The 107,438-nt window shown below is 38.1% G+C and overlaps 1 protein-coding gene across 2 annotated transcripts; it reads right to left on the reverse strand.

The window, feature by feature from the left end:
- Window positions 1-13,535: 13,535 nt before the first annotated feature.
- Window positions 13,536-84,397, reverse strand: LOC149774360 (uncharacterized). Of its 2 annotated transcripts, XM_089945376.1 has the most exons (13): window positions 84,290-84,397; window positions 69,586-69,989; window positions 67,335-67,430; window positions 65,459-65,689; window positions 55,811-55,833; window positions 55,370-55,511; window positions 53,834-53,895; window positions 53,377-53,442; window positions 47,781-47,861; window positions 46,560-46,691; window positions 20,625-20,741; window positions 19,374-19,499; window positions 13,536-16,325 (listed from the first exon to the last, which is right to left on the reverse strand). In XM_089945376.1, exons 2-13 carry the CDS (start codon window positions 69,964-69,966, stop codon window positions 16,160-16,162), a joined length of 1,623 nt encoding a protein of 540 aa, XP_089801502.1. In that variant the 5' UTR covers window positions 69,967-69,989; window positions 84,290-84,397; the 3' UTR covers window positions 13,536-16,159. The 2 variants fall into 2 exon arrangements, with proteins under 2 accessions (XP_089801502.1, XP_089801503.1); XM_089945377.1 differs by lacking the exon at window positions 65,459-65,689.
- Window positions 84,398-107,438: the final 23,041 nt, after the last annotated feature.

Genomic DNA, 107,438 nt, shown 5'->3' on the forward strand with positions numbered 1-107,438 from the left:
TTCTTTACCAAATCTTGTCGATTTCAGACATCACGAACGGATGACGTATAACAGTTGTAAAGGTACTGGGAAAACCCTTTCATTGAAAGCAAAAGTGATATATATACCCAATCCTTCTGCGATAACGTAGCCACACGGCGTGGTCACGACTGACAAAGGAGGTCTATTAAAATGAAAATGATTAGGTTCACAACACAATCACATGACTTAGCTAGTTGTGACATGTCCGTTTGATATGACTATCTCCTGAGTTGAAAGATAGAAAGATAAGTTAATGATAAGGGGACCAGATGTAACTATAGCTGTAAATTGTATTCGATATTATTTATTATCTTTATCTATATGAATATGATGTTTTTTTTCTCCCATTTTGAAGATTTGTGAGAAATTTTGTCAATATTGCAATTGCACGTCTAGAATAGACCCTAGAAGACGAAAGATCTTATGATTTTTTCGTTAGCAGGACAAAATCCAATTGTTGTTTTGTAATATATATATATATATATATATATATATATATATATATATATATATATATATATATATATATATATATATATATATATATATATATATATATATATATATATATATATATATACATACATACATACATACATACATACATACATACATACATACATACATTTACATATACAAGGCTAGATTTATTTATTGTTTCTTTTTTTAATTTATTTTATTTTGAATGGTTCAAGGAAGTGGGAAGAAAAAGTGGGAAGAAACCTCAAGTAGGGTCTGTTTTGGAGTACCGTGTTTTAAACGATGATTTAATTTTAACAACTATCTTCGTACAGTTGTAATGTTTACGCCATGCTGACAAATGTCATGAACATTAACACTTTTTCTAGCGGGTGATAATTTCTAGGTTGATGTAGGTTCTAAAGCTATGTTGTTTATCGTGCGAATATACTTTTAGAACTCTTCAACTAGCACCAGTTTCACGCTCCTGTGCTGTTTTCTAATTCGGGAACAAATGGGACACTCCAAGGATTGTTCTGCGCTATCTTCGTTTCAGATGGACAAATATGATGCCGTAGGGATAAATGTATGCCGTCTTCTCTTCTCCTGTCATTGATTAACAAATATAGTAGCATGAATAAACATAACAATATTGTTTGATGAACAAATGTAGCATATATATATATATATATATATATATATATATATATATATATATATATATATATATATATATATATATATATATATGAAACATAACAATGTCCATGTTGACAGTTCGTTCCAAATTTCTAACTGGTTATAGGGCACCTGCACGTTAAGCTTTTCTTTGCATCCGGGCCTTACACTGGACTTGGAACACGAATGCTACATGCAAAAATACCATTCCAAACATCATGAGGAAGATGGCCAACAGAAAGGGAATTTCATCTTTCTTTATTTCGAATGCATGCAAGAGACCGGCATTCACATTCCTAATTTCTGGGTGGCTCATCGAGCGTGTAAGAAGTGCATCCAAGAACCTATCTTTAGTCATTGCCCTCACTGCAGCAAGATTCCTAGAGAACGTGAAAAGATCTTTCGGGGACCGAGCACGCTAGCCGATTTTGCCCAATGGATCTTAGACCCCATCGACGAGACGTGGAGCCAAGAGGACATCGAAAGTTATGGAGTTTGTCATCGCCATGCTACGGTGATGGCTCACAATTTTTCGGGATACGATGGACAATTTCTTCTTAGAAACTATACAGAGCAAAGTACCGAACGTCCTAAAGTGACTTTGAACGGAGCCAAAATCATTTCCATGCAAGTGGGTCAAGTACAGTTTAAAGGTTCGATGAGTTACTTGGCCATGTCATTGAGTTAAATGCCTAAAACGTTTGGAATGACATAAATGGCAAAAGGCTATTTTCCGCACTTTTTCAATACCGAAGCCAAACAACACCCTGTTCTACCCCATTTTCCTGAGGCTCGCTATTACGACCCCGACAACATGCGTACCGAACAATGAGAAGCTTTCTACGCTTGGTACCAGACTCGCGCATCGGACCCCTTCAACTTTCAGGAAGAAATGTTAAAGTATTGTCCTTCCGACGTGAGCATTTTATGGCGTTGCTGTGGAAAATTTCGAGAATTATTCATGGAACACGGAGTGATCGATCCTTTGAAAGAAGCATACACCAACGCCAAAGCGTATTCTTTAGCATACCGGCAACGATTCATGCCCCAAAACACCCTGGCTGTCATCAGCTCTCAAGCTACAAACTTTGTCAAACGTCAATACTCGGTCAAAGCCCTACAATGGTTACATTACGTGTGCGACAAGTAAGACAAATGGAACCAACATGCCCACAATGGAGGAGGCGAAAAGACCATCGGAACGTATTCAGGTGATGGTTGGGACTTAGAAAACCCCAAGATCGTGTACGAGTTTAACAAATGCTTATTTCTTGGATGTCCCCTCTCCTACCCTCAACGTGACACTAAAAATCAGTTTTTATAACGGACCATGGAAGACTTGTACCAGGCCACATGGCAGCGTCGCTTGAATGTAGACCAGCAAGGATACCAACTGATGTAAATGTGGGAATACGAGTACGATCACTCTTTGAAAAAAAATCCCGAGTTTAATATTGTTGCTTTCCTTCAGGGCACATGCAATTGCTAACGGAACACATCGACCTGGACAACATTTGACAATACAAAGGATTGATTAAATTTAAATTCTTGTCTCCCACAGACTTGTACCATTCCGTTTATCTCACCATTGCCATGGAAAACTGATGTTTCCCTTGTGCCGTACTTGTGCCGAAACAGGCAACCAAGACCAACCTTCTCAGCACACCCAGGAAGAACACGCCTAGACGGGAACGTGCGTCAGTGTGGAATTATTCAAAGCCCTGTACATGGAATGCAAACTGTTAGAAGTGTACGAAATGTACTACTTACCCAAGACAGAACAGTACAACAAGGGCGACGAGACTCAGAAAGGCATTTTCACAGACTACATGGATGCCATTTTGAAACTAAAACAAGACGCCAGCGCTATCCTTCCTGGTGCCAGACTCCCGAAGGCTAAACTAATTATATATGGATATACTGGGAGCAGGAAGGCATCACTTTAGACCACGTGGAGAAAAACGAAGGAAGGCGATGGTTTGGCAAAGTGATGTTAAAATGTTTTTGGGGCAAAATGGCACAACGACCGTGTTTACCCAAGACAGAGTATTTGACAGAACCCTACTCTTACTTTCAGATGATTAACGACAAAGCCAAATACATGAAACACGTGTACATCGTTCGTGAGGATTTGATCCTGGTCAATTACGAAGAAGAACTGGACTTTGTTGAAGCCAACGAATTTAGAAATGTCACCATTGCGGCCTACGTGGCAGCCAATGCACGCTTAAAATTGTACGAAGCTTCAAAACTGTTAGGTCATCGCTTCCTGTACTTTGACACGGACAGTTCCATTTACATCAATCACCTGGATCAACGTTCTAATTTTTGCTAGTGGCGGTTCTAAAGATTACTGCTACGAATACCGGGACAAACAAGGAAAAGTGCACACTGATTATGAAAGTGAAAGGATTGACTCTCAATTATTGCAACAGTCTAATGGTGAACTTTGACGTATTGAAAGAAGACTTGCAATCTGGATGGAACTTTAAAGTGAGCAACTATGAACCGCACAAGATTGTACGTTTACCCACTCCCCAAATAGTCATTCAACTTTTGGAAAAACTGTATCAAATAGTGTACCAGAAGCGAGTGCGGCTTCCCAACTAATTCACTTTACCGTACGGTCACGTCGACATTGGTCAACATATAAAAAGGGACAAAGTCCAAGACCGATAGTTCATAGTCACTGCCAAGACCAAACGAGAAATATGAATCCTTTTAAACAAACATCATTCAAATTTGAGGATTCTCAACTCGAGTACGATGCAGTGCCTTACGATGAGAGCAATGCCGTACTTTGTGACCTAAGCGATGTAGTACCACATCAAGGGAACTACTACCACTACACCTACCATGGAAAGTGATGCTGTGCGTGTCAAACCTGACAGATGGGAAAGCGATGCCACTCCTTATCGTGGACTCTTTACTGGTTTTATTGGTGGATATCAACCTCCACCTGCGACCAAGCGTCTACAACCCTACGGATGTCATCCAAAATTGAGCAAACGCCTGTGGATTTCGCCGTATCTTCATGGAATTGAGCCTGCGAAAGACGAATATTAGTTCCTGTGCGTTTGCCCGAATACTGCGACTTTGACAGTCGATTCCAAACCTTCCAAGGAAACTGTTCTAAATATCTGGGAGGACCTTCCCCCAAAGAATTATTCAGAGCCGGATTTTTCTACTTGGGCGAAGGGGATAATGTCAAATGCTTCAGTGGCGGTGTGTCACTTCACCAGTGGGAGCAGAAAGATTCGGCTTCCCTGGAACATGCTCGATGATCTCCGGATTGTCACTGTCTACATTTAGTGGATCATAGTCATTGACGTTGCATACCATGTCGCTTAAGAAACCAGACTGGCTAAGAGTCAAACGTCGGACAACACCTAGACAAGTATTTGAACCACATTTAACAAATCATATTCAAGGATTACCAAACGGATTGCAAGAGAAGATCTACAACAAATTTTGGCAGGTACTTGCCAGAACAAAATCTCAATTGGAGGAAAGTAAAAACGGTCAACAAACGCATCAGATTTCTCTGCATCAGGTCTGCGTTCATCTGATTATTCCGCTTTAGACCGTTTACATCAGAAGATTTTATTAACATTCTTGACCGTTACCCCGAATGGCAGTGGTCAGAAATTATTCACTATGTCCATTACTTTCGCTCTAGGAGAAGATTTTAAATTTTTAAAAAGTACTGACTGAGATGATCATGGATACTTTACAAGAGAACATTCGTGCCTGTGCAGTTGAGAGAACCCATTTACCGAGAGCTGGTCAAAATAAATGTCCAACGCAAAGAACAATTGCATCCGTTACGTCACCGATGTTTAAACCACTGGTACCTGAATGCTATAAGAGGACTGATTCATTTGAAAACGTTCCAATGGTCAGACATTGTTCAACTGGACGAGTACCAGAAGACTTTGGTGACTACTCATCCTACTTGTTACATGTTGGCCATACTACAACGATTACCAGAGGAAGAGTTAGTGTATTACCAAAATCTTTTAGCTATGAAATGTTGTCCCTAGAAGAAAATTCTGTGCGATGTGTAGTGTGTAAACTAGTGACTAAACAATTTAGTTAAGCTACTGGAGTACGATCAGTTTTGCGCAAAAGGTACACTTATTACCTCCGACAAAAAAGGGTATAACAATGGGCTACCATTCCACAACCTTTATCACTCGTGATGCAACAAATTCCGTGGAAGGAAATCAATAAGAGTATTCAAACGGTGGAAGATTACCAACACGTATTACATGAACTGTGTCCATTGAATTGGGGTCGACGTGTGGTGTGCGTCTTAGTGACGTCCTTTCTAGAATTTCGTTTACCAGCCGATTCCTTGGTGGCTCTTTACGAACAGTACTTACCACCAAATAAAACATGAAACTGGTCCCTTTAAATGAGCATAAGAAACTCATTTTGTTCAAAGCCTTGCGTTTTCATCTGGATACATCTCGGCCGCTACGGGAAAAAAAGATTCAACTTTTAGGTACTGAATATGTCTTCGACGATGTGTGTGCAGCTTGTGAGTTACACCCTCACTGGACAGATGTACGTAGATGGCAAAACTGGGGTTTCGAGGTTTGGACTCAAGAAGTGGCCAATTATGTCCTACATTTGTGACAATCAGTTCAAATGTCCAGTGAGAAATGTAACTTTCAAACCTGTGTTAGTGACTATGCTAGAAGAACCCGTCACCGAGGACAACCACTCCCTTCAGGACAGGAGTGTCATGGACATTCCCGAAAGACCATTCCGGGAGGACACCTGTGTGATTATACAGATTGTAATGACTGTAAGAACATTATATACAGTCGCTAGGACACCATGGTTACCAAAACCATGTTGTACAATGACTTGTTTATATTCCACTTTGATTGTTTTTATGTGTATTGTATCGTTGAACCTAACCATTTGGCTTTTATGTATTTTTTATTTCGTGCTGTTCCGTTTAAACTTGCAATAAACGTGTCCTGAAAAAGTATAAAAACTCTTGTCTGTCTTCGTGTCAAAAGTGACATTCCCTACACTATGGCTACCTCTACTATCTCTGCTCCCTCTTCCTCAACTTTCAAAGTCATTGAAGAACACTCAGATCGTGCCAGTTGGGACGCCATATCTTTAATATATTAATTGCTGGACCTAGTGGTTCAGGCAAAACCGAATTTGACAAACGTTTTATTAAACATAAACATCATTTGATCGATCCTCCACCTCAACGGATCGTGTGGTGTTACAAAGAGTGGCAGTGGGCGTACATCCTCGTGCGATAAAGTCAAGGTGATTCCGTCGTGTTTATGAAACGCATTCCTAGCGAATACGACGGAATCGTCTTTGACCCAAGTCAAACTCATCTGGTCATTTTCGACGACATGTTAGAAGAAGACGAAGAAAAATTAAGCCGTGGTTTACGCGCAAAGGGCATCATAGTAATGCCAGTGTCATTTACATTACCCAAAAATTGTTTCAACAAAGTAAAGCCCATCACACCATCAGTCTCAATGCTCATTACGTGGTCTTGTTTAAAAGCCCTAGAGATCAATCGCAAGTGCAAGTTTTAGCCAAACCGTTAGGAACGCATTGGCTGACTCATACGTATGATGATGCTACTCAAATCCCAAACGCCTATTTACTCGTGGATTTAAAACCCGTCACCCCGGATGGTTTGCGATTTCGTACGCATTTGTTTCACCACTGGTTCTAAACCACTTCGGTGGCATAGTGATTAGAGTGTCCGCCTTCGATGCGGAAGGTTGTGGGTTCGACACCGAGACGAGTAATACCAAAGACATTTTAAAAAATGGTACTAATAGCTGCCTTGCTAGGCGCTTAGCAAGTCTGCAGTATGATGCCCCAGCGCTAGACATCACCATAAACTGTCACACTGCAGACATCGTAGCGATATGACTGAAAATTTGTTCAAGCTACGGTAAATATCCAAATCACACACATCACTCACACACATTCACCACTGGTGCCAACACGGAGGGCCTATCGTGTACACGTCCTCGTCGTCGACTTAACAAAATAATCTATAAAAACCTCGGACACTTTGGATCTGTCTTACACAGCGTCAACATGACATCCCTCTAGTCTCATCTTCCCGTCAAACTGAGTCGCGAAAAAATCCACAAATACCTGCTCAAGTCTTACAATCCAGACCCAAAGAAGTCTTGCGATGGTTTACGGTGACAGCTCGTCAATTACTGCAAGACATCATTCACATTCCTCATCAAATCAAACACTTTATTGACAGAAATAAAGCAGCCTTGACGCAAATGGCCGATCTCCGCATCGACACTCAAACCAAAAAGAAAATCATTTTGAAACCTGGAGGTAGCGGTTCTTTAGGAGGTGTCATCATTCGCTCCCTCTTAAAATGATATCTTAATGCCCCCAGAGTTCTCCCCAAGAAGAAAGCCAATCCCAAAAATGACAAACGAATCACAAAGAATAAAAAGAACACTGGTGTCAAGACCAGATCACAAACCGAGAAGAAAAAAAATCCCACTGAAAAAGAAATAGAAAAGTCTCCCAAAACAGAAATTCTCCCAGAAAACAGATTCTATCAGTATGAGAGACACTTCGGCCAGGATTCAACCTTGCATTCGCAAACCACGGCCTGCAGCGACGGTGACCGCGTTTCCAGTAGCCTCAGGTTCGTCAACTTCTCCATTGTTGGTGATGCCTGCCAAACCCAAGCTGACACCCGTTCTTCCACATTTTATGAAACAATGGAAACCCACGTATCCAAAATCTTCTGCTAGAGCGGTGACACCCTCCTCAGCTTTAGCTGCAGTGGCAGCTGGTCACAACCTACCTGTCCCTCAAAATCAAAGTTCAAGAGTGATCGGGCATGTTTCAGAGTTTACTGGATATGTCCAACCAAGAATTGTCCCGATTTAGTCCGTTGCGAACCCCTCCACGACGCGTGATGCCTGTCATCAAGTTGACACGACGCAAAAACAATCAGTGGCAAATAATGGGAATCAGTGTTTTGTACTCCTTAAGACCCAAATATGTCACCCCCAGAATCCATCCCTCTTCTAACACCAAAGGAAACAAAAGGAAAGGACTACCTCCTCGTTTAGTCAAACATGGGGACATGTTGTCCGTCCTGTCCAAAACTTCTCCACCCATGCGAAAAAAAACACATTAAAACCCCTCCTAAGACGTCATCGATACCGTATGCGAATGTTGTTCGAATGTCTTGGAACGCACGATACCGTTGTCTAAACACAAGAAAAAATGCTTAGCCAAACATCATCACGTTCTTCGCCAAATGGATCAAAAGAAAATGCCCAATCATCAAAATAAGATGTTGGTACAACGCGGAGGAATTTCTCCTCTGATCTTAGGACCCTTGCTGAATTGATTATTGGGAACAATGCTGGGAGGACTCATGGGAGCACGATATAAAGGACCAAGAAGATAAAAGGGACCTCCACAGTCCAAAAATCTCAGACCACTGAAATGGAATGGAAGGACGAAAACTGGCTTTATTGCCCTACAAACGATGGATGTAATACTATCGTCGTCAAGAACAATGGAACCCGCATTTTCCTCCCAATCCGTCTTTGACCGAGATGTCCCAGTTACAACACTAGTTCCAATCGTTGATGGATGGCAACGATTTGTCTGAAACAGAAACATCGCAAAAATACGTTCAACTCTTGCAACGACTGCAACTCTTTGACCAGAAAGCTTTAAACAGCTGTTCCCACTCTGAAATTTGTTAAGGCCTTGATGAAAAGTCTGTCACCATCACCACCACCACTACCACCACCGGCGGTCAAAACAGACGCTGTCCCACTAATGCCTGAAGAAGAATTGATACGAGAAGTCTTTCAAACACCTTCAGCAGCTCCCATTCATAGTAAGATTTCAGTGTCCTTGTTGACCCCTTCCCCCTCTCCCCAACGAGGGGAACCTAAACCTTAGGTTTAAACGACGATGCCCACTCCTCCTTCGACAGAAGTGAAAAAGAAAGAAGGGTAACCAGAATTGAAACAAGAAAAGACGACCAAAGCTATCCCATTGCAACCACCACCACCACCACTACCTTTGACGACTTCTACTTCCGTGGCACATCGGACACGTAAAGCCGTTTCCAAACCACCATTTCTCCCCATCCACAGTAGCATCAGCGATGAGTGGGTGACTTATTAAAAATGGAGAAGGTGCTAAACAGCATTTACTACGATCCATCCCATCCTGCAGGTTACGGAGGAGTTCAGAAATAGTCTCGTGCTGCCAAAATTCGTCTGAAAAGTCTCAGTTTACCTCAAGTACAACGATGGTTACAAGATCAAGCCACCTACACTTTACACAAACCTATTCGACGAAATGTTTCCAGAAATCTCACCCGAGTGGAAGGCATAGATCATCAATGGCGAGCAGATTTAGCCGATGTCTCTCATTTACCCACCTTCAATCGAGACTACAAATCTTCAATACCGTGACGTCACTTCACCTGTTCTATTCTTATTATCCCTATTCAACAACCCACTTTCCCTTGACGCAATACAGCCCCAATATTCCCCATGTTAAATTTCCCTTGGCGCTATACTGCCCCACGATACTCCTATGTTAAATTTGCCTTGATGCTATATAGCCCCACGACCTTTTTGACTGGGTTTTCCATGGACGCTATACAGCCCTCTTTTACTGCTGGTGTTAGTACCATGTGTTAAGTCTTTGGTATGACTCGGCCGGGGATCGACCCTGCGACCTCCACATCCGCAGCAGCCACCGGAGCGGTTAAAAAAGAAAAACAATAGAGTGCATCAGAAAATAAACAATACCACCTATACAGACAAACAAATATACTAGAAGGTGTTAAAAGATAATATGCAGACATATATAAGACCCCAAAACTGGATATAGACATTATAAACAAGTATATATCAAATACTAAAAATAAAAAATAACTGAAAATGATAAAGAATAGTATGGCAAATTTATTACTGCAAATGAAATCCATAAAGCTATTAAAAGTTTGGAGAAGGGAAAATTGCCTATATCAGATGGAATTACGTCTGATTTTTATATTGAATTCCACAATTAATTAATTTACATGTTAGAAGTTTTATACAATAATATACTTTTTAGTGGGGAAATACCTAAAACAATGAGGGAAGGGATAATTACTTTAATATACAAAGGGAAGGGTGATATGAGTGAAACAAAAAAAACTGCAGACCAACAACTCTACTCAATACTGACTATAAAATACCAAGTAAAATCATCACTAATAGAATAAATCCCGTTTGCATACAATTATTGATGCAAACCAAAGTTGTGGGGGTATGGGTCGAAACATTTTAAATACCACATTATCGATCGGAGCAATAATGTATCTTTTAAAAAATAGGGGTGAAAAAAGAATCATGTTTCTATTTGATCCGGAGAAAGCTTTTGATGGAATAGAGCATGACATCATTATTAAAGCATTGGAATCATGTGGATTTGGCATAAATGTAATAAACTGGATAAAGGCCATGTACAAAAATATAACCTCAAGATAACAATAAATGGAGCTCTAACAAGTGAAGTAATGATACAGAGATCAGTAAGACAGGGTTGTCCCCTGTCGACCATACTTTACGACATAGCGATAGAACCTTTAGATATAAACATTAACAAGAACACTAATATACTGGGAAACAAAATACCGAATTTTAAAGGGGGATACAAAACTATACTACACGTGGATGACCGTACAAGCTTCACCAGACACTAATTATCATTTATGCACCTGAAATATGAATTCTCACAATTTGGGAAAGTCTCTGGATCATCAATCAGTCATGATAAAACAGAAATTTTATTGCTAGGCAACTGGAGAGGTAACCACCCTGGTCCCCTTCCTAACATATAATTAAAAATCATGTAATAGCTTTGGGAATAATATATGGAAGGAACTCTACTCACCTCAACTACCGTGAAATACTAATTAAGATAGAAGAGCAGGTTGAAACTTGGTCACATACAACACTTAATCTAATACAGTGTATACTGGTTGCTAAAACCTACATGTATAGTCAGCTCAATTATATCACAAATACAGTACACCTTACTGAAGCGATGATGAATGTTATAGAGGGGAGAATTCTACACTTTATATGGAATAATAGGATACACTATTTAAACAAAAATGTATATACAGATCAAAAGAGGAAGTAAGCTTGATTGAGCCAAATCTAAGTATCAAACGAAAAGCGACTATTTTAAGTAAAATAAAACATATAAATAATTCACCCAGATACCCTTGGGGAGCAATATATATAATTTGTTATGGGTACTTATGACGTTTTAATGATTCCTTTTTAAAAACGGCACACTAAATTACTGGAACCACCGGTGTGTTTCAGAAGAACATGAGATCTAATACACACATATAGAGACAGAGTGGAAATTTGGAATAGTGGCAAAAATATATATAATATATTAAAGGACAAGTTATTTAACGTGAAACATTATATCATTACAACATTACAGCTACGTCATCTGAACTTGAAATGGGGAAATGTGTGGGAAAAATGGGCAGGTATATTATCAACTTCTATACAAAGTAGAATGTTCTTGTACCTGCATGAGACATGGGTGACCGGAGAGGTAGCCATTAAAAGGCACATAAGAAGTTTGAAAACTTGTAGATTTTGTAGAAATCAGACAAACTAAAAATAGATATCATTTTAAGCTGTACTAGTACTGCAACGTAAAGATACAGGATCTCAAACAAGATAAGAGACAAATACGAGGGTGGAAGCTAAGAAACTATTATATACAAGCGACATTATAGATACAAACATATACACGGAACTATTATATTACATCAACACAATTATGAAAACCTTAATAAATGATACTTAGTAAACCTAGGGGTCCTCAGAAAATTTTAAATAATACTGTTGCGGGGGTTTTGGGGTTGGGGTTTAAGCCGACCTCTCTTATTTTGTGAAAGAGATGTCGGCTTAAACATTACTAATAATATAAAACAATAATAAAAACATTGAATACCTCGTCGAAACTAATATAAGTAATAACAATTATAAGAATAAATGTACAAACAGAGTGAGACTGGGTTTGACCTTACTGATTCATGAGCAAATAATGGTACGATGCATAAGCTACGTGGATCTCGGGTGGTGGCAGGGATCGAACCGGATCTCCCCAAAGGTAAGGTCAATCTCAAGAACAGTGCAGCACAAATACGGGGGCACATATACACTTAATAAAAGTACGAAGTATAATACGCACAACATACATATAACAAGCAATACAAACTGTTATTTGTCTTTCTTGTTTATTTTATTTTTCCACTTAGTACTTCCTTTATCTATTGAAGGAATCGGCCCCTGTCACGGAAACGTGTGAACAAAAGTCACAAGAGTCACACGCCATCGTCACATGCTAATACCGAACCTCCCTAACTGGAATCATATATTTTTTATTATTATTATTAGATAGGAATTCTTATAACTTTAAGACAACTCTATATATTGATGTGATTTTATGGCCAGTCCATACGTAAAAAAAATTGGATAGAATAGAATACACATAGCATATATACAATGGCAAGGATCTCTCTTGCAATTAATGTTCCGAAACCAGCCACGGTTAAAAAGCTTTTAAAGCACTAGAATATTACGGTGTACACACCCTAATAAAAATTTAGAAAAAAATTTCAAAATTTTGTTTGAACTTTTACAAAGCATTACATATACTATGGGGGTAACATAAAAACATAAAATCAATTCACCTTTCAGAACTAGGCGTACTCAATGATCGATATTGAGAGGTTCCACATCAATAGAAGGAAAATCTTACTGCAAAATAAATCTATGGGGGTAACATAAAAACATAAAATCAATTCACCTTTCAGAACTAGGCGTACTCAATGATCGATATTGAGAGGTTCCACATCAATAGAAGGAAAATCTTACTGCAAAATAAATCTAACATATATATATATATATATATATATATATATATATATATATATATATATATATATATATATATATATATAAAATCTATGTTGGGGTTTGGACCGAGACAAGGAAATCGTAGTCGCGGGTTTATATTATATGTCTCCCCACTCGGGCAAGCCTCGTGGGGAGACATATAATATAAAACCGCAACTTGGATTTCCTTGTCTCGGTCCAAACCCCATCGTAGATTATTTTTCTCACCCAATATTTACCTTTAAAGTAAACTTAATTCTGCACTAGTGTTCACGTACAATGTTTACATGCGGTGCATGAATATAACTATGTTAATGAGGGCTGTGATGTGACCGTTGCGTCCGAAGTACACAGTTTATACGCGTGAACAAAGAAAAATAAAACGTTGCATAATAACGAGGTATTATCACATTTAATACATGGATTTTATATGAAATTGACAATAAATATTTAATATGTATTACAAGAAACTGTTTTATTTTCATCAGTTCCAATTTTGAAAAGTTATATTGTAAATAATAAAACGATATTGGCTACTCAGCTCTACTGTAGTTATACTCTGTACAAGATGTAACGAAGAGTAACATCTTGCTTTATTATTCATGAGTAATTAGAGATCTGTGTCACTATCGTATATAACTATTATATTCCTTGGAGGAGGTGAAACTGTGTGTGACATACTTGTGTTGTCCTTAATATTGATTGTAAAATTACCCCCGTGTATAATAGACCCTCCGAAAACGGACTCTAGCAGATAACCATGTGCTAAACTTCCAAGTTCACGGATTGTTTGAAGATTTATTTTTCTGTCATGGAAATATGACAAGTGCTACAGTGAAATTTGCTTATGGATTAATGTGCTGACGGATAAATGATTCATTATGGTTGGTAAGTGTATTATTTGACATTAAATATTGTAGGTATATTTTTGATTCAACCGGGGCTCAATGAAGATGCTTAACAAAATTAGAAAAAAAAGCATGTTCTATATAACACTCTTCTGGCTGTTACTAAGTTTTCCGTACTTGTTAAGAGAGTTGGGAGGGTATGAAGTGTATAGGTCTATAGCATATATGCATGTATAAGTGTTTTCTGTTATACTGTTCATTTCACACAGCATTGAGAATTTTATCCTATCTCTAACACAGTTATTTTCCGGTCAGCGTCATTAAATGTAGCTAACAGTAAATAATTTGTTTCACACGAAGTATTTAAAACTGGTTAGGTAGCTTTAGCTACATTTAATGACGTTGAATTAAAAATGTATTGAGCTAGACCTGTATATAAGATAAAAGTGACCATGCTGTGTGGAACGAACAAGCATAATACCAAAGAGCTCGACATCATATGTGTTTGTCATTGTCTCTCTCAAATTGTTTTTGTATGGTGTGTTCTCAAAGATGGAATTAAATTAAGTTACTATGTTTTTGTTATATATGTGTTGCTGTTGTTGTTCTTTGATTTTAGTACAACTATGTCTGGCATACAGGTTAGAGAATTTTTAATTCGTACTCTACGGTGATTCGAATCCAGGTTAGAGACCTGGGTTCGAATCTCCGTAGAGTACCAATTAAAAATGATCTAACTTGTATGATAGTATTATTTGTATTAAAATATTAATTATACCTACTATTATCAAGCATTCTTCAATAGGAATCCATGGATAGCACTTTCCGTTCTGTCTGGTGTATATTTATAATTCTCTATAATTAATTGTATATACCTTGATTTATTTCATATGGATCCTGAATGACAGTGTAGATACATGAAAATTAATTACTAGGTCGTCATGCGAGTATGTCTGTTACACACGAGTGCATATAACACCGAATAATTGCAATGCCAGTAGCTGGCAAAGGAAATTAACATTTCCATTGGCCAGAATGTTACGACGTGATGAAAATGAATTGCGTTTATTTCTGTATGAAATGCAAGGAGAACTACTTTTCTAAGAATACCCACTTCTATAAATAGTCACGTGCACAACATAAGATAAACACTGGCAGTGAAGGCAGACACGAAGTATGCATGAAAGGAAAAGAACATTCTAACAATTATTTTTTAAAAATGATTGAAAAATTTGGCTTCCATTGGCTGAAGGACTAGTATTATGACGACCTTATTACGATCAAGCAGGACAATCCAAAGTGCTATAAATAGCTACGTAACAGAAAACCACTAGCATGTATTACTACGCTCAATTAAGATTTCTGTTTTTTAATTATGCAAACAAAATAACATAACGAATAATTGAAATTTCAATTATAAGAGTTTAACGGGAGTTATTTGCTGTGTGAGTCGGCAACCGACAGTTTATACCACGATAAACTCAGAAAAGACACGTTAAACTCAATTGAGTAACATCATATTTTTGGTGATGTGTGCTTAGTCGTGAGATAATATGGGCTCGTGTGTGCAGGCAAGACGATGCGTGCCGTTTACCCGCGGACCTGGGTTCGAATCTCCGTAGAGTAGGAATTAAACATTCACTAACCTGCATGCCATTATTATTTGTATTAAAATATTAATTCTGCCTACTATTTTCAAGCATTCTTCTATAGGAAGCCATGGATGGCTCTTTCCGTTCTGTCTGGTGTATATTTATAATTCTCTCTCTCTCTCTCTCTTTATATATATATATATATATATATATATATATATATATATATATATATATATATATATATATATATCTTCATCTTTTTTATATAATCTATATATGTTATATGTATTATGTCTTATTAATAAAATGATATGTAACATATTTTCGTATCTGTGAATGTGTATATAGTGGAATATTCATGAAACCGATATTGCTTATATTTCTTAATTTTCCCTAAACTTTCCACGGAGGCCATTGTTCTCACAGTGACTAGCAGCTCACATAAGCCAACAAGCCCCATATCCACTATAAGATCGATGTTCGGCCTATGGGTGGATGTAAGTTAGCTCCATTCTCCACTATTCTGCCTGTTGCTACTAATCTGTCTTTATGAATCGTCACGTTTTTTTTTTCAGACCATACTAGTCGTTGCCTCATACTGTTGAGGGATATTTTCTTTGGATGAAGTGTTGGCTTCCTTTTTAGGCGAATCGGTCGAATTACTGTTTGGCGATTTCTGCACATCTGTGCCTCTAACATTGCTTTGCGTGTACTGGCCTGCTGGACCTTGTTTTGGGCTGTAAGAAATTAAATCAGGTTCAGTTCGTATTTTTGTCGTCTACTCGCTCTTTGTTTTGTTAGTTGCAAGCTTTACAGCTTTCTCTTAGTTTAATCAACGGAAATAAATTGAGCAGTACTGCTATATTACATGTTGAATGACTAGATTTTCCAAGGAAAATAAACCTGAGTGAACTGCCAAAACTATTTTGTCATTGCGGTCGATAGACATCGAAAACTGTGACCGAGAAATTCCACCCGACATTGTTGCATTTACCTGGTGTAATTGTAAGTATGGCTACCTATCATGCAAGACAATAAGGTTAAAATCCTAAAATGTGGTTAATTGCTTTTTTTAATTTGCTTTTTATTTGCTTTCTTACCTTGAATTAGGAAAGGAGAATTATATTAGTACTGATATTTTCGGTGAAAACATACACAATACACAGCAGAACGTGAACGGTATATGGCTGACATTATCGAGCGTGATACCATAAAGAATATGTTACTTCAGTCTGTTATAAAAATTGCTAGCCAAAACGTTTGAGCATACAATAACTGGAAAATGTACCTACACCGAGTGATTAGCGAGTATGTTTCATCTTTTGACTTTTCCACTCGTGCAAATACTTAGCTTTTCGACCATTTGATCAAAAATATATGTTATTCACTCGATCACAGCACATATCTTCTACTAGGGGAGCTAGACGTATGAGCTGACTTGGGACTTTGATTGTTTAGACAGGCAGCATGTCAGTCAAATAAAACCATGGAAATTGTTCTGCACTAATACACAAAGACTAGGCCAAAATGAACATACAAAAGAAATCTCACATTTACGTCTTTTTTTTTTTGTTTTAACAGATTTCCTAAATAAATGTATAGCAGCTACTAATGCTCACTTTCTGCCTGAAACTACAATTCAAACATTCTCATTTTGCAAAGCACTTTTAATTAAAACATTATCATTTTCGTTCGCAAAAGTTATCAATCATATAAATACAATTCGTCCGTTAGAGAATTCAAAATTTAGAGTTACTTATTGAATACCTTCACATTTGAAATACAGAGAAGAACCAGTTATAACAGAAGCAATAACAGTTTGTCATAAGGTATGATTCAGATGGGGGTAATCCCACAGACGTATAGTCATTTCGCATAATTGATAAAATGAACACTGGGTTCGGAAAGAGTTTACTGCCCTTGTCAAAGCTCGTATGAGGCAGACAATAGCTTAATTTGTTTCTTCAAATTTAAGTACACATAATGGTAATTGTACATGTAAAAATAGTTTCCTCCACTTTGATCAGTCATCTAATAACTTACTGTCCATAATACCGGTCATCCGAGGAATATTATGTTCTCATATGATTGATGTATTTGGAGTTTTCCTGTATGTTTATCTCAACCAGTTGTCACTGAGAACAAATCCGAATCATGATGGGAAGCGTAACTGATGACATAGGATTTTGATTGGTAAAGAAATATATTACTGTTTCATTAAATGAATAAACTATGCATTCAAAAATGTTTAATGCAATCAGCCAGAGACTCTTGTTTTTATTGTTATTATGGCTGTGAAATTTTTTTCTTCCTGTACATTAAATGAATGTATAGCTAAGATATTATATAATATATAATTATAGTTTGTATCATCCTAACTTTTGAGAGGTAACTATGTATATGTTTTATTCTCCTTAGGAGGAAATAAACTCACTCGATCATGTTTCGCGTGTTATTGGAAAGAGCTATTATCAACCATTTCCTAAGCATGATACAGCCAAACAGAACGCTGTAAGTGCAGTTGAAATTCCAACAACACCAACAGTAATTATATCTCGTCTCTCTCTCTCTCGTATATTTCAATGTTACCGAGTAAATATGGCAAACAATTTATGTTTGGTGATTCTTAGTAGATGAATAATATAACTGCAAGTTCTTATTCTGTTGTTAGAAAATGCCAGCATGCTTGTTTTGCTTCGTAACACACAATGGTTGTATTAGTATACTCTCTCTCTCACACACACACACACACACACACACACACACACGCATACACACACACACAAACACACAGACACATACGAACAGATGCCTTGATACCAATGAGTTTTACAAAATTTGCACATTTTTATGCTATCTTCCGGTTACTGCAAAATAATATTCAGCGTCTGAGCTCACAATTATAAATGCAATATGTTCTCTCTCCGTCCGTTTTCTCTCTCAAACAAGGTCATCATTCCTAAGTTAGTGGCTGTATTCTACACACTTAGTGATGTCCTTCGGCTACTGAAATGCGATTTTAAGCGACTGCGCTTAAAACCACGCTTGTAACATCTTCTGCCCATTTCTCGCTCTCGCTATCGCTTTCGCTCTCCCTGTCTCAAACGAGATCAATATATGTTCATGCCTGATAGATTGGAAAATCTCAAGAACGTATTATTTACTATGTTTATTCAAGAGGTCATCCGCAGAGTACCATCTTCTTGCGGCAGAATTTACCATCCGTGTCTTTTCCTATTCATCTCCCCTCCATGTTTACTTGTTTGAACTATATTTAAATTATTTGCGTATTGTATTCAATTACTGTTTGTTGCTACACATATTATGGAAAAGCATCTCTCTCTCTCTCTCTCTCTCTCTCTCTCATACACACACACACACACACACACACACACACACGCTCTCTGTCATAAACACTGAATACTTTGTCTAAGCACTGCATTCGCAGTTTAGAATAACTGTAACGTGTGTGAAAATTTAAAGTTTGTGGCAGCTTTTTTAAATCAATGATACCATCATAAAATAGAAATCCATTGTACAATTCAGAAATCCAAGAGTTTCGGATCTATTAAAAGCCGCAACTGCAGCTTTACTTACATCTTAAAAGCGTGCTTAATTTGTATATATATACAAAATGTTCAGAAAGGTTGAGAGACCTGAAACCCAACGACAGCTCTTATTACATTATATGGTATAAGGTAGGGTAAATAAATCTTTATTGTTTAGTTTGGAATATAATAAACATATTTTCTGCACATGCGCACTGTACAAACTTAATATATTACCTCCTGAAAGAACCTTTTCCTACGGAAGCATTTCCTTCAGGCTTTTCGTAAGTATTTCTTCCTCCTGGCAATGCTGTTTCAGTAGAGACGCTAATCCCATTCGGTGAACAACTTGTTTTGGGCATTCTACAAAAAAATGTATCATTATTTGCAGCAATGAAACCATTGCTTTTTAAATTAAAGACGATCCAGTGGAATACAGCCTCGCTTACATAATATTTATCCAATATGTTTTTGATTGAGAGGTCTCTTGACGCTCGCGTACTTTAAATAGTGATTTTCTGTAAATGTCGCAAAAATAATATTTATTGGACTGATTGTCAAAGCTAAAACTTTGACTAATCATTTAGCCGCAAATGTAACAAACTCTGATGCAAGCTTTATTGCTGCAGAAAATTAATAAATTATTTGCTAAAATTATTTTAAAAAATTCAAAGGCATGAAACCTCAAACATCCCATTGTGAATACTAACGATAATATGTGTGTGTGTGTGTGTGTGTGTGACACAATTCCAAATCTGTTACAAAACAATTAATAGAGCTATATTTCATTCCGACCGAGACTGAACCCCGCAGCACCAGCCGCATGCCACTCATGCACCAGCAGTTGCGTATTGCCACTCATGCACCAGCCCTTGAGTATTGCCATTCATGCACCAGTCCTTGCATATTGCCACTCATGCATCATCCGTTGATTATTGCCACTCATGCACCAGCCATTGCGTATTGCTCTTAGTCATGTTCTAAGTTCATTGCCAAGAATACCGTGTTCATCATCTTACATGTGAGGCTGAAGTAGCGTTTTAATATATCTTACTTATTCCAGGTATCTGGTACCCTAGAATGTATGTCGTCTTTGTTTACGTTAAGAATTGGGACAAATTTAGCAATAGTAGAACACCAGAATATATTACCAAAAGAATAGAGCACCTGGTAAGTACAGTGATCATCCTGCTAAAGTATAAGAATTCTGCATTGTTTATAGTATAATTCAATAGTAAGAAAATTTATTAGAACAAATATGATTTCTATTTCACACTTACTTCCAAGATTCAATGAACGGTCAACTTCTAAAGTTCTTGACATAGACTTGGGTTTTGGATGTACATCAATGTTTTCACATTGATCTAATCTCGGGTACCGAATTTTGGTTTCACTATGTGATTAAAGTAATATACGTAGTCAAATGCATTAGTATGGATTAACTATTAGCATCAAAGAATGTAGAGTATAACAAAACTAATATATTACTTCTCTTGTGGATTCTTTCTCTGAGCAACAGGTCCAGGAGAATTATTTTTTCCCACATCAAGTGCCTTTATGTCTACATGATCGTCACTGTCTTTGATATGAACCGTATCAATATCGCTAGACAAGCATATATATAAAAAGTTCGATAAATAAATCATGATAGATATACAGGTTTTCGCATACTAAAAGTAATAACTTTGACTTACGAAAAATAATTCAAAATCGGAAAATACATTTCCTGCATATTAAATAATATACAGTAGAGCATACTTTTGTGATATAAATATCTTTATTCTAAACAAATGGGTTTGACTTTAGCGATTGATCCTTAAAATAAATTTCTTTGTCATCTTGGCTATCGTTCTACTTGCAATACTATGATTTATATAGACAAAGCTTAAAGGCATGCGTTTAAAAACATTAGTCAAGTGTTTGTCTATTTCAAGAATGCAATATATTTTGCCAATATTTTTAAGCTGGACATTCTGCCTTTATATAAAACTGACATTGAATTTTTCTATAAAGTTTTGCCAAAATATGTTATAAAATTTGAAAATGACACCATCTGGAACTGGATGGCGAATAGTTTGGATACGATGTTGCTTTGTAAGGTAGAAAATGACACTATCTGGAACTGGAAGGCGATTAGTTTGGATACGATGTTGCTTTGTAAGGTAGAAAATGACACCATCTGGAACTGGAAGGCGATTAGTTTGGATACGATGTTGGTTTGTGAGGTTGAAAATTCTCAGACAGATAGTTTGAAGGAGCTTTTAGTCCCGATAGTGCTGCAATGTCTGACGTGCAGAATGTCGGTTGTTTCAAATGAGCCGCACCACATGACTGGTAGGCGGCCTTATCATATCTTCTGCGTGTCATCAATTCCCTAGGTACTAAATAACCTACTTGTAAAACAGTACCATAAAACGCCAAACGAAACTCAAAGTCCCTATTTCGTTCTTCTGCCATTACTCGCCGCGTGTATGCCCGTCTGTTTTTGTATATCTGTGTGTACCACCAAAATCCGGATTCACTCCAGACATATTATTTATATACTGGTATATCCAGTCTACCACTTCATACCCCACCACCCTTTTTATGCCTTAAATGTATCCCCTTTCTGATATATTCTGGTATGCACTAAAGAATTTAATACATTTGTTTTAAAATACATTTACTTGATAGCTTGTTTTCTACTAAAACCCTTGTTAGAACTTTCAGGTGGTTTAGTTTAATTTATAAATAATGTACTTTAGGGTGATTTTGATAAATGTAAAAAGATTGAACTAAAACAATTATAATAATAACAGGATGTGATGTCGCCAATTGATGGAGGAAACATTTATCAGTGAATTTCATTTGGTATTCCAATCTCCGTACCTATATTGTCTAATCTAATAATGCACAACAGAAATGAAACATCAACAATCAAACATGCATGCATATAAGCTATCTCTCTCTTCTCTCTGTCTGTCTGTCTGTCTCTCTCTCTCTCTCTCTCTCTCTCTCTCTCTCTGCACCTTAAAAACCTATACGTATGTCATTATAGATCGAGGTTATTAAGTGCATTTCTGTTATGACAAAACTGATACTGTGTTTGCTGTTTTATTCGTCAATAACTCAGTTTAAACGGGTAACAATCGAGTGTGTTAGCAATAAAACATACCAAGCGGTTAGCCGATTGCTCTAGTGTTTGTCTGTTAAAGTACCTATTTGTGTTGGGATAAATTGTAACAATGTTACTGTCGCGTTACACGTAAGCACAGTTGAGCAAATTATAATAACATCAGTGCCTGTCCATAAAATTGCTAAACTTGTTTTGAGCACTTGTGACATATTCGCTGCCGCGTTCCATAAGGTGATTTTGAGTGAGCAGCAGGGAAGTTGTACAGACCAGGTGGCTCAGATAAATTTAAGCCTCCCACCAAACATTTCTCCGTAGAAGCCTCAGAAAGCAGAAATAACGCCTCCTACGCAAATTAATCCGCAAAATTTCAACCCAAGATGCATTTTCAGGCATAAAAAAAAAGGCAGCTTTTTTTGGGGGGGGTATTGCAAATTCCGGTTGCGGATACTAATTTTATTTCACATTAAAACAATATAGTTGAAAATAAGATGAGTCGAAAAGTTAGCACAGTTGGAGAACCTCAATCTGCCAGATTAGCGCGAGAGCAATTAGCGGCATTAAAGAAGTTCATTCCAACAAAACGATTATTTAAGAGAAATGTTCGTGGTTACGAAGATATGCAGCATGGAATTTCAGAAACTTCGGCAAAATGGTTGAAGCCAGTAACCGGAACAATTGAGCAGGTTGTATATGGCGACGAAAAAGATCCAGATGCTAGAAAACGTGGAATCTTTCCTATGTTGAAAGGTATTGAGGATCAATCACGAACATTACCCGAGCGATTAGCAATAGCAGCAGCGGCGCAACAACTTGCAATTACTGATGGAGGAAAACCTGGAGATGGAAAACCGGGAGGAAGAAAAATCTCAATGATAAAAGGGAAGTTTAATATCGATAATTTAAGAGAAAATTTCACCGATGAGGGATGGGAAATAATATCGCAGCCCCTCTCGACATTGTATAATATAGATGAGATTGGCCAATTTGCGGAGGAATATTTTAGTAGTCGAACTGAATTTTTGACTGCAGTGGGGAAAAAAAGATATGCAACTCGCGATAGTTGGTATGATATGGTATATAAAATTTACACACAAACAACATCAATAAGGAAGACAACGGATCCGCGTTACAGAAGGTTTTTAGGAACAGCAAGAGATACACAAAGAGATATTGCACAAAGGGAGAAAGACAGAAAACAACAGGAGAAAGACAGAAAACAACAGGAAAAAGAAGAAAGAAAACAACTGGAAAAAGAAAGAAAACAACAGGAGAAGAAGGAAAAAACTAAAAAACGAGGAAGAAAAGAAACACCACAGGAAGATATTCAACCACAGGAGCCAATATTTCAACCAGAGGAATTAGGAGCTAGACCAAAAGAAAAAACTCCACCTCAGAAAAAGGAAAGAAAACCAAAAAAGAAAAAAGATCAGAGTGATGAACCGATAATTGTACCCGAATATAAATCATCACCGGCTAGTAGTTCGTTTACAATTGATCCTAGTGTAACAGCGGATAATTATTTGAATACAAACAGGTTGTATTTACTTAGCCACTATGATTCAGTAGTTCAAAATGCTGCGGATGATTCTACGGAAAATAAAAAATACTTTTTGCAAAAAGAATTTGATGCTAATAAAATTAAAACTGTTGATTGGTATGCGATAATGTATTTTGGTAGTTTAGGAAAACCAGTAAAATATTCCGATGAAGGTTTTGGGAAATTTATATCGGATGTTGGTAATTACAGAACAGAGTTATCAGAGGGAAAAGCAATAGCAAAAGCAATAGCAAGAGAATTTTTAGCAACACCTAAAAAGGATATTCCTGCATCAGCATACTCCTACCTCGATCCATTACCTACAGATGTTTCTACTTTATTACAACCTCTTCCTCCTCGTCCCACTCCTCTTTCATTACCTACAGGTAAGGAAAGTTCGCCACCTGAGAGAAGTGGTACTCCTGAAAAGGCTCAACTGGGTAATCTTCTTACTATAAGGGAAAAATATCCTAAACAAGATAGTCCTACAAGGGATTTGCCACCGAAGTCATCGTCGTCAGGGACATCTTCAACGCCGTCAGACGATTTATTTTACGTAACGCCATTACAATCTCCAGAAACAAAAAAAACAGGAAGTGGATATTCAGTTTGTCCCGATAGTGTTGTCAACGATGTATCTCGCCTCGAAGTATTAATCGGAGGAAAGCGAGCCGGAAATAACTCCCGTGAGATAGTCAACGAAGCATCAGATATTTGTCAGCGATTATTCCGTGGTGGTATCATCGATTCTCACATTTACAAGGAGTTTGTCGATGAACTCATCGATTAAATCAACACAATTGAAATAATATGATTATTCATAAACATCAACGCAGACCTAATCAGGTCCGCATAGTAAACTCTCGATTGCCAGTATACAAATATATTCACGGTAATGGATTCGGCGATATCGTTGGAAGTCTTGTCACGCGAGTAATACCTAAAATTGGACCCGTGATTAAGCAATTTGGGTTGAAAGCGATAGGAAAGATAGGTGAGACTGCCATTTCTGGTATCGGTAATTTGGCCAGTAAAGGCTTCAACGCTATCAAAAATAAAATATTAAGTTTAGTACGTAAAAAGCAACCTGTTAAATTACCTAGCACCAGAGAAATGCCACCCGAAGTTAGTAAGGTCATAAATGATGCGGCAAATAAAAAAATAAATGATCTAGCACAGGAAGCTGCTATAACAAATCTAGTGCAGGAAGTTGCTAATATAAATCCAGCACAGAATGTTGCTAATACAAATTTAGCAAATACAAGTTTTGTTTCAGGTAGTGGTCTTCGTTTTAGACGATATTATTAATAATAAATGTTCGCACAAGTGTCAAATGAAGTATTTGATATGGACGAGCCAGTAGGTAGGGACACATCAGTGCGAGATTTCCAGTATTTCTCGTACGATGTAGTTGAGCCAGATTCAAGAAATCGGAAGGAAATTCAAGTCCACGATACAACAAGATATTTTCTTCCATCTGAGGCTTATATCGAATTTGTTGGTAAAATTGTAAAGGCAGCTGATGGTACCAACTACGATGCGGATTTTGGTGTTGGTTTTGTCAATAATGGTATCATGGCATTATTCAAGAATGCCACTTACATGATTGATGGAAGAGAGATTGAATCAATTACGAACAACGTTGATATAGCAACGACTATCATAGGTCTAGCGAGATACTCGGATGATTTTACCAGATCAGCCGGTCCTAGTATGATGTTTGCCAAGGATAATTCCAACTACCCTGAACATTTACCATTTGATATTGGTAGACCGGTAGACCCCGCTGGCCAACCCGCTGATGTTCGTTCAGCGATGATTGCCCCCAATGGCAATTACAATCTTGGATTTGCCATAAGAAAAAATATGTTGAAGGGAGCTGAACGAAAATTCTCCTGTGCAATTCCATTATCTCATATTTTTGGATTTTGCAGACATTTCAGAAAAGTTATTTACGGAGCGAAGCATACGATATCTTTCGTTCGAGATGTCAATGATGACAGAGCCATTTGGAGAGATCCTGGTGATCCTGGTAAAGTTGTCCTTGAAAAAATTACCTTGTGGATGCCAGCAATAGTTCCATCAATGATCATAGAAGAAAAATTATTATCATTTATGAATCAAGGAGGAAAATCCATCATGTCTTGGTTGACAACAATGACTGACTCCTACGATATTAATATGGACGGAATATTTACTTGGCGAATTGCGTCACAGCAGGGCTCTTCCGCACCTAGACATATCTTTGTTGCTCTGCAAAGCATGATTAGAGACGATCAATTACATAGTAACATGATATTCGATCGATTAGATGCAACAAATGTATCGTTGAGAATAAATGGCCAACAGGAGCCATCTGAGGAAATAGCCATCGATTTTGAGAACAATTCGACGGCACGCGCGTATCATCGATTACTAAGTTTCATGGGCCGCGATCAAAATATTGATACCGGATTGCAAATATCACAGTTAGATTTTAATACTCTCTATCCCATCTATTACTTTTCCCTGGAACATCTCGATTTAGTAAAGCAGTCGGTTGTCGATATTCATTTCAAAGCCAGAATTAACACGGGAGGACCAGCAAGAGCAATCGCGGTTATTCTTAGTGATAGAACGATGATCCTGGAGGGTATCAGTGGTAGAATGAGAGTTATCGACGCACCCGTAGAGAACATGTGATAAATTCTAAATTTAGATTAAGTGATTATTAATATGCCATACGATCACGTCAGCGTAACTCTGACTCCCGGTCAGGTGAAAAAACTTCATGCAGCAACAACAGCACGACGAGGTTTAAGTTTAACCTTAAAAAGTAATCAACTTCACGGTGGACCTAACAAACTATCGTTAACTAAAAATCAACACGGACATTTCACCAGAGCCAGATCAGCAAATACTGGTATTCGTTTGAATCTCTCGATAGGAGCAATCAGAGATATGATCAAAGTAGGTGGTATTTTTCCTTTATTCGCCGCTATTCCAGGATTAATAGCTGCGGCGGCCCCCATGATTGCAAAAACAATAGGATTAGGTGCACTTGGAGGGATAGGTTCCGCATTAGGAAGAAAGGTCGTCGGAGGAAGATATCGCAAAAAAAAGGGAGGGATATTCCCTCTTCTCCCTCTTCTCGCAAAATTGATGCAGCCGCAACAAGGATCAGGCCTTTACCTAAGACGACCCCCGTACGGATCCGGTCTAAGTCGAGCCTACCAGCCTCAAATTTAGATTTAATCAGTGAAGCAAAAAAAAAGAAAATAAAATTTTTCAGAGGCGTATTTATGCGAGATCAACTACCAGATAAACCAAATCCTACCGAGACAGGAATAATAAATCTCGATAAAAATTCTGGTCCTGGCACTCACTGGGTTGCTTACGCGATTAATCCTCGCGAAATCATTTACTTCGACTCATACGGATTAGCACCGCCAAATGAATTTATCAAATACGTGTCAAAACTAAAACTTCCGGTTTGGTATTCAACACTTCCAACACAAACATTAGCAGATCCACCAATATGCGGCCCGGAGTCAATTAATGTCCTTGATGCAATTTCAAAATCATCCAATCCTTATCGCAAAATTTTATTTGAATATACCGTAGATAAATATCATGGTTGACATTTACGGTAGATCTCTCTTCAGAAAAGAAAAAAAGGGAGCAGTCGACATCGATACATCAAAGTTTGCAACTAAGAGCGATATTAACAATCTTTTATCGCTGTCAGAGGTGGATCCTGGCGAAGTTGCTGTTTTTCAAAATACCGAAGGGCGATTACAAACTAGCAACGTTAAAATAACTGATATAATCAAGCGAGACGAATACCGCGATCACATTAGTCAATTTACTCGCCAATCGGAGATGGTATTAAAATCTGTTGCTGATATCGCCGATATTATAGCAAAGTTACCCCTGAAGGCCGATAAAACATTACACGACGATCTTCAGGATAGAATGACAAAAAGACTTAACAGGCTAAATAACGACCTTAAAAAACTTGACGATGTTTTAGATAAATTTAGCAAAAAATTTGACGAGAATATAAAAACATCCAGTGATACTTCCTCCGCCGCAAACGAACTAGCAAATAAAAAAGCCGATCAAGCATCACATGACGATCTCAGCGAGAAAATAAAAAAAATCAACGAGGAAATTACTAATATTCTTGCCGAAATTAACGAAGTAAATATCTCGATGAGTCAGAAAATCGATAAAACATCAATCGACGATCTCAACAAAAAAATAAAAAAAATCAACGAGGAAATTACTAATATTCTTGCCGAAATTAACGAAGTAAATATCTCGATGAGTCAGAAACCATCCACCGACGATCTCAACAAAAAAATCAACGAGGAAATTATTAAACTCGGTAATGTTGTTGTTCCTGAATTTACCAAGGGGATTAACGTGATGCAAGGACAAATAAAATCCATCAACGATGAAATTAACGCGGTACGTGAATTAGCGCGTCAAAAGGTCGATACATCAACGTACGACGGAGAAATTCGAGATTTAAACACGAAACTTCTTGCTGCAACAGCAAAGATTGATCAATCCGTCGATAAAACTGGTCACGCCACTGACGTAAAGCAATTAGGTAAGGAAATTATCGAAACAACCACAAAAATTAACAATATCAACACAAAAATATCGTCAATGAACCTTGGAAGATTATCGCGAATTTCGATACCAGAGGAAGTAGAAACAAAAAATCTTACCTGCAGTGTGCCACTTGTGGTAGAGGTACGAAAAGAGGCATGGTGGACACCCGTGAATAACAAATTTAAATTTAAACCGCCAATTAGTGGATATTATCGAATATTTATTCAATCTCCGATAGGTTTTAAAATAATAGCCGCAGGTGGTAAAATTTTTGGTGACAATTTTAATTATGTTATGTACACAGGTTACGAGACTATATTTGTGCTGGAACCACCAGATAGAACCAATATGGGACCGTTTGGTTATAGTATAGTTTTCGAATTTTTGTCGGGATTGGAAACAGTTGGTGTTCCAGATGAAATTGATGAGACGGTAACTATCAAAGTAGGAAATTACCAAGAATTAATCAAATAAATAACTAATAATGACCGCATCTGATTACCGTTACAATCAGGCGCGATCATGGCAGGATTCGTTGCGAAAACAACTTGACGATTATCAGATAAAAATAAATAAATACCAGCGCAAATTAGTTATCATTGATGTTGCAGTGTACGCGGTATCTGCGGTAGTCGCTGGTGCAGGAATAATTCTATCCGCGGTGACGATGATAGCGCCGATTGTAGCAACAATAATAATCTCGTCAACAACAACAATTGCCGGTGTTCTTAATATCATCGCAAAAAAGATATCCTCGTGCACAAGTGAAAAGTTATCTTCGTACAAAAGTAAACTTGCTAAAATCAATGATGCGTACTCGAAGTTATCATTGTTACTTTCTGAAAGTCTCAACGATGGTATTATATCCGATCTAGAATTTTCTTCAATGATTAGTATTTACTCGGAGATTGAACAAATGAATATTAATAATGTCCGAGTTAGCCCAGATCGTGACAAACACGACACCGCCAACAACAACGTTAATATCGCTAAGTTCAACGAAACCCGAGTTTAGTATTAATTTTTCAACACCAATTAGCGTTAACGAAATTGCATTAACACAATTACGCGTCTACAATAGCTGGCCTAATGTTAGATCAAAATCATTCGGTAATTTGATGCCAAATAATTCACTTGTTTTTGCAAATAAGAATAAACCCGATGGAACACCCGATTGGATCGTCGTTGGTATACCAACCGGTAGTTACGAAATTGATCAGCTGAATAATGAGTTTACTACCAGAATATCAAATTTAACCGGCGATGCTACTCCGGGAATAAAGATATCTTCACATGATCCAACACTATCGTCAATGATAGAAGTGAAATCACCGTACGTGGTAGATATTTACCAATCATCGATCAGGAATATATTAGGTTGGCCCGAGGTCGCACCTCTGATAAAACCAAAGAAATCGGATGTTATTATTCCAGGTTGGTATGATGAAACCCTTCCAGAACTACCGGAACCAAAAAAGGAAGATTTTACAACCGACGAAGGATGGTATGGAGATATCAAACACAAGCCTCTGATCCACAGCGCCATCAATCTCATGAATAACCACAAATTTAACCTGGTAATGTTCGCTTTCACTTTTATTAACGAAAGAATTCTCTCATGGTTGCCTCTTCCTAAAATCCCCCCAGATGTGAAAATCTTCGACGCTACCCACATTAACAGGATAATAGCCCCCATAGACGGTATCTTGGTAAGAAGAACACTAGACGAGTTTATTCAAGAACACGAATTACAATTAAATTTATTGCGAGGATCATTTCATGAATGCATCCTAAATAAATCTGGTTCATGTAGCGAAATTATAAAGCACGTGAAAATTTTAAATCAACTTGCGAATGATATTGAATATTATCATGATATGTTTATTCGGGCGATAGTCGACGATATATCAATTGCCGACTATGTTCTTCCTATTAGCAAATTCGAGTTGATCAAGAACTCGGGTGAGAAACAAAAATTCATGAGAGTATTTGAATTAACCGAGGAAACACTACCAAATTTCAAATTTCCCAATTCTGATTTTGATGCGATGAGAAAATCCGTCACTGATACCATCGATGATTTATTTCCGAAATTACATGCCGCATGGACCAAAAAAGTACATTCAGAATTGATTCTTAAACACAATAACGATCCTGACAAAGGTGGACGACATATATCGCCGGGTATCGTTAATATAACGGAAGTTATCGCGATTTATCTTCACGCGGATGTTGTCGAGGGTAGCTACAACGTGGATTCGTCAGAGTCAAATCAAGCCCATCAGGGTTTTATTTTATATTCATTTTCACCTAGCGCATCTCCTGGTTATTTGATAATCAAGGAGCCAATGAATCCGTTTTACCTGCGATGTCATAATCGATTATTGACAAGAATAAATTTCAAACTAACGGATCAGAAAGGAAATTTACTTGATATACGAGGAGAAACTGTAAGTATCAATCTTTTGGTGAAATCGTGAGAATCTCTGATTCCTGATTTTTAAATCTGTCTCCGTGGGAAAAATGGGCGAAAAAAATAAATAAAATCCAGGGAAATTTTCAAAATTAATCTTTTTTTTTGTTTTGCGGAGATATTCAATTATTCTTCGTCACTCTCCGAATCAAATATTATTGGTACATAGGAGAATTTGATCCATGAATCAGCATCATAAGAAAATGTTGCGTTGTATTTTCCTTCTGCCACAAATTGTACTGATCGTGGTTCAATAAAGAAATGTTTTGCTGCTGCATTCATCGATGTAAACGCGATTTCCTCACCTGTTGCCTGATTCACTGATTTAACAGTCCTCGAATAATTAGGAAATCCACGGTTATTACCAAATCTTGAATTTTCACTCTGGGTTACCGCGCGCAGATTGGAAAGTTTATTGTTAAGTTTATTACCGTCAATGTGGTCGATAACAAGTCTTCTCTCTATTGGTCCTTTGTAGCATTCGAACACAAATCTATGATTCAAATAACATTCTGTTCTTTCATTTCTTTTATGGACTGTAAATTTGAGATATCCCGAATTACAAATACTACCAACACGTTTCTTTGTTTTGATGTTTCTGACATTACCATCCTCAGATGCTTCGTAACCTTCGATGATGGGATGCGATTTATACTCGCATGTGATTTTCATTGTGGGAATCGCTGATTTCATTTCCATATATGATATTCTCTTTGTTTAAATCGAAATTTGCTTTGAAACGATTAATATAATCTTCTTCGCATTTTATTACCGAGGAGGATCTTTTCTCATAATATCTCCGTAACTCACGATATTTTTTTCCTCCACAAGAGAAACATAATCTTGTTTTTCCTCGAATACCAACTTGGCAAACTAAACATCGCTGTGGTCCTTTGTTACCTCGTCGAATTTCGTATATGTGAGCGCCACAGTATTCGCCTCTACAGGATTTATCACATGATTTTGTTGATCCGACTATTATCCATTTGCATTGCATATTATAATTTAGATATTTGTCTAAAATATAATAATGGATTTATTTGATCTTGATGAGGCAGAATATATCATTCCTGAAGTTGATAATGCGAAGAAGGAATTCTTCGACGATGGCGCGATTCATGTTTGGTCGACATGGAAAACTAATTTCGTTGATGCTACGATGAATCTGGAGCGAGCGAAGAAGATAATCGAACATATAAAATCTGAACACAAAGAAGAGAGATTTATTTTCGGAATAAAATTTATTGCACAAATACCCGATGACATTTGGATTATTCGTGATAAACGAGATCCGGTACGCGGCGGTAAGAAAAATGTTGTTCTTGATAAAAATTCGAAACCAGGATTGCTGCTGGGGATTGATGGTCCTTATTATGCTAGAGCTTATCCTTCTAGTGCTGTTGTCTATGGAATTTATCGGCTGAATAATAATCCTGATGTGAAAAATCTACCTGCGATGAGGGAATCTCCGATAATAAACTGCGTGGCTGAGCGAGTTATCGAACATATGAGGAATGCTCGTCGCGGATCTGGTCTGACTCAATTGAGATTGGATAAAATTAATTCATGGGCAAAGACAGTTGTTGATGGCGCATCAATCGATGATGTTGCTGCGTTAAGTAAGAAACTTAAATTTCCTATTACGGTTAAAACACTATCGGGTGAAATATTATATTCATCGCCGTATAATTCTCGAGGAACACCAATCGAAATTGTTGATCATAATTCACATGCGTGGAGTCAGTCGGTAATGATATTCCCGCGAGATCGTGTTGTTAAGTTTTATCCCGTGGAATCCAAAGATAGTTCCGATGCAATGTTCCGATATATCAAACTACTAGCCGCATCTGATCCAATATCAGTTTGGTTATTTTCTAGCGAAGAAAGATACGATCAATTTATCTTACCACGCGGAGATATTTACCGAGATGAAATATTACATGAATCGATGAAAAATATCGCGGAGAAGTATTCGTCAAATCCAGATCAGTTACTGACAAATTGCTTTACCATTTCGTCTGTTGCTGCTCATGCTGCTAGAGAAAGAAATTCGTGGAAACCTACAAGAAATGAATTTCTCAATGATATTCAACTTAGTTGTATCGAATACGGCCATGGAGGATTATGGAATACCAAATATTATTTCGAGGATATGCTTTCCGTTGATATGAGCGCATGCTATCCTGGAAGTTTCCTTGGGTATGGCGATTGTGCAGATTACTTTGCTAAATTCGGTCATCCTACTAACGAGATGACGAGAGTGGCAATTAACGGACCGTTACCTGATTTTGTAATGACAGGATTCGCTCATGTTACTTCATTCGAACTTGCTGAAAATTTGCATAAAATTTGTTATATTTGGTTTGGTCGGCATTTATCTCAGCGAAGATGGGTCCCTACGGTATTGTTGAGATATATGCTGGATTCGTCGATGTTAATATCATTGACGGTAAGTGAAGCGATTATATCGTATAGAAAGCAGACCGAGGTGTGGTTACCCACGGATTGTGAGAACGCGAAAGATATTGGAAGAAAAATAATTGGTAAATTTACTCAAGGAGGATCAGTTGATCATAAGCATAGACACGCTAGGTTATTTATCAATGATGCCGAGATGGATTTTATTATTGCTGATACAGTATCGCGTGGAATATTTTGCAACAGAGAAAATATTATTATTGATGGAACGAAGTTAGGTACAGTGATCACTTATCTCGATGGAGAATCCGCGCAGTATACTCATTTAAGATCATCAATGCTCGCTTATGTGAGTATTAATTTGCTGTCAATGATAAATAAATTTTCTGATATCGCGGTAAGGGTTGCAACGGATTCATTTTATATCAATAAGAAATTTCAATATAGATTGGAAAATTTAATCACCGATGGTTCTTGGGGAACTTGGAGAATAAAAAACGAGGATATTCTAGATTATTGTGAGGACGCGGATGTAGAAGATTGCGATAAATTTCATAAAGATAAATGCGATGAAGTATCAACAGCAGTATCAGTGTTTGATCCAATTTCACGAAACAAATTCGTTTACCTAAATGGTCCTGGCGGTAGTGGTAAAACAACACGAGCAATAAACTTATTTTCAAACTCTGATATGATCGTGTTGACTCCAACTCACAGATTAGCACGAGAAATAAAACAACGTGGAGTTAGTTCTTGTACTTATCATAGTTATTTCAAGTACAGCGGTGGATTGTGGGATTCAGCTCGAATGGGAAATAAATATATCAACAAGATTATAATATTTGATGAAATTTGCACGGTAAATTTAGTTGTGTTAAAATTATTCCTGGGTTGGCTAGAAGAAAAAAATACCGCTGTAATAATGTGCGGAGATCACGGCCAACCTGATCCTATTGATGGTGAATCTCCTCACAGGTGGCTTAGAAATTTTGTAGATTATTATGAAGAGATTGACGCTGATTATAGATCTAATGATATTTTACTGACCGAGTTTAAAAAAATGATTCGGTTGCAACCTAATAAGTTTCAATGTGATGTGATGAGAAAAATAATCGACGAAACTTCGATGGATAATTTTCTAACTTTGTGGCGTCCTGATCATTTGATCGTTGCTAGCAGAAAAATTATTCGCGATGCTATTCAGGAAATACTATTTAAGCTTCACTGTGAGAAATTTCCAACGTTGAAGGTTCCGTTATGCTACAGGCCCGCTGATACTAGAAAACAAAATATTAATGTTACTTTGCCATGCGGAGAAGAAAAAATATTAGTTTTGAATGATATTATTTTCGTTGATATTAATCTTGTCAATGATGCAATAAACGCAGAAAGATCACCGTGGAAACTTGGATATGCAGCAACGATTCACTCGTCACAAGGATTAACAGTAGATGGTCAAGTCTGGATTGTCGATGATAGAATTTCCTGGTCAAATTTAGTTTATCTAGCCGTGTCTCGAGTAAGAAAATTATCTCAGTTAGGTAGAATTAAATTTCACATTAACGACGATGGTGGTAATTGAGTATCCTTTGGTATTATTTGTAATTCTTCTTTGGTAAATCCGCGTTGTGGCGCTAGTGAATCTAGAAAATAAATCGCTGGCCTTCCTGATGATCTTGTTACAGCCGATATTTTATGTGTTGTAACGCTCCAGTTTGGATCAGTTGCTCTTTTTCTGCCACCTTCGGCTTCTCCTTCCTTATATAAATATCTGACCGTGACGCTACCTAGCACAGGTGGAATAGTAGAATCTCGTTTTAGTGGTATTTTTGTCTTTGTAATTGCAATTGCGGGTTTCATTGATATTGTTCGTGTTACTTCGTTATTTAGCGCATTAATCACGTGAGGTAATCTTGTTACCCAATCGTGAGATCGTTTATCTTGGATAAATTCTCTCGCGTACTGATATCCGAATAATCGTTCTGCAAGAGTTTTATTGAATCTCTCAACGATAGCTTGATTGTGATGAACACCTACAATACCGCGACGGATTTTAACATTATTCTTTTTCATCAGTGAAGTAACCGCGCCAAGAAATTCTCGACCTGGATCAACCTGGAGAAGCTTCGGCCATGTTAATGGAGATCGTGAATAAATTTCGCTAAACGCCTTAGCAATATCTGTTGCTGTTTTATTCGATAACGGTTCCGCTTCCTTGTATCTGCTAGCAATATCAACAACCGTCAGAACATATTTGTATGTAACTCCGTCAACGGTATCGTAAGGAAGAAACATAAGATCAGCCTGATGGACTTCATTAGGGACGCTGACAGAGAAACTCGCATATGATATTTTCTTAGGCGGAGGAAGATAAATTTGCCAGACTGCTTGCCTCGATAGCCACGATTCAGCGACAGATTGCTTTACTTTTGCTGCCTTAGCAAGTTTGGCTATTGCTGATTTTCCTCGCCAAAATCCTCGCGGAGAATAATATATTTGCTCCATTATAAATTACCAGCACCTAGTACTAATTTACCTTTCATTGCTCCTTTTATCAACCAAGTTGCCAATTTCTCTTTGAAATTTTTATCAGGAATAGCATCTATTGCGTGAATTAATTTAATATCAGCGAGATGTCTTTGTTGTAAATCTCCGCTGCGATATGCAAGATCGTGATAGTAGCATGCGTTATCGATAGCGTTTACTGGATCCTCGCCAGGATTTGGTTGATTATTATCGTTAAGTCTTATATCTAGCCTTGTACCAGGTCCGCAGTAATTATATCCTGGTAAATGTTTCTCTCCGGGATATTTCGCCCAGGGAGCTCCAGGCAGATTTGTTAAGGAGGTTGCGATGTCTCCTCCGGTTCTACTTTTTTTTTTACAAATCTAAATTTACTTGTTCCACAAACCGCGCATTCTCCCTTAATTGCATTCCTGTTGTTGCGTGTAACGACTTCGATTGGATTTAGCGTGGCAGTTCGAGTGCGACACTTAACACAATATGAATCCATAATATTCTAATAACATGAATGTAATTGATTTTTCAGCCACAAAAAAACGCGAGCAAGTAAAGCACACCGAGGCATTACCAAATTCGATAAGAATGATAATCATTGGCCCGTCGGGATCTGGAAAAACACAACTATTACTAAATTTGATAATGCGATGGCTAAAATGGGATAAATTGTATTTGATTGCACCATCTGTTGATGATCAGCGATGTTATAAAGTACTAAAGGAATTTAGCGATAAAACTGAGGATGGCACAATAGAATTTATAACGGATATTAATGAAACTCCATCAGTGGAAAATTTAGACGGTGATACTAATAATCTTGTTGTTTTCGATGATGTGATGCTGGATAAGCAAACTAACCCAGCTAGGATATTCTCGCGTGGCCGACACAAGAACACCGATGTGATTTACGTGACGCAGCGATATACGCAAATTCCAAAGGTGATTAGAGATAATTGTAATATTTTATCAGTTTTCAATGGCGTTGATACTCACACGCTGAGAAATATTCATCAAACTTGGTGTAATGGCGATATGGATATAAATAAGTTTAAAAATTTCTTCAGTCACGCTCAGGCAACACCGCACGGTTTTGTCACGATTAATCTTCATGATCCACGTAGTAGATATCGAATCGGTCTTGATCAAATTTACTCATAAAATTGCAACCCAATCCTGCAATCACAAATAAATTTTACAATACCCCCCCCCCAAAAAAGCTGCCATTTTTTTTATGCCCGAAAATGCAATTTGGGGGGGAATTTTGCGGATTATTTTTCGTAGGAGGGTTTATTTTTGCAATCTGAGGGTTCTACGGAGAAATGTTCGGTGGGAGGCTTAAATTTATCTGAGCCACCTGGTCTGTACAACTTCCCTGCTGCTTTGAGTGCCCTATATCAGCCCTATTGTTCAATTTCTATCGACTACCATAGTGGCCCATCCCAAATATTATAATAGTTACTTCCGTCCATTCACACAGTCACATCGAGGACAGCAAAAAGTGGAGTAATACAACTAGAGATGAAAGAAATTACGATACCCGGTCAAGCCCTGAGAACTCTACAAAGTGTAGGTCTCTGTGTTGCCTCAGGATGGAGATAGAGAGCTCAAATTCTTCTTTTAACATGATATAGAAAAGAAAAGTAAGAAACAAACGAAGACGCCCAAAGAGAGAGAGAGAGTGAGCAGCAGAAGGGGCGAACAGACCGACTTTGGAAGCGTCAAAAAACGGAAATAAGGCTTCTTTCGAGCTGAACATTTGCTTGAGGACTTCGGTTAATTAGAAAAACTCGCGAGATTTGAACCAACTTGAGGTCATCGCCCCCTCTGCTGCTATTCATTTATCCAAATATTTTATCAAGTCCAATACGATATCTTGTTCTAGGATCGTGTCAATTTATTGTTATAAATCCATGCGGAGTAGCTTGCGCTCGTGAAAAGAAATTTTTAAATTTAATTATATCCATGTCACCGCTGCACCAGGTTTGATGAATATTTCGCAACGTATGTGTATCAACTCCATTAAACACAACTAAAATATTACAGTTATTTCTGATCACTTTTGGTATTTGTGTGTATCATTGAGTAACATAAATGACATCGGTGTTTTTATGTCTACCTCGAGAAAAAATCTTGGCTGGGTTTGATTGTTTATCTAGCATCACATCGTCGTATACAACTAGATTATTAATAAATCCGTCTATGGAATCAACTGATGGTGCTTCATCAATATCGGTTATAAACTCGATAACATCGTTATCCGTGTTTTCATTAAAATCCTTAAGCACATTATAACATCGTTGATCATCAACTGATGGGGCTACCAAATACAATTTATCCCACTTTAACCATCTCATTATAAGATTAAGTAACAATTGTGTCTTTCCACTTCCAGATGGTCCTATTATTATAATTCTAATTTAATTTGGTAACGCAGGATGGTGCTTGACAGGTTCTCGTTTTCTTTCGCTGAGAAATCAATTATATCCATATATTTTATAACATGAATTTATATTGCTTACGTTGTAGATCTAAAACTCCAACTACTGATTTAGCTACGGTTATAACAAAAAATAAAAAAATAGCGCATGGTGGAAAATGTTCTGTATGCGGTAGAAAGAAATTTTCGTTTTTACCTAATAAGCGCGGTGGTGATATTGCTAAATTGATGTCAAAGTTTCCAGGTGCTCCATGGGCTAAATACCCAGGAGAAAAACATCTACCAGGATATAATTATTGCGGTCCTGGTACCAGACTTGATATCAGGCTTGATAATCAGGATCAACCAAAACCAGGCAAGGAACCAATAAACGTTATTGATCGAGCTTGTCATGCTCATGATGTTGCGTATAAAAGCAATGATCTACAACATAGGCATATTGCAGATGTGAAATTAATTCATGCGCTTGATTCTATAAAAACTAAAAATATCAAAGAAAAATTAGCTAATTGGTTAGTAAGATCCGCGATGAAGGGTAAATTAGCGCTAGGTGCTGGTAATATATAAATGGAATCGATTTATTATTCACCAATTGGATACTTGAAGGGTAAAGCAGCAATTAGTAAACTCGCTGATGCAGCAGCGGTTAAACATTCTACTGCTAAAGCGTAGTTATCCAAACAGGCAATATGTCAAATTTACCTACCACTACCTAAGCAAATTCGATTTGCACATTTTAGTGTCAGTGTTCCTAATGAAGTTCATCAAGCTGATATTCTGTTTTTACCATATGCTACTGTACGTAGAAAAACGTACAAATACGCGCTAACCGTTGTTGATGTTCCAAGTAGATATAAAGAGGCAGAGCCGCTATCAACGAAAACATCATCTGAAGTATCTGATGCGTTTAAACGAATTTATCAACGAGGACCATTACGATGGCCACAACTATTACAGGTTGATCCTGGCAAGGAATTTCTTGGTCCAGTATCATCGTTGATGAAACAACATAATACCAAAATACGACGAGGGCATACTGCAATTCACCGTGATCAGGCAATTGTTGAACGATTTAATCGAACACTCGCTGAGCGGTTATTTGGATATCAATACGCGAAGGAATTGATTCAGAATAAAAGATCTCGTGAATGGGTTGCAAGATTACCAAGCGTGATAGCTGCATTAAATAATGAGATTACTCGAACGACCAACATGAAACCTGTTAATGCAATTACAAAAAAAGAATATACCAACACAACGAAAAGATATTGAAAAACAAAAAATATTGGGTGATGTTACAGTCAGGTATTTATACGAGCCCGGTGAACCTGAAGGTGGTAAAAAAAGAGCGAATGATCCTATCTGGAGTGTTACCACACACAAAATATCCACTGTGACAAGATCTTCAGGTAGACCCGCAATCTACAGACTGGATTCAGCTGCTCCTCAACGTGGATTTGTACGTGAACAATTACAGATAATTCCCGATAACACACAATTACCACCCAAATCACTTAACCAGCACTGGTGCCAGCGCCGCGACGTCGATTACATTCAAGGCAGGTCAACATGATATTTTCTCGTGTATGACCAAGATTGTTATTTTTTCTATCTACGGTAAATTGTCTTGGATCATTTTTTAGATACCGCCATAACATTATACAATTACAACTTGCACAATGATTATTCTGTTGTTGTTTCAGCGCATTAATAAAATCAACATCAAGATCAAAATCGCCTTTGTTTTTCTTATCACACTGTTTATAATCAGATAATTCTTTTCTTATTATATCACCGTCAACATCATCATCACTAATCACTGACGAGTCCATGACGATTCGTCTCAATTGAGATATTTTTCTAACTCGAGACACTGCAAGATAAACCAAGTTCGACCATTCGATACGATCATCAACGATCCAAACAACTGTATCAGTAATAGTTAATCCCTGAGATGAATGAATCGTCATCGCGTAGCCAAGCGTCCACGGGGATTTATCAGCACGTAGAGCATCTTCAACAACATCAACATCAACTGTGATAATATCATTCAACACAAGATTCTGTTTCCTTGACTCTGTCAAGTGTCCTGGTATATCAACGTCGATATTTTGCCGTCGCGTATCTGCTGGTCGATAACATAACGGGACTGGGAACGTTGGAAACTTTTCTCGTTGTAACTGAAATAACTCCCGTTGAAGTGTATCACGAACTATCTTTCTACTTGCAACTATCAAATCGTTTGGTCGCCACATTTGTAGAAAGTCTTTCATGGGTGTTTCTGAAATTATTTCACGCATTACTTCACATTGAATTTTATTCGGTTGTAGTCTGATTAATCTTTTAAATTCCTTTAACGTTGCATCAAGTGCTCTATGATCATCAGATACTTCTTCGAAGTGGGCAACGAAATTTTTCAGCCAATCATGTGAAGATGGTCCAGCTACGGGTGGTGGTTGACCGTGATCGCCGCACATTATCACGGCAGTATTTCTTGTAAGTAACCAATCAATAAATATTTTTAAAGTTTCTAGCGGTACAGTGCATATTTCATCCCATATTATGATCCTTGGAATGTATTTCTCGCCCATCCTTAAAGATGTCCATGTATCACCCTTCCATCGGAAAAAGCTATGATAAGTACATGATTGTACTCCTCGTTGTTTCATCTCTCGCGTGAGTCTATGTGTGGGTGTTAGCACAATCATATCTGAATTCTGAAATAGTTCGATAGTTCGAGTGGTTTTACCAGAACCGCCAAGTCCGTTTAGATAAACCGTTTTGTGTCTAGTTATTGGATCGTATACCGATGGTAACAACGAAGTTGTCGACGATTGATATTTTTTACAGTAAATATCTTTAACCGCAACATCAGCGGATTCTGAATAATCGAGCATATATTCCTTTTTTATTCTCCACGAACCCCACGATGCATAAGTGTCTATGTTTAATCTTTCCAACAGTATTGAATGTTTTTTACTTATATAAAACGAATCCGTGGCAACTCTGACGGCATGCGTAGAAACCTTATTTATCATCGATAATAGGTTTATTGAAACATATGCGAGCATCGATGATCTTAAATGAGTATACTGCGGTGACTCACCGTCCATGTAGCTCACAATTGTACCTAGTTTATTTCCATTTGACAAGAAAGCTGTTTCTCGACTTAGAAACGTGTTCTTGTTCGTTGTATCAGCGATTATAAAATCTAACTCAGCATCGTCCATGATCAGTCTTGTACAATGTCGTCTGTTATCATATGCTCCTCCTTGTGTAAACTTGCCGATTATTTTTCTACCAAGATCTTTTGAATCAGTTTCATCAGAATGTGGTAACCAAACATCGGTTTGTTTTCGATATGATATAATTGCTTCGCTGATCGTCAGCGATATTAACATCGTACAATCAATCATATACCGTAATAGTACTATTGGTGTCCACATTTTTTTTGAAAAATGTTTTCCAAACCAAACATAACAAATTGGATGAAGTCCTTTAGACATTTCGAATGACTCGATACGAGCAAATCCAGTCAGGTCGAAATCCGGTAATGGTCCATTTATCGATACTCGCGTCATTTCGTGCGTCGGATGACCGAATCGCTCAAAATACACAGAACAATCTCCGTATCCAAGAAAACTTCCGGGATAACATGTAACCATATCAACTGAAATAACATCTCTATGATTGTATTTAGTATTCCATAACACGAGCCCGTAAGATTGATTTTTCACGTCATCGCAATAATGCAGAAATGATCTATTTGTCTAAGCGATACGCACAAGTGCCCAAAATGATTAGGGACAACTGCAATATGTTGATATTTCGTTATGTTCACGATCATGACCTTGCAAACATTCAATCCACCTGTTGTGCCGTAAATTACTCATGACATGATGTTCGGAATATGCTCGCGGAAATTAATCGGGAGCCATATAGGTTCGTCACCATCAACCTGAATAGTGGACCGCAAAAATATCGTACGGGTTTGGGTGTAGATTTGTGACCCAATTTAACGATCACGATGATTATAAACAATGATGAAAACAGAGAAAGTTTTACTTGAAGAAAACTTGTCACACATGTTTAATTGGCGGCAGACCCCATATAAAGAACTCGCATTGGGTTTCAACGAAACGTTCGCGACACTTATCACTCTATCACACAATCTGGTAAAGACGGCCCAACAAGTCAAGGATATCAAAGAAAACCAAGACATAATACCTTTCGGCAATTAAACACTTAAGAATGAAGAAATTCAGGGAAGACCTAATTGCGATAGTGATAAATGCCCACAAATATGGACAAAACGTCTTCAAAGCTCAGTGGCCCAAATATGTATTTATGGAGCTTAATAGGGAAAATAACTGTCAGCAGGAGGTGGAATCTCTTTGAAGCTGTCTACGATGCATTTAAGACGGAAAAAGGTGATCGTGGAACTGAATTGTAGCAACAATATCGATATAAATACTCTCAACCCTCAAAACAGTTTTATTCGCAGTTATGATCGTCCAAATATAATGAAAGCATTGAAACCTCCACCAAAAAAGAAACTCAGACGGAAAAGGAATTCACATGTGTAACCGCCAACCAGTAACAGGTTCACCAACTTGCGGTCGGTCGGAAATATTTGATGGGGTCGGTTAGCGCGTTAATATGCGCACTCTGTAAAGATATCGATTGTGTATGTAACACGATAATGAGAATCTGTAAATGAATTGTGGGTTAATCGGAAGGGGTCTAATATTCAATGAGGCAGTCTGGGGGTCTAGACTAGAAGAATATATCAGTGCTCTTGTCGGACGTTGGAGCAACCTATTTAGTAAAATTGTAAAAGAAGCTGTTCAACGACGTCTAGACGATAACATACACCAATCCCAATACGTTGATTGCAAATTTGATGAAGGGAATATCCAAAAAGGGATCAAATGAAACCAATTATTTATAAAATAGAAACTAAAGTTTAACCTTGGTTCGTTTCAAAGACGTATTCTGTCCGCATTGAACATGGATTGGTGTGTGTTGCGAGATCTAAGCGTCCGAGATTATCAGTAGCATTCGTACCAAGATACGGTCCGCAAAGAACGTGAGTTAATATAATTACACATGCATGACACGTCTGAATATTTTATATCGTGTGAGACCTTCTTGGAATCGAGGGAAAACTTGTACGTATCTACAACGGTGTCAGTTAAGGCGACAATGTCAAGTTTGGCTTTGTCAACAACGGCATCATGACGTTGTTGAACAGCGCACGATATGTCATCGACAGAAAGAAAATCAAAACATGATTGGACAACGTTGACGTTGCCACCACAATTCTTTGACTTGCCAGATAGAGCAAAGATTATGCATGCCACTCCAACCTAGTGCTGACGGTGCTGCTATACTAAGTCCAGACCAAATTAAAAAGCTGCATTCAGTCAATGTCGTTGACAGCCTCGCGAAAACCAATTATTTTCATGTGAAATTCCTGTCAGTTCTATACTTAACTTTTGCAGAGATGCCCACAAAGTTTTTTGAGCCAATTATACAGTCATGTTTACCCGAAAGGGCAATGACAATCACGCAATTTGGAATGATGGTGGTTTCGCTAATTGTGTAAATGTGTTGTCATAATTAACATTATGGATCCATCATAACCCCACCAATGTCCACAGAAATGTGTTTCTCGTCATTTATGATGTCCAGAGGTTTATCAAGTTTGTCTTTTCTAGCATTCACTTAAGACTCTATATAAAGAGACGTTCAGAGAGATTTTTCATGGTATACAAGTATCCAAAATGGTATAAGTGCACCAATACACGTGTTTACGGAATTTGAAATTATTAATCGATTGACCTACAGGCAACCCCATAGTGTAATATTTCACCATTTTAAAGTATCTGAACTTTCTCTGCGGTTAAGATGTCACCGCAAACCCTCTGCATAAAGTTGCTTCATTGGGAAGTAAATCAGGTCGCACGCACATATCACAAGCTATAGTCGTACATCTGCAGAGAACAAAAGCATCGAGAATTGGTAAATAAATTTCAGCAAACCGAGCGTGCAGCAGACAATAGGGTTCGATCCATGAGGGGCAAATATCATGGGAAACTGGAAGAGGTGTAGGGACTGAGAACCGTGCTCGATCATACCAACCCCAAATTCCAAAGTTGGTACTATTGGAGAGTAATTAAATAGTGTGCTGTGCGCACATTAATAAAGTAGTCGTACATGTCCGATGATGTCTCAGATTCAATAAAATCAGTCAATCAGTCTAGTATTTAATCTCAAAGTGGTCAACTACAAATGACAGTATCGGCAACAGGTTGTATATTGCGCTAATCAATCTGGTTAGGATGGAGCTCATCCTACACTGAATGGAGGAGTTAGACCTCCTTCCTGAGATTAAGTGATCAATCCAAAGGAGATGTACGCGGTTTAGAATAACAAAAGGTCTCCTAGCGAATTAATCTGAGGACGAGAATTAAACGATGAAGCAGCAGCAACAAAATCGACAGTAACAGAATCAGACATAGCAGTACTAAAAACAAACAGTTGACTGGGGAAATGGAAGCAAAAGAGTATTTCTTCACTCTGTTGTTGTCCACAGACCCCTAAGGCAACAATAAGTGGTGAAAGAGATTCTCATATTTTGGCGCCGAATAATGATAATTGATTCAGGTCCTTCATTACAAACGCCCTTCTAAGGATCAAACCACCGATTATTTCAGTACATATTTCAGAATGACGATACTAATCAAACATTTCCATGTTCTTTGCTTGTGTTTATATTTGTGGTTGTATGCGTTTGTGTGTTTGCATATGAAATTAAATGATGTACCTCATCTTTTAATTTGCATGTGTGGTGGTGGATGGCGATAATTAGTGACCTTATCGTAATCTACACCCTTCCCTCCTCAGTTTCTTTGTAAGTGTGGGTATAAGTTTTTAAGGACGCGAGTGTTTCAGTTTAAGTGGGAGATAGTCATCACATATCCTTCTTATATCATAGTGATCAGTACATACATCCCCTTCTTTACCAGAAACAATTTCATTGTAAATGTGGTTGTTTGTCTTTAAGAGTGCATGCTGGTCTGTAAGAATAGGTGTTACTAAACTTGTCCTAAACTATCATACCCTTTCCTGCATATACGAACTTGTACAGGCGGAGTTTGTAAGAATGTGTGATGCATTGTAAGGGCGTGGGCGTTGGATTATAAGTGTAAGTGTTTGGATTGTAAATATGGATGCTTGTCTAACTCAAGAGTTTTTATGCAAGAATGAGTGCTTGACTTTAAGACTGAATCATTGTTCCATTTATTCCTCTTTTTCTTCCTTCTAACTCTTCGCCACAATCTTCAACTCATTATTAATTTACATAATGTCACCTACCATCCAATCATTATCAAATTTCCATTCACCCTCATAGCTATCTATCATGCTCGATTCCCATAAACCCTTATAGTGACCCAAAATGTTTCTTTTCCGCAGATCACCATACCAGCCTTCAGTATTTAATTTTCATAGATCCATATAGTGGTCCAGAATGTTAAGTTCCATAGACACTCCCTACTCTCGCTGTAGAGACCCCTAATTGTAATATTTCATAAACCCGCATAGCGATCCATAATGCTACATTTTCATACGCCTTTTAGGCTTGGCGATGTATAATAGGCTCCCTGTTCCCTTCCTGCATCTTGTAACAGGTGAATCGGGACAGGAGCTCTGATGTGTATTTGGGCAAGTTACTTTACTCAATTTGTATCTGCACTAAATAACCTCATTGTTTGCTGTTTCGAAAAATAGCACCCAAACTGTGCGAACACCAGAAGCATAGTGGCCAAAAAATGTAAATTGATAGTAATCACACGTCAACCCATAATGCTAAATATGTATTACCACCTCACCATAATGTTCACTTTCGTTCTCCAATACCTTTCCAAATGTCCCTATTAAATTTTAATTTATCCAATACCGACTAAAATCAATTACCCCTATAATTGCTAATACCTTGCTCAGAAGAGATATCTCATAAATATATTTGGCAAATATAATTATAATATATCGGTGTTTCTTAAAGAACTAATGTTTTTCCTGTGTAGATTAAAATATTAATATGCATTAGATACACACAAAAGATGTTGGTTTTCTAAAACAATGCTTTGGGGGGGGGGGGGGCAATGCTAGTGAACATTGCATAAGGACAGAACACGACAACCGAGTTCAGCATGCTGACTATCAAACTACACGACTTCTCCATTGTATAAATCAAATGTTGGCTACATAAATATATCTAGGATGCATTAAGTACGCCTACATGTATGTGATACTACCTTAATGAATACTTTCCTTTGCCATCCAAACGCTTTTTAAACTCTTTAAACTGATCTCGAGACGTCTGGATGATGTTTTCCATTAGCTCATCAGCCCGTCTTGTGATTTCTGCATTCTTCAGCTCGTGACTTCTGGAAACCAAGTAGTAAGAGCAGTAGAAGTATATATTAATCATCATGACGATGTTAATAATAATGATAATAATCATAATAATAATAATAATAATAATAATAAAAATAGTAATAAACAGCTAAAAGTGCTACTAGAAGAAAAACAACGTCAACATGTAAGCAGTATATTATTGCTAATCTAATCATTTTACAAGCAAATTTCTTGTAAAGGCGTAAACATCTGCAGTATTAATATCAAGATATTGGATAATTCTTTATTTGAGATAATATATATGGATCGAAATGTTAAGACACGCACACTCAGGCAGACACATATAGATGCTTGCAGTACTAAAGTGTTATACAACATGGAGTGAGAAAACCAAGCAAAAATTAAAGCTTTAATGCTTTAGTAATATTAGCTTGCACCCAGAATTGCTTACCTCTTTCAAGTATAATAGCTGCTTTTCTAGGTATGAAGTTATGTCTTATATATTTTTCTGTTTGTCATTAGATGTCTTCGTTATCCTATATAGTTTGTTTCTTTTTGCCAAAATATAAATATGTATTGTTATACGCTTATCAATCAGTGTCTTAGTGTGTGTATGTGAACGATGTAGGTCAAGACGTATTGAATCAAGCAGGTGTATGTATTAGAAGCGTTTGTGTCACAATATAAGTGTGGGGGTTCTGGGGGTTTGCTTTACCCTTTTGTTTCTCTCGAAACTTCTTGGACGCTTATCAACATCTAGGTGGCTGGCAATGTGTGTGTGTGTTGATAATTGAGAAACCAAAGTCAGAATCACTACTGTATTCACAATCGTTGTGCATTCACTGTCCTAAAAGGGATATTAATTGACGTTTCTAAAATTTACAGTGACTTTACTTTCTCAACGTTGAAAATACCATCCTGTTCGTACATCCCACAATTTCAAGAAATGTCATTTGCAGTTGTTTATGACATTTAACGACGGCAAACGCCATTTTGATAAATTTCAAAATGCATCATTTAAACGTACTATGACTACTAATGATGATGACAATACTGATAACCATGATGATGATGATGACAATAATATCGTGACAATAAAAATGCTGTAGGTGACCTACTGTGTCTCCTTTTTAAGTTTGCGTGTCAGCGCTTTAGTTTTTTTCCTTTCAGCTTCAAGGTCATCAGAAGTTTCTTTTTCTCTGAAACATTATCAGGTGTGTAATTTAATGTATCTAAAAAAAGATCACAGAGAAAACATATCGATCTAAATATCTCGTTATACAGAATAAAGTGAGAGTAAAGGTTAATTTATGTCAATAACATGAATGATATCCTGCATATTCACAAGTGTTTTAAAATAAAGTAAAGGCATTCGGCGCATGAATCCAAAAATGCTTGACAAAACGTGTAAGATATTTTTCAATTAAAATATTAATATGTTACAATCCTGTATAATAAGAATAACGATAGGAATGCCAATTTGACATTACACATGCTGAAAGATATAAAATCCTATAATCTGCGATGCCTGAATGTTATGATGATCAGCAGTTAAAGAAACCATTGATACACATTATCGAATATCAGGATATGTTGTGATCACTGATCGAATGGAAATCAATTTGTTTGGATATTGAAATAGTTACTATTTTTAATTCCTTATCCCTGAACAACCGATGCAGCCATTACTAACTGCAGATTTCTGAGTAAAGTTACAGGATCTGAAGACAATCACATTAAATGAAGATTCCTGGAATCATATCAGTGTTGCAACGTTCTGGCCCGAGTTAAAGAATATATTGTTCTTTGTGTACATGTAACTTAATCGTAAGTTATCAGACAAAAAGAATGAATTTAAAATTGTACATACGTGGATTCATGGTGGTCCACTTATAATTTTTAACCGTAAAGACACTAAGGATGTCATTGACGAAACTGGCAAAGGAATTGAAACAATTCACCAACTCTGCTTGCAAGTTTAATTTCATACTTCCCCAAACATACCATTTTCATGATCGAGTTACATACCAACGTCTAAGTATGTTCTGTCTACGTCAGTTGTAAACGCTAAAAAATTATGACAGCTGACGTTTAGTATGGACGCTCGCGTCCAAGTTATATCCCGCGAGTGACAACAGAGACCAGCCGCGCCAGTCACCTTACAAACGATATCTAACTTTGGTAATACGTCATTTCCGTTGGAGGTTACCAAGACCGCACTAAAACGTTTGAAGAACATAATCCCAGTGTTGCTCTTAATGTGTACTTTTGAGATAACATTTTTTATGCGCTTTCATTATCCCCACATGTACTAAACACAGACTCGCATGTCGCATGATCGAACCGAAATTGATCTGTTGTTGCGAAGCAGCATAAATGGTTCAGAGTTGCGATCTCATACTTATGGATAGAGAAAAAATGTAAAACTTTTTCCAGACAGACGTTGCCTCCATTTATTTTATTTAACACCCAACAGATGCCTGACGACAACAACTTGTACTGCGGTGGAAATAGTGAAAAGAAGCAGCTTACAATGACGCCAGAACCATGCAAAACCAATTTGAAATTTATTGCGGTGCAACGTAAACTGAAACTTTCGAATGTGATTTACACGGAATTTGAATGTTTAAATGTCCCAACCCTCGAGGGTTATAAGAAATAACACGCAAGAGGAGGAACGCATTCCACGCATTCTACTACATTGTAGCAGACAAGAGAGGGAAAAATGGGCCACCATTATTGTATACTGCTCAGGACTCAGCTTAAATGTTCTTAAATCGCTACAGATTACGGTGAAATGGATCCGAAAACATCTCCACTCGCCCACAGACATGATCATAACCAGTGAGTTCTCTGCCCCCACTTATTCATGGATATTTGACACAGCGCATGCTTCATAAAGCTGCAAATTAAACGAAGTTGAACATGAATTCCTGTAGTGTTTTTTTAACCTGAGTGGATATGATGCACCTATACGCGTCATGTCCAACACGTTAGAAAAACAAACGACGTTTAGATTCGGACATCTGCAGTTTATGGATTTGACAGGAAGCGAAAACGATCGATTAAATATTATAAGTTGATATGGTACCGCAAAGCCTGCCGAGTTATAGTTGATAATAAAGAAAGTAGTGGATCCCTACGAGTACATGTGTACCTTGGCGAATATCACATACTGTATTTATGCACCGATGTGTTTGTGCAAGTGGATGTCTTTAAGATCTTTGAAGAGACAACCAAGTGCGACCTCACGTAATACTTTTCTTCCACAGGATCGGCCTGTAATGCGTTGCTGTCAAAAACCAAGGTGGAGCTGAAACTGTTCATTGATATTGATATGCATCTGTTTGTTTTGACGTGGTCGTCGTGGCGAGATTTCATCGCTATGATAGAGATAACAACCGAAAAGTGAATGGATACGATCTTGGGTCCCCGAAACTTTATATTTGGTACCTGAATTCTAACAATCTTAGCTGGTGGATAATGATGTTGATTCAGGGTTTTAGTGGATGATCCCGTGGAAATATCGCTTCTCATAAACATAAATGAGTACGTTAGTAACAGTGATATCGAATACTTATTTGAAGTTGACCTGGAGTATCTAGACGAGCTTCACAAAAGCCACACAGAATATCTGCTAGAAACGGAAGTGATGTCGGTGCCTCGCGAGTGGTTTTCCACATATTGCTACACAATTGTGGACAAATCTGGACGAATTTTATTGTTTTGATCAAATTTGTTACGAATCTTCCCCATAAAATCAACGATGTGAATTCTCACACACAGCAAATCATATCCGTTCGGAAACATCGGATAAGAGTGAATCGTTGTGCCAAGGTGAGATTGTCTCCGCTTGACATCAAACGATGGATATTCTTTGACGGAATCACTATGTACTCGTACGGACACCACGCGATTGTCAATCAACTGCCGATTGATATGCTAGCGCATTGGCGTATCAATGAATTCATACGTGAATGTATTTAGGTGCAAATGGAAGCAATTTTTGACAATGTTAATATTGCCACGACGATTCTCGAACTCGCCAGATATATCAAAGATTATTTGAGATCAACCATGTTTGAGGTTTTTGTGTGTGATTCCCCTCAGTCATATATTCTGTGTTCTACCGGGTTATTTGCAACGTTATGTTCAGGGCCAAACAGCAGTCACGCTACAAAGAAAGTGTACTATCAGAGATGCAAGTTGGCATGATGCAGTACCGCTGCTGATAAAGTTGTGCTGACATCATTGCCAGTATAGATGTCTGAGCTAACCCCTTCACTGGCCATAGAAGGTTGTTTGCTGTCATTTGTGAGGTCTGAATCTTGTCGTTTCCAGCGCACGCCACAGATGCGCACCCAAGAAGTGATATTAAGGGACAGTTTATATAGCAAATAATTATGCAACATGGTCTCAACGCATGAAAACAAGTGTCCGTGCTGTTTCCAAATATGGATGGAGAAAGTGAACAATACAAGCGTGCTATCCGTGATATCCAACAAACTAGAAGTATAAGTTGTTTCTTTGCGGTTAAACTCACATCAAGAACCATCCCAAAAACATTTGCTTAACGTCGATGACAATCACGCATTAAAAATATTTACACAGTTCTGCAAATTTTCCAACACAACTTTCGTACGTTGCACCCAATTTATTAATTTGTATCGCACCACCTGGAATTATTTCAACAGTATGTGGTCGACATTTACTTTCCTGCACGTGTAGGTCGATCCAGTCTCTCCGAAAAACCTAGTGTCAACCCCACCCCCTTCATAGATGATTAGGAATGCATTGTCGTAATCATTTCCGGCAAATTTCTGTTTTTGAAGGACACAGGTTGTCAAATAATGTTCCTTTGTGCGCCTATGTAAAATTCATAGAATGTTCTCAAATTTGTCATTGAACATGTCACGTTTTCAAATTATAATGTCTTTTCATGGAGTTAAGTTTGGATTGAGTCCAAAGCAGCTTGCGAAAGCCGACAACTCAACATGAAACGATTGTGTAGTTAAATTAAGGCTCTCACCAACAAATATAACTTTAATGTCCCTATGCCGCTATCCCAAATAAAACTTGATCACCGTGTTGCCGCCAAAAAAAGAACACTTCGGTGACATTAAAATTATCTAACGTAGAATTGATACAGCTGCAAAAGACCAGTGGAACATTTGCATTCCTCTCAGCAATTTCAGCGCTCATAACAGCTACTGAGGTTGTAAAATCAGCTGGGTTACAGGCTTTTGGAATTCCATCGGACTGTGAAAAAGGCTGTTGGTGGACAACATTAATGAACGAATAAAAAGAAAAGGTCTTTGATTACCAGGGGCAACTCGCAGAATACACTCTGGCAGAGAACTTAGACTACACAGTAAGACTCGCATAAAGTTCAACCGTTAACCATTGCTTACTTACTCGCGATGACAAAGTAAGTCAAGCAATTTTTGTGGAATAAACTTTCGCCAGTGATTCTCAATGTACGGGACCCTTTGGATAGCATACGTTGTATACTCAAACATCTATTATAGTTTGATTCGTGAGGCCATGCGCCACCTATTGAAGTTGATGCTTATTTAATTCGAGACGGAACAATTTGTTTACCGCTGTTTTATTCAGCTCTACCGTTATAAATTCGGCTGGATGGGCCACTAGGTGGACATCTTGTTGTTGACGCGTTGCATATACTTGCTTCCTTAAGACCAACATAACAAGCTCGTGTTTATTTTACCTTGTCACTTACAAAGCACACTTAAATACATGAAATACATTATTAACATTTACGGACGTTACTCAGCTCGACTCGGCATTGATGTGGGTCTGAGCAAGTATGCTATCAAAGCAAATTTGACTGAATGTGGAAGATAGGTTTTTGCTGACGTTGACATGGGAAATCTTGTGAGTTTTGAAGATCGAAGTTGACTACTTTAAACGTCTAACATGGTCATTTAAGATATTGTTTTGAGGCTTAGTTCGATTTTAAAAAATATCTGTTTGAGATCAGTTAATACTGGGGAATTAAATACTCTGGTAATATCATTTACTTTTATCAAACACTATAAAAATGCAGTTATACTAAAACACCTGACCATATCATTTATGGCTGCTCATATATGCATGGGTACATGACTCATATTTGTAATCAAATAAATAATAGAGACAGAGGCAGAATAACTCTGACCAGGTAACCAAATTTTAGCAAAAACATTATCTACATTATTGGCTAGAATTAAATAAAGAAAGGAGATACGCTTTAATCATATAGTGTCTTACGAAAAGGGTCATAGTGACAGAGGACCCAATAATACATTTTATCTTGAGGTAACCAAGGGTAGTTTCCGTGCCCGGGGTAGCTAATTCGCACGCCTTCAATGCCTTATTGATAGATAGCAGCATACGTCATCAACCAGCTCTGGCAAAATCGTAATTCAAGGCATGTTTAAGAAGTATTCATATTAATTTTATTATCTGTTATATGGTCAGTAATTTAAATGTTTGGACATGTTTATTTCATATATGAAGGAATGGTGTTGAAAAAAGAAAATATTATATATTATGTTCGGAAACGCAAATGTGATGAATAAATGTGAACATTGTTCTTGTGTGAAGTTTAATTTTTTACACATTTAATGCAATTAACAGCTTCTAAATGTCTACATTAGAGCTACAATGGGACTAATAATGCTCAATACGTTTAGAAACGAAGTGCATACATACCGCCACTCTGAACTCTTCATTGCACTATAGTACCGTTCTGAATCACGCTGTAGTGTCTGAATATCTCTATAATGAGTGGAAAATGCTGTTTGTTAGATAGATGTCTACAATAATAACATGGATAATGACACACTGCTGTGAAACTATACAATTTTCGAAACAAAATAAGTATTGGAAAATTATACATTATATAGTATGAAAATTAAAATTACTTTCCAAAAGTAATATTACGCAGAAAATGCAACAAAAGAGACATCCGGTCAGAACATACTTGAAGTCATCTATTAATCGAACACTCATTGACACACCCAAATTCTGTAAGGATAATATCCAGTATATTATAAAATCTAATTCATTACCCAACACAGTTACGGCCGAAATGAATATTTATAACCGTTATATATTGTGCACAGATTAAGATGTATGTAATTTGTGCTTTTCTTTTCTCTGATAGTACTTTTGGAGAGTCTCATTCTCTTCCAGGATCTTGGATATGCTGCACTCGTCTGCTGAGGTGGTCTGTTGTGTAAAAAATAGAGAAATTAGAGGACAGAGGTAATTATCATACAGCAACTGTGTTGCTTACGAAGCATGCATTACTTTCCAATATTACATTATGTAATAGTGTTCTGTGACGCAACAAATATATTCGATAAACCATGAAGGCAAATATATAAACCAACCGAATTTTAGATTCATTTCACTATGCTTTACTGTGGGATTCCAGCATTAAAATAACATTTTTAGTCATATGAAAACTATAATATTACATGTGTTGTCATTTTAAGCACCACACGCAAAATACAGACAGTAGAGAGAAGATGACGAACACTCTATTGGAGCTTATGGAATCCGGTAACAATTAGTACTTCCAGTTCAGTACTCTTGCATGTAGTTCTAGTCAATTTTTAGAACAATTTTCCTCTCTCATTTTGGTGGCGATATAAGAGTTTTATTTATGCATTTTTTGTAGGGATTTAAAGGTAATTGTTTATTCTTGAGAAAATGAGGCCAGGGTGTTGTTGTCTGTATGTATTTCGGCGACAGTGCACAGTGAGTAATATGGCCTTGGTGATGATCCGGAAGTGAAATACGTGTTCTGTTTACAGTCCAGCATCTCAGACAAAATGCAAGAAAACCTTTGACAAGAACTTCACCGTGAAGTCATTTTTGAAGGTATTTTAGATTAACATATTTGTATTGATTGTCACACAGTGGAAAGGTCAGTACTGAGACACAAATGTAGAGAACATTTAGTAAAATTAATTGTGTTCTCTGTCCTGTCATTAGGAGGATTTACTGGCCATTGGAATAGAACTTATTTCCGAGTACCTTTTGTCTTGAATGTTTTAGCATTTCATTTAAAAGAAATATATAACTACTAACACTAAGTTTACTCTTCGGTTGTCTATATCGAAAACAATTAAGATAAACTTCCCCCTCTTGTACAATATTTGTTCTTTATAATAAAATCTGTAATTCTAAAGCAAAGCAAGAAATTAAAAAGGTCGTTTGACCAGAGAGGAAGCCAGAACAGCTTACAACATTATAAATGTCCTCGTGAAGAACACAATAACATATGTTTAGAGGGAATTCAACACAAAACTCTGAGGAATAAAATATGGTGGATGTAACAAAGCATGCTTCAAATGAAATTGGTTAAGTTGTAACGAACGTGACCTGAAGATTTCTAAGGAATCAATATCACATCAGATTTAAGAAAAGGGACAAATTATATTCTGTATTCGTACCATGTTTCGAAATAACTCAAACGATAATATAATCATAGTTAGAATTAATTATATTATAAAATATACCTTTAGATGATTATTTACAGAATACAGAATTAAATATGTATCTTTCTGTCTTTTCTCAAAAGTAAATCATGTGCATATTATCCGGGATTTTTTTTTTGTATGGTGTGTTTGTTTTCTAAAGAACATAATCAGATCTCATTTTCCAAATATTAGGTGAGAAAACATTGCAACGTTACCTGTCCCTGACCAGAATCAAACAGTTTGATATTCTGAATCGCCTCTTCTATCCAGGGAGCACTTATATCAATCTCCAAATCTGGTGGAGGGGAGAAAGAAGTCCCCATAACTTTTTCTGCTTTCATCTTAACTGTCTTGTGACTAAACAGATTTGAAGAAAACAAATTTGTTTAATTTTTGAACAAGTGTAAAGATACATTTGTAGCTACATTGTAACAAACTTGTTTTTAAAAAATTCTTTATCCAACCGAATATATATATATATATATATATATATATATATATATATATATATATATATATATATATATATATATATATATATATATATATATATATATATATATATATATATTGCATAAAATGTACTATATTATATTTAAACGTGTATCAGGTGACAACTAACTCCTTTATCTTCAGTGTAAATATAAGATTAATACCTTTCTTCCACTGGTACGCACAGCTGAAATGAATAAATACGACATATTATATATATATATATATATATATATATATATATATATATATATATATATATATATATATATATATATATATATATATATATATATATATATATATATATATATATATATATATATATATATATAGTTTGTATTGCTGACGAGAAAATATATGAATCATACAATCATATAGTGAATATTTTCCATAATGTAACCTTTATTTAATTAAGGTATTCGTTTTTTACAAATATCTATTCACAAGAGAATATTAAAATCCATTTGCTTTGAAGTCTCATCAAAAGTTTAATTTTGACTAATTTGTCTTCATGACAATTGCAAGAAATCTCTGTTGAAAACGCTTTTCCTTATGTAATGAAATGATATGATATTACCACGACCCTACAAATATAATCCTATATTATAACTTTCGTCTAGTCCCATTTATATTTTTAGCAGAAAGCTTCGAAACAAAACCTAATGTTTATTAAATCGTACATTTTCAGCATTACACTGGGAAGCGAACCAGTAAGTGATTGCAAGCATTAAAAACAATTCTGATTAAAAATGTCAATAACTTGTCCCTGATTTATGTGGACTTAAAATAAGGCGTATAATTCGCAATCTTTCGAGAAAGAATTGCAATCTCTTCTTGATACACGTGCTTTTGTGTAACAAGAAAATATTATTTAAAGGTTTATTTGAAAATATACTTTCTCGATACCTTCATTCTCACCTAAATATTTACAGAAAATTCGTTTACAGTGCAAAACTGTATTTTCTCTTGGTCTTTTTACAAACGTTATTACTGAAAAAATAAATGAAAGAGGAGAATAATAATGGTTTAACAGGTGCAACTGCCTTTTAACTTTACGGATACAATGAATGGATATTTACACCATTAAGTAAATGAAAATGTTCGGATGTCATATGTCACATGTAACATAACTCACTATTTTTATGTACACCGTCATAGGACAATATGAAAGAAACATTATGAAATGATCGATGACATAAAAGATGAAAGGCATGAATATATGGAGGAAAACTGTATTATTCATTTGAGATATATTTCTTAATCAAACATGTTTTAGTTGTTAATGCATTAGTATTTTAAAACTATATAGCTTATGAAATTTACACTTTTGCTTAGAGAGTTCAGTTTATATAAGACCTGCCTAACGTTGCATATACGGCTGTTGGAATATATATCGTAACAGTGAACATGGACGCACACACCCTCCCCCGAAATCATAACGCAAATACAATTTACCTCGTTTACGCACCGAACTACACAACTAACTCTCCCGACCGTGACGGACTGACCCCCCACCCTTGCAAAAAATCCTTCGGGTGCCCATGACAGTGAATAACATCGGTAGCAACTTGAGATCAAATCCAGAGTCAATATTTTTTGTTCAAATATTAATGTTAATAGTCGCAGTTGAAATTTATGCTTCTGTCCCAAAATTATCAAGACTGTTGAAGTATGTGGTGGCTATACATATCGTTAAGGAACAGCAATAGCTTTAATATAGCATTCTCAATTTATATTTATGTACAGGAAATTTAATATTATGCATAACATAAAGTACAAATAAAGGAAACAGAGAAGCTGTTATATGTATGAGATTAGTACAGCCTTCTTTTTCTCGACAGTAAATGTTCCATTATATTTTAGACTGACATCCCGGTAAAAGTTTGAATACATAAAGAATATCCAGGGTTGTTATACAATATGGTATTTTCACGAGTGGTGACAGCTATCTGTGAAAATAATAAATGATCCCACTTCACATGCAAACTATTTTCTTAAATCCAATAAAACAATAGATTTTATTTTTATTTTGCATTTTGTGATGAATAAGAGAAAAATATACAAAACAAAACTTAGGATTAAACAGTTTTATATATAATACATCACTACACAATTAATCACATTAATATAAAACATTGTTCTTGCATACAGAAAACTCAAATTTAACTCCAGAAGCTGCATTCAAATAAATATCATAATTTATGACAGGATATGCAACTCCAGTTTTAATACAACACTCGATTTATAATTAAAATCGACCAAAAGACTAAACTCAATGAAATGTGAGTGCATGGTAAGTACAGTTACAATATCAACATCTAATTCCTTTATAATGTATCAATTTATGAAAGATGTTTATAAAATTTAATTCAGAGTCACTACTGTCATAGATAAAGTTCATCCGTTTGATCCGATGTGGTCCTTTTGAGCTAAATGTCTGTGATTCATGGAGTATACACGTAGGTGCTGACGCTGATTGACTGCCAAATAGTCTTGTGGGCGATGAATGTTCTATCTGTTGAGATAATTGCATGAAGTGCTTTAACTGCATGCTGTTTTGTTCATTATGGAAACAAATAAGGACTCCATGATGTATTGTGTTATTACTGATCAGATGACTTAGGCCAGGGAATATTTCGCAATGTTCAGAGTATTCGGGTTCAAGATGCCGGAGGTCAAAATATTGGATTCTGTACACTTTGATATATTCCCAATGGAGAAAGTGCTTGTGCGTTGTGAAATACCCCTTTATGCTGGACTTTGAGGTTACATCAGCTAGTAAAGACATTTACGCTATTGTCCTAAGACATTTGTTCTATCTCGTTTGGGGGAATGTTCTAATCGATAAACTTTCAAACAAAATGTTTCCTCACGCTGTACGATTTAAACTGGACTACTTTTTATGAAAAAAAATTATGAAGTTGGCAGCTAATGTTTTCTCTGGAAGAAGCTTGCAATTAAATCGGACACAATGAAATTATACTAGTGGATCTAAAAACTTTGTCAAATTTCGATAGCAGAAGGTGGCATATTATTATTATGTTGTCCATTCATATCACCATGTCTGTTTATAATATATTTGAGGGCGGTAGCAGAACAATTATAAATATGATGTCAAAAAATTTTACGCCCTTGATCATGTCCATAAATAGATAACCTTCTATGAGTTTCAGGCCATTACATCAAAATATTTCAATTTTCTAGACACTTGCAACCTTTACGGAAAAAACACTGTTGGCACAATTAGGCGAAAACCAATTGTGGTAAAAAAAAAGAAATAAACTTTTTTACACATATTTATACACAGATTTTTTAATTTTCTAATTAGTCCTTTAGGCCATTGCAGAAATTTTGAATTTTTATATATCTTTTAGGCCATTGCAGAAATTTTGAATTTTTATATATCTTTGAAACATTTGGGCAAGGACCTTTTACTCCAAAAGCTCAGCGCTAGTGTGCAAAAACATTTGCATGGATCAGCTAGGAATTTAACTTGTCAAATGTTTTGCGTTTCATTTTAAATATATGAAATGAAACTATTCTATTTTGTTTCAGAATACTATATAAAGGTAAGGAATCGCTTGTCGACCAGATTACTTCTTCTTTAAGCTATTATGCTACACAGTGTACTGTTTTCGTGAGCATTTCTTCTATTCGATCAATTTCGATAATTGATAATTACGTGATTAATTGATAGAAAAATGGGGAGGTCAGTTTCTAACATATCTGCATGGTGTTTTCTCCTGCAAATTTACATACTCTCTGGCAGGTATTTGTTTAGCACAACAAGAGCCTTTCGTCGGGCTGATCTCAAGACCTTTGTATCTGAGCCAACTCTTGCTTTTGTTTGCCTCTTTTGTGAGTCAATTATGCAATTATCGCCAGTTTCAACTTGTTTCGGGGAATGTCACTCAGCACATTTCCTATAATCCTTGGCCAGTCTTCATTCCAAAGTGATGAACACATTTCATCCACATACATCTCTGAAGAGAAGAAAGAATGTAAAGACCTATAGCTTCTGCTTCAGAGACTGGATCTGCCATCTTTGGTTTGTTGCCATTTTCAATGAATTCAAGCTACATTTGAAACCAGATAGTTGTTTTCCCTCAAACGTCCTTCAAAGAACGAACAAGAAAATGAACGCTGTTTTGTGAGTTCATAGTCTGAACCATCGTCCTTCCTTACACTCAGAAGAAAAGCAGCAAGATATTTGGAGAGTTTCTCTGGTAGCATTGCATATGAGAGTCTAAGCTCTACCTCCTATTTCAGGTACTTTTCTAAAATGAGTAATAGCACCATTCATTTTCTTCTTGGCGCTGATCTATTTTGCTGATTCATAAACAGTTACTTCTAGCATTACCATATTTCAAATTATTAAAAACAAAAAAAAAAACGACACTCTGCACATACCGATCACGAAACTGTACAAGGAATGTTACGACTCTATGGTCATAAAGTAAGTTAAAGAAAGACTCAAAACCAACACGTTTTGTAAAACTTAGCAAATAATAAATTTATCAAAGTTATAAACTGAAAATGTCAGAGGAAATTACAGTATTAGGACCTGAATCCACAAAATAATCCTTAAAAGATCTATTCAAGTAAAAAAGAATCGAATGTTCCAAATTAATTTCAGACCCTTGAATGAACTGGTTTACCAACAGTCCTGGTGTATCAAAAGAACATTTCCAGAACTCATTTTGCATAGTTCACAAGTCTTGGAATACTATTTTAGTTCCATTTAGGGCACTTTGTAATTCCAATGAATAATGGAAACAAATGATTCCTCTCAAATAATATCTAAACAACATTAAAAAGCCTGAAGAGTGATGTTACGATATGAATATCAGAAATAAGGCTGTCACAGAATTAGGCGAAAAGATAACTTGGTTTTGCCATAGAACTATTTGACTATTTTTCGTTGTACATACGTACAACGTTATCTTGGGTGAATAAGTGTTTTTTCCAGGTAAGCGACTAACATGTACCTAGCCAGAAATTACTTGTGACAAGGAACATGAATAACATGATATGCACGGGTATTCCACCCTGACTTTTGCTCACTATCCAATGGATTTAAGTAAGGGCGATTTCTAAAACCGACACTGGTCGTTCTGGATCACGTCAAGGAGTGTACGCTCTCTATTGTTCTCCAGCCATAGGGGTAAGTGTTAAATTTACATTTCATTTGATATGCGAAGCTTATTCGGTTTGTAATGTCTTATCGCGTAATAATGCATTTATTTGAACTTTGAATTACAAGTCATTATTAAAGGTTAAAGTATTAGTATATATCTAGAGATTTTACAGAAACTATTATTATGACCAATTTGGTTTTATTGTAGCTGATGGTGAATGTGACAGATTTGTGACTATCACTGTGTGTGTAACTGTGAATATGACTAGAGCTGTCTGAAGCTGTCTAAAGCTGTTTTTGAGCTGTCTGGAGTTTCCAGAGAATTTAGGGCTGCTTGCTGTCGATACGTACGTACGTATGTATGTATGTATGTATGTATGTATGTATGTATGTATGTATGTGTTCATAAGATTGTTTTGAATCTTAGTTGTGTTCATAAGGTTGTTTTGATTCTTAGTTGTGTTCACAAGGTTGTTTTGAATCTTAGTTGTGTTCATAAGGTTGTTTTGAATCTTAGTTGTGTTCATAAGGTTGTTTTGAATCTTAGTTGTGTTCATAAGGTTGTTTTGAATCTTAGTTGTGTTCATAAGGTTGTTTTGAATCTTAGTTGTGTTCACAAGGTTGTTTTGAATCTTAGTTGTGTTCACAAGGTTGTTTTGAATCTTAGTTGTGTTCACAAGGTTGTTTTGAATCTTAGTTGTGTTCACAAGGTTGTTTTGAATCTTGTGTTCACAAGGTTGTTTTGAATCTTGTGTTCACAAGGTTGTTTTGAATCTTAGTTGTGTTCACAAGGTTGTTTTGAATCTTAGTTGTGTTCACAAGGCTGTTTTGAATCTTAGTTGTGTTCACAAGGTTGTTTTGAATCTTAGTTGTGTTCACAAGATTGTTTTGAATCTTAGTTGTGTTCACAAGATTGTTTGAAGCGTATTTGCAGTCCATGAGTTTTCTTGGATCTGTACTTCATATTGATTTAATATTTTGGTTTATTTTCAATGTGTGAATGTTGTGTAGAGTGATTTGAGTCAATCGTATGTTGAGAGCGTGAGAGAATCATTGTATTTTTATATCATATATTTCTCTTAATTCATTTCATAAATTTCCATCTTTCACACATTGTTTATCTTATTCATTTAGTCCAAAGTCCCACTCGGTTTCTATTCTGCGACAAAGGCTGACTAAAATTTCCAGCTTTATACAAGCATAAGGGGTGAAAACGCATTTGCTACGACTAGCTACATCACCTTTTGCACATACACCACCTCGCAAAAGAGCCCACCTGGCATAACCTATCCAATGGAAAATAACTTACCTCTTCTAAGAAACCAACTGATATAACAAGATGAACTGAGTCGGGGTCAGATTATCACAATGAAGACACTAAAAATGATAACGAATAAAATATATTTATTAATATTTGATTAAAGATGGAAATCCTACACCAAACTCGTGAGCATAACTTACAACACTGGATGTTTTATATGCAACGAATTAAAAAGCTGACATAACGAAAATTGAAACTGTTCCTAACTTTAAAGAACTGAAACGAGATATTTTAAAAGAATGCTCAACAATAATGATTGAACTGAAATTAAACCAAAATTCAGCACAAAAACAATGATTATTCACTCCAACAATGAATTATGATCACGGTTTTACTAACTGTGAAGGGGCAAATTTCTGGCGATCTAAGAAGAACACATTAGTTGAGACCAGAGAACAATTAATTAGATTTATGGGAACAGGCGCGTAACAAATCGCCATACTGCCATGATCGGTAATGTCTTTAGAGGAAGATTTTTATTCTTAATTAAGCCTCTGTTTATACAGCAGCAAGACAGACTATTACGGACACGGTCAACTTTGACTTCATGGTAACAATTGAAATATCGTAGAAGCTCTGTGACTATCAAACTACCAGGTCAAGCTGACTCCGACTTTGGCGCCTCTGAAAAGGGCGGCAGAGATATTTGGTTCTGATTGGTTACGCTAAAGAAGGGGCGTGTTTCCCCCACAACATTTCCTAGGTTTTAATATCGACACATCAAAAATTGTAATTAGTTTAAGCTTTTCCTGCAAGAAGAAACACAGAGAGGACACCAGGGAATTCGCAAGAAATTATCTCGTAAAAAAAAAACTGTTGTCCAAAGGGGACTGTCGTCGAAAGTACCCGACGAACTAATTTGGCTATTAGAGGTTGGAACGTTGAAAACAAAGGTAGTTTGACAATCCCATGTAATTTGTTGATGCTATATATAATGCTTTGCTGAATTTTTTACTTGTATTTGCATGAATCTTTTTTCTACATTCGTATATCAATTTGCTTTATGAAGTATAACTGTGTTGAGTTTATGCATAGATAGTCGTTCATTAATCTTCTTTAGATAAGTTTGACGAATGAATTGTTAGAATTTGTCGTCTTGTTTGCATAAGAATTAGGTTCTAAGAATTTAATGCATTACATTAGTTAATATGATTATGAGAATCCGTGTGAATTCATCGAATTTAGATGATTTCACGTATGATTAAGAGTAAGTGTGTATTCACTAAAATGACGTAGTAATTCATTTAATATATCTCATTTATTCGCTTGTGTAAATTGAGGCTGACTTAGAACCGCTAAGCCTCGTGTGGAGTGATGTGTGATGTTAATGTGTGACGAATTAGCCATTCGACTAACTAGGGTCATTGTAGGACATGTGGAGGCGAATGTTAGCATCTGTTTAGCACGATAGGAAGATCTGATAACGAGGGAGGGGACAATGCAAAATCCCCTGTATCATAAATAACAGACAATTTAGGTTGTCTCTATTTAGATTTATTTAAAAGGGAGAAAATAGCTCCTGAGACGTATAATCCTGTGACGCAATCATGCGACGTATCAATGCTGAGAAATATACTGAGAAGTTTAGAGAGAAGTGTTGTGAGACGTATAATCCTGTGATGCAATCCTGCGACGTATCGATTCTGAGACGTATTCTGAAAAGTATCTTCCTGAGACCCAAGGGTCTGAACAGCGACAGTAGAAGCGGAGTGAACTGAACGAACAAGTTATGCAATCGTACAAGGTATTGACTTCGATTGTTTCCTCGATCCTATGATGAACTAAATCATCAGTGAACAGATCGGCTACTTTATTTAAATACATTTGTGTTCCCTTTGTAATTCGGTGAAAGTTTTATTTCTAAAAGCAGAGTATATTCCTGATGTAATGAATTCTAACAGTAGTTTTATGTAATTGATTAAATTGTTTCTTTACATGTACGGGGGCTCTATATATCACCACTTATGTTTATATTTACTCGAACCGGGCAATAACATCGAGGGCGGTCTACTTCTAGATAACGAAAACCAAATTAAGCGGGACACACCAGAACCCTTACACTCACCCAATGATGATGGCGATTCTCTCTCAGTGACAGATTTCGACACAATGATAAGTTTTCACTTAGAGATAAATTAATTTGAAAATAGTTATAAAAAATTTCACTCAAATAATGATAAATGAGCTCATATAAACTGGGACAAGGTATGTGGCCCCAACGCTCTGCAGGATGGTCAAGGAACCACCACAAATGGTCCATCCCTCCCGATCTGCCGAATAATATGTCGAACCCTTTTTGTTCCTTGCAGACCGGCTGGTCCAGACGTTTTGGTCCTTCACTAAGAAAAAACCGTTATCTTCCGCTGGCCAAACGTCACCACCGACAGCTGCACACCGGCTATATACCAACCCAAATTGGCACCATGTTTAAAACAACACCTTCAACACAGTGAGAATACAGCACAGATACAGCACAGTTCTATAACTATCACTCTATCACGCCCTTACTCCCTTACCTTTTGTCAGCCTTTCAGCCCTCATTGTTGTACAGCTGAAGATATTGCACCGTAAAGTTGACCGCTCACTGACAAGAATTTTAGTAATGTGAAGTTAGATTATAAGTACACTGGCTATATTGCAATGCACGACCAGTGAGCTAAACTGTTAGCAGTTTTCCCATCGTAAGCACGTGCAGCATTGAGTGAACGAACTACCACATCAAAATATTGTACGATATAAATAAACCACCCACATGTATCATTGTACCCAGAAACGAACGCTCAGTATATTTTATTCCAAATATAATACATAAGCAATAAATATACACAACTCCGTGACACCTGACCCCACCAGCCAATGAAAATTAGCCCAAAGTTGTCAACAGGTTTTATTACTAACATTAGTTTTAGTTGTCGTAAGCATCTACGTATTTGTACTGATCCTACGCAATCTACACTATTACTATCTTAAAATAGAATTTTATACTCATGCACAAAGTTTAAAATTTCTAATACCTTGAATATATAGATGATCATAAAAATATATAGCCATGAACAGAATCTACACATAATATAGACAAAATTATGTACCAAGAGTTAATAATATAGATATAATACATAACAGGAAAATAATTCAAAAGATGTAGCTTCCTAGGTATTGTGGACAACAGCTTTAAAGACGATATCATCACTGTGGTGATAACCATGATATGACAGATGTAGGTCAAACCCTCTCTGATTATGACATATCTTATCACAGCTGCCTAATTTTATCAAGCAATAGTTGCATATTTTTCGGTATATCCATGCAAAACATATCTTTGGTACAAAGTTATTCATAATGTACAGATACCTTGATGAGAGATCTTGTGTCCATGGACAGAATTTGATTTATTTCAGTTTGAAGATTATTTATCTCTGTATTTGCACATTCAAGAACTGCTAAATGGGCATCAAAGACTTTTATCCGCTGTTGTTTTCCTTCATCAATATCTCGTTGAAAATTTTGTCTCTGCTTTTCCAGATCATCAAACCACCTCAAAAATTTATTGTCAATTTTTGTTTGAATCGCTTCCACATTTTTCTGAAATGTGTATAATACAGTCAACAATATGTATATATATCACTGCAAAACATTGTCTGATGCTAAATCTCCAAAAACGGTTAGATTCCCTAATAACCCTGACGTTATAAATATGTTTGTTCTACTTTATTCAAGGTAGTAGGAAACAAAGAAAAGAGTGTGTTCGTGTACAGCTGGCTGTTCATATTACAGATTATATTTATATTTTATAGTTGTTTGACATGAAATTGGATGATACAAAAATGTATTGTGATCAAATGTAACTACGTTTAGAATCTTTGCATATTTAGACAATTAAGACAAAAGAAAAGTATCTTTTTCTTACAGTTCCATTGTATACTATCCCGCTGAATGTATAAAATGGAACCTGTGTATTATTAATTTCGTCAGAAATCGTATCTCTGAGAGACCAGTTGAATAATGTAAATATTGTTTTCGTATATACAGTCAGTAATAATTGTAACTTAACAAACAGATCATGATATGGAAAATACAATTACTACATATTTCGTTTACAATTCGCCTGGTCTTCCTGGATGAAACAACATATAAGATGTTTTCTAAATTGCTTAGTCAAAGCATAATGATAGCAATTTTACAAAAGTCAACTGTACTTATTATGCGTGCTTTTCCATTGGCATCAACCCATAGTTCGCTACAGAAGTAAATACAAATAATTATTTAAATTTAAATTTCTTCACAAAACAACCACAAAACTGCAGAAACCAAGCAGAAAAACATATGACTTACCTTATGAGAATAACACCCCTTCTTTTTCTTCCTTAATATTTGGCGGTCTCTAATCCAGGATAATGTTTTATTCAAAGAGAGAAATTTTATTTCGATTTTTTACAGAATAAATATGTTTTTTAGATCCAGGATCGTGAAATACAATCGACATTCGTGGAATGTTGTTCATACATGGTAATGACTCAAGTATAGTTATACAGCATTAATACTCCTACACCCACATCGGGTTTTGGTTTCTTTAGTACCTTCGAAATGGAATCAATCACACTGTATTTAACATTCAATTGAAAATTTATCATTACCATTCATTAATGTAACATTAACATTCTGTGAATTATCGCCATCCATCATTGTTGGAAGTGATATAATTTGTTTGAAAACAGCAAGCTGTATAAACAACATCGCCCACATAAATGAATGCTTTCTTGATTACAAAAATAAAAGGTCGAATTTATGTTAACCATGTAACTGCAATTTCATGGTGATTTTCTTATACTAATACATTACCACTGAGGTCAAATCCAAGACCTTGTCAAACTTGCATAAAATATCTTATAACTATGCATAGATTCTTGGTTGGCCAATTTTACGTCAGGCTTAAGACTGACGGATAGATGTACGAAACAAAACTTATATGCATGTCGCTTTTCGCCCTAAAACAAGTTAACCACAAAGTAAAGGACAATAATGCTGGTATTATGCAAATGATCCTGTTATGTTCAGAGATAACCTATATAATTCTAGGCAAATGTACACTTAAATTTTGGATCGGGTCTAATATTCGGCGAAAGCAGACATGCATTTAGAGCAAGATAAATCAGTTCACGAATAGTGCACATCGTAGTATAAAAACAAATACCTCTCTGAATATGATGATAGAAAATTAAATAATTACCTGCACTGACTGTCGTAACGAACTAATTTCATCTGTTTCTTTTATAATTTGAACTTGCCACGGTTTTGTAGATTCTAGAAGTTCTGTTAGTCTTTCCTGTTGAATGTTGAATTAGTTCGATAAGTCGGAAATTCAGCCGTGCAAAGAAATACTCATCTTATAACAACATCTACAAACTAAATATGAATTCTCGCATTAATGATAACGAAAGGGTCAGATCTTGTCTAAAATGACATCATTCATCTTAATTGTCATTTCTCACAACATTTATCATGGAGCCCAAAACGTTTGATTAACAAAGAAGTTATACCGCGCGTAAGACATTTTCAAACCATTTAATGTGTATGCGTCCTATTTTTGTTTTTTCGTTTATATCTGTCTTTGTGATTGTAGAAATGGTATATTCCCCTCCCGACAAGAACGGATTACCCACAAAAGAGATGAAAGTCTAAGAACGAACGAAAATTTGACAACTTCCCAAATGCAGACGATAAGATGGTACTAGCAAAGTCCAGAAAGCGAACAAGAATCTATACGAAACAAGCAGTCCCGTGCTTTAATTTCCAATTCGTGGATCCAGCAGTCTATAGCTGGCTGACAATAACAGAAACTTAAGCATATCCTTTTCTCACAAAATGAATTGAATGATGTCATCGACAACGAAATTCACTATTAATTTCAATACACTCGATATGTCAGAATCAAAATGAGTTCTGTTCGAGCCGATTCACTGTTTAGTTGTCACTCAGACTACACATTCAAGGATGCTAACACGTCATGAGCAGGACACCATCTGAAGAAGGTCGTTTTTAAAAACGGAACATTTACTTTTGAAAAATGGTGTACAACTCACACAAAAGAATAAACTCGAAAAGAATTATGCAGTCAAGACTGTAACAATTTGTATCGCTGATTTCCAAAAGAAACATTGCACGGCTCAAAGCATTAAACATGGCTAATTAGGGAAAATAGTAGTCATCATGCTCCCAGACAAGCAGAGATTAAAATACTAGGTCAAGATATAGACAACAAATACTAAAGAGATTGGATAGTAAAATCAGAACAGAGTACGTTCAAAGGGCAAATGGTGGGAATACACTAGTATGGATAAATATGATTCGAGTCACTATCGTCAGGTGCAAAGACATTACAGCTGACTGGGCCTCAAACGGACTGAAAGATATTGAAATGAAAGCCAGAAACTACAGTCCATCCAAAGTGTATTACTCTCAAGAGCTAATATGAATATACTGCATCTGCAAATAAGTGTATGTAATAGAGGCTTGGCAAGCGTGGAAGTTTGTGGTGTGGCAGAATAATAGCTTGGCCAAATACGTCAAGGATAGTAGTGACGAGTGTCTATCCTTAGTCCAGAAACAAGGCCTTCTCGAAGAGAATAAAAAGAGATCATGAACAAAAGGAACATTATAATTTGGGAAAGGCTATACATTGGAAGTTCATAAGGGAAACAGAATATCATGCTGGAGATGGCACATGTAGGCTCCAACTGGGTGAAAGAAGGACGAAAACAGAATGAATCATCCTGGTAACGTTTCAACTGCCAGCAAGGTGAAAGTCAGCATACCAAATCATACCGTGTCTCCTTTGTGCACAATGTACTGGAGAAAGGTTGATACAGTCATTCACATGATGTATGAGTGCAACAAGGCCCTCCCTGTCTTAGTACAATCTCGGCATGACAAATGCAGTATACTGGTAGGTGTCCGATCAATATGGGCGCTTGATTGTACAATCAAGTGGTACGATGACAAGCCAGACAAAAGCGCTTGAGAAACATTAGTCAAAATCACGCATGATTTCAACATCCACACATATTAGTGGTAGACGAGAGGAAGAAGCTGAACTTGCATCCGAGGCAAGCGGAGGACTTCTATTTCTAAAGTAAATAAAATTAAATAAATTAGCTAATAATGTGAACTGGCTAAAACTTCATGTCATTGTGTCAGGAGCATTAAACGTTATATCACACGAATATAAAGAAAGCCTACAAGAAGTATGACTAATGCTCAGACCATGTGGTCTTTGATATCTCAGGACGCAGTATTGTCCCGGTCCCAGGTAACAACAAATCAGCCATAAATAATAATAATAATAATAATAATAATAATAACAATAAATAACATGAGACTAATGATGTTTGATGATTATGTTCATGATGATGACAATGGCAATATGATGATGGTTGCGGTGATGATTATCATGATATAATGTCAATATAAATTTAGCTTACTTTCCGTGTGTTAAATACAGCCTCTATGTCCTGAATTGTGTGTTCCGAATGCGAATTGAAGAAACATCTTAGACAAATCATCATATCACATTGCTTGCAAAAGATATCGAGTGACTTTTTGTGGTCGCTGCATAAGGCAGACAACATCCTTTTGTGGCCTTCTATAATGTTACCAAGGCCGTAATTCTTTGGTAACCCATTCACTCCTTTATAATCTAGTTTAACATTTGTTCGACAGGATGGACAAAGAACGATCCGCGGGACGTCTGCTACTCGTGAAATACAGCTCAAACAGAAGGAATGGCCACATGGCAAGACTCGTGGATCATCATATACTGCGTAACACACGGGGCACAACGCTGCATCTTCGTTGGAATCCATTGGTTACCCGTTATGGTTTAATCCTAAAAATTAAAATATTTTCTTCAATTATCCAGTTCATTGTAATTGTATTATTTAATGGTCATATTATTCATCACAGGATAAATACAAAGAGCATGTTATGTCAGTCGCGTGTTATTGCTTTCATTTTGTTCAATATGTTAATACGAATGTGTTTTTATTTGTCCTGTTAACCGTCCAAGGACAGTTGTTTGGTCAAGGTCGTGTGGAACTTGCCCGAGGCAACGCCGGAGACGTGGGCAGAAACGACTGACTGAAAAACCAATAACAAGACCAAAATAAAAATACCACCTTGGTGATAATTGTATTAATCAACATAATATAACGCTTCAATACCAACATCCCATTTTCACATGACTACATGATTCAAGCAAGGTGTGACTTGTGTTAATATTGTAAATAGTCAAATTCACACCATAGTTAGACAAGCTTAATCAATGTGTCTTACACATTACATAGACTGCTCTATCTATACGAAATTCTTGTGTACTATGGAGCTTCAATGAAACTGAAAAGCCTTTTTTCCATTGCATGACACGGACTGTTTGTAATGTTTTACTCTTAGTTGATGACATAATGATTACTTTTAAAACGTTAGACTAAGACCAGATACTTATGTTCAAAGGTTATCAGGTAGTTGCTTTTATGAATGGTCTGCATTTATTGGTTTCTTTCCCAACATTTAGTGTGAACATACAGAATTTGTGTAATATTGTTACGTATATTTAATTTGCATTGTTTGTTAGTTTTCGTATATTTTTGTATTATGTTATTTTATTAGTATGTTATTACATTATATACTATTGTAATATAACATTGCATGTTGTACTTAACCTTGTCAGTATCAACTTTATTTTCTACCTCACCTGAATTATTGATTTTTTGTATATTCTGTAAACAAATAATACATAGCTAAAACATTTTCTCTGTGTATGAGTTTAACATCAAGATCATTTTGAATAGAAGTTAACATTTTTAATTGGGTCTTGGTCTATTTACGTGGCGTACCTGGCATATTCCAGGTTCTTTATTAAACTTTTAGTAATAGATTTCTAATGGTAACTAACGTTTTATTTTCTAAACATTATTAAGTTCTAGAAGGTTATTTTGAAATTAGGTAATGTTTGTATTTTAGAAAATGTTAATTGTGACCTGATTTTACTGGAAAGATTATTATATTTTGTATTAAGAGCTAGCAGAATCAGTTTTCTATCATTTTTGTGTTCATAAATTCATTTGGGATATAATTTCTTTCTTCAAATTATTTAATTCAGTGATTTTTTCTCTCTGGAAATACAGACTTTTTATAACAAATAATAGTATGGGACAGGGACTATCACTGGTATTTATAGTGAATTCAAAAGACTGCTGGTGTAACAATACGATACATGCAGCCACAGTCACATCAACACCGTCATAATTTGACTTAATTAGGATTTTCACTAATGTTTCTTCAGAACTTTTATTATCAGGACTTGCGTCTGTAATTTCTTTGATTATTTTGGGATTTACTATTTTAATACCGTAAGTTATTTTTTTAATTTTCAATTTCTAATCTAACGAAATATATTATTTCTTGACAAAGCGTTTGCTTTTCACTCTTTTATTTTACTAATTTTAAAAGTATATACTCTCCATTCATGTATGTACACGAATTTGCTAATTAATTTGTCCGATTTTGTGACAATCGAGTCCCACGGGACATGCGATGAGTGGGAAAATGTATAGTCTTGCTGGTCCTTATTAGTCTGTAGGGGGAAGGGAGGAAGGAACCCAGCAGTGGGTAGTAAGCTATCCGCTGCATCATAGAAGGCCTAATATCAAATCCTGCCCATTCGTTAAATAGGGCTATTACCTAGTACCAATTCTTTGTTAGCCACAATCGAAATAAGAGTCACGCGTTAATAATTGTAAATTTTCCTATAATTTAATTGGAAGTATTGGTGTCCAAAATGTATCTCCTAATTATTACTATCTAAAGGGTTCAATGCGACTATTTGAATTTGTTCGTCAAGTTAGGGTTGGAATATAATTAATTTGAAACTGTGTCTAAAGGATCAAGGCAGTTATTATAGTTTTATCAAGTCAGGCTTCATGCCAATTTCAGACCTCTGAATTTGAGGCAAATGGTTGTATCATAAAAGGGCATTTGCTCACCTCAGAAGGCGGGAGCAGTAGCTGCTAGACATATTCTGGAGCTTGAAATCTCTCCCTGTGTTGACCCTGTATTCAAATATGGCTGTCAAGTCGTTAATCACCATTCAGTCCCAGTGAAGAGTTATACTAAATTGGATCTTACAGAGCTCATCGAGTATTAACGCTAGGACTCCGCTTGGGCAGCCCAAGAACTTCCGCTCTAAAATGATAATATCCATAATAAATTCTTTGGCTTCTGCATATTTTTTTCTTCAAATCTTTTGTTCAAGCAACCGTCGTGGTATATTTTCAGATGCGCTTCGATGACTGTTCTTAGCACTTCAGTGCTCTTGGATGTTGTTCATTAGTTTCCATTAACTGTGTTAATCCCCAAGCATCGATCTGATCAAAGATGTAGCTCATTGTCTGTCCGTTGTTGTACATCTGTATTTAACTTAAGCTGTCCTGTCCTGGTCTTAGTTATGTCATCTTTAGCCTGGCTGTTAAATAGCCTTTGTTTTTGTTTTTAGGTTATTGATGGCCTTGTTGTTGTTGACTATGTTCTTGCAGTTGCTGTTTTCGTAGTATACCTCATTGTTTCATTTGATTTTGTTCTTGTTTATTTTATTGCTTGAGATGTAGGAACTGTTGTTACTCTTGTATTCTCTGGTGTTGCATTCGTATTAATCATATTTCGGTGAGTTATATCCTGTTCAACGATATTTGCATCTGCCATTGTTTTTGAGGCTTTATGTTGGACGATTATCTGTGTTGTTTTTGTTGTTGTTGATGTAACGGTATTCTTTGCAAGTATTGTTTCTTTTCCAGTAGCTGTGATGTTTTCTTTTACCCTCATTCTGGATGCCCCTTGTAGTTTCAGTCCCCTTGTCTTCTTGTCGATAGTAAGTCTGGCGACAGAACCTCTTTATATGTCTCAAGCAAGTGCGCGATGGAAAACACCCCTTACCTTTTTGTAGGAACGCTATAGCTAACATAACTTAGATGGATAGAGAGAGAAGTGAAAAAGCACAAACAGTATCCATTGTTTTTTTTAAAAAAAAACATATACCAATTATCAGATAATACATTTTGTATTCACAACAAGCAACATGAAATGCAACATCAACAAGTCAACATTTTTTTCAAACAGGAAGTTATTTACAAGGCTGACAATGTTTTGAAGGCAAGCGCGACTTCCACAGAATTAGGTCATTTGGCCATTGATGCACACTTAGTTTCCTAGCTAAAGACAAGAGATAACGATAATATTCACAAAACCATCTTTCTACTTTATCATCGTTTCTAGAACAGTTACGATCAAAATGAGTCACTGAATCTTCTAATGAATATCCAAGAATGCGTTAATGACGAAAATACACAAAATATTTTTCACACACCATGGAATATATGCTTTGTAATTTCACATCATTGAAACGAGTCGTCTTGGCATTTCTTATAATATTGTCCATGATGTCGTTTTGCAAAGGCGGTAATCAATAAGAATCAAAATACTCCATACTGTGATCGTCGGGAAAGTAGAAGGCCACCCAATGGGTTTCTGGGAGATGACTGCGTCGATGTTGATGACATTAGCTTGAATGTCTTTAGGTTTGCTATGAGAAAGTTCATTTTTTATGCATACGACGTGATTCCTAAAAGGGGTGTACGAACTGCTTTTCAAAAGGCAATGACGTTCTAGAGTATTCATTTAGATTTTTGTTTTTCTTTCACAGGTAATAATGAGTCATCAATTCAATCCTGAAGTTTCTTCTTGAAAATATGTCAAGTAAATGGCGTTTTGCCTCGCCTCCGTACTCTGTGGAAGGAGAGATTCGATGCGTCTGATCTCTAGAGAAGTCAATGATGGAGAGGAACGGTCACACAAGCCTTTATATCACTGATGCAACACTGCTTCTTCCGATACTGATGGTACGATGGGGTTTACCTTTTTGAAACAACATTTAACGTAATGCATATGATAATAGCATTACGATGATACCCTTTGCTTGTAAGTCAAAGTTTAATTTCTTCTTTGTCGTCTCCTAACATGTCGTCAAAGACGACGAGATGTATTTGATTGGTGTTAGGCAGAATCCCGTCGTCTTCGCAAGGAATGCCTTCCACAAAGACGATGAAATTTCCTTGATTTTCTCTAAAAAGGGTGTAAGACGACTGCCACTCTTGTAACACCATACGATTTGTTGGGACGGATAATCGATTAAATGGGTTTTGTACAAAGGTTTGACAAATTCGGTTTCGCCTGAACCACTAGGTCCAGCAATCAACATGTTGAAGGGATTGCGATCATACAGAGCCTCCAAAATGGAACGATCAAACTTTTCGTCGATGACTTTGAAAGTCCAGGAATATGTACAAGATGAAGATGCAGCCATAGCGGTGTTCACAATTATGAAAATAACATAAATCACACAACAGGTTTTATCCTTTCCAGGACACGTTTATTAAAAGTTAAAATTGAACGAAATACAAACATACCTAGAGCCAAATGGTTAATTACATGTTTAACATGACAAGCAGAACGTTAAAACTGCAATACAAACAACTCGCTGTACAATATTTTCTACGAAGGTGTGGTGTGCTAGAGACACATATTAATGTTCTTGGAGCCTCTACACTATGCATAGTCTCACATATTTCACATCTTTTCTCGCGGAATGCATTGTTCGTGTGTGTCGATGTCTACGACGGTACTGCTAGTGTCCTAAGTTTGATTGTTTTCCTCTGATTCGGGATCATCAGGCACTGTGGTTAAAACGGGATCAAATGTCACATTTTTCACAGGACCCTTTTAGTTCAAATTTTTTCATGGAATTAATTACACAAATCTCCAAGAATCGAAGTCAAGACTTTTCAGTCACGTACAACTTTCCCGTGAATGTGTTGGTCACAAGATTTACATACTTCTTTGTAAGCATCATTAGTTACTAAAGGTTTACGAAGAAGCCTTTCTTCAAATAGACATTGAGACGCTTGGAAACAAAAGCGCAACGCTTTTAATAGAATCAGTCTCTCGTGCGCATTTGAAGTAGCCAACATAATGTCTTTGTTGTATGTACTGTTAGTAAATAGTGCGCAATGAAGCTGCTGGTCAACGAAATATCAGAACGGATGTCTCTAACATGCACACCACATAAAATTAAAACTTAAAGGAAGCCGTTCTTGCTGAAAGTGTTGGTAATCCTTCAAAGTCTGAATAGTGTCACTGAATGTCTTCCACTGCTTATAAATGTCATGGCATATCAGCAAGCTTTAATACCCTCTTTTTTGCAACAAAAAAAATATAAGTGCGTTCTCTCAACTCCAGAGGCAAACCACATAAGTTCTCTTTTAAAGCATCAGTGAAGATAGTACTGGGGTCCCCCTAAGGGAAGGTAGTGGCAGTACGGTGACCATTGAGTATGTACCAGATAATTCGAGTCTCTCTGCTCCCACTCGTGAAGTGACACACCGCAACTGAGGCACTTGACTTTATCCCCTTCTCCCAAGTAGATAAATCCAGCTCTGGCTAATTCTTCGGGGGTAGGTCCTCCTCGCTATTTTGGTCACTTTAATTCGAACGTAAGTAATCGACTTTTAAAGGCGCAGTATCCAGACACATGCACAGGAAACGAATATTCTCCTTTCACGTGTTCTTTTCTATGAGGTGACAATGATACCCGGAGTAGTTTGCTCAGACATGGATGAGATCCGTAAGGCGGTAGACATGCAGCATTACGATGAATATGAAAACATGTAAAGAGCCCAGTATCGACGTTTGACGGAGTCCGTAGTTTGAGTTCGTATGACAGCCAGGGTCTTCTCGGGAATGTATCGCTTGCGGTACACTAAGGAGTATGTTTTGGCAATAATATAGGCTTCTTTCAATGGATTGATTCCTCCGTGCTCCATGAACAGTTCTCAAAGTTTCTAACAGCAACACCGTAAAATGTCCACGTCGGAGCGACAATACTTTAACATTTCTTCTTGAAAGTCGAAGGGGTCCAAAGCGTGAGAGTAGTATCAAGCTTCGAAAGCTTCTCCTTGTTCGGTACGCATGTTGTCCGGGTCGTAGTAGAGATCTTCATGCGAATGTGGTAGGACGGCGTGTTGATTGGCTTTGGTACTGAAAAAGTGTGGAAAATATCCTTTGGACATTTTTGTCATTTCAAACATGTTTGGCATTAGACTCAATGGGATGGCTAAATAACTCATGGAATTTTAAACTATATTTGCCCCACTTACATGTAAATAATTGTGGCCCCGTTCAAAGTGAGTTTGGGCATCCGGTGCCTTGTTCTCTTTAGTATTTCAGAAGGAATTGTCCGTCGTATCCCAAGCAATTACCGTGGCATAGCGATGACAATCTCCGTCACATTCGATGCCCTCTTCCTTACACGTGTCACCATTTGGTCTAAGATCCATACGAACCAAATATGCCAGCGCGTTAGGCCCTCGAAAGATTTGTTCACGTCTTCCAGGAATCTTCCTGCAGTCTGAACAATAACATAAGAGAGGTTCTTGGATGCAATTCTCGCAAGCTCGCAGAAATTAGGAATGAGAATGCAGGTCCCTTGCGTGCAATCGAAATCGAAAACGATGAAAATCCCTTTGTTCTTGTCATCCCCCTCCTCATGTTTCAATTGGTAGTTTTGAATGTAGCATTTATGTTCCAAGTTAACGAGTTGGCGACAAATGTGACATCGTTTCTTTCCTCGTCAAATGTGCGCCTTGATAAAATTGGTACGATTGACTTGTCCACAAGTAGAGCACCATCTCGGCGGTTAGCAACCACGTTTCCGTTGTGAACCTTGCGTCACAAAATGTTGTTTGTAACACGTAGGACTGACAAAAGTTCGCTGACAAACTAAGCATTACATTCGTTCTTGTCCTTCGTGAATACAGGGTTTAGAGGCTTAACAATTCCGACATTTTCGTCCACAATGATTATGTTGCTCTTGATTGCTATACCCATAGTTGCATTTCTCACAATAAGAGTATCTGAGGAATCCGGGAATACCAGTAATGTCATTGAAATGTTGTTGGTGATGATAAACACGAATGTACTTTCCATCTGGTAAATCGTTGCCTCGAAACAACAGAGGTCCGCGCACTTCTTGAGGGTGTGCTTTCAACGTGTAGCGATCGTCTTCTTCGCAATGGCATTGTCGTTCCAGTGTGGTTAAAAAGGAATATAAAATAATCAGTGATGATCCCTTCTGATTTCTCTGGCGGTACGACGGAGTTTAAATCTTTAAATTTCACCGTGTAAGCGTTGATCTTCGTCCTAAATTTTCTGGAGTAGCGTTTTCCGTTGATCTAATGTGGTAATACATCTCGGGTGCTACTTGTTGCCTTAGGTTTGGAGTAGACTCTCTCGGTCTGGGTGCAGACGTAACAGGTGCTAATTCTGTTTCACTCATCAAAATCGCTGGCATGGATTGGAGCGAAGACTTCAACTCGTGTGCGTCTCGATATGTCACTTCATGGCCTCTTACTTTCTTCTCCTTTCACCTGGAAATCGTTAGATCGTTTCATCTTGATCGCAAAATGGCAAATGACATGATTTTAAATGTCATAGACCCTATGTATATAGGGTCTACCTTAGAGTATTTATCCCACTCTTAAGCACCCAAGAAGATGGTAGCGCCAACGCAGATCGAGCATCTGATCAAAGCTCTAAGTGTACTTCAGATAAAACGACAAACTACTCCCCCTCCATTTGAGATAACCGTCAAGATACTTGCTATATCTGTCAGAAGAAAAGACATTTGGGCTACAGAATGTCCACAACGTCAAAGCAAGACAATCGTCAAGAGAGACGGGGTTCAAGATACATGTTATCATTGTCAGGATAAAAGATATTGGTCTTCAGACTGCCCAAAGAAAAAAGAGAACCGATGAAAGAAATAACAGGAGTAGGAGATGGCTTCCGAAAATGAAGAGCAATGTGAAAAGGAAGAAGAACCCATGCCTGTCCAGAAAGATAAGAAAAGAAGACGAGAAGAAGAAAGGGAAGAAGAGGAAAAACCCGCGGAAGGGAAGAAATTCAACAAATGGAAAAACAGAGAGAATGAAAGAAGAAACCAATGGATTTTTGGTGATGTGTTGTGAAATTTTATTGTAACTTCTACGAGAGAGTATGCCAGAAAGAAAACGTAAGTGTATCTTGGTCTTGATATTTATAATAATAAGGAGCTATGCTCACGTACTCACACACGTACACTATTCATTAAATCATCATGGGATAAAAGTGATTTAAGTTTTACTTGATTTGGCAAACTTTGGGTAGTCATTCTATTCTAAAAAGGTGGGTTTCCCTAAAAAAGACCGTTGCGTGTTTCATTTCTTAAAAGCAAGCTCAGGAACGGGAAGGAATGAGCTTTAACCACCTCATAACTTTGCCACAGCCAAGTCATACTTCTTTACCTGCTACTGTGAATGATTTGGTAGTGATCGATTTTGCTGCTGGTATTTCAGGAGTAGTCAGCGTAGAGAGAATGTTGACTGGAATAGAATGTTTGGCTCGGGAAGGTCTTTTCTCTCTTGGGTCGACTTAACAAAGTCTGATACATTTGTCTCATATACCTTAACTCTGTCAAAAAGTCTAGTAACACCGTGACTGAATTTATATGTCCTTCTTCTCTCCTTGGCACTTTGGCTTCCCTTCCTCTTCTTCCTTCCCTTTTCTTGTTTCCTCTTCTTCTCATTGTTGCTGTTGAATAATAAAGGCTTATTTTGCTTCTTTCTGCTGTTGTACAAATTTCTCCAATTTGTTATTTTATTTTTTTGGTATTTTATTTTTTTGGCCTCTTCTGTTTCTGTCTAAAATCTTTGACTTGAGGTAAGTAAGAATAAGGTGGAGAAAGTGCTAGTACCTGTACAAATTATTGAAAAGAGAAGAGAATTCAAATTAAAATAATTATATTTTGGAAGAGTCGCTGAGGTTGGTTTGGTAACGGCTATGCCATCGCTCCTCGTCTCCACTACAGGCGAACCCCAATTCATCTTCTTCTTAGTTTCAGTCATGTTCCAATAACGTCGCATCAATAACAGGGTGCGTGACGTCACACATAGGTCTCTTCTCATTGGAAGGGAGATTCCACACTCTGACTGAATTTTGTAACGCGCGTTTGAGTTGGAAAAAGAGGTTAATCCGTTTCTATCCGCTCTTATATACCCAAAGCTGGCCTCATTCATTTCACCTGGTCTCATGACAAGATGCGGACTAACGTTGAGTAGTCTACCCTCATATTGGCAACGCTGTTCAACCCGGACTACCCCATATATGTGACATTCATTGTGGTCTATCACGAGGATCACAGATACGGCTAATTTGGAAAGGAAGGATTTATGTGGAGAGACAAGGCTCTTTGAAGCGAGTCTAGAACTCTAGATATATGGCCCGGATGTCAGACGTAGTTTGAGGAAGAGAAAAAGACCAGCAATGCTCCATATGTTAACTCAATAATGTTAGCAATAACTTAACGGCCCAATTCAATGACACTATATTGACTCGAAAAGATCTCTACTCCATCGCCATGTTTGTATGTTTGTCTGTGTATTTGTTTGCTTGTTTATTTGTGTGTCTGTTTGTGCATGTCTATGTTTTGTTTGTGTATGTATGTATGACTGACTGGCTTTCTTTAATTCCTCTTCAAAGGAGATTTAATTCAGTTATTTTTCATTATTACACAAAAGAGATAATAACAAAGTTTGACATTAATGGATTTACAACACATTAAACATGTAATATATACCTAGAAAAGTAAACAAAACACAATATCTAGACACATGAGTGAGACAACTCATTGCTAGAATAAATAATTGGAATTATTTACATTCAGCTGAACGATTTAATTGGATTATCATATTGGCTCTCACTTGGAACACTTGTGAATAATGTATATGATAGGAATGAAATGGGTACGTTTCCCTAATATCATGAACAAGCATAATATCAGATATCGTTTTCATGTTAATTTGTTATTCTGTACATTGTATCCATTCCTTCAGCCAACACACACATGAATGCCTGCCATGATTGATCATCAATGTCCACTCTCTCGCCCTAAAGGAAATGAAGTAATGAGTTATTGTTCCGACATAAAAGACAGTGCCAGTCTAGAATGTCTATTGTATCTATTATGTTTATGAACATAGTATTACGTTCATCGTTTAGGGCTTGGCAATATATCAATATAAGCTTGGCTCTGTCTTTAGTCTATATTTTGCAGAGTTTACAGTTATATTCATTTTCTGTTGAAATTTAACACATTGTTAAATAGGTAAATGTTAGCGAAAGTCCACGTTTTATTAGGAAAACATTTGCCAAGCCTCCACACAGCAAGTGGTTGAAGATTAATATGGTCACTTGCATAATGTAAAAGTTCAGGTCTCCTATCAACTTTAGAATTCTACAGTGATTCTTCACAGCAGTGAACTACCGTTTTAATATGACTCCTACAGACTGGTTTCGGGACAAAATATAGGGTGTTCAAATATATGTTGAAGAAACGTCCGAAGCTGGCATTTCAAAAGAACACGATCTATATCTTTAACAAAACCGAGGGTTCGTGCTCTCGTCTGTCAGGAAGTCAAGAATTCTTCTGTTGACTATCATTTTCCATGTTAGTAGACCGTTTGCTCTGCAGATTTTGCTTAAGAAGCCTAATTTGATTTTATCCACATATCCCTCAACTGATCACAGTCCAAGACTGTTAACTGTTGTTTCTGTAGATGAGCGCTGATCAAGACCTAAAATTCTTCTTGCATCTTTTCTTTGACATACTTCTAGATCATATACATTCGACTGGCTCAATTTGGCCCATAATTCACATCCATATGACATACCAGGTAGTACTATTTTTGACCATATTTTAGCACTATTAATTGGGTTCATACCATCCTTTCTAATGCTAGTTCCAGTAAGGGAATTAGATACTGATATTCCTTTATCACAAGCATTTTTCACTGTATCAGTATTGGAAAGATCTGTGGTAAGAGTAATCCCAGCATATGTTCTAAGGGTAACTATCGGAATCATTTTATCTCTGAGCATGAACATAGATTTTGTATGATTTTTGCTTCAAAACTATGGCGGTATTGCTTTTTTGAGCATTGTACCGGAGTCTCCACTTCCATGCATAGTCATGGATGTTGCGAAGTAAAATACACATACCATTAAATGATGAAGATAGCATGGTCGAATCAGCCGCTATCAAAACACAAGGGATACTTAAGGTACGAACTTGTATTCCAGATTGTGTTGACTCCAGCAAGAATATCCATGCTGAAGAGTTCTTCCTTGTCCTACCCCTTGACTGACTGAGTATGGTTTCGAATGATGGTTGTTGAACAGATCAAGTGCCCTAACTACTCGAAAAGAATTTCAAATCAATCTTCACAGTTTTCCTTTTACTCGGGATATAATAGCCTATAAAACAGGCTATCATGCCATACCGTATTAAATGCATTTGCATTGTCCAGGAATGCAGCATAAACGTTTGAGTGACTTCCTAAATAATGGGCTAATCCCTCTTTTATAATAAAGGTTGCAGTGATGCCACTGCATTCGCTTCAAAATGGCTGTTGTAATTGGTGAGGTAAATTGATCCCTTCACTATAAAGAGCTAGCCTCTTGAACAATATTTTTTTCAAATACTTTATTTTTAAAAAAACGGGAACGATTTAGATATCTCTATAGTCATTGATATCTAGCCTGTCTTTTTCCACATTTGATGATAGGTATAACATTTACAGTTTTGAAGTAGTCAGGGTACGTTTCAAAGGAAATGATGCGATTGTACACTTTGCACAAAATAGAACTAATCGACTGACAGGCAAACATTAAATGCTCTGCATATATTTTATTATGTCCATATGATTAATTTTTCTTCAGCTCTCTTACAGCCTCTTCAAAGTCATTTTATAATACGATTTCACACATATCCTTATCTACTCCGTCTTCAATATTTGAATCCACAATATTCTTCATGGAGTTTCTAATTTCAGCTGCAAACGATTCGTTAAAATGAATATCTGGTGTTTCAGTTCCTATAGTTTAAAAATGTTGGCGCCACCCGTCACGAATCAAATGAGGGTCCCATATTATTTCTCCTTTCACTTTTAGTTCAGAGATATCTTGTCTCTGTCCCTTCTTATGCAGTCTTACTATTCTGTCGAATTTCCTCACATCCAGTTCTTAAGCTTTTTCTTGCTCATCGAATTGATATGTTCGTTCTGTTCTTTTGCTTTGTTTAATTGGTTTCTGAATTTTCTTTTCGCACTTTTATTTTGTACATACGTTGTAAATTGTAGACCACGTGGCCGTTCATCCTTTATTCATAACACTCGTTTTCTTCTCATCACTTTATGTAGTTTAGTCACATTAGTGAATTTCCAGTAAGGTGAGGCAGGGAGATTTTTTGGGGAGATTTTTGTCAGCTGTATTGCGTAAAACAGTTGCAACAGTAACAAGGGCGTTTTGTACATATGCAATGTTGTGTAAAGGTAGCTCCACTGAAATTAACTGCTCGTTGGTTTACACTTCTGTACCGATCCTCTGTTCTGAAGAAGCTTTTTGCCAGTTGATTGTAACTGGATATCTTGAAAATGTATAATCCTGGAGTTCGTCGGGAACTAACAACTCTGCTCTTGCAGTTAAATGATCAGATATATTTAAATGATGACCATCTTCAATGTTGGTACTACGGACTAAATCTATTTTTGAGGAGGGTATAAAAATGTAGTCAATCAAGGACGAGTATTTGCCTTGAGATAAGCAATATGGACATACATGAATTCTTCTATCCGATTTCGAAGAAGCAGTAACTTCCCTACCAAAAATGCTTTGAAAAAATTGCAGTTGTTCTGGATGTTGCTAATGCTCTTGCATGCACACAATATCTGCCTTATGAAGTAAAGAATAAAGATAAGGTGTTCTTGTCATAATGCCCTTCCCATTCCAAGTCAGTAGTTTAGAGTAGTCATTCAAAAGTAAATTAAAGCTCCTTCAATTTCGGAACACGGGATCATTTATCTATCGTACCATTCTCTGGCTAAAACAAATTTAGGCCAAAACCCCTGCTGTAAAGTTTTGGTAAGCAGATTTTCAGGAACAGTAACGCGAACGGTATAAGTTTCTCCTTTCATATTTGACTACTTTTTAAGAATCCTAATATTTCTGGGCCATAGTCTGCTTTAATTCGAGATAAAACAACAAAGAATTTGTTTTCGAGCTCCTCTTCACTCCACTGAATGCCATATTGCTGATTCGTACCTGGATTGGTTTCGAATTATTATTTATCTCATTCATAGCATTCATGTCATTTTTTGAGTGAAGAACTTCTAGTATCCGACAGTTGATTTTTGCAAAAAAATGACAACGAAACCTATAAGTGTTACCTATTTTAGAGGTGGAAAAAGTAAAAGATAAATAAAACAGTAGGCAAATCGTAATGCAACATGATTTCAACGTTTCATATTAAATAATTCCTTCAGCTACCCAACTGATTCATTCCTCTAGGCAACTCGCTAAAGGATGTATTACAATGCTAAGACCACGCCCCTTTCTAATTTGATTTAGCACTGTATTGTAACCATGATGCATATTTGTACCAGTGTTCACATGCCATGTACCCATTTTGAACCTCCAAAATTATCTAAAACTCAAACTCCCTCTCACAATAAAATTATAGCGTCAAAATAGTTATATTGGTGAGTTGTATTTATTGTCACTCAGGTGCCCCTGGAATGACAATATGTAATATAGAAAGTTGATAAAGAACTTTCTATAAAAGAGGTACTGTTATATCAAAGTCAACACCTTATGATGCAGCAAATCAAAATCTATATAAATTAAACTGGCTATTTGATAATATTTATGATATAGTTCCCGCATTTTACCTAACAAGAAATGGATCGATAGTTACAGACCTTCATTGCCTATAGTATATCTTCAGTACTAAAGAAAGATTTTAGATCGTAGTGGGTTTGAAGATAAGCATATAAGAACACACACGTTGATTAGAATTCAACCTTGACCGCCACCCCACCCTCAAAAATGCGTATCATTACACATATGTGTGTAAATGTAATATGATTGGTATTTATCTTAAAACTTAACATCTCGACAAATATGTATTTAAGTTTAAAATCAGATACTTACAAATTTATATGTATTCCTCAAAAGGCAAGCTTCTGTAATAACATGTGTAGTTTCTTCCGGGTGAAATACCCATGTCAATTCTCTATTGAACGTGTTGCTGTTGTCAAAAGCTTACCTAGCCTAGCCGGATGTTTATTCTTATCACTAGGGGAGTTATAATACAAGTTAGAGAGGTTAAGTATAGTTAAGAAAAAGGAAGATAAGTAGTGAAGTGGGATACTATAGGGTCTATGGGACTTATCATTAAAAACACCCCTGGGACAATATAGGGTCTATGTAAATTTAACATGGAGAAAAATCGTGGGACAATATAGGGTCTATGGGAATTAACATGGCCAAAAACCCATGGGACTGTATAGGGTCTATGTAAATTTAACATGGCCAAAAACCCTTGGGACTGTATAGGGTCTATGTAAAATTGAAACAGGGAGGGTCTCTATTTTTAAAAAAAATAAAAAAACAATAAAAAAGGGGTAGGCAATGGAAAGGCTATCTCTTTTCGAGAAATATGGCTGGCCCTGAAAAGGGCCTTTGGGGTTTCTTCTGCTTCTTCTTTTATTTCCTCCATTTTCTCATCCAGCCCCTAATCTTTCCCCAAATTCCTTTTTTCTTCTTTTCATTTTCCAGTCTGGGTGACCCATGGCTCGGAACTTCTGTTGGATTTTTATCCAGTTATTGTTCAGTCTCTCATATTCTTCTTTTTTCTTCCTATTCTCTTGTTCCTTTCTATCTTTTGCCCACCTGTCCTTAATTTTCTTCACTTCTTCCTCTATTATCTTTTTCATCTTTTCTTCTGCTTTCTTTAGTTGTTCAATACCCCTTTTCACAAACTTCCACTCTGACCATTTCTCTAGCTCTTCTAAATAGCATCTCACTGCTTTTACTTTGTCCATAGACTCTTTTATAGTCCCCACTCTTACATACTCTGGTTGAATCAATCCTCTCAATCTCTTAACTTCTTCCTCTATCATCTCCTCTATCATCTTCCTCGCTAACTGTAGTTCATTGACATAGTCAAGACTTTTTCTAACCTCCATTCTCTTTCTATCCTTTCAATAGTGTACTCTCCATCCATCATCCAAAAGTAAACATTTCTTAAGTCATTGAATAACGCTGACACTTCCATCTTGTATCTGTTATTCCGTAGAATGGTTCCAACGATGAACTTGATGGGTTCTTATAGTGAAAGTGCGGACGTGATGGAAAACATCCCCCTAAAAACATAAAATTGATCTTACCTAGATCATGACCTAACAACGCGCGGACGTGAAGGAAAACATCCCCCTACTTTCTCATTTCATATAATAAAACCCTAACTATACTCTACACATACGCTAAGAAACCTATAATCTACTATTCACACAAACATACCTGAGCTCCTACAAACATACAAACTCACAAACACACAAACACATACCCTCACATTTTTTAAAAAGAGTTACTGTTTATATTCACACTACTCTACCTACACACATTGGCAAATCGATAGTTATTTCTTTTCTAGAGTATTGGATAGCCCTGAAAAGGGCTGTTTTTTTTAACTCCAGATGCAACTATCTAATGATTGCACCTTCCTGGCCTGGCGCCACACACGCATCTTCTTCCCCAGTCTCCTTTCACCTTTCTTCTGGGGAGCGAAGAGGGAGGATGATTCGCTTCATCACCCCAATCCTCTGTCTCGGGAATATTGAACGACATCCTCTCTTCTCTTTTCTTTTCCTCCTCTTCCCTCTGTCTTCTCTCCTCCTCTTCCTTCTTTATTCTTTCTTCTTCTATTATAGCCTCCGCAGCCAGTTCATTGACCAGGCGCCTTACATATTCCAGATGTATCTGGAGTTCAAGAAGTTTGCTTATTCTACTACTATTCATTCTTGTGTTGATCAATCAACAAGGGTAGCTAGACTGCCCAGTGAGTTTCAATTTATAGTGAAAGCGCGGACGTGAAGGAAAACATCCCCCTAAAAACATAAAATTGATCTTACCTAGATCATGACCAAAAACAACAACAACGCGCGGACCTAAAAGAAACACTCACTCACTTTTTATGCTACCCATCACTATTTTAAAATTTTTTCATAAATCACTTCAATAGACTATCCACATACCCAAAGCAATCCAATCTAACCCCAAATATACACCTCAAACACCAAAAAAGAAATCATTTTAATCTATTATCCACACCAACTTACTTGAGCTCTTACAAACACAAACACACAAACTCACAAACACATACCCTCACATTTTTTAAAAAAAAGAGTGTTTATATTCACATTACTCTACCTACACACATTGGCAAATTAATAGTTATTTCTTTTCTAGAGTATTTGGGTAGCCCTGAAAAGGGCTGTTTTTTTTTTTTTTTTTTGTTTGCTATGGCATTCTTTTTAGTTTCTAAGAATGCGATGTCCTCTGAGGATAGACTTTCTGGCGATAGGTCTGCTTCTTCGGAAAGAGAAGAAGAACTCTTTGGTGTCGATACGACAATCGACAAAGCCTCTGTCAGCTTCAGGTTGTTGCTGCTGTTGTTGTTGCTGCTGTTGCTGCTGTTGCTGCTGTCTCTGAAGTCTGTACTTCTCTGTCCATTCTTCTTTCTCCCTGTTCATTTCTTCTCTGAAGAGCTCTTCTATCAGGTCTTCAGTGATTTTTAACATTCTCACATTCTCTATTTCTTCTGGCTTCGGTATCAGACTGTGTCTGACCCTATGCAAATTCACGTAGGTTTCGTTGAGCTTAGCTAGTTTGGAGCACATCTTCGTAGGAGGGTGAGTCGACAATGGATGGTTAGACTGGAAACAACCCCGGTTCTTAAAGTCAAAGCGCGGACGTGAAGGAAAACATCCCAAACACGGTTTTCGAGTTGTAACGTTCAGTGAGTGTCATGAGAGGGATAGTAAGAAATGAAAGAGCATCAATCCAACATTCTTATAGCTAAACAAACCACAAAGGCATTTTTTTCAAAACACAACATTTTTTATTCAAAAATCACTTAACACTAAACAACAACTCTAACATTTTTTTAACAATAATCCATCAATATAACATCAAACAATTTTTTCAAAACATCAAACATTTTTCTTCAAATACAATCTACTTTAAACAGGGCTGACAACGTTGTGAATGAAATTGTGATTTCCACTGTTGGAAATCATTAGGCCATTGATGGACACTACGTTTCCTAGCTTGAGACAAAAGATAAGCATAATGGTCACAAAACCATCGATCTACTTTCACATCGTTTCTAGCAGAAGAACGAGGATCGAAATGAGTCACTAAATGTTCTAAGGAATAGCCCAGGCTGCGATGATGCAGAAAATACACACAATATTGTCCACACACCAAGGAATCTGTGCCTTGTAATTTCACATTATTGAATCGGGTGGTTTGAGCATTTCTTCTCATAAAGTCAATGATATCGTCTTCCAAAGGGGGCAATCCGTACGAATCGAAATATTCCACACATCCTTCTTGAGGAAAGTAGACGGCTACCCAGTGGGTTCCTCGGAGATGACTGTCATCCGTGTTAATCACGTAAGCTTGATGGTCTTTAGGTTTGCGATGAGGGAGTTCATCTTTAGCACAGACGACAGGATTCCAAGAAGCCGTATACGAACTGTGGTTCAAAAGGTAATAAAGTTCCCAGGTATCCATTGATTTGTGTGTGTTTTTTTCTTCACAGGTAATAATAAGTCGTCAATTCGATCCTGACTTTTTGCTTGAAAATGTCTGACGAATAAACGGTTATTCGTTCTGTTTCCTCACTCTGATTCAGGAGAGCTTCGATACGATGGATCTCTTGTGTGGTTAATGGTGGACAAGAATGTTCACGCAAGTCTTTATACCACTGGTGCAACACGTCTTTGTTCGAGATGAGACTCCAAGCTTCGTCCAGATACTCGTCCAATTTTTCTTCTTGGCTCAACATCATGCATTTATCGTGTTGAATTTGACTGGGATGATCGTTTTGACATCCATAGCAATTTTTCTTGATCAATTCCGTCATTTTGTCGACCAAGTGTTTGGTAAAACAGCAGACTAAATGGGCTTCTTGTTCTGGCCATCTTGACTTCATCATGATCACTTCTTCTTCTTTTTCTACAGTCTCCTTACATTCCATATCCAAAGTTTCTCCACTAGGTAAAGAGGGATAACAGTCTTCCATGACTTCTAGTAATCTAGAATGACTTCTCTCAAACTGTTGATTTCTATCGTATTGTCAAATTCTGCATACAGGATGACGTTCAACGTTGGATCAGCAGGGTCTCGGTTTGCAAACTGAATTTCCACACGAATCTGGCCTGATTTTATAGGGTGGAAATGTCCCTCGTCGCTGCCTTGGTCTGGAGTGAAATCTAAAGCCCACAAAGCATAGCCTCCTGCATAATCGTCGTACGCAATCCCGTGACTGGTGTTGGTCCCTAACTGTCCCGTGGCTTCGTACAGGGACAAGTACGATCTCAAGTAATTGTTCTGGGCAAAGTTAGGCTCAAAGGGTCGGGTACACAAGGTCTTTCCGTCGCGACTGACTTCGATCTTGGACACGCTAGAGTGTCGAAACTCAAAAGGATTTTCGTTGTGAAGTCCATTGAAAGCTGAATTCCTGACGATACCAACGATCAAACGCTTGGGTAACTGTCCTTGGAACAGATGATCTTCGATCATGGATCGCTGGCATTGGCCATCAAATGGAAAGCGGCAGTGCTACGATTCAGTCTCAGGCGGATATCCACGCCGTTCAGCAAATACTTTTCTTGTAACCACATGTCCAAATGCAAACGATCCATCAGTTCTAAACTTCGCCCTTGCAGAATTTTAGTTCTACGTGTGTTAAACCCCACATTGTGAGGATCGTCATCTGCTGTCAGGACTGTGTCGTTAAACGTGCCTGCCGTGTCAGGTTTCCATACCACGCAAGCATCCAGATGAGTATTCTTGGCTTCTTTTCCGTACATCAAGAGATTTTCCAGGTAGGCACGATATGGGTAAGTATCCATGCTGCTGCTGACCAGTTTGTTATTCAAGTACAAGTCCACTTCGCTGAACAAGGAATGCATGAAATTGTTAACAGGAGCTACCCTATCATTGGCTCCAGGATTGCTGTTGTCCGTTTTGCTCACTTTGACTTTCAAATACAGGTAACTGCTATTTAGATCGATGTAATCTTCGGGCTGTCCTTTGATTTCAAACTCGATGGGAGCGGAATCGGTCGATGAGGAGACGGGATGAAATTCCACCCACTGGGATTCTTGCATCGTCATCATGGTGGGGGGCATGGCAAACATATCCAGTTCCGTCTTGGAACAAGCACATGACTCTCGGTGCATCATTTTTTCTGTGTCTCAATAATCGAAAACGTCTAAGTCTCGAACGGTTCTTCTTTTCTTGGCCTTTCTCGCTTGAAGTCTGGTGAAAGGGTGTTTTCTTCGTCGTCTCTTTCTGCCTTGTCCTTGCTGAATGCCTGACTCGGTAGCGTGCAGGGCATTTATAGGTGTGTCTCGTCGGCCTAAAATGTCTTTACCCGTTTGCAGCAAGACATTTTTGCCTGCCCTCATGAAGGCTTCTTTAGGGTTTTGTTTGTCGATGATGACATTTTGGAGAAATTCTTTGCCTTGCGTCAGTGCCGCATCTTTCATGGCGTGCAATCCGCGTGTCACCATAGGTTTCAAGACTGGGGCCACCGAACGAAAGGCCGATTTTAACATGTCTCCTAAACCGTGTCCTCACTGTCGAGCAACCCCTCGGTACACTGGATACATGACTTACGAGTCGTGAGAGAACCGTTTTCGAAAATGGAGTTTCACCGTGACTTTTCCTTTGGTGAATGGAATATTTTGTCCCAGATCTCCTTTTATAGTAATGTTAACCGTGTCCAAATACGACTTGCTGACTGGCAAATAGTGAGGATGGACAAATTCGCGGTGGACATGGTAAGTGTTTCCACCTTCCTCGTCAGCGTTCGCGGCAGAATCCACTTTGAAAGGAATGACACGCAGTAACGGTACGGAGGTGTGTCCCACCACGTTGTATTCCACCACATCGGAATACACGAACATCAAATTCAGTCCTTGGTTCAGTTCTACTGGGGTACGAAATAACTTGCTAAAAGACTCGTTGTCGTAAACGATGGGTAATTCGTTGTTCTTGAGTATGGTCATTCTCATGTTCATGTCTCCGCCCAACATGTCAAACAATTCAGGACAAAATAAAATGGCCATGATTTTACTCCGCTCAAATTTCATCGAGAAGCGACGAGCTACTTTGTGGTATTCCATGGTGACACTTTTGTCGACATTCTCCAAAGCTTTCCCAAACACGCCATTAAACTTGGCAGCTATGGTGCTGACCAAATGTTGACCACTAAAATAATAACCTGGGGGAATGAAAAAGTTGTAGGTCCACGTTTTACTTTTCTCATTATAGGTTTTATTGTCATATATGACTTTCTTATTCAACTCCTGTTGCAATTGCTCGTCATGAACTTCCACCTTAAAAGAATTTTGATTGGGAAGGACATTGAGGACTTGGGTCGGGTGAATCATTTCTACTAAAGCCACTTCCCAATGGGCTTCGTGATCTAAGGGGATGGCTTGCGGTAATTTGGCCGTGTAATAGCACAACGTGTTGTGGGGAAACACCTCCATGGAACTGTCACTGGGTAAGGTTAAGTAAAATTGGTTTCGGTGACTCATAATTCTGTGGCTGTCCGAGGGGTTAGTGGATGTCAGAGGCGTGTCTCCGTCCAAAATGGGGTTCTGGTTGTGGTTGTTGTTGGAGTGGTGACTGGCAGTGGCACTGGACACAACGTTCCCGTTCGAGGAGAATTTCAGGGAGGGATTGGGAAGCAGGTAACCGATGCAACTGCTCAATAAAATGGTCCACAATTGTTTGTCTCCTTGTTGCAAACTCAAATTGGCAATGGCTGCCCCGATGACACAATACACCACGAAGATTTGGCAGAAAAAGACGATTTGCGTTTTAGGCACACGTTCTCCGCACCACACCCACAAGGGTTGTTTTTGTAAATCTTGCACAGAAGAACTAGGTGAAGAAGGAGTGGTCGACGTAGCTGCGTCTGATGTGTGAAAGGGCATGATGGTCACTTCTTCTTTTTATAGTCGATGACTTGCGAAGCGTCGTCCAAGAATCGAAACTGGGTGGATATCCTTTCCAACGTACTTTGACTTCTTTGACACGTCGTTTGCCCACTTTACGGGTTCTGCGTTCAAGAATGCTTTCGATGTCGTACACGTCGTCTTCTTTTTTGGTGACACGTTGTAACTCGGGCAAATAAAACGTTACTTTGAGTACTTCTCCGTTCATGTCTTCCAATTTATAGACGGCAGGATGACGGCCATGCACTCGTCCAGTGACGCGAAACAATTCAGTCGTCCAGTTAGGTAAGTAACCTTTGTCGAAAGTGCGTTTGGTTTTGCCAATGCGCACCCAATCTCCTACGGCCAACTCTCCACTTTTCTTGGGGACAGCCCTCGTCGGGGACGTACCGAACAGACGCTCAAACACCAACACTTCGTTGTCGGGAGTCACGTCTTGCGGGGCTCGTCCGATGCTTCGATGGTAAGATTGGTTGTACGCTTGCACCAGGTGCGGTAAGATGTCGATGTACTTCAAAGTGTGGTGATGCGTAAAATATTTCCACATGCGTTCTTTCAAAGTGCGTTGAAAATGTTCCACGATGCTGGCTTTGGTTTCGGGATTCTCGGTGGTAAAAAAATGAATGTCACGTTTCTTTAATTCTTTTTGGAAAGCTTGGTTCAGAAATTCGGTGCCTTTGTCCGTTTGCCATCGAAGAGGGTGACGACCGCTTTGTTTCAACACCCGTTGCAGGGCTCGCACTAACTCGCTGCTCGATTTGGAAGTCAAGGGCACGACCCAGGCAAATTTGGAAAAGACGTCGATGACACAAAACAAATATTTGTAACCACGATTGTAGCTGGCCAAATGAGAGACATCGGCTAAATCGGCTTGCCATTGATGATCGATGCCTTCCACTCGGGTGCGACTTCTGGCAAACTTGCGTCGAATGGGTTTGTGTAAAGTGTAGGTAGCTTGTTCTTGTAACCATCGTTGCACTTGAGGTAAACGGAGACTTTTCAGTCGAGTTTTGGCAGTACGATACAATTTTTGAACTCCTGCGTAACCTGCAGGATGGGAGGGATCGTAGTAAATGCTGGCTAAGACTTTTTCCATTTTTTTTATTTTTTGTGTTGGTTGGTGTGTTAATAAGGCACCCACTCTTGGAAGAGGCTACTCTTTTTCTCTTGCGATATTTTCTTGGATTGCAATGCTTTGCGTGTGCGACCGGCAATAGGTGTTGAAGAGAAGGAGGAGGATGTCTGAGCGGGGGATATCGGTTCTTGTTTCACTTCTGTCTTTACTTCTGTCTTCACTTTCTTTTTCTCTTGTGATGAAGAAGGGGTGGCCATCATCTTTTTAATCCATCCAATTCTGGAGGTAGGTGGTGTTGTTAACTTGCGTACTTTTTCTGGTGGAGTTTGAAACCCTTCTTCTTCTTCTTCTTTTCCTTTTTCTGTCTTGGTCACGGGTACTGGTACTGGTACTGGTGATGGTGCTGGACTTTTCATCAAGGTCTTAAAATATTTCAGAGTGGGTAGAGCTGTTTCGTCTAAAGCTTTCTGGTGAAAGAGTTGCAGTTGTTGCAAGAGTTGACCGTACTTTTGCGATTTTTCTGTTTCGGACAAATCTTGGCGATCCATCAAGGATTGCAATTCGTGTTGTAACTGGGACATCTCGCTCAAATTGGGATTGGGAGGTAAATGCGGGGTGCGTTGTTCTTGCCAACGATGGTATTCCATCCATCGTTTGTAAGGCACTAAAGCTAGTTTTCGTCCTTCCATGGGGTTGTCAGGGGTCGATTCTGAGATCTTGGGACTTCCGAGGGCCTTTTTATCTTGCTCCCACCAGTCCTCCTAACATGGTTCCCAAGACTCCTTTCAGTATGGGGCCTAACAAGAGAGGTAAAATGCCTCCACGTTGGACCAACATCTTCTTTTTTTGACGAATGGGAATTTTCTTTTGAACCATTTTCCGAAGAACGTGACGATGTTTGCCTAAGCATTGTTTCTGGTGTTTGGACAAAGGGATCGTGCCTTTCAAAACGTTCAAACAACATTCGCACACGGTATCGATGACCTCTTTGGAGGCCGTTTGAATGAGTTTTTTTCGTAGGGGTGGAGAAGCTTTGGACAGGACAGATAACATGTCCCCATGTTTGGCTAAACGTGGTGGCAGTCCTTTCCTTTTCTTTCCTTGGGGTTTTCTGGAGGGTGACATCTTTGCTTGTGGGTTCCGGGACATTCACCAAACAGACACTAACGTCGATGACTTAACACACACCCTTTTATCTTTTTTTTGGGACTATCGCTTTGTCATAAAGGTGACAATGTTTTTCCCAAAATCGCCAAGGAATCCTCCCCTTTGTTGACGCCTCTTTTTCTTGGAACGACTGTGTCTTTTCTTAGGGTAACGTCGATGCTTAGCTAAGCGCCTTGTCGGATGACGCGTCTGCCTTTGTCTCTTTCTTTTGTGGCTTCTTGGAGGTGACATCTTTAACAAGTTCACTGATACCCCGACTTGGTCACAGGTCTTTTTATACTGGAACGCGTCGCCACTGATTGTCTTTACGTCGTATCAGTTTGAGGACAGGCATGACACGTCGTGCAGGGGTACGCAACGGACTAAATCGAGCCAGTTCTTGCTTGGACAAATCCAGTAAACTTTGTAACATGCCCGATCTTTCATGGACTTTGATTTTGGGAGAAGGTACTTTGTGAGCAGCAGCCACTGCCGCTAAATTGGAGGGTCCTGCCACTGGGGAAGTTCTTTTGGGGGTCATCAACGGAGAAGTTCTTGGTGTGATCAACGTCTCCAAGTACTCTTCAGTTCCTGGTGACATCAACGGAGAAGCGGACAAACGTGAGGCTGCCGGAGACGCAGTCACCGCTGTGGCAGGTCGTGGTTTGCGAGTGTAAGGTTGCGTCCTGGCCGAAGTGCCTCTCTTGCGACTAGTTTTCTTCTGTGGACTTTTCTTTTTCTGGGGACTTTTTCTCTGTTTCTTTTTCTGGGGGCTTCTTTTCTTTTTCTGGGGTGGTGTCTGGTAAGAGGAGGGTCCTGCCACTGGAGAAGTTATTCTTCTTGGGGACCTGGTCTTTTTCTTTTTCTTTTTGGGGCTTCGTTGGACTTTTGTCTTGGGGATAACTTTGGGGGCATTAGGATCCCATCTTAAGAGTGAGCGAATGATGACCCCTCCTAGAGTACCGCTCCCTCCAGGTTTCAAAATGATTTGTTTTTTGGTTTGAGTGTCGATGCGGGGATCGGCCAGTTGGACCAAAGCGACTTTGTTTCGATCGAAAAAGCGTTGGGTTTGATGAGGAATCTGAATGATTCCTTGGAGTATTTGACGTGCTGTCACCGTGAACCATCGTAAGACTTCTTTGAGACTAGCTTCTAAGACACGAGCTCGTGTTTGTGGATCTTTTTCTCGACTGATGCCATACAAGGCACGAATCAATTTGACGGGAAGATGCGACTGAAGGGACGTCATGTTCACACTGTGTGAGACAGACGAAAAAGGGTCTGAGGTTTTTATAGATTTTTTCATGGGGAGTGAAATGAAGTCGAGGACGGAGACGTGTACAGGACAGGCCCTCCGTCTTGGCACCAGTGGTGAAACAAGTGGGTACGAAATCGCAAATCCTCGGGGGTCGTAGGTTTCAAATCGACGAGTAAATAGGCGTGTGGCGTTTGAGTGGCATCTTCGTACGCCTGAGTCAGCCAAGGCGTTCCTAACTGTTTGGCTAAGACTTGCACTTGCGATTTATCTCGAGGGCTTTTAAACAAGACCACGTAATGCGCATTGAGACTGATGGTGCGATGGGCTTTACTTTGTTGAAACAAATTTTGGGTGATGTAAACGACACTGGCATTACGGTGATGCCCTTTGCGCGTAAACCACAATTTAATTTCTTCTTCGTCTTTTCCTAACATGTCGTCGAAAATGACCAAATGGGTTTGACGGGAGTCAGAGACGATGCCGTCGTCTTCTTTAGGAATGCCTTCCACAAACACGATGGAATCGCCTTGACTTTCTCGCAAGAGGCTGTACGCCGATTGCCACTCTTTGTAACACCACACGATCCGTTGAGGTGGCCGATCGATCAAATGATGTTTATGTTCGATCAAACGTTTGACGAATTCGGTTTTGCCAGAACCGCTAGGTCCAGCAATGAGCATGTTAAAGGGATGGCGAAGATACAAAGCCTCCCAACTGGCACGATCTAAGTGTTCGTCGATGACTTTGACAGTAGAGGAAGAGGGAGCAGAGACAGCAGAGGTAGCCATGGTGTGAGAAATGTCACTTGTGACACGAAAACAAACAAGACAAGAGTTTATATACTTTTTCAGAACACGTTTATTGAATGTTTTTTTATCAAACATGAATACGAAAGACAAAAATACATAAAAGCCAAAGGTTTAAGTACAAGGATAAAAGGCACATGATAACTATGAACGTGGAATAAACACAAGTGTCTGTACAACATGTTTTGGGTAATGTTCTAACCAGTTCTATAGTAGGGGGTAAGGTCACACAAGTGTCCTCCCGAAAGGGTCTTTCAGGTCTGTCCACGACAGTCCTGTCCTGGGTGACGGGTTCTTCTGGCACCGTCACTAACACGGGTTGAAAAGTAACTTTTTTCCTTGAACAATTCTCGTGCATACTGGGCCACTTCTTGGGTCCAAGCCTCAAAACCCCATTCTTTCCAGGCACGGACATCTGTCCAATGAGGATGTAAGTCACAAGCTACACACACATCGTCATACACGTCTTGGGTAGCTAAAAGTTGACGAATCTTTTTTTCCTGTTGAGGTCGAGAAGTATCCAGATGAAAACGCAAGGCTTTGAGCAAAAGGAGTTTTTCGTGACCATTTAAGGCCATTGAGGTGGTAAGTACTGATCGTAAAGAGTCCACAAAGAATCGGCTGGTAAACGAAATCCCAGAAAACAAGTCACTAAGACACACACCACTTGTCGTCCCAAATTGAATGGATACAGTTCTTGTAATAATCGATGGTAATGATCCACGGTTTGAATATGGTCATTGAGTTCCTTCCACGGAATCTGTTGGATGACATGTGACATAAACCGTGGCATGGCAGCCTGTTTTTATATTCTCTTTTTTGTGGATGCAATACACGTACTTTCTAGCCAGAGATCTTCGTTCTCCAGTAGGGAATCTAAATCTTGCATACTGTAACCGAAACGTCAGAGTTCGTTTAGAAGTTTCCTCTTCCGCTAAGTAGATTCCACGTAACAAATGTTGGTAATCCTTTAACTCGTCTTCCTCAATGTATTGCTGTAGGTGAATCTCGAAGTAACCATAATTATGAACATGTCGATCATTAGCGACCTCAAAGTGTTGAACAATGTCTGACCATTGAAACAATTTCTGACGAATCAGTTCTCTTATACCATTCAGGTACCAGTGGTTAAAGATCTGGTGACGTAACGGATGCAATTGTTCTTTACGTTTCACTTGTATTTTGACCAGCTCTCGGTAAATCCTTTCTCTCAACTCCACAGGCAAAGCACGAATGTTCTCTTGTAAAGTATTCATGAATAGGTCAGTCCGTACAATTCACAAAAGTAATCCACATAGTGAGTAATTTCTGACTACTGCCATTCAGGGTAACGTCCAAGAATGTCACTGAACTCTTTTGATGTAAACGGCCTAAAGTAATATAATAGGATGAATGCAGCCTTGACCCAAAGAAATCTAACACACTGGTTGACTTTTTTCACTTTCCTCTTGTGAATTTCTCGGCACAAAAGTTCTACAGTGACCCATTGAGATTTCACTCTGGCAAACCCCTGCCAAACTTCCTTGTAAATCTTCTCTTGCAGTTCTTTAGGTAATGATTCAATATCGTTTTTGAAATGCAGTTTAAATACTGGTCTCGGTGACGTCCAACATTTGACTCCTAGCCAATCTGGTTTCTTCATCAACGACATGGTAAGTTCCTTCAATGTCTCGGTCCCACTAAGGGTAAGTAATGACAATTCGGTGACCATCGAGCATGTTCAACGTAGGCCGAATCTTGCGGTTCCCAGTGGTGAAGTGACACACCGCAACTGAAGCACTTGACTTTATCTCCTTCGCCCAAGTAGAAAAATCCGGCTCTGGCTAATTCTTCGGGGGTCGGTCCTCCCAGATACTTAGGCCATTTTCCTTTGAACGATTGAAGACGATTTTCAAAGTCGCAGTATTCCGACAAACGCACAGGAAACGAATATTCGTCTTTCACAGGTTCGTTTCGATGAGGGTTGGGTGACATGAACAGGAGTTTGCTCAGGGCTGGATGACATCCGTAAGGGGGTAGACGTGAAGGTGAACATTCCCCTTTAAAACGAAACCCAGTAAAATGTCCAAGAGGACGAGTGGCATCACTTTCGCATCCCTAAGGTTTGACACGCACAGCATCACTTTCCATGATAGGGGTAGTGAGAACAAAGTTCCCATGATGCTTTACGCCATCGCTCAGGTCACAAGGTACAGCATCGTATCCATCGCAAGGCTCACAATCGCACTCGTCTGCAAACTCCGTTACGCAATTACAATGGTAACCACATGGACAATCGCAGTTTCTTTCCGGACATTTTCCGTCGCAATGCCTGGGTCTTATCCATCCAGTATTAGTCACACTAGAGGAAGATACAACTTTTTTACAATCCCCAAACTGGAACGATGTCTCTTTCAAAGTATTCATCTTGTTCGCTCGGTCCTGGTAGTCACAATGAACTATCGATCTTGACCATAGCCCTTTTTTATACTAGTCGTAATGCAGTCTCCAGCTTGTACATCTTTCCTTTTTTACGTTTTTTATGTCCTGTTCTGGAAGGTACCGTCTCTAAGGTACCGTCAACATTGTACCGTAGTGTGATGGGTGGAAAGGCCATAGAAAGGTAAGGGCAGTGCGGAGACCATCGAGTATGTTCCAGAATAGCTGAATCTTTATAGATACATAGATCCATTCGTAACTTCAGTCCGCAAGCGAAACACTGTACCTCGTATCCCAATCCTGACTCAGGTCCCAAGTAGACAAATCCTGTTCTAGCTAAAACATGCGAAGAAGGTAATCCTTCCCTATCCGTAGGCCATTTCTGAAACGTGTCCAATCGACGGGCACAATCACAATAGTCAGGTAAGAAGACTGGAAAATGATAGGGTTTGAACTTGGAGTTCTCATCGGGTTTCTCACTCGATTCTTGCTGTGGCGAAGTCATCTTTCTGGTGGGTAACTATCCTCTTACAACCAATGTTTTATACCAACGTGTCCATACGGTAAGGTGAAATGATTGGGAAGTCTCACTCGCTTCTGGTACACAATTTGATAGACTTTTTCCAAGGGCCGACTGACGATGTGGTGAGTGGGTAAACGTACAATCTTGTTCGGTTGGTAAGTGGTCACTTTAAAGTTTGCATCCTCTCCCGATTGCAAGGCTTCTCTCAATACCCCAAAGTTGACCACTCGACTGGTACGATAATTCAGAGTCAGTCCTTTCACTTTGCACGTCGTGTGCACTTCTCCTTGTTTGTCCCGGTATTCGTAGCCGTAATTTTTGGGACCGCCACTGACGAAACTTAGAATCTTGTCGTCGGGATGCTCGTCTGTCCAGGCTCCTAAACGGTCTCCTTCGATGTTAGGGTGATGTTGAATCGGGTGATGGATGTAAATGCAACTGTCCGTGTCAAAGTACAGGACGCGTTCCCCTAACAGTTCTAAAGCTTCGTACAATTTTAAGCGAGCATGGGCTGTCACGTAAGCCGCAATGATGACATTTCCAAAAGGGTCGTCTTGTACAAAGTCCAGATCTTCTTCGTAATTGACCAAGATTAAATTCTCTCGAACGACGTCCACGTGTTTCATGTATTTGGTTTTGTCGTGAATCATTTGGAAGTAGCGGGAAGGTTCTGTCAAATATTCCGTCTTGGGTAAACACGGTCGTTGTGCCATTTTACCCCACAAGCAATTTAACATCACTTTGGCAAACGATCGCCTGCCTTCGTTTTTCTCGATGTGGATTAAAGTGATGCCTTCTTGTTCGTAGTATTTCTCTTTGAATTTTATTTGGTCTTCGGGAGTGTGACACCAGGAAGGATAGCCGCTGGCTTCTTGCTTCAGTTTCAAAAAGGCATCCACGTAGTCTGCGAAAATGCCTTTCTGAGTAGGGTCACCCTTGCGGTATTGTTGTGTCTTGGGAAAATGGCAAATTTCGTACACTTCTAACAGTTGGTATCCCATGTCCAGAGCTTTGAACAATTCTACGCTGACCCAGGTTCCCGTCAAGGCCCGTTCTTCCTGGCTGTGCTGACAAGGTTGGTCTTGGTTGCACGTTTCGGCACAAGTACGGCACAATGGAAACATCAGTTTGCCTTGACAATGGTGAGGTAAGACGGGATGGTATAGGTTCGTGGGAGGCAAAACTTTACACTTGATCAAGCCTTCGTATTGTCGAATGTTTTTCAGGTCGATGTGTTCCGTCAGCAATTGCGGGTGCCCTACAGGAAAGCGACAATATTTGCACACGTAGGGATACAGCGAACACACGTCCAAGTATTTGATTTCTTCTCCTATCTCTTCGTCGGCTTGGTACAGCAAACAGGTGGCATTGGTCCTTCCTCTGTACAAACTATCCCTTGGGTTCAGCGGGTCCATGAACTGGTAACTTTCCACGAGGCGTTTAAACTCGGGATCGGTTTTCATACGGTGATCGTACTCGTGTTCCCACATTTCCACCACTTGGTATCCTTGCTGTTCTAACTTTAGGCGCCGCTGACAAGTGTCCTGGTACAAGTCTTCCATGGTTCGTTGCAAAAACTGATTTTTGGTGCCACGGTCAGGGTAACAGACGGGACATCCGTGAAATAAGCAACCGTTAAACTCGTACACGATCTTGGGGTTTTCTAAGTCCCAGCCATCGACTGAATACGTTCCGATGGTCTTTTCGCCCCCTCCGTTGCGGGCATGCTGAATCCACTTGTCTTCCTTGTCGCACAAGTAATGTAACCAACGTAGGGCTTTGACCGAGTATTGACGTTTGACAAAGTGGGTCGTTTGAGGGCTGATGACAGCCACGGTGTTTTCAGGCATGAATCGTTGTCGATACACTAAGGAACGCGCTTTGGCAATGGTGCAAGCTTCTTTCAAAGGATCGACCCCTCCGTGTTCCATGAACAGTTCTCGAAATTTTCCACAGCAACGCCGTAAAATGTCCACGTCGGAACGACAATACTTTAGCATTTCTTCCTGAAAGTCGAAAGGGTCCGAGGCGTGAGCCTGGTACCAAGCGTAGAAAGCTTCTCGTTGTTCGGTACGCATGTTGTCGGGGTCGTAATAGTGAGCCTCAGGTAAATGGGGTAGAACGGCGTGTTGATTGGCTTCCGTATTGAAAAAGTGTGGAAAGTACCCTTTAGCCATTTCTGTCATTCCAAACGTTTTAGGCATTCGACTCAAAGGCATGGCCAAGTAACTCATCGAATCTTTAAACTGCACTTGTCCCACTTGCATGAAAATGATTTTGGCTCCGTTCAAAGTCACTTTAGGACGCTCGGTGCCTTGTTCCGTATAGTACCTCAAAAGAAACTGTCCATCGTATCCGGAAAAATTGTGAGCCATCACCGTGGCATGACGATGACAATCTCCGTAACGTTCTATGTCCTCTTGGCTCCACGTCGTTGTCGACGGGGTCTAAGACCCATTGGGCAAAATCGGCTAACGTGTTCGGTCCCCGAAAGATTTTTTCACGTCCTCCAGGAATCTTGCTGCAGTGAGGGCAATGACTGAAGATAGGTTCTTGAATGCACTTCTCGCACGCTCGATGAGCCACGCAGAAATTAGGAATGTGAATGCCAGTCTCTTGCATGCATTCGAAATCGAAAAAGATGAAATTGCCTTTCTTCTTGTGACCGTCCTCTTTCTCTGGCGGGGGTTGGTATTTTTGCACGTAACATTCGTGTTCCAAGTCCACGATGTGGTGACAAATGTGACATTTTTTTTTCCTGAACATACGTGTGCCTTGGCATTGTTGGTAAGTATGCCTTGTCCACACGTAGGGCACAATCTCAGGAGTTGACAAGCACATTTCTTCTGTGAACCTTGCGTCTTCAAATGTTGTTGGTAACAGGTAGGGCTGACAAACGTGCGCAAACAAGTTGAACAAGGCACTGGTTCTTCGCTCAGACAGGGTGGAGAGGCCAAACATCCTGGGCATTTCGATCCACAATGCTTGTGTTGCTCTCGATTGTTATAACCATGGTCACATTTCTCACAGTAATAACCGTATCCCAGGAATCCGGTGATACTGGTAATGGTATCGAAATGGTCATCGTGATGATAAACATGAATGTATTTTCCGTCCTTAAAATCTTGCCCTCGAAACAACAGAGACCCGCGCACTTCTTGAGGGTGCACTTTCAAGGTGTATCGTGGAGCTAGGGCATCTTGCAATTTTTGCATCTCAGGAATGCCACAGGGTGTGTCTTTGGACATGCCAGCTTGTCGTAACAGGAGTTCTGCTTCACTTCGTTGTTTGGCTCGGTCCGATTGTCGAATGTTCTCCCAGTCTCTTTTCCATTCTACCGTGTCGTTCTTGTTGGCATAGGTTCGTCCCACCACGATGGCACGGGCTAAACACATCTGGTCATGAGGATTGTGAATTTGGATAAGGCTACGCTTAATGCTGTGAAGGTCGTTCACCAATAACATCTTTTTGCGTCCGGTCCCTTGAGGAGGAGAGACGTGGGTCATGTCCAATGTGGCTTTTCCATCGGTGATGTCAAACTGGTCATTAGATTGTTGCACGTGTTGAATCTTGTCCATGACTTTGGAAGCGGTCAATTCTGCAGGGGTGCTAAACTCGATACAAACAGGGGATTTCAAACCGTCGTGTTGTATGGAAAGTCTCAAGCGATCGTCTTCTTTGGGTTGACATTGTCGCTTGAGTGCAGTGAGCAGAGAATCCCACACCTCAGTGATGAACACTTCTGCTTTCTCTAACGGCACTTCAGCCTTGAAATCTTTAAACTTCACTGTGTATTTGTAAGCCGTGGTTCTAAATTTTCTAGAGGAACGCTTTTCCGTCTCTCGAATGGAATAGTACTTTTCAGGGTTGACTAAGGGTGGTGAACTTGGTTTAGAGGGTTCGGATTCTGGTTCACTCATGTCCTCTTCAAAATCACTGGCATGAATTTTTGCCAAGATTTCAGCCCTGGTACGAGGCGATAGATCACGTTTCTGCCTCTTACTTTCTTCTTCTTTCTTCTCGAATGAATGGGATCGTTTCATCTTGAAAGCAAAAAGTCAAATGACTCAAGTTCAAACACCATGAGCTACTTTATAGTCATAGCAGACCAGCCTATATAAAAGGGTGTGTGTCTTGTCCTTTCACTATTCATTTCACTCTCAAGCCGAGCACAACGATGGAAGAGACTAACCAGATGGAACGTTTCGTCAGAGCTTTGCGAGGGGTCATTAGAAAATTCTCTTCAGACCAGCCTACGGACTACTCTCCTTCCTTTAGAGATAAAAGTCAAGATACTTGATATATCTGTCAGAAGAAAGGGCATTGGTCTTCAGAGTGTCCAGACCGTCAAAAAAGAACAAAAACAGGGACTAAAAAAGACAAAAGTCAAGATACCTGTTATTATTGTAAAGAAAAAGGACATTGGTCTCCAGATTGCCCAAAAAAGAAACAAGAGGAGTCAGAAGAAAAGAGGGATTCTTCAGAAGAAGAGAGGGATTCTTCGGAAGAAGAGAGGGATTCTTCAGAGGAAGAAGAGGAAGAAAAAAGACAATTCTATTTACAAGAGGCAAAGAAACAGGAGAAGAAGAAAAGAAGAAGGGAAGAAAATGAGGAAAAGACGGTGAAGAAATTCAAAAAACAGAGAGACTAAACAAGGAGAAAGAAGAAGTCAATGAACTTTTTATTAAAGTGTTGTGTTGTGAATTGTGAATTGGATTGTAAAAAATGGATAAAAGAATAAATGAATGATATAAGGTAAGTGTCTTTGAGTTTTGATTTTAAAATAAGAACGTACACTCACGCACTCATACAGAGACACGTACTATAAGGGTAAAATGGGTGGGGTTTTTTTGAGTTATTGGCACATTGAAATTGTATTTCTTTTCGAGAAATGTGGGTGGCCCTGAAAAGGGCCTTTTTCTCTTTATGGTTTAGGGGTGAGTTTAAGCAATCAACTTTAACTGCCTTATGCCTTTGCCACGGCCAAGGCCTACTTCTGAACTGCGTAATGTTGATGATGATTGGGTTGAAATCACTAAGGGTGGTACGGTAGGCTTAGTCACAGGGTTGACGTGTTTAGCTCGGGAAGGTCGTATTCTCTTCGGTCGTAATAAAGAAGTCTGATACATTTGTTTCAGACTTCTTAACTCCGCTAAAATGTCCAACAGTACCGTAACCGTTTGATTTTCACCCTCTTGTTTCTTTGCTGCTACTTCTTCTTCTTGCTGTTGCTGCTGTTGTTTTTTTCTTACCTCTTCTTCTTGCTGTTGCTGTAGGAGAAAAGCCTGTTCCTCTTCCTTTTGTCGTTGTATAAATTTCTCCAATTCTTCTTTCTGTCTCTGTCTAAAATTCTCCACTTGCGGTAATGAAGAAGGTAACGAAGGTTCCGGAACAAATTCTTGCTAGGACAGAAAATCCACAAAATCCCAATTCACCTCTTCTGAAAGTAAGTCCGGGTTCCCTTGGGCGGTCTCCCCTGTTGGTGCACCCCATTGGATCGTTTTCTGAGTTTCCGTCATGTTGAATCACTGTCGCATAGATTGACTGCACACAAGCACTAGCGAATCTATATAGACTACGTGACGTCACAGACTGCTCTCTTCGGATTGGATGCGGGCTGACTGAATTTTGTAACGCGTGTTCGGATTGGTGAATGAACTCAATCCGTTTCAATCCTACCTCTGCCTATAAATAAGCGCAGTTCAGTGCATTGATTCACCTGTTCTCGTCGCTTCAAGATGTGGACCACAGTTGAGTCATCCACCCTTGTGTCTTCCATGATGTTTCGGACAGACTTGCTCATGTATGTCCGATCCAAGTGGACCGTTGTCCACAGGACAAACACCAGCCTGTGGATACGTAGGATCTACGTGGAGAGGCAAGGATGCCTGAAAAGAGTGCTAATTTACGGGCCAACAGTGAGACGCAGCCTAAGGACAAGAAGAAGACCAATACGGTGCCCTTTATGTTAATGAATACATAAACCCAAAGGCCCTTTTCAGGGCCAGCCATTTTTCTCGAAAAGAGATAGCCATTCCATTGCCTACCCCTTTTTTATTTTGTTTTTTTATTTTTTTTAAAAATAGAGACCCTCCCTGTTTCAATTTTACATAGACCCTATACAGTCCCAAGGGTTTTTGGCCATGTTAAATTTACATAGACCCTATACAGTCCCATGGGTTTTTGGCCATGTTAATTCCCATAGACCCTATATTGTCCCACGATTTTTCTCCATGTTAAATTTACATAGACCCTATATTGTCCCAGGGGTGTTTTTAATGATAAGTCCCATAGACCCTATAGTATCCCACTTCACTACTAAGATATGGTGATAGTAATGACAAACAGAAATGACTGAATTACTGCGACAGGCAGATCACAATGATTGTATAAATCTCTTCCAAAGTTTGCGCCTGTCGATCTCTCTCTCTCTCTGTGGCTGTATGATCTCAAATTTGTCATTGCTATCAACAACATCAGCAGTATTTACGCATATATCGTCACACTTTCTACTACTGATGATGTATGTTTAAAGTTTAAAGAAATGTTGTCCATCCGATTTCGAGAAACTCGCCACTAAATAAAGAACGTCAAGCGGCACACGTGCTGTAAGATTATATCTCACGTTTACGTTTGGGCCGTTACATCTACACTTTATACATGAACCCTTCACTGATATTTTATCTCTAGGAGATAGAGTCCACCTACAAAGGAAGTCCTGACGAATTTCGTGAAGACGAAACAGCGAAATAAGGCGCGCCTTAGAAGGTACCAGCTATCAATCAAAAACACGCAAGCGTTAACAAAAAGTATCAATAGTTTGTTCTCATGGAACCCTTACTTAGAGGAATTTGATTTCAACACCTCTTATACAGTATCGAAATAAGGCCCCTTTCTAACAGCAGAAAAAGTTCACTTTTTACTTAAAAACTGGTTCATTGAATTGGGAATAAGTAATAAGTAACCAGCTTTCCGCAAGAAGATTATATCTTATTTATACAGTTTTGGTTTTTATGTATCACCTTTAAAGAGATTTAACAAGGTCCTTTCTTGACATGTTATCTCTAGAGGATAGTGTAGTTACGAAAGAAGTCCTGAGGAATTTTGTTGAACCGATTTCGAGAAATCATTTAGATGACGGAGGTCTCGTACGACACATGCCGTAAAAAGATTATGACATAGACCCTTCTTTGACACTTAATCTCTAGGGGATAGAGGTCCATCCACGAAAAATTTCCTGACGAATTTCTTCAAGAAGAAACAGCAAAATAAGGGACGCCCTCTGGGTACCTGGTATTACCATACCCAACCCCCAACGAAAACTACAACAACACGCAAATTTTAATATATTGTATGGATAAGTTGTACTAATTGAACACCTGCTAAGAGGATTTTGATTTCAACGTCTCTTCTTGAATAATATCTAACTAGGAACACTTTTCAACAATAGAAAAAGTTTGTAACAAAATTCGTCTAGGCGATTTCGAGAAATATACGACTAGATGGGGGTTGCGTAAGACACATGCAATAAGAACATGCTGTCCATCTACGAAGGAAGTCCTCACGAATTTCGTGGAGACGAAACAGCAAAATAAGGGGCGCTTTAGGGGGTACAGCTATAAAAAAAACGCAAGTGTTAATAAACTGCATCAATAGTTTGTACTTATGGAACCCTTACTTAGATGATTTTTATTTCAACGCCTCTTATACAATATCGAAATAAGTTCTGTTTCTAACAGCAGAAAAGGTTTAAAGAACTGTTGTCAAGACGATTTCGAGAAACTCGCGACTAAATAACGGAAGTCGACTAGAACGCATTCCGTTCGATTATATCTTATGTTTACATTTGGGCCGTTACGTCTACTCTTTATACAGTCTTGACTATGCCACTATGCCGGACCACAATAGGAGTGAAAAAATCTACGTCAGAAAATTTTGGTCTATTTCACTGGTCAACAGTGAAATCATTACTGACTTGAAAAGGCCCTAATCTGTAGTATTTTGGTGTGCCGAACACGAATATAACCGTGAAAAATTTGTATTGGCTCTCGTTTTGAAGATATTCATATACCTCATTTTCTATGTTTCACTGTGTAAATTTCTCCAGTAGGACTGCAGCAACATCCGGAATAATGATGTAACATTGCATAATACCATCATGCTCACATCATCCACAGTTGATTGCATCATTTTCTGATGCAATGCAATACTAATGCCATGCGGCTGCTGAAGTAAGTTGACGTCAGCAGTGTACTATACATGTGTAGGCCTATTATACCAATGCCAGGCGGCTGCTGAAGCTGACGTAAGCAGTGTACTATATAAAGCCCAATCAGATAGGTTCAGCATTTAAAATATTTTAGACGTTGTGCGAGACAGTTCAAGCTACTGTTACATAAAACTTATTATTTTATCCATTTACGTACAATAAAGAACAGTAATGCCTCGAAAGTGTGTTAATACCGCGGACAATTTTTGCTATATTTGTGGGGAAGTGACATTTGCCAACCAGAAGAAAAGTATCAATTCTCAAGTGAAGAAGGCATATCATCTTTACTTCGGATGCAAGGTTGGTGACCAAGACAAGCCTTGGGCTCCGCATATATGCTGTGCTACATGTACAACACAGCTTTCACAGTGGTTGAATTGCAAAAGGTCATCAATGCCGTTTGCAGTCCCAATGGTGTGGAGAGAGCCAAGCAACCACCTAAATGACTGTTACTTCTGCCTGGTTCCTCCTCTTTCCGGCGGAATAACGAAGCGAAAGAAGTCGAGAATAGTCTACCCAAACATTCCGTCTGCATTGAGACCAGT

Source organism: Sinohyriopsis cumingii, unplaced genomic scaffold (assembly GCF_028554795.1).
Source record: "Sinohyriopsis cumingii isolate HCF-2022 unplaced genomic scaffold, ASM2855479v2 utg000309l, whole genome shotgun sequence".
Classification (NCBI taxonomy): Eukaryota; Metazoa; Mollusca; class Bivalvia; order Unionida; family Unionidae; genus Sinohyriopsis; species Sinohyriopsis cumingii.

What these genes read in the sequence shown, in the direction of transcription:
- LOC149774360 (XM_089945376.1), bottom strand. Translation starts at nt 69,966, where the DNA reads ATGGATTCCAACGAAGATGCAGCGTTGTGCCCCGTGTGTTACGCAGTA. An exon ending in CGTTACGACAGTCAGTGCAG is followed by an intron (nt 65,690 to 67,334) that starts GTAATTATTTAA and finishes TACACATTTCAG; the next exon opens with AAAAATGTGGAAGCGATTCA. An exon ending in AAAGGAAAGTATTCATTAAG is followed by an intron (nt 20,742 to 46,559) that starts GTAGTATCACAT and finishes ATGCTTGTCTAG; the next exon opens with CGATATTGATACGGTTCATA.